A 133,516-nucleotide genomic window follows, 5' to 3' on the forward strand; every position below is an offset into this window, starting at 1 on the left:
TGCATATTTTTATTTTTTTTAAAGAATATTCTGCATTTGGCCTTGATTAGGAATTGCCCGGCATAAAAATTGCTCAATGGACTAAAACTTGTTATGATATCACATTACAATTCATTAGTTTCTTGTAGGTAGTTATAGTTTAATTTTAGTTTGTATTATTTTCTGTCCAGCTTTTATTTTTTTCCGTTGCACTCCTGTTTGCTTCCATTCCTCCAAAGCAACATGTTGCTTTGCATTTTGTGCTTCCGACGCGTGTTTGAGATTTGAGCACTTCCCTGCTGCACATCTTTGTTTTTGTCATTAAACATATTTTCACCAGCACTTCGCCAGTTCTCTCTGCAACCTGGGGTCCAAACCAACAGGGCCACACCAAAACGTTACCAGAAATATCAATACTATTTCTGATCAATACTACATCAGCACGACACTGCAAATTATTTGCCACTTGCCAAGATTTAAAATTGATTTCTAGAAATATCCCTAGATTTAGGACCTATTTACGGTATTTTATTTTTTGCTTGTGATGAGATGGCGACTTGTCCAGGGTGTACCCCGCCTTCCGCCCTATTGTAGCTGAGAAAGGCTACAGCACCCCCCCCCCCCACGTCCCCGAAAGGGATAAGCGGTGGAAAATGGATGGATGGATATTTTTTGTAATTTTTACAGCAACATCTTAATTTATTATATTTTCTCTATTCTAATTTTAAAATGTTAAAATTGAGAAAACACCTATTCAAATAAAATATTTTGGTTTTCCCCATTTAGAAAATCTTGTTTAAAGATTGTGCAACATCCCGAGGATGCTTCATTTTGGAATTGCAAGTTGAGTAATGCTTGTTTTCAGAAAAATAAAAAATAAATTTTAGCTTAAAAGTCCAGATATACAAATCTTAATTTAGGATATCTAGTTTGTAGTATTTTTTTCCCTAACATTTTGTCTTTATCTTATATTTTGTTAGCTCTTTTTTGCAGTATATGCAGTACTGTACACAATCTGTTTACATGTTTCATCTTCACTACAATGCAGTATTGCACGTAAACTGAACTGAATAATATTTATATAGCGCTTTTTCTCCAGAGACTCAAAGCGCTTTACATAGTGAAACCCATTATCTACATCTTTAAGCTACATTTAAAGGCCTACAGAAATTATTATTTTTTATTTAAACGGGGATAGCAGATCCATTCTATGTGTCATACTTGATCATTCCGCGATATTGCCATATTTTTGCTGAAAGGATTTAGTAGAGAACATCGACGATAAAGTTCGCAACTTTTGGTCGCTGATAAAAAAAAAGCCTTGCCTGTACCGGAAGTAGCGTGATGTCACAGATTGAAAGGCTCCTCACATTTCCCCATTGTTTACACCAGCAGTCGCTTTCTCGATTCGGACCGAGAAAGCGACGATTACCCCATTAATCTGAGCCAGGATGAAAGATTCGTGGATGAGGTACGTAAGAGTGAAGGACTAGAGTGCAGGGCAGGACGCATCTTTTTTTGCTCTGACCGTAACTTATGTACAAGCTGGCTCATTGGATTCCACACTCTCTCCTTTTTCTATTGTGGATCACGGATTTGTATTTTAAACCACCTCGGATACTATATCCTCTTGAAAATGAGAGTCGAGAACGCGAAATGGACATTCACAGTGACTTTTATCTCCACGACAATACATCGGCGAGGCACTTTAGCTACGGAGCTAACGTGATAGCATCGGGCTTAACTGCAGATAGAAACAAAAGAAATAAACCCCTGACTGTAAGGATAGACAGAAAATCAACAATACTATTAAACCATGGACCTGTAACTACACGGTTAATGCTTTCCAGCCTGGCGAAGCTTAACAATGCTGTTGCTAACGACCCCATTGAAGCTAACTTAGCAACGGGACCTCACAGAGCTATGCTAAAAACATTAGCTATCCTACGCCAGCCAGCCCTCATCTGCTCATCAACACCCGTGCTCACCTGCGTTCCAGCGATCGACGGAGCGACGAAGGACTTCACCCGATCATCAATGCGGCCGGCGGCTAGCGTCGGATAGCGCGTCTGCTATCCAAGTCAAAGTCCTCCTGGTTGTGTTGCTGCAGCCAGCCGCTAATACACCGATCCCACCTACAACTTTCTTCTTTGCAGTCTTCATTGTTCATTAAACAAATTGCAAAAGATTCACCAACACAGATGTCCAGAATACTGTGGAATTTTGCGATGAAAACCGAGCTTTTTGTATTGGATACAATGTGCCCGAATACTTCCGTTTCAACGATTGACGTCACGCGCATACGTCACCATACATAGACGTTTTCAACCGGAAGTTTAGCGGGAAATTTAAAATTGCACTTTGTAAGTTAACCCGGCCGTATTGGCATGTGTTGCAATGTTAAGATTTCATCATTGATATATAAACTATCAGACTGCGTGGTCGGTAGCAGTGGGTTTCAGTAGGCCTTTAAACCAGTGTTGGTGGCACTGGGAGCAGGTGGGTAAAGTGTCTTGCTCAAGGACACAAGGGCAGTGACTAGGATGGCGGAAGCGGGAATCCAACCTGGAACCCCTAAGTTGCTGGCACAGCTGCCCTACTAACCGCCCCAATTACTGTACATTATGTTTTATATGTATGATAGTACAGAAAATGTCTAATGTTTTATTTTCTACTACTGTATATTGGATTAAAGAAGTGTAGATGTTTCTATATGGGTGATATTTCATGTCAGTAGGGCTCTCATAATGTTAAAATAAACATATTTACAAGGTCATACACGGTTGTTTTTTTGGCTGTAGCTATAAAAATTATTCAATTCATAATGAATAATTCCTACTCCGTGGAAATCAATTTACCACGGTTAGGCCGGGAAACAATTATCGTTAAACAAGGGTTTATTGTATTGATGTAAGACTATGGCTTGTAACGTTCAATGTTAATTTATTATGTAAACAGACATTTTTAGAGTCTGAACATGGTTTGGGTAAAAGATGGAGAAAAATCATTCTTTACTGTGATTTGCCCTTCAGAAAAAAAATTATTTTACTTTTTTTTTTTTTACTATATTACTCACTCTTTCTGACCTACAATGGTTTTGTCCCTGTGAGTCTATAATGATTTTTTCAGCACACATTCTCTCCTTGGTCCGCTAACATCTCCCATTAAAAATTCATAGCGCTCTTGTGACCGCATAGTTCTGCTACAGATTCTACTAACCACCTTCACTCGCCTGCCTGCACCTTCCCTACTGGCGGTTTATCTTTACGGGGGCGGAGAAAAGCCCAAAATACCGTTCACTTCCGCAAAGTTCATACAGCACATATATTTCCCCAAAGTTACGTACGTGACTGCAGCGGGAGGTATGAAAACTCCTTTAAAGGGTCAGGAGGGCTGTAGGATATTTGCATTTGGAGGCCACAATGCATGGAGAGGGTCTAATTTAAATACTTTTGACAAGACAAAGTGACTGTATTTGTACAGTAAATTACATGCTCTGATTCAGATAAGAAAAGAGTATAGTAAAAGAGGTATACATTATAAGAAAACACGTACAACGATGCTTCATCTCAACACACAAACAACAGCAAATAATTTATACATTAAAATGGGTGCGGTCCACTTTAGTGTTATGTATATTCCAAGGTAGACCATGGTCTGGTGGATCAATAAAACAATCTAGCAATGGCACCAATACAATTATTGGTATGACTAGAAACATATGAATAACTTGAGGTTTTCCATCAAGCTTGGAGTGATAGTTAAATAACTTATAAAACTAATTACTACTCAAATTGAATCCGCCTCACTAATAACCATCCTAAATATTTGTTTAATACAGTAGCGTCGCTAACGCAACAAGGTGACTTCTCCCAGTAGCTCCACCCACTCGGCTGATGACTTTATGCAATTCTTTACTATGAAAATTTAACTCATTAGAAAGGAGATTAAAGATTCTTCAAACGTATTAAAGGCCTACTGAAATTAAATTGCCTTATTTAAACGGGGATAGCAGGTCCATTCTATGTGTCATACTTGATCATTTCGCGATATTGCCATATTTTTGCTGAAAGGATTTAGTAGAGAACATCGACGATAAAAGTTCGCAACTTTTGGTCGCTGATAAAAAAGCCTTGCCTGTACCGGAAGTAGCGTGACGTCACAGGTTGTGGAGCTCCTCACATCTGCACATTGTTTACAATCATGGCCACAAGCAGCGAGAGCGATTCGGACTGAGAAAGCGACGATTACCCCATTAATTTGAGCAAGGATGAAAGATTTGTGATGAGGAAAGTGAGAGTGAAGGATTAGAGGGCAGTGGAAGCGATTCAGATAGGGAAGATGCTGTGAGAGGCGGGTGGGACCTGATATTCAGCTGGGAATGACTAAAACAGTAAATAAACACAAGACATATATATACTCTATTAGCCACAACACGACCAGGCTTATATTTAATATGCCACAAATTAATCCGCATAACAAACACCTCCCCCCTCCCGTCCATATAACCCACCAATACAACTCAAACACCCGCACAACACACTCAATCCCACAGCCCAAAATACCGTTCACTTCCGCAAAGTTCATACAGCACATATATTTCCCCAAAGTTACGTACGTGACATGCACATAGCGGCACGCACGTATGGGCAAGCGATCAAATGTTTGGAAGCCAAAGCTGCGTACTCACGGTAGCGCGTCTGCGTATCCAACTCAAAGTCCTCCTGGTAAGAGTCCAGCCTGCCGCTAATACACCGCTTCCCACCTACAGCTTTCTTCTTTGCTGTCTTCATTGTTCATTAAACAAATTACAAAAGATTCACCAACACAGATGTCCAGAATACTGTGGAATTTTGCGATGAAAACAGGCGACTTAATAGCTGGCCACAATGGTGTCCCAATATGTCCGCTACAATCCGTGACGTCACGCGCAAACGTCATCATACCGAGACGTTTTCAGCAGAATATTTTGCGGGAAATTTAAAATTGCACTTTACTAATCTAACCCGGCCGTATTGGCGTGTGTTGCAATGTTAAGATTTCATTATTGATATATAAACTATCAGACTGCGTGGTCGGTAATAGTGGGTTTCAGTAAACCTTTAAAGTAGATAGACGGATATTGAGCTCCAAATGAATGTCTCTTTTTTTAAGAAGTAACATTAGAGAAACTCCTGAGTCTCGTAAATGGGACAAAACAGACAAAATGCGTACTTCACCCACTTCCTGGGAAACTTATGAAGGAGCCGTTTGTAATATTAGGACCATCAGTGCTAAACATTATTAACTTATCACTTTCCTTTTCCACTTTCCCAAAGCCCAAAAAAAGTCTGCCGGGTGTAGAGCGTTTTCTCTTCGGGCTCGAGTACTCTGGAATGCCGTATCGGTAACAGTTAGAGATGCTACCTCAGTAAGACCCAACTTAAAACTCATATATACACCCTAGCCTTTAAAATAGGCCCCTTTTTAGACCAGTTGATCTGCCATCTCTCTCTTTTCTCCTCTGCTCCCCCTCTCCTGTGTAAAGAGGTGGCCACAGTTCAGCTTCCAAGTTGTTGTTCTAAGTTGGGACCCGGGATGGACCACTGCTGGAGACGTCTGCACTGCTGACTTCTCTACTTACAAGAGGATCCACTGCTGGCCTCACTGTGAACTGGACTCTCATGTTATTAATTGTTTCCACTCGGCATCCATTGCACCGGTCACCTTAGGGGGGGTCCTCACATCTGCGGTCCATTCCAAGGTTTCTCACTGTCCCCATTGGGTTGAGTTTTTTCTTGTCCTGATGAGGATGTTGTCGTGGCTGGTGCAGCCCTTTGAGACATTTGTGATTTAAGGACTATATGAATACACTTTGATTGACTGAATAATGTTAGACAACATTCATCAATAACTGTATATTTCCATATTTTAGTTGTTTTTTTATTTATTTATAAATGTAACGTGATACATGGGTTTTTAAGCTGTTCCAAAAACTAAATCATACGAAAACATTTTTTTTAAGAAGTTACTCAAAAATAGGGGCATCTATTATGCAAAACCTAACTTTTTTTTACCTGATGGTATCTGCTTATGTTTATTTGGAATCTGCATAAGTCCCGTAAATTTGAAATCAAATATTGATAAAACTATCTTGTCTTCCTTCAAAAGGTACGTTTGGAATTTGCTCCTTTTGTGACATGTGCATGTCAGTGGATTATCCATATTTGGTAGAAGTTTACCCAAACATCCTTGCATGAGTTAGCCAAATTAAATGTATGTAAATCAGGCAAACCGACAACATCGTGTTGTTGGTTTGCTATAACCAGCACAAGTCACTACACTAATTTACCATGAATTGATTAACGTGGACCCCGACTTAAACAAGTTGAAAAACGTATGTGAGTGTTACCATTTAGTGGTCAATGGTACGGAATATGTACTGTACTGTGCAATCTACTAATACAAGTTTCAATCAATCAATCAATCAAAACTTTCAGCCTCATCTGAAGTAAAAAGTGCCTTACTTTTAACTTTTGTGATTCGTGACAATGTGCTTTCCACTGTGAGGAAGTCGCTTTGAGTGTGTGCAAAGATGAGCCCTGCTTCAACCACAGACTTCACAAAAAGCTGGATTTTCTGGGGGGAAAAAACCCAAAACTTTTAATGGCGAGCTCGGTGACTACTATTTCAGGGTTTCTACAGGTATCAGCAAATCTAATTCAATGCTTTTTAATGCCACTTAAAAACGTTGAATACCCATGTTCTGCACATATGGTTACTATTATATACCTGCAGTGGTGTGCCGTCAGGGCCAGCAAGGTCTTCTCTGCTGGCCTAACATAACCAGAAATCCTGATCATAATTAAAGATAAATTATTTTTTTATTTACTTTCCCTAAATATCTAAAAGTATTCATATTCTCTTCATGTCATATCATGCTCGTTCCAGTGCTGTTGTTTTTAGTTTTAGTTTGTATCCAATCAGAATTCAGCTATCTTATGTTGCCATGCTGTACCAAATCTGCCAGAGGCCTTAAGAATCAACAATGCGGGCATCCGTGCACTGTAAGTGAACGGGGACATACAGTTGATAGACAGTTGCGATAGCCAATCACATCACGAGTTGTTGTCAGTAAGGCCTTCTAGATGTCCTCACGTTGAACGTGACATTTACGCGTCCTGTGATTGGATACTCATCGGGATCGTTAGCGGATGAATTTGAGAACACATAGAGTTGATAGACAGTTGCGATAGCCAATCAGATCACAAGTTGTTGACAGTAGCTGTTCTGTTACAACTAAAAGTTGTAAACTCTTGTTGTTAAAGTGTGTCATGCTTGTCATTTAATCAACATTGTTACGTGTGTATTTGTCGGCATCATGTGGTCAGGGCAGTTAATATATATTTGGGAAGTGTGTACTTTGAATCAAACTTTATTGACCGGAAGTTGCATAAGCCAAGCAGAGAAATGTACGGTATTTGTTTTAATTGCTGATGCGTTTTAATTGATTTTTAAATGCGCCAGAAAATAACCCGTTTTGTATACTGTTGATGTGATTCAGTGACCAGTATGGTGTCAATGTGTTCCTGTATAGTATTTCTACAGCAATGATCATGTGGTGACATCAATTATGGTATTTTGAGAGGTAATCATTGAAGTTGGAGATCACTGAAGGCCTAGGTGGGAAACGCACGGCCCGCCACTGTATACCTGTACAGTCAAAAGCTTACAATTGTCTGTATACACATAATTGTAAGCGTTTGATAATCTTGAATAGTTGAAAAGTGTACATCAATTGTTACTATCTAGTGAATTAGAATTGGCTCATAAGACTGTAAGAATGTATTGTTATTTATTTATTTTCATGTATTGGTAGCAGCAGCTGACAGTTGTGGTGGCTTTGTTGGTCGTGCTAACTAAATTTGGCACCATTAACTGCTGCCTGCCTTTATTTGCCAACTTTTGTGTAGCTAATAACATGTGTGATGTCACCGCATTCATGCCCACTGAGCAAAGTTTGGAAATCTTTTTGCAATCTCTCTGTTTACAATCTACAAGCTTTAAGCAAGTTTTAAAAAGTTAGCCACCCAGCCACTCCTTTCCCTGCATGTATTCATTTTTTCCACTCTCGCCACAGCGTGAGAACGTTCACAGGATGTAGCATTCCAAACATCCGGTGTTCTGACTTCGCCGTAGACAATAGCTAATTAAAAGGTTTTGCCTGTCAATCGTCACATGTACCTTTAATAAAAGGTATTAAAGGGGAACTGCACTTAAGCCCTCTAAATAAACATCCAATGCTGAATCAGTTGATCAATATAATATACCCAGAAGGGGGGCTGCACTCTGGCGGAAGGCAGAGTACACCCTGGACAAGTCGCCACCCCATCGGAACAGGCCAACACAGATAGACAGACAACATTCACACTCACATTCACACACTAGGGCCAATTTAGTGTTGCCAATCAACCTATCCCCAGGTGCAGGTCTTTGGACCCGGAGGGAACCCACACAGTCATAGGGAAAACATGTAAACTCCACACAGAAAGACCTCAAACCTGAGAAACGAACCCAGGACCTTCTCGCTGTAAGGCACGAGCACTAACCGTGCTGCCTTCCTAAAAGTAATTTTTAAAATCGCATCTTTAAATAAATGCTGTAAAAATGCATATCCTCTAAAATCAACGCTTTGTATCCAGTTTGAAAGCCAGAGATGAAAAAAAGAAACAGACAAACATATAAATGTAACAATGACCGCAACGTTATTAAGTTCATTTTCATTTATTGTTTGATTGAATGACGTATTGTCTATCGGTCCAGTCCTACAATCCTACTAAATTTTTAATGCCTCTGAACATCACATTTAATGCTTTTTAATGCCATTTAAGGCCTTAATTTTCGCAAAATCCATTTAGTGACTTTTAATGCTTTTTAATGCCCAGCGGAAACCCTGTATTTATGGCAATGAAGGAGACAATGAAACCGTAAAAAATAGAAGTACGTTAGAAATGTGTGACTAAGGTTAACAATGTAAACTTAATTTGTTGTATAGCTAGCTTAGCTACAAACATACAAACCCCAAAACCAGTGAAGTTGGCACGTTGTGTAAATCGTAAATAAAAACAAAATACAATGATTTCCAAATCCTTTTCAACCTATATTCAATTAAATAGACTGCAAAGACAAGATATTTAATGTTTGAACTGGAAAACTTTGTTATTTTTTGCAAACATCAGCTAAATTAGAATTTAATGCCTGCAACATGTTTCAAAAAAGCTGGCACAAGTGTAAAAAAAAACAGAAAATTGAGGAATGCTCATCAAACACTTATTTGGAACATCCCACAGGTGAACAGGCTAATTGGGAACAGGTGGGTGCCATGATTGGGTATAAAAGCAGCTTCCATGAAATGCTGTGTCTGTCATTCACAAACAAGGATGGGGCGAAGGTCACCACTTTGTGAACAAATGCGTGAGCAAATTGTCCAACGGTTAAAGAACAACATTTCTCAACAAGCTATTGCAAGGAATTTAGGTATTTTACTATCTAAGATCAGTAATATCATCAAAAGGTTCAGAGAATCTGGAGAAATCACTGCACATAAGCGATGATATTACGGACCTTCGATCCCTCAGGCGGTACTTCATCAAAAAGCAAAATCGTTGTGTAAAGGATATCACCACATGGGCTCTGGAACACTTCAGAAAACCACTGTCAGTAACTACAGTTGGTTGCTACATCTGTAAGTGCAAGTTAAAACTCTACTATGCAAAGCGAAAGCCATTCATCAACAACACCCAGAAATGATGTTTTTATTTATGAATTACACAACGTGCCAACTTCACTGGTTTGGGGTTTTGTACATTAAATTAATGAGTGGAAGCTGTTTGAAACATTAGTTTCTTGTTCACAAACGAGCAGGTAGAGTTTGACAGACACTTGCAATGGATTAGCCTCGGTGTGTTGTGTTTACTGACTCTTGTTGTGGAGTAAAGACTGCAGACCTGAGTAATGATCTTACACTGATTTGCTGCCTCTGGGTCAACAGTCAAACAAGTCACCACTTTACAATTTGCCATTTTATGATTAGGTCAATCTTTGTATTGGAATCCATTTCAACCAAACTTGACACCTGCCCTCTGTCTACCAACATACAGTATGTGGTCTTCAAGGGGAGTTACAAAGTGATGGAGGAAAAAAAAAGCATCGCGCTTGGCCAGTTTTAGTGGATTTAGTTATGGGCAGGGTGTCAACGGCAAAATTGGATTAAATGGTAGTGTATGTGAGGGATATGTCAAGGGAACAGGTTTCAGTGTGGGTCAGAGCCCGGGTGTACAGATAACGTGATTACTCTAGAATAATGTGGACCTTAAGCTCTTTCCCACCGTGGCCTTTAAATTCCTCTATAAAGAGATACACGGGATTAACTTGGAAGGTGCTGGCCTCTCACTGAATAAATCGCTGTTTACCTCTTGTTAGGGATCATTTATCGACATAATCGAACAATTAATCGTAAGCATTTAATCATATTTCAAGTGAAGATTTTAACTTAATACCGTAGTTTGATGAAAAATAAAAGTTGACTCAAAGGGCAATGAATGACTGACGATGTCTAAGGCTATGTCTACACTACGTCGTTTAACCCCTTAAACGAATAATTATTTAGCCTAAGCCCCGTTTCAGCCACACTAAACCAGCGATTAAGGTCCCCCTCCTCAGACAGATTTTTACAGGGGTAAGTGCGGCGTGTATTTCTTGAATCTCCGGCTCTTAGCTTTGTATGGGCTCATTGATCATTTACAAACTGAGTTCGGAGAGGAAGTGACGCCAGAAAGACAGCACTCCACACAGGAAGTGACGTCAGAAAGAACGCGCCACAGCCAGCTTCATAATAAAGCGGTTTCGTAACTCGGAGGTAACCACTGGAAAGATGGAGGCGAGTCATCCAGACATGCCTGTGTTTCTGCTTCTTCTACATGTACAGACGCTTGTGGAAATCACACATGAATACCTTAAGTGAAGGAAACGCGCGATTGCAGCTATTTCGGATACAACACTTCTCAGACGGCAAGAGAACTTTCAAATGTCCGGGTCAGCTATGATTCTACTTAGCGTAAAAATGTGTCCATTTGTCGAAGGAGAGTCAACGAGAATGCGGGCTCCCGTGGATGTGATAAAAAAGGTAGCGTGTGCTTTGTGTTACCTGGCCGTCGAGGGAAAACTACGGAAAACGGCGAATGCTTTTGGACTGGCAAAGCAGGCTGTATCAGTTATTGTCCGCCATGTATGTCGCAGACTCAACATCTAGGTCCAGAGTATATAAAGTCACCAAAAACGAATGGACAATGAAGGAGAAGACAAAAGAGTGAGGAGTGTCCTGACCAGATATCTAGATCCCTAGATTGATTAATGTAAAATGTTCTTTAACACATTGTTTACGTGTCTAATAAAGATTTGATTAATTTATGATGGCTCAGGTGTGATTCAGTACAAGAGGGCCCCACAGCACACTGGATTCCAGTTAATTGAAATACCACAACACTGGATATTGTTCTGATAAATTAAGTTTAAGAACTTGCACACAAAGCAACACTGGAGATTACGGCGGACAGAGGGGCAAGGGGGTCTGAAACTGTGGCATTGTTGTGTGTGGACATGGATAAGGTTAGGTGGGATTTACCCTGGATAACCTTACCCGGCTTAGTGTAAACGGGGCCTAAGAATCATTTGTCAAACATGCTAATCTAGTTCTTATTGATGTCCACATCAAACCAGAAAATACATCAATCAGACATTCATCTCTCAATCCTCTTTTATCCGTCATCCGTCTTTGCTGCTCCTTCACTCAACGTACAGGATCAATGCAAGGTAATTTCATGAGGCCAATCCCTCAGATCCAGGAAAAAAGTGTCACATAAATTATTTAGGCTGGCTGGACAGGAAAGCCCGTGGAGATCCAGAATAGATCAGTGACCTTCCGTTCAGTTAGAAGTCAGTCAGACACTCATGGATGTTGGGCCAGGTAGATCTGCAGCCATGCGGTCAGTCTGGTGTGCTGCCGAGCTATTTGGCCCAACATCCTTCAGATGGTTGTGATGTTATCTGCCGCAATGGAGGGAGAGGCAACTTCATGTATGCAAAGTATTGAGACTTTAAAGTGGCCATATAACACATACACCAAGTGGAACGTGCAGCCCAGGATTTTCTTATTATCTATAGCTAAACTCTCTGGCTTTGTCTTCTTCTCCTGTGAATGTGATGCTGTTAAAGGCCTAGCTTATATATCAATGATGAAATCTTAACATTGCAACACATGCCAATACGGCCGGGTTAACTTATAAAGTGCAATTTTAAATGTCCCGCTAAACTTCCGGTTGAAAACGTCTATGTATGATGACGTATGCGCGTGACGTCAAACGTTGAAACTGAAGTATTCGGACACCATTGAATCCAATACAAAAAGCTCTGTTTTAATCTCAAAATTCCACAGTATTCTGGACATCTGTGTTGGTGAATCTTTTGCAATTTGTTTAATGAACAATGAAGACTGCAAAGAAGAAAGTTGTAGGTGGGATCGGTGTATTAGCGGCTGGCTGCAGCAACACAACCAGGAGGACTTTGACTTGAATAGCAGACGCGCTATCTGACGCTAGCCGCCGACCGCATCTATGATCGGGTGAAGTCCTTCGTCGCTCCGTTGATCGCTGGAACGCAGGTGAGCACGGGTCGTGATGAGCAGATGAGAGCTGGCGTAGGTGGATAGCTAATGTTTTTAGCATAGCTCTGTGAGGTCCCGTTGCTAAGTTAGCTTCAATGGCGTCGTTAGCAACAGCATTGTTTAGCTTCGCCAGGCTGGAAAGCATTAACCGTATATTTACAGGTCCATGGTTTAATAGTATTGTTGATTTTCTGTCTATCCTTCCAGTCAGGGGTTTATTTCTTTTGTTTCTATCTGTAGTTAAGCCCGATGCTATCACGTTAGCTCCGTAGCTAAAGTGCTTCGCCGATGTATTGTCGTGGAGATAAAAGTCACTGTGAATGTCCATTTCGCGTTCTCGACTCTCATTTTCAAGAGGATATAGTATCCGAGGTGGTTTAAAATACAAATCCGTGATCCACAATAGAAAAAGGAGAGAGTGTGGAATCCAATGAGCCAGCTTGTACCTAAGTTACAGTCAGAGCGAAAAAAGATGCGTCCTGCACTGCACTCTAGTCCTTCACTCTCACGTTCCTCATCCACGAATATTTCATCCTGGCTCAAATTAATGGGGTAATTGTCGCTTTCTCGGTCCGAATCGCTCTCGCTGCTGGTGTAAACAATGGGGAAATGTGAGGAGCCTTTCAACCTGTGACGTCACGCTACTTCCGGTACAGGCAAGGCTTTTTTTATCAGCGACCAAAAGTTGCGAACTTTATCGTCGATGTTCTCTACTAAATCCTTTCAGCAAAAATATAGCAATATCGCGAAATGATCAAGTATGACACATAGAATGGATCTGCTATCCTCGTTTAAATAAATAAAAATAATTTCAGTAGGCCTTTAATGCTTCCCTATTAGGCCTCCACACTGACTGGCACATGTGTAAAAATCCTGCTGTAGTTAATGTATTTACTTATGTTTCAAAAAGCTGGTTTCAACCAAATTCATGCACTTTTTTTTTGGGTGCATATTATCACAAGCCACGTGACAGTTTTGGGGGTTTTGTATTGTATTTCCCTGTGTATAGTCTAGCGCTCTTATTTGTGTTCCACTTCCTGTTTTGGTTGTGTCTCGCTGTGACTTTGCCACTATTTAAGTGCTGTTCCCCACACCTGCTCTTGATTACTGATGAAGGGAATCACATGCCTTTGATCACTAATCAAGAGGGTTCGTCTGCCAGTGTTGCCTTCCTTGCAACACTAGTTCGTTGACTAAAGCTCATGGTGTGCCTTTTGATTTTTGCCTGCCTAGTCCTAACCAAAACACCTTTTTATCTGCACTTTGCCTACCATCTGTGCATTCTGGAGTCACGTCAGCAGCCGTGATGTGAGATTGCGACATATATAAGTAAACATACTGACTGCACATTTTTACAGAATTAGCAAAATTTCTGAGGGATTTGCAATCGCAGGCCAAATATTATTTTTCTCCCGCTGTACTATTTTTTATCTTTTAAAATGTAGTTGCACCTTTTTACAGTTTTGTAAGACCCTACCGTAATAAGACAATAATCATAAGTTAAAGTACCCCGGTGATTTTGTTTTCATACACCACCGCAATGTATTTGAGGTAAAATTATCAAGATGTAATTAAACACTTGCAGCTTTAATTTAAAATGTATCTCACTAATGTGCATTCCAACATCTACAAAACCCAAAACCATTGAAGTTGGCACGTTGTGTAATTCGTAAATAAAAACAGAATACAATGATTTGCAAATCCTTTTCAACTTATATTCAATTGAATAGACTGCAAAGACAATATATTTAATGTTCGAACTGAAAAACTTAATTTTGCTGGCTTTTGAACTTTGTGCCTATAACAATGTGGATGGTTATTTTCCTCTTTGTTCCGGAAGACATGACGTCCACAGTTTTTAAAAACAATTTGAAATGTGGACTCGTCAGACCACAGAACACTTTTCCACTTTGCATCAGTCCATCTTAGATGAGCTCGGGCCCAGTGAAGCTGGCAGCATTTCTGGGTGTTGTTGATAAATAACTTTCGCTTTGCATAGTAGAGATTTAACTTGCACTTACACATGTAGCAACAAACTGTAGTTACTGACAGTGGTTTTCTGAAGTTTTCCTGAGCCCATGTAGTGATATCCTTTACACACTGATGTCGCTTTTTTATGCAGTACCGCCTGAGGGATCGAAAGTCCGTAATAACATTGTTTACGTGCAGTGATTTCTCCAGATTCTCTGAACCTTTTGATGATATTGCGGACAGTAGATGGTGAAATCCTTAAATTACTTGCAATAGCTCGTTGAGAAATGTTGTTCTTAAACTGTTGAAAAATGTTCTCACACATTTGTTCCCAAAGTGGTGACTCTCACCCTATCCTTGTTTGTGAATGACCGAGCATTTCATGGAAGCTGCTTTTATACCCAATCATGGTACCCACCTGTTCCCAATTAGCCTGCGAGTTGTTCCAAATAAGTGTTTGATGAGCATTCCTCAACTTCCTCAGTCTTTTTTGCCACTTGTGCCAGCTTTTTTGAAACATGTTGCAGGCATCGAATTCCAAATGAGCTAATGTTTGCAAAAAAATAAAGTTTTCCAGTTCGAACGTTACGTATCTTGTCTTTGCAGTCAATTCAATTAAATATAAGTTGAAAAGGATTTGCAAATCATTGTATTGTGTTTGTATTTACGATTTACACAATGTGCCACTTTCACTGGTTTTCGGGTTTGTATTTTGAGCAGCCCAAGAGGTATTTGGATATTTTACAAAACTGTGTACTAAACCATGATTTTAATTACTTGGTTGGATATCATTAATGTCAATAATTACCTGAAGTCTGGAGCCCTTTGACATTATCAACATCTTTTGAGTGAAAGAGTTATGACATGTGTTACATAAATCACTGTACTTCCTAAATGATAAATGTCTTATTTTTTCAGTGCTGAAAGTTTACACTTTAATCACATGTTGATAGTTTTGTGATATGGTAAAAAGGCCCAAAAAAATCTGTTTCCAGGGAAAATTGTGTCTCAAGATACACTTGGTATTTTGTTATTGTATTGTACTGAAAAGGGGACTATATTGCAAAGAGGGAATGTATTGCTGTCATTACCAAACACATTATTGCTTGGAATGAGCATCATGTTCTTTGAAATATAACAACAGACACAAACGTATGTATCCTTTTTTTCCGTTTCAGCTTTCAAAACCAAGTATGGCCCAAATTATTGAAATTAGTATTTTAATTCTACTTTCACAGAAATCTTGCCTAATGTCCATTGAACGTACAATTTGTATGGCGGTGGCACATTAAAGGCAATACCAACATTATGCTGTTATCTTGTAATAGTGTTGAGGATTGTAAATGTGTAACAATAACAGAGAGTGATGGCAGCAGGTAAGAAGTGCAAATAACCTCAAGTTGAGATGTTGTCTCGCTGTGAGGATGAAGTAGACGGAAGAGAGAGATGAGCATGAAGTGCACTGAAGTAGAGCTGAATAATTGGAGCCCCGTAGGCTGATCAAGCTTGACAACACTGTGTATCCTTTGCACATACAGGGAAGCATGCAAATACAGACACATCTAAAATAGAAAACACATACTCGGGCAACTGTGCCCATTCTCAGTATCCGTCCCAGTATTTGAAGCATTTCTAATAGTGTTGTTTGAGTAGATGACACCTAAACATGTTGTGATGAGTAGGATTTCAGTAATGCTCAGATTTATTCTTAAACAAAATATATGAAGCAAGCAGGACATTTAAAGGCCTACTGAAATCATTTTTTTTTATTTAAACGGGAATAGCAGATCCATTCTATGTGTCATACTTGATCATTTTGCGATATTGCCATATTTTTGCTGAAAGGATTTAGTATAGAACAACATCGATGAAGTTCGCAACTTTTGGTCTCTGATAAAAAAAACCTTGCCCCTACCGGAAGTAGCGTGACATTGTCAGTTGTTCACTCCCTCATATTTGCCTATTGTTTTCAACGCAGCTAGAGCTATTCGGACCATTACCCCATTAATTTGAGAGAGGATGAAAGATTCGTGGACGAGGAACGTTAGAGTGACGGACTAGAATGCAGTGAAATACATATTTTTGTTCGCTCTGACCGTAACTTAGGTACAAGCTGGCTCATTGGATTCCACACTCTCTCCTTTTTCTATTGTGGATCACGGATTTGTATTTTAAACCACCTCGGATACTATATCCTCTTGAAAATGAGAGTCGAGAACGCGAAATGGACATTCAGTGCCTTTTATCTCCACGACAATACATCGGCGAAACGCTTTAGCTACGAGCTAACGTGATAGCATCGTGCTTTAACTGCATATAGAAAGAAAAAAAATAAACCCCTGACTGGAAGGATAGATAGAAAATCAACAATACTATTAAACCGTGGACATGTAAATACACGGTTAATGCTTTCCAGGCTGGCGAAGGTTAACAATGCTGTGCTAACGACACCATTGAAGCCTACTTAGCAACCGGACCGCACAGAGCTATGCTAAAAACATTAGCTCTCCACCTACGCCAGCCAGCCTTCATCTGCTCATCAACACCCGTGCTCACCTGCGTTCCAGCGATCGACGGAAGGACGAAGGACTTCACCCGATGCGTTTGGCGGCCCGGAGACGTAGGAAGTCAAGGTGAGGTCGCCGGCTAGCGCGTCTGCTCTCCAACAAAGTCCTCCTGGTTGTGTTGCTGTAGTCCGCTGCTAATACACCGATCCCACCTACAACTGTCTTCTTTGCAGCCTTCATTGTTCATTAAACAAATTGCAAAAGATGCCCAGAATACTGTGGAATTATGAAATGAAAACAGAGCTTTTTCTATAGGATTCTACGGGGTACCATAACTTCCGTTTAACTGACTACATCACGCGCATACGTCATCATACCGCGACGTTTCAGCCGGATATTTCCCGGGAAATTTTAAATGTCACTTTATAAGTTAACCCGGCCGTATTGGCATGTGTTGCTATGTTAAGATTTCGTCATTGATATATAAACTATCAGACTGCGTGGTCGGTAGTAGTGGGTTTCAGTAGGCCTTTAAACTAAATACTGTAAGGATTTTTTGAGCAAAAACAACAACGGCCAGCCAATCGTCTACACAGGTCTAGGTTGCTACTTATATTGCATGGATTACATATTTCGGCAAATAAACTATTGTTGTCCTATTTCAAATATGTGACCAACCGACACACTTCACTGCTCATGAATAAAACATCGGACTGGGCATGCCATGGGGAAGGTGGTGAGCGTGCATGTGTGTGGGGTGAGTATACAGTATGTAGGATTACATATGCTCCTGAGAGTCAGTATCCTCTGCACTGGACATTTGTGTTTTGCATAACAGGGCTATTTTCTTCCGAAATGTGTAAATCTGACAACATAAATAGGCCAAATACAAATGCCCACTCCAGAAGACAATGTTTCTCAGGAGAATACACTGCAATGGGAGTTGTACAATTTAGTCATGTTAAATTTGAATAGCTCTATGAAACTGTTCTAAAAAAGTGCATCATAAGCAAAAAAAATATCACAACAAACGGCATCCTTTACATTAACAACCTCAGGCATCCGTTCTGCTCAGCGACACTTGGTAAACATTGGCAAAACACAATCTGGAGCTGGTAATGTCAGATCCTTCAAAATAAAACCACACCTTCACGTATGGATGGGTACCGACAGAATTCCGCCGGTATTCCCGGGTATTTATTCACGCACAATGAACGGTACTATATTTCGATACCTTTGTTGCATGTGATGTCACGTCCGGTTGCAGACTGGCTCAAACACTCAAAGACTCTCGCTGCACTCATAGCGGACTGCCTCCAGGTAATGTTGTAATTTTCCATACCAACAAAGCAAGTATACCTGATAGAAAACACTTGAGCGTATAGTAAGGCTCCACTTTTAAAAATGTGCTGGCTTGATGCTAATTTACATTGGCTTTGCCATACGCATGCTATTGATTAGCATTAGCAATTTTTTAGTGCAATTTCAACACCTTTAATTTTGGTAATGAAAACTACAACTAAGGTAGATGTTAAACTCAAAGCTGGTGCGTAATAAATACAATACTTACAGTACAAACACTTTGTAGGGCGCAACAAAAGACTAGACTGGCACATTCAAATTAAAATTCAATGAAATTCCCCCAAAGTGATCTGTTCAGGTAACTGCCGATCCTAACTGCCGATCCTTTTGTACTTCATTCCATGACCATGAAGCAGCATAACTCAAGGCTTTGTTTTTTTTTCTTTTACTAAGATTTGTGTTGGATCTAGGAACCAATGCGTCAAGGATGTCCTGTGACTGCTTGCTGTAGCGAATGGAGTCTCAAATGGAGAAAATAAATAAGGGGGAACTAGACCAAAAAGTGATTTATATATTTTTTTAAAAACATCCATCAAGAAAATCTGCGGACTGACAAAGATGGACAGTTTGCTGTTGCATACAAAGTGCAATGGTGGACAAGTTTGCCTCAACCAGTAATAAAACGTAAGGCACAGTGATATATACAGTATCCAGTTTGTTCAAATAAGTGTTGGGTGCATTCATTAAAAGCAAGTCTCCAAGTGTTTCCTAACTTATAAGGAAAAACAGGACTTGTTTCTAAAAATTATTTTAAGTTTAGCCACAAGTTTTTTTGTTTGGTTTAAAACAGGGGTCGGCAAACCAAAAAGTTGAAAAAACCATTTTGGACCAAAAATACATAAAACAAATCTGTATGGAGCCTCAAAAAAAGAAAAGCCTTATACAAGTCTTATAATGAACGCAACACATGACATACTGTAAGTGTCTATATTAGCTATTTTAGCCTACTATCAAAATGTCAATGTGTCGCAGGCTGAAGCACATCTTCATTGACAGAAACGTTGAAATGTAATATTTATTCTACACAGTTTTACAACATTAGAAAACATTAGTAAATCACAGGCTACTCAGAAGGTGAGATAACTCCTGGAAATTACTGCCTTTTAATGGCCAAAGGTATAGATGTGTGTGTGCAAGTTAAAGAAAACGGTAGGCTGTCTTCTTTTAATAGATTTATTACAATCTTAGGCAAGCTAGGTAATGTTTGCTGTGGTCTGGAACAACATGGCACACAAACAACTATCTGAAATGCAGCCAATATTACATACAGATAATGTGTCACGAGACATGCAAAACTCAATTATATAAAAAGAGCATAAAAGTAAAGATACTAAATGAGCATAATGATGCAATATGTACATACAGCTAGCCGAAATAGCATGTTAGCATTGATTAGCTTGCAGTCATGCACTGACCAAATATGCCTGATTAGCACTCCAACAAGTCAATAACATCAACAAAGCGCTCCTTTGTGCATTCACGCACAGTATGAAACTTTTGGTGGACAAAATGAGACAAAGAATGAGTGGAAGATTTTACATGTACACAAACTGTTGCGTCACAGTCCACACTATGGTGAGTTCAAGAACCGCCGAAATTAGTAGGACAAAACGATGTTCACCAGATACTCTCATCAGTGAAGCATACACACAAACATATTAAACAGTGGGCTTTCTAACAATTGGGAAAGTTTGTGTCATGTTTGTCCTCAAACAAAAAATAAAAAAAATGTTTCCATTTTCAATGCTTTTTTTAAAAATGCTCCAAGGAGCCACTAGGGCGGCACTAATGAACCGCATGCAGCTCGAGAGCCGCGGGTTGCTGACCCCCGGTTTAAAAGAAGTTCTCATCAATAACAATACCCAAAGACGTATATGTCGTGACCATTTGAAGTTCAAACTTATGAGCAGTTGATATTTTTGGAATGTTCAATGGCAGTCGTTTACCATTTGAAAACGAAAACTGTAAATAAAATTAGATGAGTGAAACTGTATCCTATCTTAACAAGAATGTGAGAAAGGTAGGAGACCTTAAAGCAGCCATGCTTGTTGAAGCCCAGCAAACTGTGCATAATGCAATCAGCCGACACTTCATCATCTGATACCATCAGAGTGACAGCGCTAAAGATGGCCCTCAACTCCAACTAAATGTGACACAGACACAAATACAGTTACCGATGGTGACTTTGGGACGGACGGACATTTCCCTCGGTCTGGTCCAAGCCCCTGTTACATGACAGCTATGCCTGAGCACGGTTAATTACCTGTCCTTGCAAGCTAATTTCCTCTCAGTTCACTGAGCCATACACCCATGGCACCGTCTAAAAAGGACAAAGACCCCTTACCATTCCACTGGGTTTGCGTGTCTACCGAATGACTGGGGTTACTGTGGAACATTTGTCACATACCTCAGGGGTTTGTGCTGGAGCGATGCTAATATACGCCAAGCAGACTCCTCACTAAATAGCACAGCCTCTATGTAGCAGCTACACTATACTGTCAAAAGTATTTGGCCACCCATCCAAATGATCAGAATCAGGTGTCCTAATCACTTGGCCCGGCCACAGGTGTATAAAATCAAGCACTTTCACATTAGTGAAAGAATGGGCCGCTCAGTGATTTCCAGCGTGGAACTGTCATAGGATGCCACCTGTGCAACAAATCCAGTTGTGAAATGTCCTCGCTCCTAAATTATCCACAGTAAACTGTCGGTTTTATTTTCAGAAAATGAAAGTTTGGGAACAACAGCAACTCAGCCACAAAGTGGTAGGCCACGTAAACTGACAGAGAGGGGTCAGCGGATGCTGAAGCGCATAGTGCAAAGAGGTCGCCGACTTTCTGCACAGTCAGTTGCTACAGAGCTCCAAACTTCATGTGACCTTCCAATTAGCCCACGTACAGTACGCAGAGAGCTTCATGGAATGGGTTTCCATGGCCGAGCAGCTGCATCTAAGCCATACATCACCAAGTCCAATGCAAAGCGTGGGATGCAGTGGTGTAAAGCATGTCGCCACTGGACTCTAGAGCAGTGGAGACGCCTTCTCTGGAGTGATGAATCACACTTTTTCTTCTGGCAATCTGATGGACGAGTCTGTGTTTGGAGGTACATTTCGGACTGCATTGTGCCAAGTGTGAAATTTTGTGGAGGAGGAATTATGGTGTGGTACTGTTTTTCAGGAGTTGGGCTTGGCCTCTTAGTTCCAGTGAAAGGAACTTTGAATGCTCCAGGATACCAAAACATTTTGGACATGCTCCCAACCTTGTGAGAACAGTTTGGAGCGGGCCCCTTCCTCTTCCAACATGACTGTGCACCAGTGCACAAAGCAAGATCCATTAAGACATGGATGACAGAGTCTGGTGTGGAGGAACTTGACTGGCCTGCACAGAGTCCTGACCTGAACCAGATAGAACACATTTGGGATTAATTAGAACAGAGACTGAGAGCCAGGCCTTCTCGACCAACATCAGTGTGTGACCTCACCAATGCGCTTTTGGAAGAATGGTCGAAAATTGGAATAAATCCATTAGAAGAAGACAGCCTGGCGTTTCCTTATACTTGGACACACACATATATGCCTTTGGCCATTCTGAGCTAGTAATTTCCATAAGTTATCTCATCCTGTGAGAAGCCTCCATTTTACTAATGATTTCCAATGTTGCAAAAATGTGTAGAATAAAAATTGAAATACAACATTTCTGTTAACGAAGATTTGCGGCAGATTTTGATAGTAGGCTAATATAGCTAATATAGACACTTACATCATGTGTTGCCTTCATTATAACACTTATATAAAGCTTTTCATTTTTTGCGGCTCCAGACAGATATATATACACTACCGTTCAAAAGTTTGGGGTCACACTGAAATGTCCTTATTTTTGAAGGAAAAGCACTGTACTTTTCAATGAAGATGACATTAAACTAGTCTTAACTTTAAAGAAATACACTCTATACATTGCTAATGTGGTAAATGACTATTCTAGCTGCAAATGTCTGGTTTTTGGTGCAATATCTACATAGGTGTATAGAGGCCCATTTCCAACAACTATCACTCCAGTGTTCTAATGGTACAATGTGTTTGCTCATTGGCTCAGAAGGCTAATTGATGATTAGAAAACCCTTGTGCAATCATGTTCACACATCTGAAAACAGTTTAGCTCGTTACAGAAGCTTCAAAACTGACCTTCCTTTGAGCAGATTGAGTTTCTGGAGCATCACATTTGTGGGGTCAATTAAACGCTCCAAATGGCCAGAAAAAGAGAACTTTCATCTGAAACTCGACAGTATATTCTTGTTCTTAGAAATGAAGGCTATTCCACAAAATTGTTTGGGTGACCCCAAACTTTTGAACGGTAGTGTATATATATTTTTTTGGTCTAATATGGCTCTTTCAACATTTTGGATGGCCGACCTCTGGGTTAGACAAAGACCGAATCAAACAAAAAAAAACTATAAGAAACCCTAATAAATAATGAACATTCAATTATACTGTTCCAAATCCCCCAAAATATGATCACAAAACACATTTTATTGAGAATAATTCCAGTATTACATAAATTACATAAAACAGGCATTTGATTTGAACTTAATGAGGTCCAGGGCGGTGCCATGGTGGGGGGACAAGGGGGGCAATCCCCCAAAAGCTCCTGGTTTTTTCAGCAATTGAACATGCAAAAAGTTAAAGAGGTTTTAGTGTTTAAAGAAATTAAAAACGATCAAGAGAGTTGACATAAATACACACCTCATCCATCCAAATGAATCACCATGTCTGTTTCAGTCACTATGTTATTTAGTCACGACAGTGATTACAACTTTTGTTCACATCCACAGGAACCACATGGGTACTCTATGCAGTATTTACGACCTTACTAGTGTTCACTTCACAGCCACAGATGGTTCATCTAGTTATTTACATGAGATAGGCTCCAGCACCCCCGCGACCCTGAACGGGACAAGCGGTAGAAAAATGGATGGACACATTACTTTGGTTCATTCACACATTACATTGGCATTTGTGCTTTGATGGCTCTGACATGAGCCTTCCTGGCAAATTTTCCTTTTTGTTTCTGCTTTAGTGGATTCTGCCTGAAAAATAATGCAAAAATAAAAAAGAGTGAAAAGAATGTTTATGTGACGATCTGTCACTTCACTTGTGTTTGTGTTTCCTTGTGCTGTGTTTATTTCCTGTCAGCGCTTTTTCCATTTCCATTTTCTGCATGTCTCCTCTGAGCGCTCGTTTCTCTCGCCTGTCCCTGATTGGCAGCCCGGCACACCTGGTTGCAGTTGCCAATCAGGCTGCTATTTAAGCCTGCAGCCTCGCCTGTTCCTCGGTGCTCGAGGATTGTGGTTATGTTGAGAACCTTTACATGTACGACTGCTTCCTCCTATTTTGAGAGTAATAAATACTCTTACCTGCACAACAATCTCCTATTTCCTGCATCTTGGGGTCACAACTACCGCAGCCATGCGGGTTCCTGACAGTTTCTTCTATGAGCTAACTTCCTTTATCTGAATAGCCCAGGGGTCGGCAACCCAAAATGTTGAAACAGCCATATTGGACCAAAAATACAAAAAACAATTTGTCTGGAGCCGCAAAAAATTAAAAGCCATATTACATACAGGTAGTGTGTCATGAGATATAAATTGAATTAAGAGGACTTAAAGGAAACCAAATGACCTCAAATATAGCTACAAATGAGGCATAATGATGCAATATGTACATATCACTAGCCTAAATAGCATGTTAGCATCGATTAGCTTGCAGTCATGCAGTGACCAAATATGTCTGATTAGCACTCCACACAAGTCAATAACATCAACAAAACTCACTTTTGTGCATTCATGCACAAAGTTGAAAGTTTGGTGGACAAAATGAGACAGACAAAGAAGTGGCATAAAACACGTCCTAGAAAGTCGGAGAAAGTTATATATGTAAACAAACTACGGTGAGTTCAACGACCGCCAAAATTACTAGGACAAAACGGCGCTCGCCAAATACTCGAATCAGTGAAGCATGTTTAATATAAACAGTGTGCTTTATAACAATTAGGGAGGTTTGTGTCATGTTTGTCCTCCTACAGAAACCATACTAAAACAAAAAAAAAATGTTTTCCTCCTCATCTTTTTCCATTTTTTATACATTTAAGAAAAAGCTCCAGAGAGCCACTAGGGTGGCGCTAAAGATCTACAGCCAACCCCCGGAATAGCCATTTGGGATTTATAGCAAGAAATAACACATATCTTGCAGTCATGTTGTGTATGTTTCAAAATGATTCAACCATCCATGCATCCATCCATCTTCAACCGCTTATCTGGAATCGGGTCGCGGGGACAACAGCTCTAGCAAAGACCCCCAGACTTCCTCCTGGGGAATCCCAAAGCGTTCCCAGGCCAGAGAGGAGATGTAATCCCCCCCATCTGGTCCTTGGGCTGCCCCGGTATCTCCTCCCAGTGGGACGTGCAACGAGGACCTCCCTAGGGAGATGCTCGTGAGGCATCCGCACGAGATGCCCGAACCACCTAAGCTGGCTCCTTTCCAAGCGAAGGAGTAGCGGTTCTACCCCGAGTCTCTCTTGGGTGACTGAACTTCTCACCCTATCTCTAAGGGAGATGCCAGCCACCCTTCTGAGGAAACTCATTTTGTTAAGTTAAAGTACCAATGATTGTCACACACACACTAGGTGTGGTGAAATGTGTCCTCTGCATTTAACCCATCCCCTTGTTCACCCCCTGGGAGGTGAGGGGAGCAGTGGGCAGCAGCGGTGCCACGCTCGAGAATCATTTTTGGTGATTTAACCCCCAATTCCAACCCTTGATGCTGAGTGTCAAGCAGGGAGGTAATGGGTCCCATTTTTATAGTATTTGGTATGACTCGGCCGGGATTTGAATTCACAACCTACCGATCTCAGGGCGGACACTCTAACCACTAGGCCACTGAGTAGGTGGCAGCTTGTATCCGCGATCTTATTATTTCGGTCATGACCCGCACTTCATGACCATAGGTGAGAGTAGGAATGTAGATAGCTCGGTAGACCTAGAGCTTTGCCTTCTGGCTCAGCTCTCGTTTCGTCACAACAGTGCGGCAGAGAGACTGCAATACTGCCCCAGCTGCTCCGATTCTCCGGCTGATTTCCTTCTCCATCTTTCCCTCACTCGTGAACAACACCCTGAGATACTTGAACTCCTCCACCTGGGACAGAGTCTCGTTCTCTACCTGGACTGTACAAACCATGGGTTTCCTGCTGAGAACCGTGGCCTATAAAAACAGTAGAAATAATGAACAAAATGTCAGCTACTGTCTTGTTCTAAAACACCAGTGAAAATGAAAGTTAGCATTTAGACAGTGAAGTGTGAATTATTTTTATATAGCCCTTTTCTCTAATGACTCAACGCGCTTTTACATAGTGAAACCACATTTAAACCAGTGTGGGTGGCACTGGGAGCAGGTGGGCAAAGTGTTTTGCCCAAGGACACAACGCTAGTGACTAGGATGGCGGAAGTAGGGATCGAACCTGGAACCCTCAAGTTGCTGGCACGGCCACTCTACCAACCAAGCTATACCGCCCAGGCTATACTGTAGCAAAAGTCATCACATGTCTGCCACAATTGTGTATTCCACGTCTTCCATGTCGAGAGCAGTTTTGATATGGGCTTACATGGTAAACAACTCAAATGTAATGTTTTGGGCATTGTTTTATCCAGAGGCATTGTGGGTTTCCTGGACGTCGTCTACATCGCTAAAAGAAAATCTAAGGAAGAGAATCCCTCTGCCATCTTCCACTAGTTTTATTTTTTTTATATGTAAATCGCCCGCTTAAATATTCCCTCTTCTCTTCTCCGACTCTCTCGCCGTCATTGTGATGTTCTTTCCTGGTTCGATGACCCGCCCTATCTTGCCTCTGATTGGCCTGTCTGTAATGTTTTGCCCTAATCTTAACCAATCGTGACAAATCATAGTTAACCAACCAACCAATCATGGATGTTCTCATCATCATTGATTTGGCATGATTAGAAAACACACTCGTGTTTGATTCCGGAAGTAGGAACACACGTGTTGCCAGAAGTCAGACGTGCGATGCTATGGAAACAGAAATCAATGCACGAAAGAAATCAGTCCAGGGAATGAATAAAATGATCAAAATACTGTAAATATTGAACATATTATGTATTGTTATAAAGGTGTCTGTTACTACATTATATACAGACTTGGACTGTGTGTGTAAAACATTGCTGAATTATTTTTAATGTGTTTTAGAGGGCTTTGAAGGCTACTACAGTGACTCCCATTAGCTGCATCTTTCAAGTGTGCTTTATCTTCAAAATCGTTAAAAAAAATAAAATAAAAAGACGTGTGTTCTTGTCTCTCATAATGATTGTGAACGATAGGCAAATTACAAAAAAATTGCAGTTACCCCTTAAATGCATTACCCTTAATACAGTATACAAAAGGAAAGGGATTCATGTGGCTCCATTCCTGGGTAAATCTAACGTGAGCGGAAGGTAGGGGGGGGGGGGGGGGGGGGGGGGTAATGATTTTGCAATGCAGTCTGCTGAAAATGATGGAAAGCGCCACTCTACATGGCAACTGACGCTGTGGTCAAAGTTGGAATTGCCACAAAACACATGTTAAGATATTCAACTCTCTACTGCCATCTGGCGGCTAGAGTGGATAGTGATACCCATTACCCCCAATGTGTCACGTTTCATGTGTCAGGTAAACTGCGACGAATGAGGCCATATGAAACACCTTCCTAATGTACATGTACACCTTTTCCTCTGAGTTTAGTTAATTAAATACACACTTTCCCCCACTATTTGACAAAACAAATATATTTATTTGCGTTCTTGCCAAGGGTCGAGTCAAAATGTGCATTGTCTGACTGCAATCCAGGAAGGACGTTAAGGAGAGGAAGCTGGTAGCATCTTGATTAAAAATGACAATGATCTGCATCTTCTGCATCTGAAGTAGTTACCAAAATGCCTAATCATGCACGCCTTGGCTAATAGCTGCTCTAATGGCTTACAGGAAAGGTTGTTGAGGATAATTAATCTCAGGTGTGATTATAAATTCAAATGCCAAGATAGCAAGTTAAGAGTAACATTTGGATAGACACCCACCTTGAGAATAGAAGGTCTCTCTTTTCACTGCACACAGAGGGCGTACGCACTGCATTTTAAAGTGAAATGACCTGAAGCAAACTGTGTTGAGATGTGTTTTAAATGAAGGCTAAGGCGATAAAAACACAACATTATGCGGCAATCGAAAAAGCCAAACGACACATATCATGCTATTGTTGCAAGTTTATCGTGAAAGGCACAGCTGACAGAACCGCAGACCAGGGGCCTCATGTATCAGGCTCGCATACGCACAAAAATCTGCCGTATGCCCTTTTTAATGGCAAAGTTGAGATGTATGAAAACTTCATAGCTGCCGTACTCACATGTCTACAGGCTGTGGATACTTAAACTACACACATAAGTGATGCTGGGTAAGAGTTCACATAAAAAGTGCCAACTTTTACTCCTCAGACTGATTGATGTGCCCATCAGAGACATATGAACATCTGACCAACATCTGAATTAGGGTTGTACGGTATACCGGTATTAGTATAGTACCGCGATACTAATTAACCATATTCGGTACTATACCGCCTCTGAAAAGTACCGGTCTGCCACCCTTCCGCGCCCCTGTCGTCACGTTGTGTCATTGCTGGTTTACAAGCAGACGAGCATGTTCGGCAGCGCACAATCCCGGAGTACTTACAAGCAGACACAGTGTGTAGACAGAAAAGGGAGAACGGACGCATTTTGTCTTAAAAACTAAAGATAAAGGTGAAGTTATAACACTGAAACGCCCTCAGGAAGAGGTGCTTTAAGACATGGCTAGCTAGCTAGCGGCTAACGTCCATCCGCCGTCGCCAGTGTTTTAGCTACTTTTAAATCACTAATCCTCGCCTCCATGGCGACGAATAAAGTAAGTTTCTTACAAGTATCATCCCTGCAGGACTAGGAATAGCTAAACATGCTTCACTACACACCGTAGCTCACCGGCGTCAAAATGTAAACAAACGCCATTGGTGGATCTACACCTAACATCCACTGTAATGATACCAAGTACAGGAACGTATGTAGTCGATACTACTATGATTATGTCGATGTTTTTTGGCATCACAGCATCTTCTTTTGCTTTTTTTTTCATTTAAATTATGTTTATAAACTCAGGAAATATGTCCCTGGACAGATGAGGACTTTGGATATGACCAATGTATGATCCTGTAACGACTTGGTATCGGATTGATACCCAAATTTGTGGTATCATCCAAAACTAATGTAAAGTATCAAACAACAGAAGAATAAGTGATTATTACATTTTAACAGAAGTGTAGATAGAACATGTTGAAAGAGACAGTAAGCAGATATTAACAGTAAATGAACAAGTAGATTAATAATTTATTTTCTACCACTTGTCCTTAATAATTTTGACAAAATAATAGAATGATAAATGACACAATATGTTACTGCATATGTCAGCAGACAAACTAGGAGTCTTTGTTTGCTTACTTACTAATAAAATACAAGTTGTCTAGTATGTTCACTATTTTATTTAAGGACAAACTTAGGCCCTGCGATGAGGTGGCGACTTGTCCAGGGTGTACCCCGCCTTCCGCCCGAATGCAGCTGAGATAGGCTCCAGCACCCCCCGCGACCTCAAAAGGGACAAGCGGTAGAAAATGGATGGATGGATTGCAATAAGAAACATATGTTTAATGTACCATAAGATTTTTTGTTAAAATAAAGCCAACAGTGCAATTTTTTGTGGACCCCTTTTGTTTAGAAAAAGTATTGAAAAGTACGGAAAAGTATCAAAATAATTTTGGTATTGGTACTAAAATAATCGGGACAACACTAATCTGAAATTTTACTTCCGTACACAATTTTCTGGGTTTGATCGTACATCCATATTTGGTAGGAAAGCCACGCACCTTTCTGTACATAAAGCCCAGGATGAGGCTGTCTGGTAATAAAATTAATCCATTTGAGTTACAGCAGCCAAATGCTTCACCAAATCCTTTCAGGCAAGCGGCTGTGACAAACATTTATTTTTATTTTTTGGGGGGTGAAACACAATTTATCGGGGAAGATTTCCATCCAACAAGTGGGGAGGAATAGGGCAGAGTGGGTTCAGGGGAAGAAATGAATAAGTGAGGAAGATGGAAAGATGGATGGAAAGGGGGAAAATAGCCAGTAATCCACTCAAATACATATTCAATCCTCTTTCCTTGGCTCAGCCTGCCAATCAGTACATCCTCTAGCATCCTCCAGAAAGAGTGCTTTGTAATCAGACTTTTCTCTCTCTCAATCTGACAGCTGGTTTTTAAACTGGAAACCAATTAGGATGGAAGGAAGGCGGAAAGAGAATGACTGGTGAACTTTTTTTTAAAGCCCGAGCATTTGCAACACTTCTTAACTAAATCCTATACTGCAACTAGAATGCATTCTACAAAGTAAAAAAAAAAAAAGTGCTAGCACAAAAACAACACAGTTAATGGGGATTTATTTATTCTGCTTATATATCCCTCTAAAACAGGGGTGTCAAACTCAAATACAGAGTGGGCCAAAATTTAAAACTGAACAAAGCCGCGGGCCAAGGTTGAACAAATTAACCTTTTAATAGGGACCCAAACAAGTTTTGCATTGAATATTGAACAAGCAAGGCTTATATAACTTTAGTGACATGCAAAATCGAGTTTCAAATAATAATAATAATAATTAAAAAATAACAATGGCATATCAAATAAAATTTAAATAAAAATTGAACGCCTCTTTTCTATTTGCAGCCTTCTGAGGTAAATATCCAAATGAACTTTTTCCACAGGCTAATAATATATTTGAAAATAAAATAGCAATAATGAATGAATCAAACATTCAAGCCTTGAAGTAGCAAGAGAAAGTGCATGAATAAAATGTTAATTATTGCTCAGTTTGCTACACTGATTTGCTTTAATACTGAATATTGAACAACCATACGGTAACTTAATAGTGCAAAATCAACTTTCAAAAAACAAACGAAAAAACATCAATGGTATATTAAATATAATTTAGATAAAAAATTGAATGCCTCTTTTCTATTTGCAGCCTTCTGAGGTAAACATCAACATTTGGTGGTAGCGGGGGGTGTATATTGTAGCGTCCCAGAAGAGTTAGTGCTGCAAGGGCTTCTGGGTATTTGTTCTGTTGTGTTTATGTTGAGTTACGGTGCGGATGTTCTCCCGAAATGTGTTTGTCATTCTTGTTTGGTGTGGGTTCACAGTGTGGCGCATATTTGTAACAGTGTTAGACTTGTTTATACGGACACCCTCAGTGTGACCTGTATGGCTGTTGACCAAGTATGCCTTCCATTCACTTGTGTGTGTGTAAAGGCCGCATATAATATGTGACTGCGCCGGCACCCTGTTTGCATGGAGGGAAAGCAGACGTGACGACAGGTTGTAGAGGACGCTGAAGGCAGTGCCCCTAAGGCACGCCCCCAATATTGTTGTCCGGGTGGAAATCGGGAGAATGGTTGCCCCGGGAGATTTTCGGGAGGGGCACTGAAATTCGGTAGTCTCCCGGGAAAATCGGGAGGGTTGGCAAGTATGAGTATTAGCGGTGAATGCGGTGTTATATCCTGTTATATATCCTGTTATATATCACATTCTACATTGTGTTTTGGAAATGGTTGTCATAAACATTACTTAATTCATTGAAAAAAAAACACAAAAGAAAACACATTTTTATGCTTATGTAAATGTATTCAGTTATAAACATTCATTCACTTTCTTCTTTCCTTCATGAATCTAAACTTCACCGCTGCCGGTATTTTCTTCTATATTTTTATCTAATAAGTTGTAGGTGTATTTATTTCAGTATAAATGTGTAAAACGTTTTTTTGCTTCGGTCATGAAATTAAGGTAATGGTGTGCCAGGATACATACATGCACATGACACATTTAATTGATTATTCTCACCTGTATGTAGATCATCAGTCCTTTAAAAACCGCCACATCTACACTTCCATGGCAAATTATGCCAACAAATTTAGAATTTGGCAAGTAAGTTTCAATGTCATTTAATACAGTGGCACTCAATGCCTCTAGCATTTCATCTCTGGATTCGTGATGGCCATAAGATGTCATCACATGGACAAAAATAAGACCTTCTGGAGGAAAGTTCTGTGGTCAGATGAAACAAAAATGTAGCTGTTTGGCCACAATATCCAGCAATATGTTTGGAGGAGAAAAGGTGAGGCCTTTAATCCCAGGAACACCATGCTTACCGTCAAGCATGGTGGTGATAGTATTATGCTCTGGGCCTGTTTTGCTGCCAATGGAACTGGTGCTTTACAGAGAGTGAATGGACAATGAAAAAGAAGGATTACCTCCAAATTCTTCAGGACAACCTAAAATCATCAGCCCGGAGGTTGAGTCTTGGGCGCAGTTGGGTGTTCCAACAGGACAATGACCCCAAACACACGTCAAAATGGTAAAGGAATGGCTAAATCAGGCTAGAATTAAGGTTTTAGAATGGCCTTCCCAAAGTCCTGACTTAAATGTGTGGACAATGCTGAAGAAACAAGGCCATGTCAGAAAACCAATTTTGTCAAGAGGAGTGGTCAAAAATTCATCAAGAAGCTTGCCAGAAGCTTGTGGATGGCTACCAAAAGTGCCTTATTGCAGTATGTATACTTTTGACCCAGAAGATTTGGTCACATTTTCAGTAGACCCATAATAAATTCATAAAAGAACCAAACTTCATGAATGTTTTCTGTGACCAACAAGTATGTGCTCCAATCACTCTATCACAAAAAAATAAGAGTTGTAGAAATTATTGGAAACTCAAGACAGCCATGACATTATGTTCTTTACAAGTGTATGTAAACTTTTGACCACGACTGTATATAGAGTGGCGCTTTCCATCATTTTCAGCAGACTGCCTTGCAATGTGATCGACCCTTCTCCACTGTGATTGATTAAAAAAATGTCAACAACAAAATGTTATGTACAATCTAAATCAGGGGTCCCCAAACTATGGGCCGCAAGCGACCAAAAAAATAATAATATTTGTAAAAATATGTCGTTTCTAATCCACTCTTGGTGTCTCCTAGTTGCTCAGGCAAATCATATTGTCTAAAAATGCATGTTCCCATCGATAACGTGACAACGTGCTTACACCACAGTGTCAGGTGAGCGCACTTTCAGTCAATTAGTGCGCGAGGAATGTATATATGTACAGTATATATATATATATATATATATATATATATATATATATATATATATATATATATATATATATATATATATTTATATACTACCGTTCAAAAGTTTGGGGTCACCCAAACAATTTTGTGGAATAGCCTTAATTTCTAAGAACAAGAATAGACTGTCGAGTTTCTGATAAAAGTTCTCTTTTTCTGGCCATTTTGGGCGTTTAATTGACCCCACAAATGTGATGCTCCAGAAACTCAATCTGCTCAAAGGAAGGTCAGTTTTGTAGCTTCTGTAACGAGCTAAACTGTTTTCAGATGTGTGAACATGATTGCACAAGAGTTTTCTAATCATCAATTAGCCTTCTGAGCCAATGAGCAAACACATTGTACCATTAGAACACTGGAGTGATAGTTGCTGGAAATGGGCCTCTATACACCTATGTAGATATTGCACCAAAAACCAGACATTTTCAGCTAGAATAGTCATTTACCACATTAGCAATGTATAGAGTGTATTTCTTTAAAGTTAAGACTAGTTTAAAGTTATCTTCATTGAGAAGTACAGTGCTTTTCCTTCAAAAATAAGGACATTTCAATGTGACCCCAAACTTTTGAACTATATATATATATATATATATATTAGGGCTGTGAATCTTTGGGTGTCCCACGATTCGATTCAATATCGATTCTAGGGGTCACGATTCGATTCAAAATAATAAAAAAAAATCGATTCAACGCGATTCTCGATTCAAAAACGATATTTTCCCGATTCAAAACGATTCTCTATTCATTCAATACATAGGATTTCAGCAGGATCTACCCCAGTCTGCTGACATGCAAGCAGAGTAGTAGATTTTTGTAAAAAGCTTTTATAATTGTAAAGGACAATGTTTAATCAACTGATTGCAATAATGTAATTTTTTTTAAACTATTAAATGAACCAAAAATATGACTTATTTTATCTTTGTGAAAATATTGGACACAGTGTGTTGTCAAGCTTATGAGATGCGATGCAAGTATAAGCCACCGTGACACTATTGTTCTTTTTTTAAATTTTTTATAAATGTCTAATGATAGTGTCAATGAGGGATTTTTAATCACTGCTATGTTGAAATTGTAACTAATATTGATACTGGTGTTGATAATATTCATTTTTGTTTCACTACTTTTGGTTTGTTCTGTGTCTGGTTTGTGCCTCCTCTCAATTGCTCTGTTTATTGCAGTTCTGAGTGTTGCTGGGTCGGGTTTGGTTTTGGAATTGGATTGCATTGTTATGGTATTGCTGTGTATTGTTTTGTTGAATTGATTAATAAAAATAAAAAAATTAAAATTAAAATAAAAAAATGAAAAAAAAATTAAAATAAATAAATAAAAACAATAAAAAATAGATTTTTTAAAAATGAGAATCGATTCTGAATTGCACAAAGTGAGAATCGCGATTCGAATTTGAATACATTTTTTCCCACACCCCTAATATATATATATATATATATATATATATATATATATATATATATATATATATATATATATATATATATACACACACAGCCCGGCCCCCGGCCATATTGTTTTAACCCAAATTTGGGGACCCCTGATCTAGAGGGTTCTGATTACTTGCAAAAATATTGCAACAAAGTGACTAATTTGCCAACATGCGAAGCTCCTTCTCCATCATTTTATTCTCTGGCTGGCCAGGTGCATAATAATGTGTTGATAAGCGAGGGCGAACAGTTAGCGCCAAATTTATTAATTCCATTACATTTGCTTGTTTTTGTAATATTATATGTACTTATTTAGTCGATCTTAAATCCTCAAAAATCCTTCTTAATAATCTGTTTAATGTGTTAAAATGAGAGTGTAGGATTAGTCTGCATGTTTACAAAGCAAAAATAGAGTGCTTTAAGTGATTCGACTAAATACCATTATTTTGGCTAGAAAAAAGAACTACTGAATATGTGTGATAAGCTTCACAGAAGATGCATCATGAGAGCAGAGGTCAGAGTGCTGTTTTGCAGGAATTTAAAAGGCTTAAGCCAGTACACTGCTTAGAGCCACATAAACACGAGACTGTGAATTGTCAACATGACAACCCAGCAACAGAAATGGGATGGATGGGACACAAAAGCAGGCACGCACACACAAGTTCATAAAAATTGAAATATCGTGCAAAGAGCTTACAGGATAATCCCAGAAAGTGGAGTGTACTACAACGTCATAGGAATTAAATTCCTTCTTCTTCCAAAAAAAAAAGGACATGGCTGCAAGGATGGATCATGGGGATAACACACACGGAACAAACATAGCCGCGCTCAACAAAAGGGCCTCATTCAAGTCATTTTTTCTCACCTGAACTTTACTTTAAAAATTATGTATTTTGTGTTGAACTGTTAAATGCATTTTAATTACATTAAGAAAGGACATACAGTCGTGGTCAAAAGTTGACATACACTTGTGAAGGACATAATGTCATGGCTGTCTTGAGTTTCCAATCATTTCTACAACTGTTGTTTTTTTGTGATAGAGTGATTGGAGCACATACTTGTTGGTCACAAAAAACATTCATGAAGTTTGGTTCTTTTATGAATTTGTTATGGGTCTACTGAAAATGTGAGCAAATCTGCTGGGTCAAAAACAAACATACAGCAACAGACATTATCAATTTTGGTGATGTAGAAAAGTTACAATTAAATCAAATTAGCTTCATGGCATGGCCTCTTAACTTCATGTGAGTGATTATGATTGACGACACCTGTCGACTTCTCTAAATAGGGCTCAGGTGATGCAGTCATTAGACTCGGTTACAAATGCGACAATGGGAAAGTCAAAGGAACTCGGCACAGATCTGAAAAAACGAATCATTGACTTGAACAAGTCAGGAAAGTCATTTGGAGCCATTTCAAAGCAGCTTAAGGTCCCAAGAGCAACTGTGCAGACAATTGTTCGTAAGTATAAAGTGCATGGCACAGTTTTGTCACTGCCACGATAAGGAAAAAACGCAAGCTATCACCTGCTGCACATTTTCAGTAGAGCCATAATAAATTCATAAAAGAACCAAACTTCATGAATATTTTTTGTGACAAATAAGTATGTGCTCCAATCACTCTATCACAAAAAAATAAGAGTTGTAGAAATGATTAGAAACTCAAGGCAGCCATGACATTATATTCTTTACAAGTGTATGTAAACATTTGACCATGACTGTATATAACCAGGTTTTTAGTTTAGACTAAGTTTGTGCAAAATTCCAAATTGAATAAAGAATGTCTGCTAAATTCTAAGATTGCAATTTGGACGTAGATCTGTAATTCACTTTTGATTTGAAGGATGTAGAATTTAAATTTAAAAAAATGTCATAAATTCCCAGTTGATCTTGACCAAATAATGTCTTGGTTATAGTATGATTGAACACACCTTGGTGACTCGGTTTCTGTGCTTTTATTCAAGTGATTATGGCTGTAAAAGTAGCCACCACAGAGCCAAATAAAATTGCAGCATACAATAATAGACCATCAAGGTCAACGAGAGGCTTAGCGTCCGTCCGTGTTTCCAAAGTGCCAATGATCGCACCACACTGCAACTATAAGTCTAAGGCTGCAAACAACCAAGTGTAAAAAATGGGGCGGCATAGCTCGGTTGGTAGAGTGGCCGTGCCAGCAACTTGAGGGTTCCAGGTTCGATCCCCGCTTCCGCCATCCGATTCACTGCCATTGTGTCCTTGGGCAAGACACTTCACCCACCTGCTCCTAGTGCCAGCCACACTGGGTTTAAATGTAACTTAGATAATGGGTTTCACTATGTAAAGTGCTTGTTTCGGTGCCTGATCGTCTCTTGTTCTGCATCTCAGTGCGTTTTTTTAGGCAAGAAGAGCACAGACTCCTGCGGCGAAGGTGAGCGTTTATATTTCTATTTATATTTCATTAAAAAATGTGTCTTCCTTTTTTTCTCTTTCTATCCCCTCCTGCTCCGGCCCGGCTGCACCAAATGATAATATAAATACATTTAATAAAGTCAAATACAAATAAGGCAACAAGAGAAGTATCCTACACTTCTCTTTTGTAAAGTAAATCTGAACAGGGCATCTACATCAACTATATGATTTGCCAGAGAAGCTGGACAGGACAAAAAATATATATAATAATAATAATAATAATTTTTAAAAAATAATAATAATTTTTAAAAAATTGGAAATTATACTTTAACCCAAAAATTAATGTTTAAAAACGCGGATTTGTGCATATACACGGACATATCACATGCCTGAAAGTATTTTTACTGTTATCTTTGTTAAACCTGACACATTCCAATCCAGCATCCTGTGTGGTGGAGTCACTTTAAATAAAATTCCAATTTGAAGGGAAAATTCTAAATTTGGACCTTTGCACAGGCTTTGTTTAGATTGCATATTGTGCTCGAAGTGTCACGGCTGTTTACAACGAGCCGTGCCCTTTTGTTGGTGTTATGCAGTGTTTTTGGTTAGTTCCTGTCCTGCGCTTTTATTTTGGTGACTCTTCCTGTTGTGTTGGTGTTTTTTTTCGTGACCGCTTCACACATCTTTGTCACGGAGCATTTCCCCTCACCTGTTTTCTGTTTGCGATCAGTTCTATTTAAGTTGAGTGTTGAGCCACCGTTCATTGTCGGGACATTGTTTGTTGATGCTACTATCCTTGATCCTCTGATGACCATAGACCAGGGGTCCGCAACCCGCGACTCCGGAGCCGCATGCGGCTCTTTGATCACTCTGATGCGGCTCAGCTGCATACTTGCCGACCCCCCCCGATTTTTCCGGGAGGTTTCCGGATTTCAGTGCCTCTCCTGGAAATCTCCCGGGGCAAATATTCTCCGATTTTCACCCGGACAACAATATTGAGGGCGTGCAGTGATGGCACTGCCTTTAACGTCTTCTACAACATATCGACCGCGTCCGCTCTTACACCATGCTATCTGCGTGCCGACCCGGTCACATGTAGTGTGCGACCTTTGCTTACACACGTCAGTGACTGCAATGCATACTTGGTCAACAGCCATACAGGTCACACTGAGGGTTGTGATATAAACAACTTTAACACTCTTACTAATATGCGCCACATGTGAACCCACACCAAACAAGAATGACAAACACATTTCGGGAGAACATCCGCACTGTAACACAACATAAACACAACAGAACAAATACCCAGAATCCCATGCATCCCTAACTCTTCCGGGCTACATTATACACCCCCGCTACCACCAAACCCCGCACCCCCAACCCCGCCCGCCTCAACCGACGCACGAAATGGGAGGGTTGGCAAGAATGACGCTGTCAAGCGGCATTCATATAAAACTCACAGGCCGCACTAAAATTAAATTTTCATATCAAGGTGCGGGACGCGTGTCTGAGACCCCTGGTTTATACATAGCACAAAGCAAAAAAAAATTTGCATGCAGTGCTATTTCATTTTAAATTTCAAAAGACTGTTGTGGCTCCCATTGTTTTCTTTATTTTGTGAAACGGGTCAAAATGGCTCTCTGAGTGGTAAAGGTTGCCGACCCTAGCCATAGACAAACCTTTTGGACGCTTAACGCAAGTAACTCGAACTGTGTGGACGCCGGCAGCTCTACATTCCCTGTAAGTGTTTTGCATTTTGTTTTGTTTCGTCATAGCCTGTTTGGTCAGAGCACTTCTCCGTTGCGCTCGCTTTTTGTTCGTTTTATTAATAAATTCCCCTTTGTTACCATACGCTCCAACCTCTTTAATCTGCATCCCTTAAGTTCCGACAACTTCCGGCGTCTCCCATGACGCACCACTCTTCTACGCATGACACGAAGTCTTACTATTAAGGTCGGCTGCTGAGTCTTTGTCAGATCAGTGGCAACAGAGCAGTCCCAGAAGGGAAACGCTCTTGGTAGATCGACAAGTAACCAAAATACAATGTGACTCTATCGCAACTCATGCACTGTAATGACTTAGTCATGCTAGGCGGCTTAATGAAGTCCACATGGACTCGGATAAACACTATTTGCTGCACATGTTTCTCTCTGAGCTGGATTCACAAGTGCTATGCCAGTTGGCAAATCACCAGATTTGAGAGCCAATGAGTGCCCCTGTGCAATTATGTTTTACAATTAAGCATTTATACGGCAAGGCCCTTTGCAAACGGGGATGATATTTCATATTGCATTACTGTTAGGGGTCAGAACTGAAAGAACGATGACCAACATGTAAAGATGTGTGTGTCTTCGCAAGAGTGAAAATGTTGTACTAGAGCAGTGTTTTTCAACCTTTTTTGAGCCAAGGCACATTTTTTTCATTGAAAAAATACTGAGGCACACCACAAGCAATTAATCATTAAAAAACGAAACTCAATAGCCGATATTGACAATAAAAAGTTGTTCTCGCAATTGTTAGATACGAATTCAAACCATAACCAAGCATGCATTACTATAGTTCTTGTCTCAAAGTAGGTGTACTGTCACCACCTGTCACATCACGCCGTGACTTCTTTTGAGTTTTTTGGTGTTTTCCTGTGTGTAGTGTTTTAGTTCTTGTCTTGCGCTCCTATTTTGGTGTTTTTTCCTGTTTTGTTGGTATTTTCCTGTTGCAGTTTCATGTCTTCCGCACCTGCTTTGTTTTCGCAATCCAGACTATTTAAGTTGTGCGGACGCTTTCCTTCTTTGTGGGGACATTGTTGATTGTCATGTCATGTACGGATGTACTTTGTGGACGCCGTCTCCGCTCCACACACTGTAAGTCTTCGCTGTCATCCAGCATTTTGTGTTTTGTTTACTTTGCAGCCAGTTCAGTTCTAGTTTTGTTTTGCATAGCCATGCCTAAGCTTCAGTGTCTTTTCTTAGAGGCACTCGCCTTTTGTTTATTTTTGGTTTAAGCATAAGATACCTTTTTACCTGCACACTGCTTCCCGCTGTCGTCTGTATATTGTGATCATGACACGACGTGTTCCCGACATATACAAAGCAATTAGCTACCTGCTGCCACCTACTGATATGGAAGAGTATAACATGGTTACTCTGCCGAGCTCTAGACAGCACAGACACTCAACAATGGCACAATAGTTACGGATTATAGTTACTTGTGTGCAAAAAATATTTTTAACCCAATTTGGTGAAATTACATGTGGCACAGTGGTTGAAAAAACACTGTACTAGAGAATCATCTCTCATCTTTCGCTCATGTCTAACAGCAATAGTTAAAAAAAATGTAGTTTTAATGTTATTACATTAGGGCACTGAAAGAAGATAGAATAACGACACTGAAAGCAGCATAGTTTCAAATAACAGACAATAATTTCAACTGTCTTATTAGCTCATGAGGAAATAAAATAGGACTAGGATAGGATACAAATCAAAACCATTCTGCAATCACAACAGAGATGTATTACCAACTTTAAAACATAGGTTTTCAGAGTGTGGCACAGTGAGCCTCCCATGTTACAGTACACTTGGTCCCAGAAAACTGATTTTCTAATGCTTATTTTGTGGCGTTTTCTGCATTCCCTCAGATAAGGATGGGCGACATGGCCTAAAATCTATATCGCTACACATATTACAGTTTCCTGCAATAAGGATATATATCACAACATATTATTTCACATGTAAATAACGATAGAACCGTTTCAAAATGCGTTACAAAGGCTCCAAATCTGCTGCTGACGTAGGCAGTAACATATTTTGCCATTTCGAGTTGTATTATTTTCTCCGAACTATTCTTAATCTACAGTACTTGTCCATTTTTTTATAATAGCTGGTTCCGTAATCGTAACATGGTTTGCTCTACATTTCAGTGATCCCAGTTAGGGTAAAATAAAAATAAAGGTATTAAAAAATATCTGCCGGGGGTATAGGGGACCATTTTGGGTATTGAAGTTGAAGAGATTTTACCATTTTTAAGATGCTTTGGAAGGCATTCCCTATGTGGAAATTCTATAAAAATGCAAGGAAATTTACCAATGGTTTCTATCTATTAGATCTGTGGTTCCTAAACTTTTTTTCTCCATGCAAGTACCACCTAGGAAAACACTTGGCTCAGGCTCTCCGTGTACCACCATAATGACCAACAATATAACACAGTAGCGTAGTTGGGAAAGGGCGGACTTAAGCGGAGAATGTGGAGAACATTCAATTCCCATTCAAGTTGAGTGACAGAAGTGACAGCGCAAGACGGTTATGTTTGTTTATAAATGGTATATTTCGGCATCGACTTTGGCCTACAGTAGTCGGATTGTGATGACGTGTTTCGAGCCGTTATCAAAGGTTTATCAGCCTTCAATGTTAGCAATGTTCCGACAATTTTTTTAACTAATTTGAAATCTTAGAAAAACAAAAATAAGTATAAATTCAATATTTTTATTTCTGTAAAACTGATACATTTCACAATAACAGTATCAAAAATAGTGCAAACAGCTCAACTTCAACATTCAAAATAAGCAGTTGCCTTATCGGGAAGGGTTTTTTTGGTCATGTATTTACTTACACATCATTAATCTGGAGATCAAAAAAGATTGTCAAAATGCTAAGGCGCATTGGCTAAACAATTAATGTTTGAAATTGAGGATTTTGAGAAACATCACAAAATAAAATAAATGTATGCTACAATCAAAGAATTAACACACACTGACAAAATAGGAAAAAAAGGCAGTAACGGAAAAATATTAATTGATGACGAGCACATAGTAACCAAATGGGTTGAAGAGGTAACTGAGCTACATGATGATAAAACAAAGGAGAAATGGTACTGATAGAGTCAACTGATGGATATAAAATTATGAAAGAGGAAATAATAAATGCTATAAAAACAATAAGGAAAGGAAAAGCTAACGGTCCAGATAATATACAAACAGAATCACTAAAAGCTCTAAATGAACATAACACACAATTATTAACAAGACTGTGCAACATAATTTACAACAGTGGATATATACTAGCTGAATTGGGGCAATCCATTTTTCCCCCTTTGCCAAAAAAAAATAACAAAAGCACAAGATTGTGCAGATTACCGAACTATCAGCCTAATCAGTCATGTGACAAAAGTACTTCTTAAGGGTGATCCAACAAAAAATATCAACAAGAATCAATGAAGAAATAAGCCAACTACAAAATGGTTTCAGGGATCCTCAATTTAAGAATCATCTTTGAGAGAATGTTGGAGACCAATCAATATGTTAATATTTGCTGCATAACCTATACCAAAGCTTTTGATAAAATCAAACACTCCAAAATGATTGAATGTCTGTCAGAAATTGGCAGACCTACAAATAATCACACAGATGTATTCGGAACAAACAGATGTCATAGGAACTGATTGGGGAACGACCTGTCAGGCTTGTCACTGAAAGTTTGGTTATGTTTGGGTTTTCCTCTGTGTTTGTGTTTATTTCCTGTCAGCGCTTTTATTTTGGTTCCATTTCCTGCATGTGTCCCTGAGCGCTTGTTTCCCTCGCCTGTCCCTGATTGGCAGCCTGACACACCTGGTTGCAATTGCCAATCATGCTACTATTTATGCCTGCCTCGCCCTCCAGGCAGTGCTTGATGACTGTATACTTTTGCCTGTTTCCTGGTTCCTGTTTTCCCTGCATTGTGACATTAAAGTCATGTTTTCCTGCGCTACGCCTGCCATCTCTGCATCTTGGGGTTCGTCCCCAGCAGTTCCTGACAGAATCATCAAGCCAAATACGAACCCCGCGGAGATCGCAATGGCAGAGAGGCTTGACAGGATTCTGCTGCTAATGGTCGAATCGAGGAGATGTTTTGCCTCGTTTCAGGCACCCTCCCACCCATCCCTGTCATCTGTTGGCTCTCTTTGGGGACGTCTAGGATCCGTCGCGCAACCCTAACCCCCAGACTCATTGTACTCAATCACTGTAGGAAATAAAAATCGATTATTGTTGTCCTTTGACATAACTGAACTGTTAACAGGTTTGAAAAATATGTTATTTTACATTTGCCAAGCTGCTGTGCATCCCTTGAAGTCTTTAAGGCACCTCCCAGGGGAGCGCCACCCCACACTTTGGCAACCCGTGCCTCAAATGACATATGAGATAGGGACGTTGCATGTATTCTCTTTCGGCTGGAGTGTTTATTATTTCTGTGGCGCTTCATATTCCAGAGTCAAGCGCATATTTTACCTTGAGACAACCTTTAGCATCTGCCAGCTCAGTGCCACTCAGCATCCCCCCAGCCCCACCACCGGTCTCCTGAATTGATTATGAGTCACTGTGGAGTATTCGAAAAGCTGCCAATTTGGTAGGTTATTTTTTATGTTTCTTCTCAAGCTGAGTTAGTTACGATTAACAATAAATGTGTCAGGAACTGGCTGAGTTGCTTGCAGCATGACCCCAAGATGCAGAGATGGCAGGTAAAAGGCATATTGAATGAATGCAAATGAAAACTAGTGCAGCTAAGGAGTGCACAGAAAAGTCTACACGTGATGTGAAAGCAAAAACATGATCTACACACAAACCAGCTACAGTAGGTAAGGTTGTATTTTTACCTAATTCCTGTGGGAATCCTGCATGTGACTGAAGCATTAAGGAGTGGTACTATCCAGGACTAGCTGCAGTGAGCTCAAACAACCACCAGGTAGCATCATTTCTATTTCAGACTTATGAGGTCTTATCAGGTCGGAAGTGCATTCTTCACTCACGGTTAAATTGACGGATGAGGCTAAAATACAACCTTATCTACTGTAAATGGGTCGAAATGTTGTTCGCAAAAGTGAGCATAGCAGCAACACAAAACCCAACACAACGCAATGATCCAGCCCTGTTCAAAAGGACATATGAAGAAACACTCTGATTGGCAACCAAGAACAGGTGTGTCCTGATTGCCAATCATGTGTGCATGCACTCAGTGGCAGACAAGGGACGCACACAGGAAGTGGTAACAACAAATAAGACCACTGCAACGAAAACAGGAAAATATTCAACCTCAGTCCAAACAGTAATGACAGAATTATATTAGATCGGAATTAATCCACAAACCACTGTGTGATTAATCAACTTCTAACCGTTTGACAGACCTACATTATACATGTTCCTTGTTTTTCAGACAAAAACAAGGACAACCATCAACCTAATCAGTTTTATACTAAAAAAAAAATTATTTGCGTAATAACTTACCATTCATGCCGTTATAGATGCTCCGATGATGTGGTGACAGCTCGTCCCCAGCTGACCTCCTCTGTGCGTCTCTCACTGGGCTGCCATACTTCACGTGGTCGGGGCTCATACTGTATTGGTGCCTATGAGTTTCAGGACTTCCCCCTTGGGCCTTGCAGCTCTTTTCAGTGTGTTCACTGTTCCCTAAATGTGCATGGCGTGGTTCGGGGCTCTCACATCCGGTGCTGCTTATACTGCCCCTGCGGTGCCTCTGGTAGATGTCCCCACTGCCCCCCTGACCCAGGTAGTGCTGCCTCTGGCCTAAGTGAAGGTCAGAGCTATAGTGTTTAGGGTGCTGGTCCGGACTGCTTCGTACCACGTTCCTCCCGTATTTCTCCGGGCTCAGACCCCGCATGACTCGACTGTGATCAGGCACTGATATGGAGCCACAGCGGGGTCGACAGAGTTGGGGTAAAGTGTATGGGTACTCCAGGCTTGTACTCCGGTGGCGCCCAGCAGGGTGCTCAGGGCTGGACGCCTCCCTGTCCACCATTCCTCCTATGGCACTAATGCTGCTACACCTCGGTTTATGCACCAGCTCGGGACTCCCTTTTTCCCCTGCACTGCCAAGACTGCTCCCTCCAACAGCCAGATGCTTATGCTGATGGTGATCTGAGCTGTCGGCACTCCCTGCACTTGAGGTACTGCTGCCATCGCCAACATCCCTCATAAGGAGGCCTTGCCCAGGCACCAGCAGTAAACTATTTTGGCTGTCAATGGAGTTTCGCGACCCCACGCCTATCCCGGCGTTTCCGCCACTTCCTCCACTTCCACTTACTATTCCCTTTTCCTCATCCAGGAGGAGACAGAGTTCCTTCAGCTCCAGGTTCTCACGCATAACCTCTTCCTGCCGCAGCTCTAGTTCTTTGAGTTTTTGGAGATAAAGGGTCACCTCTTTGCGCATAATGCTCGAGCTGTAACGACCTAGACGCTGCCACTCCCTGGACACACGCTTTCCTTTCTGGCGGTCGTCATCGAGGAAGCAGCATAAGTCCCGCAGCTCACGGTTGTCTTCCTGCAGCTTCTGATTGATGTCCTGACAAGGAGAAAGAGAAACATGAGGGGAAGAAAGATTCATTGGCGTGACCTTTCGGCCCAAGGACTGGCAACATTGTTAATGCTGATGAGGGCCAGAAGACAATGCAAATGTGCTTGTGTTTTGATACATTGCTAAATGGTTTGCCAGTGTTAATTGGATTCCAAAGGACAGCAGTGGGTTCCAATGTAATTCCGTTGTGTTGTTATTTCATAGACATTCATATTGAAATGAAACCCTGATCCTCTCAGCTATCTCTGACTCATTGTGTGAATTTCATTACTACCAGTACATCAGAAATCTCTGCAATGGCCTAACCCTAAAGTACGATTGTATAGTGCCTCCAGGATTTCGCTGGCTTTTATTGTGACAGTTGAGAGAGAAAAAGAAGGAACTTATTGACTACAACGTCGGACTACAAAGGCAGACTCGCACAAAGCTCTTCGGGTAAAACTTTACCATATATGGAGATATCCGCTGACGTCACAACTGTGAAAAAAACGTCAGACATGGGGCAAATTCCGAAAAGCTCGTTTGGAGGAAGTATGACGGAAGGCAAGATTGTTTTATAAATATCTCCGCCATACCTCCATGGTTTAATTTCAAATTTTCGAGACCCCAAGTACACATAACATGTACCAATAAGTAAGAAAAGTTGGTTTCGCAAAATATGTCTCCTTTTGAACTAAATAAATTAGTACATTGAGTTATTAGCTTAAATCCATTCCATATTTTTAATGTCACATACTTATATATTAAAGGTAATAAGTGTTGTACGTGCATACAAATGTTTGGTTATCAGGATATTGTTTTAGCTGTTTGCAAACGCACCAAATAATTGAATTTTAATATATTTGATTACAAAAATAAATGTAATGTTCTCTATCGCCGACAATATGTCTTATTCTCACTTTTTTGTTGTTAGTTGCGTCCTAAAATTTCTGAATTTGCGGCAGTGTTTTCAGAAAATTGCAGGAAAAGTTGCAATATTTTTAGGCTTATTTGTTGTCCATTAATCAATGTTTTGGATGGTCCTTGTAACAGTAACCTCAAAAAACACAGAATACATTTTTGAAAAACAAATACTGTATTAATGTCTTACTTGTTTTATACAGTACTAGGGCTGCAACTAACGACTATTTTTATAGTCGACTACTACGACTGGTCATTGACTATCTTAACGATTAGTCGACTAATAGGGTAATAAAGCGCACACATAATCATTGTCTCTAAATTAGCCATCAACTTTTGAATTCAGCCTGAGTTATTTTGACCTTTCAAAAGAATTTGATACGGTCGACCATATCATTTTGGCAGACAGACTGCACAGGATTGGCCTATCTCAGCATGCTGTAAAGTAGTTGTCTAACTACTTGTCCGATAGAACCCAATGCGTCCAGTTTGCTGGTCCCCCTCACTCTTTTGTAAATAATTTCTGTGCTAATGTGTCGGATGCTGCATTCCATTTGTATGCAGATGGCGCGGTCATATATTGTTCATAGCGCAAACCTTTGAGCTCCTGCAGTCTGCTTTTAATGTTGCTCAGTCCCAGCTGACTCAGCTGAAACTAGTACTAAATGCAGAGAAATCTGAGGTGATGTTATCTTCAAGTGGCGAAAATATAAACTGCTCATAAGGTTGAACTTGAAATGGTCACGGCATGTAAGTATTTGGGGATTGCTATTGATGAAAATGTGTCTTTTAAATCGCATATACAAAAACTTAAAACTTAGAAACAAGTCCTGTTTTTCCTTTATTATTATGACCACTTTAATGCCTTTGCTAGATTATGGAGACTTGCTTTTTATGAATGCACCCAACACTTATTTGAAAACAAACGGGATACTGTATATATGGCTGTGCCTTACGTTTTATTACTGGTTTTGGCAACCTTGTCCACCATTGCACCTTGTATGCAAAAGGATACATAGTTGTATCACATTATACTCAACCTCCTTGGTATCGTGCAAACCTTCCCCTTTATTCTGTGCAGCAATTTAACTCTCTTTCTTGCACTTCCTAATTCCTATATCCTTGAGTCATTTCCATTGTCATTACTAGGATTGGCTGGGTGTGGAGGTGACAATGTCTCAGAGAAAGACAAATGATTCCCATGTGATACTAACCAAGGCTGGGTTTCTGCTTTAACTCTAAAACACACAGTACAGGAATTTTGAAGAACAAAAAAGAAAGACTGGAATTCTATTGCTATATAGATTAATTTTCCATGAAAATGTGACCACATCTTATTTAGAAGAGTGAATACATGTGCCCAAAAATCTGGCTAGTATTGTATATTTAACCACAATTTTCATATGATTTGCTATCAATGTTGTGTTTGTAAAGCCACAGTAAGGCCAAGAAGTACTTGGACAGTTTTTTGGGTTTTTTTTTTTATGGTTGTGCCTTTACAGTATACACCCCTACAATGGATTTAAAATAAATAACTAAATGAAAGTATAGTTGTTTCGCTTCAATTAAAGAGTTTTGAAAATAATATGGCTTTTACCATTTAGGAATTACTGTTGGGTATGGTTATGGTTTTAATCTATTTCGAATTCCCAGTTCCTCATTACAACGTGTCCGAAAAGGAGCACAACACATTGGTTAGTTCACTTCCTGTGCTCAATTTGCAACACAATCAAATTCAATACATGCATTAATAAATAAGTAATCTAAGTTGTCATGTATAAATGGTTGTTTATAAATTGTGATTCACGTAATGAAATGAATAAAATAATCTCATTTTTCAATAAGGTTTAGGATGTTTATTAGGATTTTTCTTCCTTGTACTTTGTAAACACTGAGTTTGAATAGTTTCTTGAAGGGGTCATATTACATATTTTTTTCTACAGTTAAAACACTTTGTTGTGGTCTACATAACATGTAATGGAGGTTCTTTGGTCACAGTTTTGCATAGATTTTGCTTTACAGACCATCTTAAAACCACATTTTTACCGTTTTTTGGGGATGTGCCATTTTTCTTATTATTATTTCTTATTTGTGTGCCTCCACTTTAACTGCGTCTTCTCCCCTTCAGCCATGTTTTAGTTTTAGCGCTTCCATATGGAGTCTACTGACAGATAAAGGGTCAAACTATACGCTACTTGCCAGTCTGCCCCACAACAAGAGGATAGAGAAAAAGAAAGGAACTTATTGGCGACAACGTCGGACAACAAAGGCAGACTCGCACAAAGCTCTTCAGGTAAAACTTGACCATATATGGAGATATCCTCTGACGTCAAAACTGGGAAAATAAACTTCACAGATGGGGAAAATTCTGTACAGCTAGTTTAGAGGAAGTATGACGGAAGGCAAGATTGTTTTATAAATATCTTCGCCATGCCTCCATGGTCTAATTTCCAATTTTCGAGACTCCAAATACACATAACAGGTACCAATAGGTAAGAAAATTTGATTTTAAACATAAAGTTAAAGTGCCAATGATTGTCACACACACACTAGGTGCGGTGAAGTCAGTGTTTCCCACACATTCATTTATTTGTGGCGGCCCGCCACGAAAGAATTACGTCCGCCACAAATAAAATAAAATAAAAATAAAATTTAAATTTAAATATTTTTATTTTTTTATTTTTTTGTCCTGTCCAGCTTCTCAGGCAAATTATATAGTTGATGTAGATGTCCATATAGGCTGTTCAGATTTACTTTACAAAAGAGAAGTGTAGGATACTTCTCTTGTTGCCTTATTTGTATTTGACCACTACTGTTTTCTGTTTATTTGTAACTGACTGTGGCAGGACACCTCTGCCTCTGTTTCACTTTATGTTGCTGGTAAATAATATGGTTGTAGTAGTAGGCTAAAGTTAAATTATTTAGTATGCACTAATTAAAGGGGCAGAGCTTTGAGACATTTTAGCTTTTATATTTTATAAGATATATTTTTTGTAAGAACCACAATTAATAAATATATTTCAGTGAATAACTTCTTGTTCAAATCTGTATATAAATATGTACATAAAGTGTTGTAATTATATTGTAAAATGGATGGATGGACGTTTAAAACAAAACTGTTATTATTAATTAGTAAGTATACATTTTTTGAGCCTTTTTAGAGAAAATCATATCATTGTAGTAAATTATGCAAATTACTCGATGATGTCATGTGACCACGCCCATAGCCACGCCCCTGCCACAGGTATCTTGGCAGTTTATGGGAAACACTGGAAGTTATCCTCTGCATTTGACCCATCCCCACAGGGGAGCAGTGAGCAGCAGCGGTGGCCGTGCCCGGGAATCATTTGGTGATTGGTTTTGCAAAATATGTCTCCTTTCTAACTAAATAAATTAGTACATTGTTTGAGTTTTTAGCCTAATCCATTCCATATTTTTAATTCCACATATTAAAAAAAAATATTCCACACTTTGCAAATGCACCAAATAATTTAATTGTAATATATTTGATTACAAAAATAAATGTAATGTTCTCTATCTATGTCTTATTCTCATTTTTTTGTTGTTAGTAAATAAAGCGTACTTTTGAAGTAATTTTGCCATATTTTTACAAAATAACTCAGATATAGTAACACTAGCAAGCAGTAGAGAATATGGAGTGATTATTGGTCCTGAACATATTTTGCTTTATTCATTATTTGAGTATTTCTTACCACCTTATGTTGTATATTTATTTTGTTAGTTTTCCAGTTCATTTCATCATCCATTTTACATCTTGAAGTGGATTAATTTTACTCTGTCAGGGTGTACTGCATAAATTTGTATTTGTGTTTGACTTTCTCTCCTACTGTTTCAAAATATCATGATTTTAGTTTTACTGCTAGTCAAATATAGTCTGTTTTTGTCAAACCACTGTGTATTTCTATAATAAAAAAAATTTGTATGAGTACAGGTACATTACGCAGGTAGTCATTTCATTTTCCGTGGCTCAACCAACATTATTGCCAAATTGTATGCATCATGTTTAATACTCGGAAATTAATTATATGCATGGGCTTTATTGACCGCAAATAATTTTCAAGTATTAAAATGATGGTTATAGTTACAGTGTGTGTTTGGACACTCTCAACCTGTAGCTGTAATTCCTGAATGGTAAATGCCATATTTTTGGAAGAAAGTGAGTGTGATGACAGCGCTGAGAAGAAGTGGATGATATTCATTGAATTAAAAAAATAAATAATCAAAAACATGACTGAGCATGTTGCCAAGTTGGCGACAATTTGAGCGTATCACTGCTAGTCTGCACCATACTAAGCAAAATAATTCTAACACCAGCAAAGAAACTTAAAGTTGGATCTATATGCCAGATGTTTATCCCTGAAAATATGGTAAAGCTGATGATGGTGTGTTTGATGGAGAAGCAACTGGAACGAGATACCATAGAAGTCCACTTTCCAAGGTAAATGATGTACATTAATATTGCATTATTTCTGAAAACTACTGTAGTTGTTAGTAGTGTAACTCGTCTGGTTCAACCTTTGCTTTTTCTGTCCTGCCCAGGACTTGAACCTGGGTCGCTGGCATGACAGACGAGTGTGCTGGCTACCGAGCTAAAAGCAGGAGCTACCACCCCAATAGCCAGCACTACTCTTGATTTCGTCAGGGAGTGAGATTTACGAATGTACACATGGCCAAGCTACACTGGCCTCTGTTACACTACTAGTGCATTCTATTGCAGTGTTTCTTAACCATAGGGCTTGGGCCTATTGTTGGCCCGCTAGCGCCCCGTAAAGGGTATCTGTTTCGCAGCTCTGGTCCGTATGAGCCTCAAAGGTACTCAGTTGTGATGCACTTTTCCACCACTTGTGGCATTAATGACAATATCAAACAAACTAACAAAGCCTGGAGCTAAAGTCATAGAGACGTTTGTTAAGCGCAAAAATTATGACTACAGTGGTGAAGCTGTTTCTTTGAATTTGCACTTTAATTTTTTTGACAGTTTAGTTGAGAAACATTTTCAGTATTATTTTAGTTTATTTTTAGCGCAACATAATTGTATGTATATTTATTTTTCATCAGTTGTTTATGAGTTCCCTATTACGCAGTATATTTGGTTAGTACTTATGTTTTCTAATCAGCCTGACCTAAGCCTAAGGTCAGTGTCAGTTTCAGTTTTAGTTTCAGTTTATTTCGAACATGCATACAATACATTGTAATTCATCACATATTTACAGTTGTTTCATTATCAAACATTTTTTCCCTCCATGTCCCTTTGGTACCGGTACTGGTACCAAAATATTGGTATCGTGTGTCCTGTCATGATGAAAAAGTGTACAAATTTCTTGTGAGACGTGATATGTTTTTGAGTGTACTGTTCACCCACATTGTTTTGGTTTGAGTATTTTTCATGTACACATTGTATAAAAGTGGCCCTCGCGTCCTTGAATTTTTCCTCTACGTGGCCCTCGCTGGAAAATGTTTGGACACCTCTATGTTAGGCCAATACTAGAATACAAGTCAATAAACTTCTCCCGCGGATGATGGGTAGGCTCCTCCATCACTTTGTCTGTTTTACTTCCGGTTCACTGACATAGGAAAAAAAAACTTTTTGGGAGATCTCGCGAAACATTTTTTTCCTCCATGTCCCTTCAGGCCAGGGGTGTCAAACTCCTTTTCATCGAGGGCCACATTGCAGTTATGGCTGCCATCAGAGGGCCGCTTGTAAAAATGAATAATATGAGTTTCTCCATGCATTTGTCATATATATTTTTTACGCACACTGTAAAAAGAAAATGTAGACTGTAAACTGACACCTCACTCACAATAATTGTACCTTTTTTTTTTTTAAATAAAACTGTTTGGGTTTTTTTACGGACAAAATTGCCAGAATTTTACTGTAAAATTGATGGTGGTTTTTACAAAACATTACCGTAAATTGAAAAGCAGTACCACTGTGTTTTCTAATTCTTGCAACTGAGCTGCCAGTTTTTCACAGTAAAAAAAAAAAAGTGGTACCATTTTTTTACGTAATGCATCGTAAAAATAACGGTAGATTTTACGTTAAAAAACAGTGCTATTTTTTAATTTTTTATTTAAAGTATCGTGCTGTAAAAAACGCTGTCAATGTGGCCGTAAAATCTATTGTCATTTTATGGTGTACAATTTGATGGATAACTTAGCTTTAACATCATAAGTCAAACAGATATGTAACTATTTATTTTTACTTTAGCAAAATAATTGTTCGGAAAATGTATTAATAATATTTGTTGCAAATTTCATGCATTGGGTATACTTTTTTCTGTCAAAATGGGAAAAAAGCAAATACATTTAGTAAGAGCATATGAGGCACTTTATTGACGCATACGATTTCTAAGGCAGTGTTTTTCAACCACTGTGCCGCGGCACAGTGTGCCGTGAGATACAGTATGGTGTGCCGTGGGAGATTATCTAATTTCACCTATTTGGGTTGAAAATATTTTTTGCAAACCAGTAATTATAGTCTGCAAATGATGTGTTGTTGTTGAGTGTCGGTGCTGTCTAGAGCTCGGCAGACTAACCGTGTAATACTCTTCCATATCAGTAGGTGGCGGCCAGTAGCTAATTGCTTTGTAGATGTCAGAAACAGCGGGAGGCAGTGTGCAGGTAAAAAGGTGTCTAAAGCTTAAACCAAAAATTAAAAAAAAGGTGAGTGCCCCTAAGAAAAGGCATTGAAGCGTAGGGAAGGCTATGCACTGAACTGGCTACAAAGTAAACAAAAACAGAATGCTGGACGACAGCAAAGACTTACTGTGGAGCAAAGGCAATGTACATCCGAACATGACATGACAATCAACAATGTCCCCACAAAGACGGATACAAACAACTGTAATATTCTTGATTGCTAAAACAAAGTAGAAGCGGGAAATATTGCTTAAAGGAAGACATGAAATTGCTACAGGAAAATACCAAAAAAAGAGAAAAAGCCACCAAAATAGGAGCGCAAGACAACAACTAAAACACTACACACAGGAAAACAGCAAAAACCTCAAAATAAGTCAGGGTGTGCTGTGACAGGTGGTGACAGTACACCTACTTTGAGACAAGAGCTATAGTGATGCATGCTTGGTTTATGCTTTAAAGTCATATCCAACAATTGCGACAACAACTTTTTACTGTCAACTTTTTTTTTGTTTTTTAATGATTCCCGCTGGTGGTGTGCGTTGAAAAAATGCGCCTTGGCCGAAAAAAGGTTGAAAAACACTGTTCTAAGGGGTTCGTGGGCCATATAAAACGATGTGGCGGGCCAGATCTGGCCCCCCGGGCCTTGAGTTTGACACCTGTGCTTTTAGGGGCTCTGTAAAAAAGTACCGAAAAGTACCGAAAAGTATCGAAATAATTTTAGTACCGGTACCAAAATATCGTTATCGTTCCAACACTAGCCCATACACAATTGCATATATTGAGCATCTCCTCCAGCTGACACCATGTTTATCTGCTTCCACTCTCAGGTGCCTTCCTCCACACCTGCACCACGTGATCCTGCAGCCCTCACCTTCAAGCCCCGGATCTCGTTCAAGTGCAACTGCAGGCTGCGGTTGACCTCGCGGATGAGATTCCCGTGGTCCAGGATGACGCTCATCTTGTCCGCCTCGGAGCGCCGCAGCCGCCGCACCAGGTCCTCCTTGGTCCACTTCAGCAGGTCCTCGTCGGACAAGCCGGTGACGTCATCCGCCGGACTGTCGGTTTTGGCAATGGACAGCTGCACCTGCGGCTGGGACGGAGGCGGAGTGGCTTTCTCCATTGGCACCAAAAAAAAAGGGCGGAAAATACTCGAGAGGCTCGTCGGCACGCACTGCTCCCGGTTACCGGCTAAAGATCCGCAGCATAGTTGTTGGCCTTAGCCGACATTTGTGCATGAGCAACAGCTGACGGTGCCGGCTGGATGCTGGAAAGGTAGGAGGGATGCTCCCCGTGTCACTGCAACATCCTCACCGCCGCGATGTCGAGCCGGCTAACTCTCTTCCTCTTTCCCCCAAAAGTGTCGAACAGTCGACGAACAAACCGTCAGTGTGAGGTGTGACAAACTGTGCCTCATAAAAAAAGGGGGGGGGGGGGGGACAGGAAAGCGGCGAGTCCTCAACGAACGCAAGTGGATAGCATTGTCTCGCTGGAGAGATGGGCGGTACATGAACGAGTCGTTTGAATAGACCGAGTTTTCTCAACCGAGTCACAAATATCTTTGTCCACTTACTGCTACTCCTAGGCGAGTTTAAAAAGAAAACCAGGTGTCGTTTTAAGCCTTGATATAACGCGAGGGATCCCTCCTTACATACTCTTTGTGGAGTGACCCGAGTACCAATTCACCCGAGTTAGTAAAGTGAATCGAGTCAGTTGGCTTTTTCCCTCCGAACCGGTCTTTGCAGCTCTCTTCCTCGGGGGATGCTGGGTACCTATCAACGAACATAATGCGTAGTTGCGGCGCCATCAAGCGGTCAAACCGGTCCAGCTTTCAGTATTGTCTTGTGTAATAATTGGTGTTTGCAGCATTTTTATTTTGCGTTTGTTCAGTTCAGTTTCAGTTTATTTCGAACATGCATGCGATACAATGGAATGCATCACACAATTCCAGTTGTTTCATTACAGCACGTCCGAAAAGGAGTAGGAAGAAGCAGAGCTCATTTAATCCTACCCCTTTTAATGCCATAGCAATTTTATCCAATTTCCTTGTTCTCTGTAACAGAACAGTGAACAAATAAATAATAAATACATAATATACTATAGTAAGCAAACACATAAATAATCTTTGTCTCCATTTTTTTAATAAGGGTTCAAGATGTTCATCATAATTCTTGTTCTGTGTACTTTGTGAAGACTTGTAGTTTGTACAGTCTCTTAAACTGAATCATATTGGTGCTTTGTTTGATTTCTTTGGTTAATCCATTCCATAATTGAATTCCACATACTGATGTACTAAAGGTTTTAAGTGTTGTACGTGCTTACAAATGTTTTAAATGAGATTTTCCTTTAAGGTTATATTTCTCCTCTTTTGTTGAGAAGAACTGTTGTAAATTCTTGGGTAGCAGGTTATAGTTTGCTTTGTAATAATAATAATGGATTAGATTGTATATCGCACTTTTCTATTATTGGATACTTAAAGCGCTCACAGAGAAGTGGGAACCCATCATTCATTCACACCTGGTGGTGGTAAGCAACATTTGTAGCCAATACGCCACTATGCCATACCGCCCCGCTTTGTACATCATTTTAGCTGTTTGCAAATGCACCAAATCGTTGCATTTCATGAATTGTGATTTAATAAATAAAGGGTTTGTATGTTCTCTATATCCAACATTATGTATTATTCTAATTGATCTTTTTTGTAACACAGTTAGTGAATGAAGCGCACATTTGAAGTTGTTTCCCCATATTTCCGCACAATAACTCAGATATGGTAACACTAGTGAGCAGTAAAGAATATGAAGTGATTTTTGGTCTAGAACACGTTTTGCTTTATTCATTATTGACGTGTTTCTTGCTACTTTATGTTGTATGTTTTTTACATGAGATTTCCAATTCATTTTATCATCTATTATTACACCCAAAAATGTGTTTTCTTTTACCCTTTCAATATTTACTTTGTCTATTTGTATTTGTGTTTGACTTTCTCCTCTACTGTTACAAAATAGCATTATTTTAGTTTTACTGAAATTCAAACATAGTCTGTTTGTTTGTTTTTTATCGTGCAGTGTTTGTTATGTATGAGCATTTAAAATTTGCTGTATTCATTTTATTAAATCTGCACCGCAGGTTAGAAAAAATAATATATTCTGATTCTAAAGACTTGGGAGAGGAATTAAGGCAGTAAGTCTACCAGAGAACACATACTATGGGAGCAAGATAACAAGTCTAGGACAACATAAATGCACTTCAAATAACTAATTGTGCGAATGCTCCAAAGCATTCACACATATGGTTTTTTACACCAGTGGTTCGCAACCTTTTTTCAGTGATGTACCCCCTGTGAACATTTTTTTAATTCAAGTACCCCCTAATCAGAGCAAAGCATTTTTGGTTGAAAAAAAAAGAGATAAAGAAGTAAAATACAGCACTATGTCATCAGTTTCTGATTTATTAAATTGTATAACAGTGCAAAATATTGCTCATTTGTTGTGGTCTTTCTTGAACTATTTGGAAAAAATATATAAAAATAACTAAAAACCTGGTAAAATAAACAAGTGATTCAATTATAAATAAAGATTTCTACACATAGAAGTAATCATCAACTTTAAGTGCCCTCTTTGGGGATTGTAATAGAGATCCATCTGGATTCATGAACTTAATTCTAAACATTTCTTCACAAAAAAAGAAATCTTTAACATCAATATTTATTGAACGTGTCCACAAAAAATCTAGCTGAATATTGCATTGTTGCATTTCTTTTCACAGTTCTTTTTGACAGACATTTAAAAAAAATCTCACGTACCCCTTGGCATACCTTCAAGTACCCCCAGGGGTACGCGTACCCCCATTTGAGAACCACTGTTCTACACCAAAATTCATCTATTTATTATTATTAAACTTCTTCTTCTTCTCCAGATTTTGGTGCCCTCTACCTTCCACATTTTTCACCCGAATCAAACCGTTACAACTTCAAACTGTTCAGGCTATTCGGGAATCGCGGGCTTTCCCTTGACAAATTCCCAAAATTCCCAGATTTCCCAGAATTCCAAGTTTTCCGGGACATTTTTCCCATTGAAAATTAAGTGGCCATTTTTCAAACTTCCAACATTTCCACATTTTTCAACCGATTCAAACCGTTCTACCTTCAACACATTCCAACATCCTTGAAATTCAAACTACCTTTTTTCCAGGTTCAAAAAAATTCTAGGTTTTTCCAGAATTCCTGGTTTTCCAAAGCCCTATGTCCACCCTTTTTTCTGGCGACTACTCCTTCCACATTTTTCAACGCATTTCAACCGTTCCACCGTTAAAACATTCCTCTAAATCAGGAAAAATTCCCGGTATTTCCCGAAATTCCAGGAATTCCGTAATACCATATCCCAATTCAACATGTTACTACTTCAACATTTCGCGACCAATTTGAAAAATTCCAACACCAACCATTTCAACTCATTCAGACCATTCAAGTTTTGTTTACCATTTTCAAAAAAATCCCCGCTTTTCCCGAAATTCCCACATTTTTGGGCAATTTCCATTGAAATCAATGGGACATTCTTCAAAATTCCACAACTCCCACAGTTTTCATCTGATTCAAACTGTTCAGCCTATTCGGGAATCGCGGGCTTTCCCTTAACAAATTCCCAAAATTACCAGATTTCCCAGAATTCCAGGTTTTCCGGGACATTTTTCCCATTCAAAATGAATTGGCCATTTTTCAAACTTCAACCATTTGCACATTTTTCAACCGATTCAAACCATTCCACCTTCAACACGTTCCAACATCCCGGAAATTGAAACTACCTTTTTACCAAGTCCAAAAAAATTCCAGAATTCCTGGTTTTCCAAAGCCCTATTTCCACCCTTTTTTCTGGCGACTACTCCTTCCACATTTTTCAACACATTTCAACCGTTCCGCTGTTAAAACATTCCTCTTAATCAGGACAAACAACAACATTGTTTTTTGAACAGGAAACATTTCCGGTATTCCCCGAAATTCCAGGAATACCGTAATACCATTTCTCAATTTAACATGTTAGAACTTCAACATTTCTCGACGGATTTGAAAAAAGTCTAACAACAACCATTTCAACTCATTCAGACCATTTACCGGTAGTTTTTTTTGTTTTTTGTTTTTTCAAAAAAATTCCCGCTTTTTCCGAAATTTCCAAATTTTGGGGAAATTCCCATTGAAATCAATGGGACATTCTTCAAAGTTCCACAACTCCCACATATTTCATCCGATTCAAACTGTTCCAACTTCAAAATATTCAACCGGTTTGGGAATTGTGTGCTCTACTTCAACATTTCTAAAAAAAAAATCAAAAAATTCCAGGATCTCAGTTCAACTTCAGCATTGGAGCATTCACACGCAATTCCTTCAGGAATTGCCTCATCTAGTTAATGAATGAAGTCAATGTTGGTGGCATAAAATGTTGTGGAAAAACATGCTTTACTTCCAATAAAAGGAGAAATGAGGCAGTAGTAATAATGCAATACCTCCTGGTACCCTAGCACCTCCAAATCCCTCAAATCTAGACTTCAAACATCACAAGCTAGTCAGATTACTTCTAGACCTCCACCCCAGATCACACGTCACTCCTACCCACTTCTCCAAAGTGGGCTGGCTCAGGGTGGAGGACAGAGTAAAACAACTTGCACTGAGCCTAGTCTATAAAATCCGCTACACCTCCCTGATACCGAAGTACATGTCAAACTACTTCCTTAACGTAAATGACCGCCATAACCACAACACCAGAGGGAGCTCCACTAACCACGTTAAACCCAGATTCCGAACTAACAAAGGTCTTTAACTCATTCTCTTTCTATGCCACATCAATGTGGAATGCACTCCCAACAGGTGTAAAAGAAAGGGCATCTCTATCCTCCTTCAAAACCGCACTAAAAGAACACCTCCAGGCAACTACAACCCTAAACTAACACCCTCCCTTCCACATGATACCTCTTCGGATTGTAAATAATCAAATGTAGACACTTTTTCTCATACTTTCTGATCTCTCTCTCTCTCTATGACCACTACTTGCTGTACATATCCTACCAAGTCAGTCCTACACTGTTTCAATGTCCATTTCTCTGATGATGCAATCGTTGATGCTGATTGTTGATGACTGAAATGTTGATACCAACCAAACCTAACCCCCCTCCCCCTCCCCCTCCATACCCCACACCCCACACCCCGTATTGTAAATAATGTAAATAATTCAATGTATATACTCTGATGATTATCTTGTGTGATGACTGTATTATGATGTTAGTATTATATTTGATAATATATATCTGCATCATGAATCAATTTAAGTGGACCCCGACTTAAACAAGTTGAAAAACTTATTCGGGTGTTACCATTTAGTGGTCAATTGTACGGAATATGTACTTCACTGTGCAACCTACTAATAAAAGTTTCAACCAATCAATCACACAAATATGCTGACATATAACGATATCGTAACAAGACTAATCACTATTAATGAAATGTAGTTATCATAACTAAAATAAAGGTCACACAATTTACTATATATACTAGCTTGTAGGAATTCCGACTTGCAGGCGGAACAGAAACGCACCACATTAATTGTTGCTTGGCCGGAAAGTCCTAAAACTAGTAACGTTTTTTATTACGTCACTTCCCCAGTGAGGACGCGCCCCTTTGCGTACGTCAACAAAAAATGACCAATAGGAGCTGTTGATACTTGGAGTAACACGTCAGTATAGCAGTGCAAAAACCGGCTAAAGAGAATACCCGCAGTCCAATCTCGGTCGCTTTCCCTATGTCGGTTTTTTAAGCAACACATGCTGTAATTTATTGTAAATAGAATCATCTATTTTCTCATTATCACGACCCGGACAACGATCCAGTGTTAAAGGTAAGCACATGTTTGTGTTTCATCCAAAACGAGACGGGATGGTCAAAAAGTGTCTTGACGCTACATTCCGTTAGCTAACCTGTCGACGTAGCGCTTAGCATAGCGACTGTTAGCATATAAGAATGCTTTCATTTGTACTAAATATCAACGAACATTCTCCATGTTGAGGCTTTCAGTCTGAAACTACTGTTGTATTTGAGCGAAATATAAGACGGGAATGTTTTCGGGCGGTTGTCACTAAATAATACGTTGCCTTTCCGTCTTTGTATGTGTAAAAATCGACATCGATATCGCTGTTTAAAGCAGCTAACATAAACAGAACCACACTTCAAGTGAGCTATATAACATTTTATGTTGTATGTGTGAATGTTGGCCCTACAGGGACACTATTGAACCGCTATTTAAGCTCCAGAAAAAGACAATTAGAATGATACAATATGCCCCATATAGAGTATATACCAATGATCTGTTTATATTGAGTCATTTTCTTAAACTACATGATATAATCCAATACAGTAGCCTTCAAGTTATGTTTATGGCCTCACAAAGGGCTCTACCTGCAAATATACAGAGTCTGTTTTCACTCAGAGATGGTCCACATGAACTCAGGGGTGTCCTGAAATTCAAGCATAACATGGTGAATCCCACATTCAAGGCTCAAACGTTATATATAGCGGGGAGTGGGGGTGAAACGGTCTTTGAGCCTAAGAGTGTTCAACCTTGCGGTAAAACAATGTGTTGTTGGGAAACTTATCAAAAACATGACTACCGTATTTTCCGCACTATAAGGCACACAGGATTGTAAGGCGCACCTTCAACGAATGGCTTATTTTAAAACTTTGTTCATATATAAGGCGCACCGCATTTAAAGGCGCATAGAATAGACCAGTGATTCTTAACCTTGTTGGAGGTACCGAACCCCACCAGTTTCATATGCGCATTCACCGAACCCTTCTTAAGTGAAAAATAAAATGTTGTTTTCTTTTCAAATTCAAGACAAAGTTATATTTTTTGGTAACACTTTAGTATGGGGAACATATTCTAAGTAACAACTTAATTTAGAGTTATTTGGTTAGGGTTAGAGGGTTAGGGCCAGGGTTGGAGGGTTAGGGTTATAATAAGGCCATGCCGAATAAGGCATTAATAAGTACTTAATAATGACTAGTTAAGAGCCAATATGTTACTAATTTGCATGTTAATAAGCAACTAATTAATGGTGAATATGTTCCCCATACTAAAGTGTTACCATGTTTTTTTACTGGTGCACAAAATGAACCGTGCATGAACATCACCTTGTTCAAAGAGCAAAACCAACACAGTGCATAAACTCACAACAAATTACACACCTGCAAATCAGTGTGACTTCTGCTGTTGCCGTATCCGTAATACGCCAATAGGGAGAAGTTTTTATTTACACGATGATTTGGGTGTGTCTTGACCTCCGCCAAACCCCTGAGCCCGACTCACCGAACCCCTAGGGTTCAATCAAACCCAGGTTAAGAACCACTGGAATAGACGCTAGAGTAGAGGCTGCGGTTACGTTATGCATCCCATAGTTGCGAGACCTGTTGTGGCTCAATATTGGTCCATATATAAGGCGCACCGGATTATAAGGCGCACTGTCATCTTTTGAGAAAAATGGAGGTTTTTAGGTACGGAAAATACGGTAGTTTGGACTATCTCAACTGTGGGACACAGGTGCAAAATAACTCACTTTGGAATAAGGGACATAACACACCAGACAAGGCTTCAGAAGACAAAAGATACCCAGGCGAGATGGAGCCTATCTCATGGTCGCTCAATGCTATTAACAAAGTGTTTTCCAGCATGTTATTCTTGTTCTGAAATTGTCCTGTATCTATCAAATCTGCTGTTGAAACTTGGACTATATAACCAACATATATAACCAACATATAAGTAGATTGTAAATTAGGGGCGGGACATGGATAAGCATTTTTGCTTTTTTTCCGTATCCCTTTTCGGTGGGTGCCGTTGCATGTCTGTCAAATTACAAAGAGTGATGAAGTGTTGTTATATATGTCTGCCGGAATAAGTAAATTAATTAATTCATTCACCCCTGCGACCCCGAAAGGGACAAGCGGTACTAAATGGATGGATTTACAAACAAACATAACAGACACATTTCATTTGCTGTTTACAAATAAACCTTGCCCATTTGGTGCAATGGTTCACCACTCCTTTGGGCTGGGGGCAAAATAAACACTGCCTTCACTTATGCCATCAGGCAAGAACAAATATTGTTCCCTTGGGAGACACCCGTCCACTTGCCACTGGTTGGATAATGAGTGCTGGAGCCTATTTCAGCTGCACACGGGCGGAAGGCAGGGTCAGGCCTCAAATTTTAACTTTCAGGCAAGTGTTGCCTTAAAGGAGGGCCCATATTTTAGGGCAACAAGTCAAGTTGGAAAGCAATATTTTGGTACCGGTACTAATATGATTTCGGTACTTTTCTAAATAAAGGGGACCACAAAAAAATGGCATTATTGGCTTTATATTAACAAAACATCTTAGGGTACATTAAACATATGTTTCTTATTGCAGTTAAGTCCTTAAATAAAATAGGGAACATACTAGACAACTTGTCTTTTAGTAGTAAGTAAACAAACAAAGGCTCCTAATTAGTCTGCTGACGTATGCAGTGACATATTGTGTCATTTATCATTCTATTATTTTGTCAACATTATTAAGGACAAGTGGTAGAAAATGAATTATTAATATACTTGTTCGTTTACTGTTAATATCTGCTTACTTTCTCTTTTAACGTGTTCTGTCTACACTTCTGTTAAAATGTAATAATGACTTATTCTTCTGTTGTTTGATGCTTTACATTAGTTTTGGATGATACCACAAATTTGGGCATCAATCCAATACCAAGTAGCTACAGGATCATACATTGGTCATATTCAAAGTCCTCATGTGTCCAGGGACATATTTCCTGAGTTTATAAGCATAATATACATTTAAAAAAATGAACGTAGATGTTCTGTTGCAAAAAAATATTGACGTATTCATAGTAGTATCGACTAGATACGTGCCTGTACTTGATATCATTACAGTGGAAGTTAGGTGTAGATCCACCAATGGCGTTTGTTTGCATTATGAGGCCGGTGAAGCATGTTTAGATATTCCTCGTCCTGCAGGGATGATACTTGTAAGAAACTTACTTTATTTGTCACCCTGGAGACCAGGATTAGGGATCTAGAAGTAGCTAAAACACTGCAGACGGCAGATGGACATTAGCCGCTAGCTAGCTAGCCATGTCTTAAAGCACCTCTTCCTGAGGGCGTTTCAGTGTTATAACTTCACCTTTATCGTTAGTCTATTAGCCAAATGCGTCCGTTCTCCCTTTTCTGTCTACACACTGTGTCTGCTTGTAAGTACTCCGTGATTGTGTTCCGCCGAACATGCTCGTCTGTTCGTAAACCAGCAATGTCACGATGTGGTGTGTGTGTGACAATCATTGGTACTTTAATCTTAATCGTAATGTGACTTCGACGCGGGCGTGGGACCGGTACGTTTCAGAGACGGTATCTTATAGGGATGAACATTTCTTATCACGGTTAGTGTGACCACAATTATAACGGTTATTATTATCGCGGTAATTTTAAATGTGCTCAAAATTTTCAAAAACTACTTATACTGAAATCTTTTAACCAAATTGTATTTTTTTTAAAAACACAAACACATTCAAAATGTATATATGTACCTCAAGTAGAAAGTTGAATGTGCATATGAAAGCAACACACGCATTATAAACAAAGTACCGTATTTTTCCGACTATAAGTCGCAGTTTTTTTCATAGTTTGGCCGGGGGTGCGACTTATACTCAGGAGCGACTTATGTGTGAAATTATTAACACATTACCGTAAAATATCAAATAATATTATTTAGCTCATTCACATAAGAGACTAGACGTATAAGATTGCATCGGATTTAGCGATTAGGAGTGACAGATTGTTTGGTAAACGTATAGCATGTTCTATATGTTATGGTTATTTGAATGACTCTTACCATAATATGTTACGTTAACATACCAGGCACATTGTCAGTTGGTTATTTATGCGTCATATAACGTACACTTATTCAGCTTGTTGTTCACTATTCTTTATTTATTTTAAATTGCCTTTCAAATGTCTATTCTTGGTGTTGGGTTTTATGAAATAAATTTCCCTAAAAAATGCGACTTATACTCCAGTGCGACTTATATATGTTTTTTTCCTTCTTTATTATGCATTTTCGGCAGGTGTGACTTATACTCCGGTGCGACTTATATTCCGAAAAATACGGTAATATGGCAGAAACTAAATAATACTATAAATAAAGACAAATCAATGTGAACAATTCGCATGATGGCACCTTATGGATATAAGACGTAACTGCACTTTTTGTCCATATAGATAAAAATAGTGTTAACATATGAGGTCAAGTCTTATACATAGGACTGCACGATTATGGACAAAATAATAATTAAGATTATTTTTATCATTATTGAAATCACAATTATTAATCATGACTATTCACTAAGTTTGGTAAAACAGTGTTTGGGTGTGAAGGCGACGCCATCATGTAATTTGTAATATCTCATAAAAATGCTCTAGATTTTGGATCTATATATGTAAAGACAAATGTTTGTGTTTTTGTTCATTAATAGTATCAGCGTGTCAGATTGTTTATCACATGATGCCTTTATCTCTAGTTTTACATTTTCATAGAGAGAGGTATTTTTTAAGTTATGTACATTTACATGTACTAATGTGTCTACATGTATACATGTTGTATCAGGACAGATCCATTGAGAGTTTGAGCAGAAATCGGTCATATTTGAAATATACACCCTAAAGGGACAAGCGGTAGACAATGGATGGATGGATGGAAAACATTAACAAAGTGCTATGTCACATGAATGGTTATTAAAGTAATTACTTTGTGGAATGAAAAAAAACACAAGTAATGTAAAAAAAAAAACAACCTTGTGTTTACTTGTTGATATCAATAATAAAAAAAACTTCAGTGCAACAGTTTCGCCAACAAAAATAATGATACCTCTCACGTCTAATATACAATCTTTGTGCCTCACCGACAACTCAGCCTGCGTTTAATTCGATGAGATGACAAAACATTTTAGCTAGTATTGATGTTATTGGAACACTGACAAAGTTAGCAGTTAAATAAAGGAGTGAACATCCCAGTAAACAAACTAAAGACTATATAAACAAGTTGTGGCCACGTTTCCGACACATCGCCTGCTGCATGCTAACTCTCAGTCCCAGCAGCTGATGGAAGGACGCCAGCTGCACGTTCAAAATGAAACTGCAACATCAAATATTGTTCTCCTTCTTGTTCTTAATCGCACACACAGACTCCACGGAAGTAGAAGCGATGGAAACGAAGCGATCGCCTCCGTTAGCTCGGAGGGAATATTTTCAAAACAAAGTCCATGGAGTTGCCGCCACGTTTCCCGAGTCGAACAGCTCTAGTGTGCATACACAGACTCTGCAGTGCTTCAGTATTCAGGAAGTAAGCAGTTGCCTAAAATGCATTACTAAATGACAGCTTTTCGGTAATTAAAAATTTAAACAGTATTACTAACCGTCTGGAATTTTACCGCTGTCTATCATTATACCGTTTATTGTTACATCCCTAGTCCATTAACAAGTAAGAAGTCAAGGGCGGTCACGGCATGTTCTTGCCGTAAATGTTGGTCAATTTTTAGGGCATTACTCCAAATCACAAGGGCGGTCACGGCAAATGCCACGGTTAAATTCGAGCCCTGCAGGGTACACACTGGACAAGTCGCCACCTCATCACAGGGCCAACACAGATAGACCGACAACATTCACACTCACATTCATTCACACAACTATTTATTCTAACACAAAATAAAATAGCAATATATTGATGCATAATTGTGCTTAAATGGTGTAGATGGTCCAAAGTCCCCTTGCAAGCATTATAGTCCATAATCCACATAATCTGTCTTCTAAATGATAAATAAATGATAAATGGGTTATACTTGTATAGCGCTTTTCTACTTTCAAGGTACTCAAAGCGCTTTGACAGTATTTCCACATTCACCCATTCACACACACATTCACACACTGATGGCGGGAGCTGCCATGCAAGGCGCTAACCAGCAGCCATCAGGAGCAAAGGTGAAGTGTCTTGCCCAAGGACACAACGGACGTGACTAGGATGGTAGAAGGTGGGGATTGAACCCCAGTAACCAGCAACACTCCGATTGCTGGCACAGCCACTCTACCAACTTCGCCACGCCGTCCCCTAGTCTTCTAGTGGTTTATTGTCTGTTTTTTGGTTAAATCAAACTTGAGGGTTAAACAAAAGGTAAAAATTATTTTTAAAAAGCACAGTCAAATCCTTAGAATAGGGTTCTTCAACTGAAAGTCCTCCTGATTGGATCCTTTGAGTCCAAGGATTCTTGATCAGCTGTAAATGAACAATTCAATTAATAACAATGAAGGGCCCCCAAGGTTTTGCACAAAATTTAGTGTATTCTTTAGTGGACTTCTTTTATTATCTTTACTTTTCACTAATTATATATAAAGTTGATGTAAATCATAGCTTTTGTTGGATCTTTAAAGTTGTCTGTGACTCATAAAAAAGTTGAGATCCGTTGTCCTCAACTAACATGGGCTGTTTTTGTTTGACAAAATGTGTCCTCCAACAGGATTCACGTGTTTGCTAAAGGTGTAACATTTCACTGAGACATGCCAATAAAAATGAAGCCAAAACATTAGTACGTTTCATTCACTAATCCTAACAGTTTCCCAGGGATTCATGCTTTTAAAACATGTTTTACATACTTATCTTACAAACAGTTCGAAGAGCTTCTGTACTTTTGTTTAAGACAAAAGTGTTGTGTGACTCAGTCTTCTGCATTGTCACAAATTGTTTTTTCCCCTGTTTTAGCTTACTGATGGCCACCTATCAGGAGTTCATCCAACAGAATGAGGACAGGGATGGGGTGAGATTCAGCTGGAACTTCTGGCCTTACAGCCGATTGGAGGCAACCAGGCTTGTGGTGCCGGTCTCTTGTCTCTTCACACCCCTCAAGGAGAGGCCTGATTTGCCCCCAGTCCAATATGAACCTGTCATGTGCAGCCGGGCTAACTGCAAGGCAGTACTTAATCCATTGTGGTGAGTTACAGAAAAAATAGAAACGATGCATGTTGCCAGTACTTGTCTTTCAAGAGTATGTGTCTTTCAAGAGTAAAAACAAGTGAAGCATTGGTAAAATTAAGACCTCAATGAAACAGCTTGAAGGGGGTCATACTATGTATTTTTTTTTACATTTAAAACCCTTCCTTCTGGTCTACATGGCATGTAACACTGGTGCTTTGGTTAACATTTTGCATAGATTTAGTTTTACAGACCATCTTCAAGCCACTTTCTGAATGTCTCTTCAAGATGCGTCCTATTTACGAAGCCCTCCTCCAGGCCAGGCCTCCTTCGACTGTGTCTCCACCTTTGTCAGCCATATTATAGTTTTTAACGCTTCCATATTGAGTCTACTGACAGATATAAGTTAGACCTATACAGTATTTTTTAATTAAAAAAATGGCAACAGGAAATGATTTTAATATGCTATTTACAAGTTTGTCTGCCCCACACAAGAGGATATAGAAAAAAATAAGGAACTTATTGACTACAACTTATTAAAAATGGCTGACTAGCGCAAATCTTCGGGTATCCGCTAACATAAGTAAGATTAAATACTGGAAGTCACTCAAATCTCAAACTCCAAACGGCTTGTTTGTAGCAAGTTTGGGCAAACATTTTGTAACATGTTGAGATCGGGTGAGTGGAGGGGAGTGCTACACTGTTGAAGAGCAAACAGGGTTTCTGGAATCATAAGTTGCAAAAATGTGTGGGTCCTTTTTCTGGATGATTACTGTTGCTAAAACACATTAATCTCCTGCAGTTGTATGCGGTCTGCTATGTTAAAAGGGCTGTTTGCAACTTGCTCACGGTTACATTTTTCTTAGCTAAACATATGACAAAAACACCATTGACTAGCTTATGTTACCGTTAGTGGTTTAACAGAACACATTTGTTTTACAATTGTCTGTATTTTTCACAAATACTAAGTTTATGTAATAAAACATTTTACTGGCCCTGATATGATGTTTATGGCAGTCACTCACCCTGTCTCGTCGACACGTTGCTGCGCTTACACACGTACAAAAGCAGTCCAAGAGAAGCAACAAACAATTTGCAGTCATGTTGTTTTTATGATATACATTCAATGACAGCGAACGTTAGGTGTCCATATCGCTATCATTAGCTAACAGCACCCAAAGCTAATGCCTGTGCACGTGTTACGTACACACTTAGTTACGTCATTACGTCCTTGAAGCCGTAAGAGGGTGCGATATACAGTGTAAAATACATTGGAAAGTTAACGCCCTTTTGGAATCTGTGTAAATGTTGCAAACAGCCCCTTTAATATTGACTCAATCAAATGTGACCAAGTAACCACAGACGGGGACAATAGCTAAATTGGCCATAAAAAGTTGTTGCCTGTACCAACAGATCTTTTATTTCTCAAGGTTTTTTTAAACACATTACTCCTCTTGACTTTGCAAATGCTTGTTTTGTTGTTTTACAGTCAAGTTGACTTCCGAGCAAAGATTTGGGCATGCAACTTTTGCTTCCAGAGAAACCCGGTAAGTACTGACTGTACCGGAAACCCAAAAGTTTAATAAGCTCTAATTTTGTGTGGACTATCTACACTACTAGTTTAGCACAATCAAACGATTTTCTTTTTCTTTTCTTTTTTTTGCAGTTCCCTCCTTCTTATGCAGGAATATCAGAAGTGAACCAGCCAGCTGAACTCATGCCCCAGTTTTCCACCATTGAGTACATAGTACAGGTACACACTACACACATGTTTGAACTCTGACTCTAAGCATGGAACTGATAAAGTACAGTGTGTACTCTTCAATGCTGGCTATTTGGACATTAGTTTACCAAACACATTGAATCAACACTGAATGTTTTGCAATCTTGCTAATTATAGCGTGGAGCACCAGCTCCCCTGATCTTCCTCTATGTGGTAGACACATGTTTGGAAGAAGAGGACCTCCAGGCTCTTAAGGAGTCACTTCAGATGTCCCTCAGTCTTCTGCCTCCCAATGCTTTAGTAGGCCTCATCACATTTGGACGCATGGTCCAGGTTCACGAGCTCAGCTGTGAGATGATCTCCAAAAGCTATGTGTTCAGGGGCACCAAGGATCTCACCTCTAAACAGATCCAGGTGAGTAGAGCAAGAAAGTGATGATTACCGGTAGCTAATGTTTTGTCTGACAAACATGCTTGCAATGCTGACATCCTGCATGATAGGTCAAATTTTCTAGTTTTGTGATTTTAGAGTAACATTTTTGAATTGGTGACATCAGGGGAGTTGCTTAAAGGCCTACTGAAATGATTTTTTATTTATTTAAACGGGAATAGCAGATCCATTCTATGTGTCATACTTGATCATTTCGCGATATTGCCATATTTTTGCTGAAAGGATTTAGTAGAGAAAATCGACGATAAAGTTCGCAACTTTTGCTCGCTGATAAAAAAAGCCTTGCCTGTACCGGAAGTAGCGTGACGTCACAGGAGCTAGTATTCCTCACAATTCCCCGTTGTTTACAATGGAGCGAGAGATTCGAAGCGACAAAGCGACGATTACCCCATTAATTTGAGCGAGGATGAAAGATTCGTAGATGAGGAACGTTACAGTGAAGGACTAGAGAGGCAGTGATGGACGTATCTTTTTTCGCTCTGACTGTGACTTAGGTACAAGCTGGCTCATTGGATTCCACACTCTCTCCTTTTTCTATTGTGGATCACGGATTTGTATTTAAACCACCTCGGATACTATATCCTCTTGAAAATGAGAGTCGAGCACGCGAAATGGACATTTAAAGTGACCTTTATCTCCACGACAATACATCGGTGACACACTTAGCTACTGAGTTAACGTGATAGCATCGTTCTCAAATGAAGATAGAAACAAAAGAAATAAACCCCTGACTGGAAGGATAGACAGAAGATCAACAATACTATTAAACTATGTACATGTAACTACACGGTTAAAAATTCTCAGCCTGGTAAGGCTTAACAATGCTGTTGCTAAGGACGCTAAGGCTAATTGAGCAACTCAGCAACCGGACCTCACAGAACTATGATAAAAACATTAGCGCTCCACCTACGCCAGCCAGTCCTCATCTTCCCATCAACAGCCGTGCTCACCTGCGTTCCAGCGATCGACAGCGCGACGAAGGACTTCCTCCGTGGGTTTGGCGGCAAGCATCGGCTAGGCGTAGTAAGTAGTCCTTGTTGTGTTGCTGTAAGTATTGTACTTAGCCACTAATACACCGATCGATCCCACCTACAACGTTCTTCTTTGCAGCCTCCATTGTTCATTAAACAAATTGCAAAAGATTCACCAACAGAGATGTCCAGAATACTGTGGAATTTTGTCGAAGAAAACAAGAGGTTTTTGTATCGGGTCGATGGGGTACAACCACTTCCGTGGATTTTGTGATGTCACACGCATAAATCATATCCAAAGGAGTTTTTCAACCGGAAGTGTGGCGGGAGTTTTAAAATTGCACTTTATAAGTTAACCCAGCCGTATTGGCATGTGTTTCAATGTTAACATTTCATCATTGATATATAAACTATCAGACTGCGTGGTCGGTAGTAGTGGGTTTCAGTAGGCCTTTAACATACAACTTGGTAGAGATTGGATTTAAGGCTCTTTCAAGGGAGCAGTTCCTGTCAAAGAGCCCTTAAAAAGACTAGCTCATTTTTTTCGAGATTTTTAGAGTTTAATTTGAATAAGGATTGATACCAATGTTTGTTTAATTTTATATACCTGTAAAATTAACTTCAACAACTGATGTATATTTTAGGAGATGTTGGGTTTAACCAAGCCAGCAGCAACAGGGCAGCAAGGACGCCCACTTGCACCTCAAGATGTCGCAGCCTCTTGCAGGTAGCGGAACTTCCTGTGCAAAGTCTGTCGGTAAATGGCAGACATTTGAAAAGTAAAAAAAAAAAAAAGCTGCTAATGTTTGCTCTTTCTTTTGCAGGTTCCTTCAGCCTGTGCACAAAGTTGATATGAACTTGACTGATTTACTGGGGGAGCTTCAGCGAGACCCCTGGCCAGTTCCTCAGGGTAAACGGCCTCTCCGTTCTACTGGCGTTGCTCTGTCTGTTGCTGTTGGTCTGCTCGAGGTAAATCAACCACAGACACATTTACAAAATCGCAATTTGAAGATCATACATTTGTCAAGAAATGGTCATAGCATTAAAAAAAAACTGTCTCCAAGTCATATATATATTTGTACAATAGGTTGTATTCACCTGATGTGTCGTCCGGCTCATAAAATATGTGAGACTCAAAGTGGTGGGCCAGCGACAGTCTGTTGTCATAGTGTTTTGGCCGCATTTTGCCTTTCTCAAAGAAAGATGTCCTATGCTTGTGTTATTTTAGGCTGTTGGAACCGTTTAAAACACAAAAAGGATAAACGTTAATTCAGAGTTCCTCGAAATGTAATCAAGAAGGGTCAAAAAGTGCAAGATTTTACAAAAAACTTCAAAAGATGCACACATTCCAGTCCCAGGGAGCAAATTGAGTCGAAGAACGCACAGGTTTACAGTGCTCACTTGTTTGATACATTTTTAACCTTTATTATTACCTATTTAAGTGTTACCTTGATATTATTTGTATTTCATCCTGTTTTGAAGCTTTTAAAAACGCATTTTGCTGCAAGTGTTCCGTAAAGCACCAACTACGCAAGTCTAAATAAAAGTAAGCAAATGTGAAAAACATGAATATTTGTAAACGCTGCGTGCAACAAAAAGGCAACAAACATGGCTGTAGACGCAAAGTGAAATCATGAAATGCAACCTTCAAGCAAAAACGATGCATATTTATGCGGGAGAGTCTTGATACAAATTTCCTTGACGCAGCCACACAAAGAAGTTGTAGATCTCAATGCTTTTCCAAGTTTCCATCTGTGTTGTCGTGTAGAATGGCGTCTGGAGCACCAGATAGTTCAACATGTATGAGAATGCGACCGACGGTTAATCCCTGGTAGCACTTGACCATCCTTTTTTTTTTCTTTGGTAACCTATAGGGGTAGATTCCATTGCATATTTAGATAGTTTGCTGCAATTAGCTTTTTAGTGGTATGGTCTTGGCCCCTTGTGAACTCAGAGTTTGCACTCTGTTTGCTGCACATGAATAGCCATATGGGTTTGGTGACCCACCACTTTGTTCACTTGCGTTCAAAAGGCACGTGATGGAATACAATTTTTGTTCTTAACACTGTCTTGTTGTTCCTGGATTGTTGCTTGTTTATGAATTATGGCTATTTTATACTCTCATCAGAGGTCTCCAATCAGTAGCTCACTAAATAATTTTTAATTACTGTTCAAATTAGACATCCTGACTTTTTTTCTCCACAACCAAATACCAAAACTACATTACATTTGGTGTTTGAGTAGAGACCTGTCATGTAAATTGACACCAAGGAGATTATACCAATATTAAATACTAATCACAAATAGCTCCTGGCTGTGTGATTTGTCAAATGAATGCAAATGGGGTAATGGTTTGAGACTTCAAACTTTAGCATTTTGTTAAAGTAGAAAAAGTTACTACCCAATATTTCATTGCACTCTTACAAGAGAACCTGGATTTTAACTATCAGTTTTTGTTATTCAGTGATGTGGAAACTCATATTTATTGATTTAGATATGACCACATAAGCAGTCAGTTAATAATGTATGGTTTATGGTTTTAAGTTTATTTCAAACATGAATACATTAATGTATCATATTGGTACATGAATAGTTTCAATATGATGCATATTTTTTTCCAGTTTATAACAGGTACAAAAAGTAGACCGTAGTTAATCCTATCCCTTTTCAATTTCATAGTGATTACTAAAATATTTGTTCAAATCCAGAAATAATAATGTTTATAATAAATAGTTAAATATTTTTTTTATTCACACAATGGGATAAATTGTCAAATTTTCAATAAAGTTTAAAATGTTTGTCAGGGTTTTTTCTTTGTACTTTGTAAATACTTGTAGTTTGAACAGTTTCTCAAACTGGATCATATTAGTATATTGTTTTCTTCTTCTTTGTGTAAGCCATTCCATAATTTATGTCCACATACTAATATACTAAAGGATTTAAGTGTTGTATGTGCATACGAATGTTTTAATTTAAAAAAAAAATTCTCAGGTAATATTTCTCTTTTTTTGCTGAGAAGAATTGTTGTACATTCTTGGGTAGGATGTTATAGGATGTTTTGTACATCGTTTTAGCTTTTCGCAAATGCACCAAATCATTGAATTTAAATGTTTTTGATTCAATAAATAAAGGGTTTGAGTATTCTCTATATTATTTTGTATTTTTCTAACTGACCTCCTTTGTAACACAGCGACTGACTGGAGCGTACTTTTGTAGTTATTTCGACACTCTATTATGGTAACTTTAGCGAGCTGTAGAGAATATGGAGTGATTTTTGGTCCAGTGCATATTTTATTCATTATTGATATATTTTTTGCCAACTTATGATGTATATTTTTATATGAAATTTACAGTTCATTATCGTTATGGTCTTTCACCCCAAAATGTGGTTTATTTTACTCTGTCAAACCATCTCTTTAATTTATTTGTTTCTATTGTTATTGTCTCCTGAACAAATCGCTCTTATATCGTTTGCAAACTGTACTAACTGCAAGTCTTTTGTAGCTTAAAAAATGTTCTCTATATAGTGATTGAACAATTTTGGTCGCAGTATTGGTCTCAGGGGTATGCCATGCCGCAATATGTATTTAGCACTATAGACGTGTGTTCACCCAGCTCCAACTCATGCTTACTGTTGGTTAAGTAACTTCTTCCACAGTTAAAGATGAACCCTCTGATGCCATACTGTTTTAATGTTTTAACTAAGATATCATGGGTAATTAGTTCAAATGCTTTAGTTTGGTCCAAAAACACTGCAGCTGCACACTGTTTACCATCTATTGTGTTGGTAATCTCTTGGGTTTTCTAAAGTCATGCCATCAATGTTGAAATGTTAGTTATGTATCCGTATGGGTTTTCCGCATGAGTTCCATTTGTATTTAGGAATTTGTTCAATTGTTTTTCAATAATGTAAGAAAATTGTGGAAGTAAGGAGACAGATTTATAGTCGTAAAACTGGCGTTGGTCTCCAGTCTTTGGTACAACTATTTACATTTTGTTTGGGTATTTGCCTCTTTGAAATGATAGGTTGCCTATTAACGTTAAAGGTTCTGAAATCTCTTCAATAACCTTTGTTTCCATATAAACTCTGTTACAATCAGTTAAGGTCTTAGATTTCCATTTATATCAGTGCAGCCGGAACTTTAGTCTCTTCCACGTTACTGTTTACAGGGATGCACATTGCATGAACATTGTCTTCCACCGCAACTGCATGTGATTTTGCTAGTTCAAAGGCCAGTGCCTGTTGCCTTCTACAGTCATTATCCCCTAATCTCTATGATTATATAATGCTAGGGCAACTAAAAGTTCTACTGATGCACTCCCCTCCTACAAGGAGAAGAGGCCTGATAAAATGTGTCCTGTCAGTGACTTCAGACTTAATGGGTTTTTCCGGGCATATTTACTTAATGAATGCGTCTTAGATGTGTGAGACACCATGGCAAAAATGTGTCTGCTTGCAGTTTGAGTTTTTTTCACTGACTTAACCTGAATCAGACATAAAATAATTGTGTTTAAGACGTCTGGCCTTTAGTCAGCAATCTGAAAGGGCTTTGCTTTGCTCAAACTATATTCATAAGACTTTTAATTGCTTAGCTCTGCAAAATAATTTTTGTGAAAAATGTTTTGAATTGGTCTACCAAATTTATCAGTTACTACGTTGTGCAAGTAACGATTATTGACTAGTGAATCTTTGCCCTTAACATAATGCTTCTAATGGCAAACTTTAGCATCTATTGTCATTAAAACTTAATACGAAACTACTTCAACATTACAAATGTTGTAGAAAAGGATAGTGCCCTTTTTTTTTCCAGACATGTTTGTTAAACACATTTTTCTTACTTTCTACCACTTTAGGGCACATTTCCCAACATTGGTGCTCGCGTGATGCTGTTCATCGGAGGGCCCCCCACTCAGGGACCTGGCATGGTGGTGGGAGACGAACTGAAAACCCCCATCCGCTCCTGGCATGACATCCAGAAGGATAACGCTCGCCACTTGAAAAAGGCTACTAAAGTCAGTGGCGTTCAATCAAACCACACTTTGGAATAAATGTTTACATTTCTTTAAACAACATACATAATCTGTCCTCATTGACTGAACTTTATGTATGTTCTTTTTGACACACAGTACTATGAAGCCCTGGCCAACAGATCAGCAGTAAATGGCCACAGTATTGATATCTATGCCTGTGCTTTGGACCAGACGGGACTGCTGGAGATGAAGTGCTTATCTAATCTTACTGGGTACGTCACCACCTGACAGCAAAACACTTGTGGGTGTGTAATTGCTTGTTTAAGTATTACATAGACTATTCAGTCCACACGGAACAATCTTTCTATTCTGTGGATGATTCATTCTTAATGAGCAAGAAATGTAAGGAACTCCTTGTAAGTTTTAGTTCTTCAAATTTGAATTTAAGAGTTCAGTATGCCTCACCTATTGCTGTTCAAAATAGAAAAAATATATTTATGTAATACATAGCTCGAATGCAGCTGATATAGGCTCCAGCGCCCCCCGTGACCCTGAAAGGGACAAGCGGTAGAAAATGGATGGATGGATGGATATAGGTAATTGTGTATCCCGTAGTATTTCTTTTTGAAATTATATATTTACAGACAAGAAATTAATGCCAATTTGAGCTTTTCTCCTTATATTTATAAAGCATATTTTATATTTTAAAAAGGACAATACAATTAAATCATTTAAAGTATTTTTATTACCAGTCGTTATTTTCGACAATGTCTACACTTGAATTTAGAGTACCAGTAGAGTGGAAAAACAAGTTGTCTCTATATTAAAGCTATTATCATAAATATATCTGATGTATGACACCAGAGACTTCCAAAGTTTGAGAGTAAATGGATATGATCAAAATAGTGTCATTCTCACAAGAGATTCCCGAGCCATTTTAAGAAATAATGAGGAAGCCCGTCACGTCATCTCGTGACGTAGAGGTAGGAACCACAGATCCCTTCATCACCAACAACAATGCAAATCATGCAGACATTGTTAGAGTCAACAAATATTACTTTGGGAAAAATTATGGTCCATAAATTGTTGATCCTGAATGTAAGGAGTATGAGCTATAACTTTTAGAAGCTCTGCTAAACCGATTCAGCTTTAGTGAAACACTAAGCATCATGTAGCATTATTGCTAAGTGATAAACAAGAAATACAAATTACAAACATAATAAAAAGGATAGCTTACTGTACAATGTCTGCTGTCACTTCGATGTAAGATTCATAGGATGTCCATATTTTCCCGTTTATATGAAAAATTAATTATGTTGCTTACATAATATTGCATAGCTTTGCCTAACCCCTTTCACATTATAGCCTAAATTCCAGCTATCACTACTAATTATGACAGAATGTAGGAAAGCCCAATTAGACAGACAAGTGGAACTATATAACCATGATGCAACCGGAGTCCATCCAAAGCATTCAAACATCAGAACTCTGTCTTTTTTCTATTCTCAGCGGCCACATAGTGATGGGAGACTCCTTCAATACTTCGTTGTTCAAGCAAACCTTCCAAAGAGTTTTCAACAAAGACTATAATGGAGACTTCCGCATGGCTTTTGGGGGCATCATGGAGGTCAAGGTAAAAAAAAGTGATTTGGAGTATCAATTGCAGTTTCTTAATTTGTGTAAACATTGCTAAATTATGAATTGGTTCAGTAGTTAAAATTCTATGAACAAAGTTCTTGAAAAGTTTTTTGTTTATGTAGACTTCGAGAGAGCTGAAAGTTTGCGGGGCCATTGGACCTTGTGTTTCGCTGAATTCTAAGGGCTCCTGCGTATCTGAGAATGTGAGTCATAGTACTCCACTGACGTTATTTGAGTACTCCCTTGTTATTCACTACAATACATTGTTTGTTTTGTGTAGGAGATGGGTGTTGGCGGCACAACCCAGTGGAAAGTGTGCAGTCTCAACCCTTCCACCACTTTGGGCATTTATTTTGAAGTTGTGAATCAGGTAGAAAATATTTGCTTGATCATTACGCTAATTTACATTAATTACTTACCACTAATGAGTATAAATGACATCTCATTAGTCATTTATCTGGCGAAATTCACTTTCTAGGCATGCATAGTTCAGTCCATGTAATGAACATGAGCTGCCTTTTGACTTGTCTCATGTTGTGTGTGCAGCACAATGCACCAGTGCCACAGGGGGGCCGAGGTGCAATCCAGTTTGTAACCCAGTACCAGCACTCCAACACTCAGAGAAGGATAAGGGTTACAACCATTGCCAGGAAGTAAGACCACTTTTATGATACAGTACAGTGGAAATATTGTGCTGTGATGCTTATACAAACGTCTGTCCTCACGTTCAGTAGACTTAAAACAATATTGACCTAGCTAAATGCTGACTAAGGTAAAATAATAGTAATAATAATAATCCTTTTTTGACACTTGCACCACACCAACTGCACCCACAATGTTATTCCTATTCTTTGTGTCCCCACCCAAGCTGGGCAGATGCACAGTCTCAAATTCAGCACATTGAGTCGTCCTTCGACCAGGAAGCAGCCGCTGTGCTCATGGCTCGTCTGGGAGTGTTCCGAGCCGAGTCAGAGGAGGGGCCTGATGTCTTACGTTGGCTTGACAGGCAGCTTATTCGCCTGGTGAGTGGAATGTGAAGAGGACTTGATTGGTTATCTCATACCGTGTGTGTTTTGTGTAGTCTCCTTTGACTGTCTTTCATGTCTTTGCAGTGTCAGAAGTTTGGTCAGTTCAATAAAGACGACCCTACATCCTTCAAACTGTCCGAGTCCTTGTCACTTTACCCCCAGGTACGTTGTTGTGACCATTTCTATTTGTGAACTATTAAATTAGGGCTGTCAAGAATATCAAGTTAAAACATGTGATTATTGACAAAAAATTATTGCTTTAATCATGTATGTACGCAGATTAATCACACAATATATTTTGATCGCCATGCTTCTTTACCTTAACTGCGGATGATTACGGTACCTGAAAGACGACACGGGTTGCTTTATGGTATGTGATCAGGTCAATATATGAACCAGTGCAAAAATGAGTGACGACACTAAAGACAGGTTTGGTTGCTCGCAAAGTTAACTCCAAAATACACCGAGACTGGAATTTAGATAAAACTGTTACCAATTTGTGAGCAAATAAATGATGTACATTCAAGTAAAACGTTTTAAAAATGTTCCTGGATGATGTCCTGACAAATTGCATTGGTGTCCAACTTTTTAGGTTGAATTTAAATTATGCAAGCCAGGGATTAATTACAAGTAATCCAAATTTAAATGTGTAATTAATCTTATTTAAAAAATGCGTCATTTAACCGCACTAAATTAAACATAATTTAAATTCAATTATTGTGTTGCACTTTGTTAGCAGTTGGGAAGCAAAATTTCCTCAACAAAAAGTATCGATTTCCTGATCTAAACCGTGACCATCCGATCCCAAAGCCAAGTATTTAATGACTAAGCTACTGCCACCACAGATGCTACTGATATTTAATTTAATAAATAAACTCACTAGTCTTTTTATTGGGGACACCTGCACAATCAAATGAGTTCCAATGATAAACCTCATCTTGATGGTGTGTTAGTGAGCAAGAGAGCCAGAGCGGACAGACTTTATTTCAAAGATAACCAATGTCCCAGTTGGGTGCTACAACCTTCTGCAATTTTGAGGTGTCAAACGCAAGCAGCGTCTTGGTAGCTACCTGGAATTCTCTTGCATTCAAGAGGAGCAGTGCAGCAGCAGCGAGCCGGTGAGATACTACCAGGGCCGGCGCAACTCCACCAGGCAACAACAACACAACCAACATGGGGCCAAAGAAGGCACTTACGGCCGAGGAGTGCGAAGACATAAGGACAGTGTTAGAGTTTTTGCTGTTAAGCAACAACAACAAATAATAATGCAGCTGGTGGAGGAGGTGAAGTTTCTTAGCATACAGAATGACAATAAGGATCGGCATGTGCAGGAGTTGATAAACAGGGTGGCTGAGCTGGAGCGGTATACCAGAGTCAATGATGTTGTGACAGGGCTCCACATCAAACCCTGCTCATATGCTCGTGCGGTGGCCGCCAACAGTGGGGAGGAGGTAGGGAGTTGAACGCCAGCTCCACGAATTGGCAAGTGGCTGTGTTCTTGCAGCCACTGGGGAAACTTGTTCTGTCAACTTGACAACAATAGTCCTTCTGACTAAAAGCCAAAATCACTTTTAACAGTGTACAGTGAAGCATGGTGGTGGCGGCAGCATCAAGCTGTGGGGATTTTTTTCAGTGGCAGGAACCTAGAGGCTAGTCAGGATGGAGGGAAAGATAAATGCAGCAATGTACAGAGACACCCTGGATAAAAACCTGCGACAGAGCGCTCTTGAGTTCAGACTGGAGCGACAGTTCATCTTTCTGCAGGACAAAGACCCTACACACAGTCAAAATTTAAAAGGAATGGCTTCTGAACAAGTCTGTAAATGTCATTAAGTGGCCCAGCCAGAGCCCAGACTTGAATCGGATTGAACATCTCTGGAGATATCTGAAAATGTTCTGGACCAAGAATCACTCTATATTCTCTACTGTTCGCTAGTGTAACCATATCTGAGTTATTGTGTAGAATATGGGGAAATACCTACAAAAGTGCACTAACCGTGTGACAAAAAGGTCAGGGAGTTGGATACAGAGAACACTTAAACCCTTTTTTAACAATTCAAAAATATTGAAATTCAATGATTTAGTGCATTTGTAAACAGTAAAAATTATGCACAAAGCAAACTGCAACCTTCTAGCCAAGAATGTACAATCATTCTTAACCATAAAGGAGAAATATAACCTTTAGAGAAAAATGTAACTTAAAACATTTGTATGTACATACAACACTTAAAGCCTTTGGCATATCAGTATGTCTGATTAAATTACGGACTGGATTAATCAAAGAAGTCAAAAAATATGCTAATATGATCCAATTTAGGAAACTGTTAAAACTCAGAGCTGACAAAGTACAAGGAAGAATAATTCTGATAAATGTCTTGAACCTTATTGAAAATTAGATAATTTTAATCTCATTATGTAAATCTTAACTGACTTAATTATTGTTTAAGGAGACCATTGTATTCATAACTCATTGATTTTAATTATGTTCCAAAATGAGAACAAAAAGTGAACAATTGTGTTAGTAATTTCTATGAATTAGAAAAGGTGTAGGATTCATTAAGATTTTCTTCTTCCTACTCATTATTGAACATGTAAAGAGAAATACATGTATGATAAATATGTGATTTATCATATTGTAACTGTATGCATGATTGAAACAAACTTAAACTGTAATGTTTAATTTATGATTCTATCCTCATGAATGTAAATAAGATACTAACAATAATTTTCTCCCTCATACCATTTAGCGTTCGCCTAGATCAGTGTTTTTCAACCACTGTGTGCCGTGAGATACAGTCTGGTGTACCGTGGGAGATTATGTAATTTCACCTAAATTGGTTAAAAATATTTTTTGCAAACCAGTAATTATAATCCGCAAATAATGTGCCGTTGTTGAGTGTCTGTACTGTCTAAAGCTTGGCAGAGTAACCGTGTTATACTCTTCCATATAAGTAGGAGGCATCAGGTAGCTAATTGCTTTGTAGATGTCAGGAACGACGACGACGATGGTTTGTCGTGATCAAAATATGCAGACGACAGCTGGAGGCAGCGTGCAGGTCAAAAGCTATCGAATGCTTAAACCAAAAATAAACAAAAGGCGAGTGTCGCTAAGAAAAGGCATTGAAGCTTAGGGAAAGCTATGCAAAACAAAAATAAAACTGAACTGGCTATAAAGTAAACAAAAACAGAATGCTGGACGACAGCAAAGACTTACACGTGTGGAGCAGAGACGGCGTCCAAAAAGTACATCCGTACATGACATGACAATCAACAATGTCCACACAAAAAAAGATAGCATCAACTTAAATATTCTTGATTGCTAAAACAAAGCAGGTGCAGGGAATAGCGCTCAAAGGAAGACATAAAACTGTACCAGGAAAATACCAAAAAACAGGAAAAGCCACCAAAATAGGAGCGCAAGAACTAAAACACTATGCACGGGAGTACAACCAAAAAACTCAAAATAAGTCACGGCGTTATGTGACAGGTGGTGACAGTACACCTACTTTGAGACAAGAGCTATAGTGATGCATGCTTGGTTATGGTTTGAATTCATATCCAACAATTGAGACAACGACTTTTTATTGTCTTCCGGGTTTAATTTTTTTATGATTTCTGCTGGTGGTGTGCCTCCAGATTTTTTCAATGACAAAAATGTGCCTTGGCTCAAAAAAGGTTGAAAAACTCTGGCCTAGATATTACTTTTTAAATTTGTCTTCTCTTCCACACCTGCAGTTTATGTTCCACCTGCGGCGATCTCCCTTCCTGCAGGTGTTCAACAACAGCCCAGATGAGTCGTCCTATTACAGGCACCACTTTGTCAGGCAGGACCTGACACAATCGCTCATCATGGTCCAGCCCATCCTCTATTCGTACTCCTTTCATGGGCCACCAGAGGTCAGAGTTGCACCTTGTTCCCATTGATCTTTGCACTGAGGTGCATAGTCTATCCTCTGTAGTAAAGTCAGTATTCACATATGTGTTGTTCCTTTCCTATCAGCCTGTGCTTCTGGACAGTAGCAGCATTTTGCAAGATCGAATCTTATTGATGGACACGTTCTTCCAGCTGGTTATCTACCATGGAGAGGTATTCCGATTAAATAATCTATTCTTCATCCTGCTGCTTAGATTCTGTGGGACGGGACAAGCAACTACAAAACCCAAAACCAGTGAAGTTGGCACGTTGTGTAAATCGTAAATAAGAACTGAATGCAATGATTTGCAAATACTTTACAACCTATATTCCATTGAATAGACTGCAAAGACAAGATACTTAACGTTCGAACTGAGAAACGTTGTTATTGTTTGCAAATATTAGCTCATTTGGAATTTGATGCCTGCAACAAGTGGCAAAAAAGACTGAGAAAGTTGAGGAATGCTCATCAAACACTTATTTGGAACATCCCACAGGTGAACAGGCTAATTAGGAACAGGTGGGTGCCATGATTGGGTATAAAAGCAGCTTCCATGAAATGCTCATTCATTCACAAACAAGGATGAGGCAAGGGTCACCACTTTGTGAAAAAATGCGTGAGTAAATTGTCAAACAGTTAAAGAACATTTCTCAACGAGCTATTGCAAGGAATTTAGGGATTTTAATGACTGCACGTAAGCAGCATGCCCGTGACCTTCGATCCCTCAGGCGGTACTGCATCAAAAAGCGACATCAGTGTGTAAAGGATATCACCACATGGGCTCAGGAAGAGTTCAGGAAATCACTGTCAGTAACTACAGTTAGTCGCTACGTCTGTAAGTGCAAATCAAAACTCTACTATGCAAAGCGAAAGCCGTATATCAACAACACCCAGAAACGCAGCCGGCTTTGCTGGGCCTGATCTCATCTAAGATGGATTGATGCAATGTGGAAAAGTGTTCTGTGGTCTGACGAGTCTAGACTGGGTACTAGACTGGCCTGCCTGTAGTCCAGACCTGTCTCCCATTGAAAATGTGTGGCGCATTATGAAGCCTAAAATACGACAACAGAGATCCCGAACTGTTGAACAACTTAAGCTGTACATCAAGCAAGAATGGGAAAGAATTCCACCTGAAAAGCTTCAAAAATTGGTCTCCTCAGTTCCTAAATGTTTACTGTGTGTTGCTAAAAGGAAAGGCCATGTAACACAGTGGTAAAAATGCCCATGTGCCAACTTTTTTGCAATGTGTTGCTGCCATTAAATTCTAAGTTAATGGTTACTTGCAAAAAATATTTTTGTTTCTCAGTTCCAACAATAAATATCTTGTCTTTGCAGTATATTCAATTGAATATAAGTTGAAAAAGATGTGCAAATCATTATATTCTGTTTTTTACACAATGTGCCAACTTCACTGGTTTTGGGTTTTGTATAAAGACAATTAATGAAGCAGTTTGCGCATCCAGTGTTTTGTTTTTTTTTAATTCAGAGGCTAATTCAGAATGAAATAATCAAAGTGACGCTTAAGACTGAGGCGTCAACTCATTTTCCTGGTGGGCCACATCGCAGTTGCAGTAGCAGTCAGAGGGCAGATTCATGATATTATTCAATGTCGCTATTTAGACACATTGATGGAAAACTCATTTTGGAATCAGAAGTCAAAATGATGAGAAGATCTTAAAAGTTCAGCTATTGTAGAATTAGCTTCAAAAGTTTCAATGACTAAATAAACTTGAAATAGCTTACTGCATTAAATAATATTGAGTTAATAACTGCATTTGCCTGCAGTACATTTTTTTAATTTAAATTTTTAAGTCAAAATTTAAATACTATTTTCCAGAAACTGACAGAAGACATTGGATTTCAGACACGTGATTTCCTTTAGAGGGCCTCAGTTCACTCTTTATATTTTACTCTTTGACTTTAAATTTGTTCCTCTCCCTTTTGCCCCCAGACCATAGCTCAGTGGCGAAAGGCCGGTTACCAGGAAATGGCTGAGTATGAAAACTTCAAACAGCTTCTGCAGGCTCCTCTAGACGATGCGCAGGAGATTCTGCAGACACGCTTCCCCATGCCACGCTACGTTGATACGGAGCATGGAGGTTCACAGGCCCGCTTCCTGCTCTCAAAGGTCAACCCTTCCCAGACGCACAACAACCTCTACGCCTGGGGACAGGTATATTTTGGACTTCTATGATATATATACATTGTGCAATTAGGCAGTCAGTACGTTTACATGCACTAAAGAAAACTAAATTATTACATGAACTGGCTCTGAATAAGCTTTCAACAGCACATTTAAACTTGTTAATTTGTGTTTGGCTTTTTGAAAATCGGATTAACACACCTAGATTATGCAATTAGAAACCAGCTGAATTGGTTGGTGTTGGATTTGTTTAAATTGGTCAAGAAATGTTGAAGTAGTAACAGTTTTTTAATTGAGAAATTGTATGAAATTTAGGGAAAACCGGGAATGTTACTAGTTCCTAAACCAACTGTTGTTTTTTTTCCTGACTAAGAAAAATGGTTTGACAGTGGAACGGTTGAAATGGGATGAAAAAAGGAAAAGGAGTAGTCAAACTAAAAAGGTTGGAAATAGGGTTAGTAAAAAAACAGGAATTCCCGGAAATTTGTTGAACGGGGAAAAACGGTAGTTTGAATGTCCAGGATGAGTTCAATGTGTTGAAGGTGTAATTGTTTGAATCGGTTGAAGAATGTGGGAATTGTGGAAGTTTGAAAAATGGACAATTCATTTTGAATGGGGAACATGCAAAAAACAAAAGGAATTATGGGAAATCCGGGTATTATTTTTAGAATTGTTTAAGTAGAGCACACAATTCCTGAACAGGCTGTATATTTTGAGATTGGAACAGTTTGAATCAGATGAAAAATATGGGAGTTGTGGAACTTTGAAGAATGTCCCATTGAATTTCAGAAAAAATTGGGAATTTCGGGGAAAAGCGGGATTTTTTTTTTTTTTTGAATGGTTAAAAAAATTGAATGGTCTGAATGAGTTGAAATGGTTGGTGTTGAAATGTTTCAAATCGGTCGATAAATGATGAAGTAGTAACATGTTGAATTGAGAAATGGTATTACGGAATTCCTGGAATTTCGGGAAAACCGGGAATTTTTCCAGTTAAAAAATAAACTTTTTTTTTTTACCCTGATTAAGAGAGGAATGTTTTGACAGTGGGATGGTTGAAATGCGTTGAAAAATGTGGAAGGAGTAGTCGCCAGAAAAAAGGTTGGAAATAGGGCTTTGAAAAAGCAGGAATTCTGGAAAATCCTGGAATTTTTTTTAACTTGGAAAAATGATAGTTTGAATTTCCAGAATGGTGGAATGTGTTAGAGGTGGAATGGTTTGAATAGGTTGAAAAATGTGGAAAAGGTGAAAGTTTGAAAAATGGCCAATTCATTTTGAATGGGGAAAAATGTCCCGGGATTTCTGGGAAATCTGGGAATTTTTGGAATTTTTCAAAAGAAAATCCCACGATTCTCGAATAGGCTGAACAGTTTGAAGTTGGAACGGTTTGAATCGGATGAAAAATGTGGAAGATAGAAGGCGCCAAAATCTGGAGAGGAAGAATAAGTTTAAGAAATAGATGAATTTTGGTGTAGAAAACCATATGTGTGAATGCCTTTGTAGCATTCACACAATGATACTCCATACATATTTACTGACTTCTTTGGCGTTCCAGACAACAGTTTGAGAACATTTCAAGTATACTTCCAACAACTGGGGTCATGGATTAATTAACCTTTTATTTTGAAGTGGGACTGAGGAAAGCTACACATGGTTCTAAGATGATGTGCAGCATAAAGGGCTTCAAAGGGATTACGAGTAACTTCCACATAAACTAATTTTAGTGACAAGTGCATTTAGTTCATTAGTGATCAGAGACGAATAATAACATGGTATGGTAATATAACAAAGTGTTTTTCTCCTCCTTCACTTGGTGTGTAATCGCAGGAATCGGGGGCGCCGATCCTCACTGATGACGTCAGTCTGCAGGTCTTCATGGACCACTTGAAGAAGCTGGCTGTGTCCAGCTCGGCATAGACATCGCTCCTGTATGTCTCACCCCAAAGTGACAAAACACAAGGAATCGTGATAAGACATTCCAGTTTAGCTGTTAACATACGTAAGCATTTCTTGTTGGTTACCATCATGTCTCCTCTAAATGTTCACTTGGTTTGCCACGATCACATTTTCATAAACGTTACCTGCTAAACTACATCGAATTATCCTATTTTATATTTGATATGAACTTTAACATGCATATTGATTTCCTTGTTTTGTGTGTGTGTTTATCTGAAAGGCGTATCAACTACAGTACACCTAAAATGTCTGGTAAACAAGATGCTTCCAATTGTGTGTGCTTTGTCTACGATGAAACGAAATGAAGAGTAGACATATATCCTTAATAAATTGTAACACAACTGTGACTCTTAAACTTCCAGCAGACTGCACTTAACTTTTTTTTTTTTCCACACTTCTTTTGGTATTAAAGGCTGTTCTAAGAATATTCCCTCCAAATAATGAAGATTACTGGTGCAAGAAATTGAAGTTGTGCACGTCATGTGTTTTTTTTAATGATAAACATTACATTTCATTAGACCAAAGTCCACTCATCCAGTCTTGATCACCATCTGGCTGTCTGAATATTTTTGTAATCAAACTCTAATGATGGATTTGTCTGGATTTTCAATGTGCTCATGGAGACGTCTAACCTCAAAGCAACCCCTATTTGTGTCAAACATGTCACATTTGTTTGAGGCCAGTGAATGGCTAACTGCAACATAATTGTACAACTGTAAAGCAATCTAATAAAAGAACAAATGGATGATTGCAAATATATTGTGATTGATGCTATCAAAAAAAGTATCAAATGTGAACATTCTGCTTTGTTCAAACTGGATATTATTGTGGAAGGTAGTATGCTTAATCAAGTGTGCAGTTTAACATGTTTTAGTAATGTCGCGATACCAGCATTTCGAGGGTTACATCTATTGATTTCCAATATTGGCGATACTTCTTCGATACCACAATGACAAGAAAAAAAAAACTGAAGCTACACTATATTGCCATAAGTATTTGGCCACCCATCCGAATCAGGTGAGCTAATCACTTGGCCCGGCCACAGGTGTATAAAATCAAGCACTTAGGCATGGAAACTGTTTCTACAAACATTTGTGAAAGAATGGGCCGCTCTCAGGAACTCTGTGATTTCCAGCTTGGAACTGTCATAGGATGCCAAATGTGCAACAAATCCAGTCGTGAAATTTCCTCGCTGCTAAATATTCCAAAGTCAACTGTCGGCTTTATTATAAGAAAATTGAATAGTTTGGGAACAACAGCAACTCAGCCACCAAGTGGTAGGCCACGTAAACTGACAGAGAGGGGTCAGCGGACGCTGAAGCGCATAGTGCGAAGAGGTCGCCAACTTTCTGCACAGTCAGTTGCTACACGGCTTCCAAACTTCACATGACCTTCCAATTAGCCCACGTACAGTACGCAGAGAGCGTCATCGAATGGGTTTCCATGGCCGAGCGGCTGCATCTAAGGCATACATCACCAAGTCCAATGCAAAGGGTCGGCTGCAGTGGTGTTAAGCACGTCGCCACTGGACTCTAGAGCAGTGGAGACGCCTTCTCTGGAGTGATGAATCACGCTTTTCCATCTGGCAATCTGATGGAAGAGTCTGGTTTTGGAGGTTGCCAGTAGAACGTATATATATATATACATATATACATACATATATGTATGTATATATAGATACATACATACATATATATATATATATATATACACTAGTGATGGGTTGATGAGGCCTCATGAAGCGTTTCGACACATTGCAAAACTGTCGATACTGTGTCACTAAATACTGACATCTGCTGGACATTAAAAATCCCTACAAGCAACCTATGGACCGACTCAACTGACACTGATTTTATGACCAAGTATATACAATAATATAAACCAAGTCATTGTATTTCATTTAGGATTATTTCATATCTTCATTTAAATAAAAATATATTTTTATCTTTTTTAGATACAGTCAATAAATAATGTGAACATGTATCGTGACTAGGATGGTAGAAGGTGGGGATTGAACCCCAGTAACCAGCAACACTCCCGACTACTGGCACGGCCACTCTACCAACTTCGCCATGCCGTCATTCCTGCACCTTTCTCTAGTAACAGTAGTGATGGGTCCAGCAACACAGATGCATCGGCGCATGCGTAGAGCGAAACCATGTGTCAGTGCGCGTACCGCTTTTAGAAAGTCACGTGACCGATCATGAGCTGCTTTGGTCACGTGACCGATACGCGAACTGTATCGCACTGACGCCTCCTCTGTGCCCTGTGAGCAACGTTCCCTCTAAGGTGCGCGCCTGCGCAATTGCGCAGTGCTCAAGCGTCCTCCGTGCACACTGTGCGCCGCACAGCAAATACAGGTAAAAGCCAGTAAATTAGAATATTTTGAAAAACTTGATTTATTTCAGTAATTGCATTCAAAAGGTGTAACTTGTACATTATATTTATTCATTGCACACAGACTGATGCATTCAAAGGTTTATTTCATTTAATGTTGATGATTTGAAGTGGCAACAAATGAAAATCCAAAATTCCGTGTGTCACAAAATTAAAATATTACTTAAGGCTAATACAAAAAAGGGATTTTTAGAAATGTTGGCCAACTGAAAAGTATGAAAATGAAAAATATGAGCATGTACAATACTCAATACTTGGTTGGAGCTCCTTTTGCCTCAATTACTGCGTTAATGCGGCGTGGCATAGAGTCGATGAGTTTCTGGCACTGCTCAGGTGTTATGAGAGCCCAGGTTGCTCTGATAGTGGCCTTCAACTCTTCTGCGTTTTTGGGTCTGGCATTCTGCATCTTCCTTTTCACAATACCCCACAGATCTATGGGGCTAAGGTCAGGGGAGTTGGCGGGCCAATTTAGAACAGAAATACCATGGTCCGTAAACCAGGCACGGGTAGATTTTGCGCTGTGTGCAGGCGCCAAGTCCTGTTGGAACTTGAAATCTCCATCTCCATAGAGCAGGTCAGCAGCAGGAAGCATGAAGTGCTCTAAAACTTGCTGGTAGACGGCTGCGTTGATCTCAGGAAACAGAGTGGACCGACACCAGCAGATGACATGGCACCCCAAACCATCACTGATGGTGGAAATCGAGGTCCCAGAGTCTGGAGGAAGACAGGAGAGGCACAGGATCCACGTTGCCTGAAGTCTAGTGTAAAGTTTCCATATACCTGTATATGCCGCGCACCAAATCAAACCCATCTGAATTCTAAACAAAATAAACACATTTATTCTGTGTAATTTTGAAATGCAACTTTGAGTGACAGCGACAACAAGCGGCCCTAACGGTGTTCGTCAACAACACGCATTGCGCCGCTTCCTAATAAACACAGTTTGGCGCGCAGGCGTCAGTGCGATACAGTTCGCGTATCGGTCACGTGACCGGAACAGCTCATGAGCGGTGATCGAGCTGTTTACCGTAATTTCCGGACTATAAGCCGCTACTTTTTCCCCTCGTTCTGGTCCCTGCGGCTTATACAAGGGTGCGGCTTATTTACGGCCTGTTCTTCTCCGACATGGACAAAGAGGATTTCGGTGGTTTTAGTACGCAGGAGGAAGACGATGACACAATGATTAAAGACTGACTTTTCATATACCGGTAGGCTGGTTATTTTGATAACGTACAGGTGAGCACTTTGTATTACTTTGCACCGTTGTATTATTTGTACTTTGCACGAATGCTGTTCGCCATGTCAAAGATGTGAAAGTTTGATTGAATGATTGAAAGATTTATTGTTAATAAATGGGACGCTTTGCGTTCCCAAACAGTCATCTCTGTCCCGACAATCCCCTCCGTGGTAGCAGGAACCCCTATATACTACGGTAATTACACATCAAAACCCTGCGGCTTATAGTCGGGTGCGGCTTATATATGGAGCAATCTGTATGTTCCCCTAAATTTAGCTGGTGCGGCTTATAGTCAGGTGCGGCTTATAGTCCGGAAATTACGGTAGGTCACGTGACTTTCTAAAAGCGATACGCGCACCGACACAGGGTATCTATCGCTCTATAAGCTCGACGCATGCGCCGATGCATCGGTGTTGCCGGACCCATCACTAATATACACACACACAGCTTGGCCCCCGGCCAAATTTTTTAGACCCAATGTGGCCCCCGAGTCAAAAAGTTTGGGGGCCCCTGATTTAAATGATGTGGCAGGCCAGATCTGGCACTCAGGCCTTGAGTTTGACACCTGTGTCCTACAGTATGTGCATATTGTAAAATGGCACTCCCCCGTGTTCTCATTTGCTGCTCCTCTCCATAAAACCCCACGTGTGCAAGCAGCTGCAATCCCGCAGCATCCACTGTCACTGTAAGCTGATTTCCGAGCACCCAGACAGTATGATTTCGAGGATCAGTGAACGACAGATTATGAAGACTAATCCCCAGAGGCGATCTGTTTAGCGGGAAAATTCTACTCTTAGCAGCTTTTGAGGCCGAGTTGCCACTGAAATACAAATGAAGTGTGTGTCTATCAAGAGCTTAGGCCTAGAATGTTGCACTCCCAATCCACATATGCTCCGAAGGTATTCAAGGCCAAAAAAAAAAAAAAAAACCCAAAAAAAGATGTGCTCGTAATCTTTTTTGACATAGATACTCTTGCAAAATAGCAAAAGCTTATTTATATCCATTTATTTTCCTGCCCGTTGTGGTGCAGAGCCGTGACATTTGGGAGCGTTTCCTATGGCGGGAAATGATCCCCCTCAGGACAACAATCCCACCATCCATCCATCCATCCATTCTTTACCCCAGTGTCGTCTTTTTTTAATCTGTTTGTTCCTGCTGGGACATCTTGAGGCATGCAAAGACGGCAGCTGTGCTGACATTAAGTTGGACAAAAGAGCATTACAATTGCTTCCTGACCACTTTTTTTCCTTCCCTTTGGTGATCACTGAGGACGCTTATGTCCATGTGACTCACCGGCTTAGGCAAAGCTGTGAGGAAATGTGTTGTCTTGCTATTTCTTATCAAATCCTGACAAATCAGGACGGCCATCAGCCCAGAAAAATACATTGGAGCTTCTATCCCTGATAAATTATGTAAGGATGCTATATGGAGTACGTCCTGGAGTGTTTATGGATTAACTCTTGACACAGTGCTGACGTCAGCGAATGCATAGATCAGGGGTGTCCAAAGTGCGGCCCGCAATAATTTTTTTAACGGCCCCACGGCACATTCTAAAAATATGATTAAAAAAAATGTAAAACATAAAAAGTGGTATAAAACAGCAAACAGGTGAAATGTAAGAAAATGTTGCAATGTTTACTCTAATAACACAAAGCTGCCATGCAGGCTGTTTCTTTCTTTAAAACATAATAATTAATCAAAATCAACGTCATTATGAACTATTGACCTATTCAAGACTCCAATTATGTCACATTAAATATTCCACTTTGGGATATTTTTTGGGGAAAATGTTGCATATTTTGTGTTTGCCATATAAAAAACAGAGCTTTTTTTTTTTTTTAAAAGAAAGGCCTGAAATAAACAAACAACAATAAAACTTATAATTGACAGATAGACCTGAAGCTGATCTCGAGATTATTGTGTTAAAAGTAAACAGTATAAAGAATGTATAATATATTTTTTAACACTTTAATGAGTAGGACCCTTTTGGATCTCCAATAATTTTAGTGAGATTTTTTTTTTTTGTGTGTGTCATTGCTCAAAAAAAAAAATCAATGTTGTTATGAGTTGTTGAACTTTTTAAGGCTCCAATTATTGTATAATCTCAAATATTTCACTTGAAAATTTCATTGAGGGAAAATATTGCATATTTGGTGTTTTTTCCATTAAAAAAAACAGGGTTTTCTTTGACAAAAAGGGCACACAACTTAAATGTTTAAAAACGTTATATTGACAGATAGATGTAATTTTGATCTCGAGATTTAAACTTTGAATAATAATAATACTAAATAATTACAAATTTTTTATAATTTTTTTTACCAAAACCATTTGGGTTCACCGGGATCAAGCCTGAGTGGAGGCCTAAATGTATATATTTTTTTATATATTTATTGTATTGGTTTTTAAAATAAAAAAAAATAAAAATGGAAAATGATTTTTCAGTGTGCGGCCCTCAGTGGAAAAAGTTTGGACACCCCTGGCATAGATGATGTGTGTCTGTCACTTGCCATTGATTAATCCAGTGTTTTTCAACCTTTTTTGAGCCAAGGCACATTTTTTGCATTGAAAAAATTCTGAGGCACACCACAAGCAGAAGTCATTAAAAAACGAAACTCAGTAGCCGATAGTGACAATAGAAAGTTGTTCTCGCAATTGTTATATATGAATTCAAACCATAACCAAGCATGCATCACTATAGCTCTTGTCTCAAAGTAGGTGTACTGTCACCACCTGTCACATCACGCCGTGACTTATTTGGACTTTTTTGCTGTTTTCCTGTGTGTAGTGTTTTAGTTCTTGTATTGCGCTCCTATTTTGGTGTTTTTTCCTGTTTTGTTGGTATTTTCCTGTTGCAGTTTCATGTCTTCCTTGAGCGCTATTCCCCTCACCTGCTTTGTTTTCGCAATCCAGATTATTCAAGTTGTGCGGACGCTTTCCTTCTTTGTGTGGACATTGTTGATTGTCATGTCATGTACGGGTGTACTTTGTGGACGCCGTCTCTGCTACACACACTGTAAGTCTTTGCTGTCGTCCAGCATTTTGTGTTTTGTTTACTTTGCAGCCAGTTCAGTTTTAGTATTGTTTTGCATAGCCATGCCTAAGCTTCAATGCCTTTTCTTTTTGGTTCAAGCATAAGATACCTTATTACCTGCACGATGCTTCCTGCTGCCGTCTGCATATTGTGATCACGACAAACCATTAGCTACCTGCTGCCACCTACTGATATGGAAGTGTATAACATGGTTACTCTGCCGAGCTCTAGACAGTACAGACACTCAAACAACGGCACAATATTTACGTATAATAATTACTTGTGTGCAAAAAATATTTTTAACCCAATTAGGTGAAATTACATAATCTCCCACAGCACACCAGACTGTATTTCACAGCACAGTGGTTGAAAAACACTGGATTAACCCACTAAAACCTGAATATATTTTATTATTACAGTAGTACCTCAACTCCAAAGTACATTCTTAATTATACATGTGGCAGAGCTCTTAACTTACAACACTTTCAAATCAATTTCGCCAATTGAAATTAATTGATATCAATTTGAATTGTATTATACTCTCATATGGGACAACATTAAATAGATATTTAAATACTTAAGTGTCTTGTTAAATTATTTATGATTTCAATTAAATATATAAATGTGTCAATTTTTTTAATGCAAAATTATTGAATTGCTTAATCATTTAATCATTGTAATATTTAATCATTTAATTAAAAGGAACGTATGATGGTTTTAATCTACAAAACCCAAAACCAGTGAAGTTAGCACGTTGTGTAAATGGTAATTAAAAACAGAATACAATGATTTGCTAATCCTTTTCAACCTATATTCAATTGAATAGACTGCAAAGACAAGATATTTAATGTTGGAACTGAGAATTCTTTTTTTTTTGTAGCAAATAATCATTAACTTAGAATTTAATGGCAGCAACACTGCAAAAAAATTGGCACAGGGGCATTTTTACCACTGTGTTGCATGGCCTTTCCTTTTAACAACACTCAGTAAACGTTTGGGAACTGAGGAGACCAATTTTTGAAGCTTTTCAATTGAAATTATTTCCCATTCTTGGGATGTCTTGTCTTGGTTTTTTCTGTCTTGTGAATTGCATGTTTTAGTTTGAAAAGTAACTCCCCTCGTTTCAGGTCACTTGCCCTTCCTTTTGTGTCATCAGCCTGACGTCATCCCTGACCCCTGATTGTTTGCACCTGTTCCCCATTACCTCCATGTGTCTTATAAGCCCACGCCTCCCTTTGTTCTGTGCCAGATTGTCTCGTTTGTTTGTGCCTCTCTAGCATCATGCCCAAGCCTTGCCTCATCTCGTGTGTGAAAACCTTGATCCTGAATTCCTTTGTTGATATTTTGAGTTTTCTTTTTCTCCTCCTCAGCAGAGTGATTTTGTGTTATTTAGTTTTACAGCCGAAGTGGTGAGTTTTCAGTTTTTCTTACAGTTCTTCCTTTTCCTCAATTTTCTGAGTGACAATTTTTGTTAACCCTTTTTTTTTTAGATTGGAAACAGTGTTGAAGTTTCATAGCCGTTGTTTCTCCCTCCTGTTGGAGCGTTTTTTGTTTATAATAAATTTCATAAAATACACGGCGCCAAGTACAGTTCGTTATTGTGTTTGTGTTTTCCTCCTTTTCGGAGTGATTTTCGGTTGTTCCTGTTTGTGGAACCTTTTTCGCCGTCTAGTCTAGTTATAGCCTATGTTGAATTTCCCTGACTGTGGAGGTGAAAGGAAGCTTTCCAAAATAAAAGCCTGCCGAATTAATCCCTACTCTGCATCTGAATCCTATCTTTTGACCAAGAATGACATTAAGTATAAGTAAAGAATATGTAAAATATGTTAAAAATCAGAGGTGTATATAGAGTAATACCTGAATCTTTTCTACAAAGGACAAAAAAGTTATTTCTTTTTGATTTCTTTCATGGTAAAAACAAATAAAAATAGAACTACGTGATGAATTTTCTATATTTTCCTTTGTTCTCCAAGGAATTTCCCTTATTTTCAAATGCAGATGTTGACAGACAGAAACAACAAACCGCATTAAAATGTCCACCAGGTGTCTTTTTGTCACGTTTGATCCCGGACAGAGTACAGGACTACACTCCTTCAGCTCTGTAACCATCTGTCACTTCACTTCTGTTTGTCTTTCCTTGTTTTGTGCTCATTTCCTGTCAGCGTTCTTATTCGATTTTTCGTAATTTCTGGACTATAAGCCGCTACTTTTTCCCCTCGTTCTGGTCCCTGCGGCTTATACAAGGGTGCGGCTTATTTACAGCCTGTTCTTCTCCGACACCGACGAAGAGGATTTCGGTGGTTTTAGTACGCAGGAGGAAGACGATGACACAATGATTAAAGACTGACTTTTCATATACCGGTAGGCTGGTTATTTTGATAACGTACAGGCGAGCACTTTGTATTACTTTGCACCGTTGTATTATTTGTACTCTGCACGAATGCTGTTCGCCATGTCAAAGATGTGAAAGTTTGATTGAATGATTGAAAGATTTATTGTTAATAAATGGGACGCTTTGCGTTCCCAAACAGTCATCTCTGTCCCGACAATCCCCTCCGTGGTAGCAGGAACCCCTATATACTACGGTAATTACACATCAAAACCCTGCGGCTTATAGTCGGGTGCGGCTTATATATGGAGCAATCTGTATTTTCCCCTAAATTTAGCTGGTGCGGCTTATAGTACGGAAATTACGGTATCTAACAATAGAAAAAGCGCAATATAAAATCTAATCCATTATTATTATTATGTAGAGTGGCGCAAAATCCAATTAACACTTATTTAATGGAGCAAAATGTCTTTCACATATTTGCATATTTAATTCCATCCATCCATCCATTTTCTACCGCTTATTCCCTTCGGGGTCGCGGGGGGCACTGGAGCCTATCTCAGCTACAATCGGGCGGAAGGCGGGGTACACCCTGGACAAGTCGCCACCTCATCGCAGCATATTTAATTCATTTTTACATTTTTAAAACGTATAAATTCAAAATCCAAAAAACAATTTTTTTTAATAGAGCAAAGTGTCTTGCACACATTTGCATATTTAATTATTTTTTTAATTTTTAAAATGTATATATGCCAAATACAATTAACTATTTTTTTAATGGAGCAAAGTGTCTTGCACATATTTAATTTTTGCATTTTTTAAATATATAAATGCAAAATACAATTAACTATTTTTTTAATGGAGCAATGTGTCTTGCACATATTTGCATATTTAATTAATTTTTAAATGTATAAATTCAAAATACAATTAACAATTTTTTTAATGGCGCAAAGTGTCTTGCACATATTTGCATAATACATTTTTTTTTTTTTTTTTTTAAATGTATATATGCAAAATACAATTAACTATTTTTTTTTTCATAGAGCAAAGTGTCTTGCACATATTTACTTAATATTTTAAAATGTATAAATGCAAAATACAATTAACTTTTTTTTTTAATGGAGCAAAGTGTCTTCCACATATTTAATTATTTTTTACATTTTTAAAATATATAAACCCAAAATACAATTAACTATTTTTTTTAATGGAGCAAAGTGTCTTGCACATATTTGCATATTTTTTTTAAATTTAAATTTTAACTTTGACCACAGCGTCAGTTGCTATGTAGAGTGGCACTTTCCATAATTTTCAGCAGACTGCGTTGCAAAATAATTAACCCACCCTCTTCCTCTCACGCGAGATCCACCCAGGAATGGGGCCATATGAATCCGTTCCCTTTTGTATGTTCAGTGGACTGCATTCACCCTTGACCAAATAAACCGGACTAGCATAGCAAACATCCTAGAGTTTGTTTTAACCAAAGCAAACTTGACACTTGTGTACACACCCGAGACATATCTCTAAAGCAATGTTGATTCTCCTGTTCGGTCCGCGCCAGAATTCAGATAATTGGGTTCACAACTTCACACCGATACCAAACGAACCGCACTAGCAGAGCAAACGCACCAAAGTGTGTTTTAAGCGCTCCGAACATGACAAGTGTGAACTACCTTAACGCCATGCATGCCAGGATCGTTGTCCGCATCACAAAGCGACAGTGATACAAAACGACAACGTTACATACCGACAACATTTACAAAACAGCAATGTTACAAAATGACAACGTCTCGACCAGTTGGATAAAGAGTGGGTAGTTCGATATAAGAAATAGCAATATTTAAAAAAGAGTAGGATAAAGCAGAGCCTATTTGTTTCTGCCTGTGTCCCATGACGAGTGTCTGGTAGTAATATCAGACACTTTGCACTAACATGTATTTGCTATACTTTGCAAACACCTTCTGCACTGCAAAAAGTCAGTGTTCAAAAACAAGAAAAAAAAATTACAAAAATTAGGGGTATTTTATTTGAACTAAGCAAAATTATCTGCCAATAGAACAAGAGAATTTGTCTTGTCAAGACTTTCCAAAACAGGTAAAATTAGCTAACCTCAATGAACCCAAAAATACCTTAAAATAAGTATATTCTCACTAATAACAACTGTACTACTATATGAGTACTATGTGAGTTCTTAAATTAAGTAAATGCTAGTGCCATTATCTTGACATAATGATATGCGCTCGGCATTACATTTCTTGAAACCAGCAAACTTATACTAAAAACTAATGTATTGTTCTTAATGGAAAGGCAACAAGGCAACCGCTTGTTACTCTCGGGGTCTCCTAGGCAAATCATGTTGTCTAAAAATGCATTTTTCATCGATAACATGACATCATCGCGCCAAGTGCGTGCTCTTTCAGTCAATTAGTGCGCATATACACAGTCCGGCCACCGGCCACATTTTTTTTTAATTGTAATTTTGAAGAATTTATCTGAATGTGCATGAACTATTTCTGTTCAGAATTGTTTGAAATGTCACATGTCAAATGTTTAAATATTAACTGTCAGCTTACTGTACTGTGCCAACTGTATGAGTAAGTATGTTCTATTGTTTCATTGAAAATAAAACAGCAAAGTCCATTTGGCTGTCATCTGTTTTAATTATGAGACACAAGTGTGTCAAAGTCATGATTTTTTTTTTTTTACATGCTTGAAAAAATAAACTATTACTTTAAAAAAGTAGTTTTATACTTGTGAGTGTTGATGACACAGCTTTGCAACACTTGATATTCTAGTTTCAAGCATGTTTTACTCAATATAGGTCATCAAATCTCAGCAACAAGCTGTAATATCTTACTGAGATCATTTAGGACCAAAACCCTTAAAACAAGTAAAACACTCCAACATAAAATCTGCTTAGTGAGAAGAATTATCTTATCAGACAGAAAATAAGCAAATATCACCCTTATTTGACATATTTAATCTTACTTAGATTTCAGTTTTTGCAGTGTGCTTGTACTGTTTCTTAAACTGGCTCATTTTAGTAACCTGTTTGACTTCTTTACTTAATCTACTGTATAATGTAATCCCACACTGCAAAAAATGAAATCTAAGTAAGATTAAATATCACAAATAAGGGTGATATTTGCTTACTTTCTGTCTGATAAGATAATTCTTTTCACTAAGCAGATTTTATGTTGGTCTTTTACTTGTTTTAAGGGTTTTGCTCCTAAATGATTTAATTAAGATATTACAGCTTGTAGCTGACATTTGATGACCTACACTACCGTTCAAAAGTTCGGGGTCACATTGAAATGTCCTTATTTTTGAAGGAAAAGCACTGTACTTTTCAATGAAGATAACTTTAAACTAGTCTTAACTTTAAAGAAATACACTCTATACATTGCTAATGTGGTAAATGACTATTCTAGCTGCAAATATCTGGTTTTTGGTGCAATATCTACATAGGTGTATAGAGGCCCATTTCCAGCAACTATCACTCCAGTGTTCTAATGGTACAATGTGTTTGCTCATTGGCTCAGAAGGCTAATTGATGATTAGAAAACCCTTGTGCAATCATGTTCACACATCTGAAAACAGTTTAGCTCGTTACAGAAGCTACAAAACTGACCTTCCTTTAAGCAGATTGAGTTTCTGGAGCATCACATTTGTGGGGTCAATTAAACGCTCAAAATGGCCAGAAAAAGAGAACTTTCGTCTGAAACTCGACAGTCTATTCTTGTTCTTAGAAATGAAGGCTATTCCACAAAATTGTTTGGGTGACCCCTAACTTTTGAACGGTAGTGTATATTGAGTAAAACATGCTTGAAACTAGAATATCAACTGATGCAAAGCTGTGTCATCAACACTCACAAGTATAAAACTACTTTTTTAAAGTAATAATTTCTTATTTCAAGCATGAAAAAAAAAAATCACGACTTTGACACAATTGTGTCTCATAATTAAAACATATAAGGTGTGACTATGTGTAGTACGTATATGAGGAATGTTACCAGGTGGTGTTGAAGGTGTGTGTTGAGATCGGTGCGGAAGTCCAGAAGGGGCAAGACAGGGTCGGAGATCCAGGGACAGGCAGGAGGTCAGGGGCTGGAGCGAGGCGTCGTGGTCCAAGGGCAGGCGTGAGGTGGAGATCCAGGAAGGCAGCAGAGAGTCCAGAGGGGATCAAGGGAGACGAGACACACAGCTCGAAACCAGGGGAAGACGACGGGTTGCTGGATGACGACCAGTGTTGGGGCTAACGCGTTACAAAGTAAGTTAGTTAGTTTCGGCGGTAACTAGTAATCTAACGTGTTATTTTTTATATTTAGTAGCTCAGTTACCGTTACTACATGATGCGTTACTGCGTTATTTTACCTTATTTTTTATGTATTATCGGTTAAAAACAGAAGATCTGAGTGTGTTTTATTGGAGAGTTTCAGTGTCGTCCTTCTGATTCTTCCTGTGTCACAACGGGGATAAGAGAAGAGGCGCTGTGTGTGTGTGTGTCTGGGTGTGGGTGTGGGTGTGGGGAGGGGAGGGGGGGGGGGGGGGGCGTGTCTGTGTTTACTAACAAGACATGGTGCAGCTGAAGCCCAGTTTCTTAACATGGAGATATTCTAGACTGACCATGCGTCCTCTTTTCCCCGGACATGTCTTCTTTTGCGGGGCTGTCCGGGCGGAGTTTCTTAAATGCCTCAAATGTCCGGCATTTTGAGTTAGGGTTGCGTGTATTTTCAATGAACGCTCAGGGTAAAGAAGGGGTTGAAAACAAAACAAATTGTGCGCACGCAGCAGCATTCGTGAGGGCGGGGCAGAGACAGAAAGAGCGAGGGAGTGGATTGATTGATTGAGACTTTTATTAGTAGATTGCACAGTACAGTACATATTCCCTACAATTGACCACTAAATGGAAACACCCAAATACGTTTTTCAACTTGTTTAAGTCGGGGTCCACGTTAATCAATTTCTTTCAAACTGTCATTGCTCAAAACATAATATTGAATCAAAATCAATGTTATTATGAATTATTGACCCATCCAAGGTTCCGATTACTTCACATCAAATACTCATCAGCGTCAGGTGTGTTGATTGCAGAGTGACTGCGGACAGCGGAGTGAGAGGCGGCAGGTGTATGAATGTCATTAAAACAGTTAGCTCCATCTTTTGACACTTCTTCCACTCCCGTCCTTGCACGCTACACCGCTACAACAAAGATGACGGGGAGAAGATGCTGCCGAAGGTGAGCCACGTAAATAAGACCGCCCACAAAACGGCGCATCCTGGAGAGACGCTCAGAAAGCTACTTGAAAATGGTCTGTAAAACATAATCTATGCAACATTTTGACCAAAGAACCACCATTACATGTTATGTAGACCAGTGTTTTTCAACCACTGTGCCGTGGCACACTAGTGTGCCGTGAGATACGGTCTCGTGTGCCGTGGGAGATTATCTAATTTCAGCTATTTGGGTTAAAAATATTTTTTGCAAACCAGTAATTATAGTCTGCAAATTATGTGTTGTTGTTGAGTGTCGGTGCTGTCTAGAACTCAGCAGAGTAACCGTGTAATACTCTTCCATATCAGTAGGTGGCAGCCGGTAGCTAATTGCTTTGTAGATGTCGGAAACAGCGGGAGGCAGTGTGCAGGTAAAAAGGTGTCTTATGCTTAAACCAAAAATAAACAAAAGTTTGTGCCCTTAAGAAAAGGCATTGAAGCTTAGGTAAGGCTATGCAGAACGAAACTAAAACTGAACTGGCTACAAAGTAAACAAAAACAGAATGCTGGACGACAGCAAAGACTTACTGTGGAGCAAAGACGGCGTCCACAATGTACAACCAAACATGACATGACAATCAACAATGTCCCCACAAAGAAGGATAATAACAACTGAAATATTCTTGATTGCTAAAACAAAGTAGATGCGGGAAATGTCACTCAAAGAAAGACATGCAACTGCTACAGGAGAATACCAAAAAAAGACAAAAAGCCACCAAAATAGGAGCGCAAGACAAGAACTAAAACACTACACACAGGAAAACAGCAAAAAACTCCAAATAAGTCACGGCGTGATGTGACAGGTCGTGACAGTACACCTACTTTGAGACAAAAGCTATATTAATGCGTGGTTGGTTATGCTTTAAAGTCATATCCAACAATTGCGATAACAACTTTTTACTGTCAACCGAGTTTATGATTTCTGCTGGTGGTGTGCCTCAGGATTTTTTTCAATGCAAAAAATGTGCCTTGGCTCAAAAAAGGTTGAAAAACACTGATGTAGACCACAAGATAGTGTTTAAAATTGAGAAAAAAATCATAATGACCCCTTTAATGCGCTCTATAATCCGGTGCGCCTTTTGAATGAAAATAGACCCGCTCATCGGCAGTGCGCCTTTTAATCCAGTGCCCCCTATGGTCCGAAAAATACGGTAACTATTTTTTAAAGTATATTTCCAGACACACACACACACTGAAATGAACAGTCTGTGTTTCTTTGAATGAAGTTGTTTTCAGTGTGCACAAGGGATGGGAGGATGCTGACGCGGAGGATGAGTGGGAGGATGCACAATCCCTCATTGATACAAGGAGGAGTCAAATCCTTGGACCACGTGACTTCCTATAGCTTACACTCTGGTGGAAGGAGGGTCCAATGATGCAAAAGTCATCCCAGTGTGAAGAGGCGAAGTGTTTCTTCCACCTAATGGATCTTTTCTGGAAATGCTGCAATATGTAGCTACTGACTTCCTACTTGAAGCATTCAGGACGTCTCCTCTTTTCTTTCCCAGACAATGAAGACAACTCGCAAATGCAGGACTCTTCTGTCGGTAGGCTTGAACTTCTTCGCCTTGTTCTTCTCCATCACGGCTTTCATCACCACCTACTGGTGTGTGGGTACGCAGAGGGTGCCCAAGCCCAAGTGCAGCAAGCTGCGGACCCACCAGTGCATCGATTACGGCGTCAACGAGACCGACCCCAACAAGGTGGTCTACAGCTGGGAGACCGGGGACGACCGATTCCTGTTCCGACAGTTCCACACCGGCATCTGGGTCTCTTGTGAGGAGAACATCCACGATGAAAGTAAGAGCGTCAGGTGTGTGTGTGTGTGTGTGTGTGAGACACTTTTTCCTAACATTAAGGGCCATTTCACTGCATCTCGAGGAAATAAAATGTATAAATGCAAAATAAAATGTACAATTTTTTTTTTAATGGAGCAAAGTGTCTTGCACATATTTGCATATTTAATTCATTTTTAAATGTTTTAAATGTATAAATGCAAAATACAATTAACACTTTTTTTTAAATGGAGCAAAGTGTCTTGCACATATTTAATTAAGTTTTACATTTTTAAAATGTATAAATGCAAAATACAATCAACTACTTTTTTATTGGAGCAAAGTGTCTTGCACGTATTTAATAAATGTTTACATTTTTAAAATGTATAAATGCAACATACAATTAACAATTTGTTTATTGGAGCAAAGGGTCTTGCACATAATTAATTAATTTTTAATAACAATTTTTTTTTTTTAATGGAACAAAGTGTCTTGCACATATTTGAATATTTAATTCAATTTTAAATTTTAAAAATGTATAAATGCAAAATACAATGAACTATTGTTTTTAATGGAGCAAAGTGTCTTGCACATATTTAATACATTTTTACATTTTTAAAATGTATAAATGCAAAATATATATATATTTTTTTAATGGAGCAAAGTGTCCTGCACATATTTGCATATTTAACTAACGTTTACATTTTTAAAATGTATAAGTGCAAAATACAATTAACTATTTTTTTTAATGGAGCAAAGTATCTAGCACATGTTTAATACATTTTTACATTTTTAAAATGTATAAATGCATAATACAATTAACTATTTTTTTTGATGGAGTAAAGTGTCTTGCATATTTGCATATTTAATTCATTTTTTTATTTTTTAAATGTATGAATGCAAAATACAATCAACAATTGTTTTTAATGGAGTAAAGTGTCTTGCACATATTTAATTATTTTTTACATATTTTAAATGTATAAATGAAAAATACAATTAGCTATTCTTTTTAATGGAGCAAAGTGTCTTGCACATGTTTATTTGATTATTAAATTTTTAAAATGTATAAATGCAAAATACAATTAACTTTTTTTTTAATTGAGCAAAGTGTCTTGCATATATTTAACACATTTTTAAATGCAATTAATTGAAACATTTTAAAATGTATAAATGCAAAATACAATTAACTATTTTTTTAAATTGAGCAAAGTGTCTTGCACATATTTAACACATTTTTACATTTTTAAAATGTATAAATGCAAAATACAATTTTTTTTTTTTTTTTAATGGACCAACGTTTCTTGCATATATTTGCATATTTAATAATTGTTTTAATTTTTAAAATGTATAAATGCAAAATACAATCAACCATTTTGTTAATGGAGCAAAGTGTCTTGCACATATTTAATTATTTTTTTTACATATTTTAAAGGTATAAATGCAAAATACAATGAACTATTTTTTAATTGAGCAACGTGTCTTGCACATATTTGCATATTTAATTAATTTTTTTAATTTTTAAAATATATCAATGCAAAATATAACTAACTTTTTTTTCAATGGAGCGAAGTGTCTTGCACATATTTGCATATTTAATTCATTTTAAAAAATTTAAAATGTACAAATGCAAAATACAATTAACTATTTTTTTTAATGGAGCAAAGTGTCTTCCACATATTTAATTAATTTTTACATTTTTAAAATGTATAAATGCAAAACACATTTAACACACATCACAATTAATATCCTCATTGAATGATGACGTGTGCTGGACCTCAGACCGACTGCACTCAGTAACGAAACAAACACGCTCACATTAATATTGCGCTTATTGCAACCATAGACAGCAGAACACTTGTATTTTAACTTTTATACTTACCGTATTTTTCGGACTGCAAGTCGCCGTTTTTTTCATAGTTTGGCCGGGGGTGCGAATTATACTCAGGATCGACTTATGTGTGAAATTATTAACACATTACCGTAAAATATCAAATAATATTATTTAACTAATTCACGTAAAAGACTAGACGTATAAGATTTCATGGGATTTAGCGATTAGGAGTGACAGATTGTTTGGTAAACGTATAGCATGTTCTATATGTTATGGTTATTTGAATGACTCTTACGTTAACATACCAGGCACGTTCTCAGTTGGTTATATATGCGTCAAATAACATACACTTGTTGTTCACTATTCTTTATTTATTTTAAATTGCCTTTCGAATGTCTATTCTTGAAGTTGGGTTTTACCAAATAAATTCCCCCAAAAAATGCGACTTATACTCCAGTGCGACTTATATATGTTTTTTTCCTTCTTTATAATGCATTTTCGGCCGGTGTGACTTATACTCCGGAGCGACTTATACTCCAAAAAATACGGTACTTTAAACAAGATGCCAGACGCATGTTGGCGACTGTGGCGAAACTGTTGAGTCAAAACCGCCGCGTGACGTCACGATTTACCTTTTTCTTTTACAGTGCGCATCAACCCAGGAACATGAAAACATTAATAATTGGTTCTGTTGGCCACTTACTTCATGCAAACACTGGACAAAGTGCGTCCCTTGACAGCGTACTTTTGTTTTTTAAATATGGGACGATTCCGTTTTTCAAGGGACGTTTGGTAAACCTAACCTACGTTAATATTTCGCTTTAAGATGCTATTTTAAATATGACGTCTGCCGATGATAAGAAAGTTTGTCGCTGCAATACTAACTAATTACCTCAGTTTTATCTAAAGTTCCATCGAGGTTTGTTTTGAAGCGAAAGTGAAGGGAATATATCCATCCATCCATCCTTCCATTTTATACTGTTTGTCCCTGTCGGGGTGGCGGGGGGTGCTGGAGCCTATCTCAGCTGCATTCGGGCGGAAGGCGGGGTACTCCCTGGACAAGTCACCACCTCATCGCAGGGCCAACACAGATAGACAGACAACATTCACACACTAGGGCCAATTTAGTGTTGCCAATCAACCTATCTCCAGGTGCATGTCTCTTGGAGGTGTGAGGAAGCCGGAGTACCCGGAGGGAACCCACAGTCACGGGGACAACATGCAAACTCCACACAGAAAGATCCCGAAGACTACTCAGGACCTTTGTATTGTGAGGCACATGCACTAACCCCTGTGCCACCGTGGGAATATATGTATATATATATATTATATATTAGGGAATCATTTTTGGTGATTTAACCCTCAATTCCAACCCTTGATGCTGAGTGTCAAGCAAGGAGGTAATGGGTCCCATTTTTTTTTATAGTCTTTGGTATGACTCGACCGGGGTTTGGACTCACAACCTACCGATCTCAGGGCGGACACTCTAACCACAACACTGTAAAAAAAAAATCCTATTTTTATGGTTAATTTACTCTAAATTTCCACTGTAATTTTTCTATTTTTTTTAAATAGTTTATAAAACTGTATAATTGAAGACATTATCTGTAAATAAACAATCGGCCTGTTATTTTAAGTAATATGCTAGTAATGACAAACTATGTATATTTCTATTTTTTTTACAGAAAAATACCAAATTAATTATACATAGCATTTTCTGTTTTCTTAAATTACTTTCAAATTAATGTAATATTACGATATTTTTCCATAAAACGTTTCATGAAAATTTCTGTAATTATAATGTTTTTGATCAATATTTGGTTTACAATGTTTTACTTTAATTTTATGGTTTTCGTTTGGCAGCCATAGCTGCCAGGAGATGACCGTTTTTTTACAGAATTTTTTTTTACAGTGAAGGCCACTGAGTGATTGTCACATTATTCTCTGCATTTGACCCGTCACCCATGATCACCCCCTGGGAGGTGAGGGGAGCACTGAGCAGCAGCGGTGGCCGCGCCCGGGAATCACTTTTTTTTGTATTTAACCCCCAATTCCAACCCTTGATGCTGAGTGTCAAGCAGGGAGGTAATGGGTCCCATTTTTTTTATAGTCTTCAATCAATCAATCAATCAATCAATCAATCAATCAATCAATGTTTACTTGTACAACCCTAAATCACAAGTGTCTCAAAGGGCTGCACAAGCCACAACGACATCCTCGGCTCGGATCCCACATCAGGCCAAGAAAAAAACTCAACACAATGGGATGACAATGAGAAACCTCGGAGGGGACCGCAGATGTGGGGACCCCCCATAGTCTTTGGTATGACTCAGCCGGGGTTTGAAGTCACGACCTTGGGAAGGCAACATTGGGTTTATGGTGGGATCCGGGATCTGCCTATGAGTGCAGGGGGCGTTGCATCAAAATCAGCTGGTATAGACTCCAGCTCACCTATTACCCTGATCAGAATAAGTGGTAATAAAAAATAAGGATGGAAATATCCCATGACGCCATAACCTTTAAAGAACGTGGTTCTTAACCTTGTTGGAGGTACCGAACCCCACCAGTTTCATATGCGCATTCACCGAACTCTTCTTCCGTGAAAAATAAGTTTTTTTTGTTTTTTTTCAAATTCAAGAAATGTTTTTTTTTTTACTGGTGCACAAAATGAACCGTGCATGAACATCACCTTGTTCAAAGAACCAAACCAACAAAGTGCATGAACTCACAACAAATTACACACCTTACACACATTACCATGAATTGATTAACGTGGACCCCGACAAGTTGAAAAACGTATTTGGGTGTTACCATTTAGTGGTCAATTGTACGGAATATGTACTGTACTATGTAAACTGTACTGTTTCATATAATTTATTATCTTCCTTTGCAATCTGCTAGTAAAAGTTGCAATCGATCAATCAAACAACCTGCAAATCAGATGGAAAATTAGGGGGAACATTGTTTGGGGGTATCCATAATACGCTGATAGGGAGAAGTTTTTATTTACACGATAAGTCGGATGTGTCTTTACCTCCGTGGCGAACCCCTGAGGCCGACTCACCGAACCCCTAGGGCTCGATCGAACCCAGGTTAAGAACCACTGCCTTAGGGTCTCCACTCTTGCATGAACACGACACACAAACACCGGGCGAGTAACTAAAGAACAAGCGACTTGTAGGAGGAGATAATTGTGACGTGCAGTGTTGGGTTAGTTACTGAAAACCAGTAACTACTTACAATTACTAGTTACTTAATTTCAAAAGTAACTCAGTTACTAACTCAGTTACTTACATCAAAAAGTAATGCGTTACTGTGAAAAGTAACTATTTAGTTACTTTTTTTTTCTTCTTTTTTTTTAAAGCTCCCATTAATGCCCTTTTAGCCTTCATTACAATACTGTTATTGCACTGGAGAATAATACAATCAGTTGATCAACTTGACATGCATTTTTATTGTCATTTTAACATAATTAATGAAAAACAGTGCAACATAAAAAGGCATTTCTCCTGTCTTTAAACTTGGACCAATGACCATTAATAAAAAAACTACTTAAAGTGCAACATAAGAAGGCACATCATCTTCCTTAAAACATAGATAGTGAAATAAAGCCTGATGCTGCTGTCTTCCACACTTGGAGCCATGGATTGTACAATCCTTGTTTTCAGTGGCAGGATCATTGACACAGATGGTGAAGTTTCAGTGTTCAGTGGAGATGTAACACTTTTGAGGGGTTTAAGCACCTGGAGGACCTCCTCTGCCACTCTCACATCATCATCAGACAGGTTGATGATGTCTTTGACATTTTTCTTCAGGGTGTTGTGGGTCAATGCAGAGTATATAGCTGCCTGCTGCTCCAACATATCATAAGTGGAGTTCCACTTCGTTGGGACATCATGTATGAGCTTTATGAGTAGGCAGTTTTAGCATTTCTTGCTTTGTCTTAAGCACATGAGCAGCTGTTGTGCTAGGAAACCTCCTTCCTGATCCATCCTATTGACTGAGATGTGATGCCAAATTCACTACATGTGCAAAGCATCTATCTGTGGTCCCAGTCCTGTCTCATTCACTGCAATTATGTGATTTTTGGCATTATCACGTGTGACTGGGATATCTTTATCTTCCATTCCTCCACTGCTTGTGTCAGTACCTGCGCAAGGTGACTCTCGTAGAGGGGGCGTGTCTTCTCATCTGCCAGTCTGCTGTGATAAAGTGAGCGCTTATCGTCACATAGTTTCCCTGGACGTCCACTAGTCTGTCGTGAGCGCAACAGATGATGCTCGGGATAGTTCATCCACAACTTTTTTCTTCTCCTGCTCATAAAGATCTGGCACAATCTTATCGCTGAAGTGGGTGCGCGACGGGATGTCGTAACGTGGCTCAAGCACGTTCAGCATGTGTTTAAAACCCTCGTCTTGCACAACTGAGTCTGCACCTATAAACACACCGATTAAATGGCGCGGGGCGTTCAAGCTCCTCCATTACTCCGCTCGCCATGACCACGCTGTGTGTGGACTGAACGTGCATGCGAACAACCTTTTTGTTTTGTTTTACATATCAAACCGCGGATCACGTGTGTGCCTCCCCTTCCCACACCCACACCCAGACACACACACACACGCCTCTTTTCTTCTCTCCGGCATGTGACAGAGGAAGATTCAGAAGAAAGACACCGCAGCGCTTCTGTTTCTAGCCGATACTACATAAAAAAATAACGTAAAATAACGCAGTAACGCATCATGTAGTAACGGTAACTGAGTTACTGAATATAAAAAAAGAACGCGTTAGATTACTAGTTACCGCCGAAACTAACGGCATTACAGTAACACGTTACTTTGTAACGCGTTAGTCCCAACACTGGTGACGTGTGTGTGAGGTCAAGTAAAGTGGAGGTCAAAGCTGTTCTCTGACAAGATTACTCTTCTGCGGCTAAATCTGGATTTGCCACTGGGTGCTCATTTCCTAAATGTATTAAAGACCCTTGCAGCATCAGTTGGTCGCCGTCTAATGTCGAGTTTCTTGTGTGCGGTGTACATAAAAACGATGCACGGGTGTTCTTTTTCGGGTGGGAATTGCCAGCACATGTCGTTCTCATCAAGCGCCCGCGCCACGGAGGGGCAGCTGAGCGAGCTTGAGTTAATAAGGATTATGTAACAGCCGCCTTGATGAGTTTTTCCTTAAAACAGCTGTTGCCAACTTCCGCCTACCTGATTAACGTGTCCCTTTTACAACATTCTCCGTCCGACATATGACAAAAGCCTCAAAATGTGACTTATATTTATATAGCGCTTTTCTCTAGTGACTCAAAGCGCTTTACATTGTGAAACCCAATATCTAAGTTACATTTAAACCAGTGTGGGTTACACTGGGAGCGGGTGGGTAAAGTGTCTTGCCCGAGGACACAACGGCAGCTACTAGGATGGCAGAAGCAGGGATCGAACCCGAACCTGGAATGCGCTCCCAACAGGTATAAAAGAAAGGGCATCTCTATCCTCCTTCAAAACCGCAATAAAAGTTCACCTCCAGGCAGCTACAACCCTAAACTAACACCCGCCCCGGATTGTTAATAATCAAATGTAAACAATCAAATGCAGATACTTTTTCTTATGCCTTCTGATCTCTCTCTCTCTCTCTCTCTCTCTCTCTCTCTCTCTCTCTCTCTCTCTCTCTCTCTCTCTCTCTCTCTCTCTCTCTCTCTCTCTCTCTATGTCCACTACTTGCTGTCCATATCCTACCCGCCCACCCCCCCTCCACACCCCTGATTGTAAATAATGTAAATAATTCAATGTGATTATCTTGTGTGATGACTGTATTATGATGATAGTATATATCTGATAGTATATATCTGTATCATGAATCAATTTAAGTGGACCCCGACTTAAACAAGTTGAAAAACTTATTCGGGTGTTACCATTTAGTGGTCAATTGTACGGAATATGTACTTCACTGTGCAACCTACTAATAAAAGTCTCAATCAAAAAAAAAAAAAACCCTCAAGTTGCTGGCACGGCCACTCTACCAACCGAGCTATACCGCCCCAAAGTGGACACTTTGCATTGTTTATTAGGCTCCATGTGTTTTGCTTTTTAAATATAGTTCTTTGCAAAGTGGGATTATGCAGTGAGTCAAGAAGCAGATGCTGAGAGGGCTTGGCAACCGACTGACCATCTGGCGGAGGTCAATTAAACAATATCAAACTCGCCGCGTTTCCCCTGCGACAGAATGTCGGTGTTTTGTACCGGAATGTGGACGATACAAATAACAATGATGACTTTTTTTTTTTTTTTGTTGTGATACCAGGTGAGAGATGCAGAAGCTTCATTGACTTGGCTCCTGCGTCAGAGAAAGGTGAGCTGAACTGAAACGTATAAATGTTTTTATTTTACAGCGTGTCAATGTTGATAGGGGTGTCTCGGTGCAACTTTCTCACTTCTGATAGGATACCGACAATACCAATATTAATTTAATACGATATCAGCACAAATCATGGTATAGACTAGGGTTGTACGGTATACCGGTATTAGTATAGTACCGCGATACTAATGAATCATATTCGGTACTATACCGCCTCTAAAAAGTATCGGTCGAAGTCATGTCGTGACATTGCCGGTTTACGAGCAGAGGAGCATGTTCGGCAGCGCACAATCACGGAGTACTTACAAGCAGACACAGTATATAGACAGAAAAGGGAGAACGGACGCATTTTGGCTTAAAAACTAATGATAAAGGTGAAGTTATAACACTGAAACGCCCTCAGAGGTGCTTTTAAGACATGGCTAGATAGCTAGCGGCTAACGTCCATCTGTTGTCGGCAGTGTTTTAGCTACTTCTAAATCACTAATCCTCGCCTCCATGGCGACAAATAAAGTACGTTTCTTACAAGTATCATCCCTGCAGGACGAGGAATAGCTAAACATGCTTCACTACACACCGTAGCTCACCGGGGTCAAAATGTAAACAAACGCCATGGGTGGATCTCCACATCCACTGTAATAATATCAAGTACAGACACGTATCTAGTCGATACTAATATCATTACGTTGATATTTTTTGGCATCACATCATCTTCTTTCCTTTTTAAAAAAAGTATATTATGTTTATAAACTCAGGAAATATGTCCCTGGACACATGAGGACTTTGAATATGACCAATGTATGATCCTGTAACTACTTGGTGTCGGATCGATACCCAAATTTGTGGTATCATCCAAAACTCATGTAAAGTATCAAACTACAGAAGAATATGTGATTATTACATTTTAACAGAAGTGTAGATAGAACATGTTAAAAGAGATAGTAAGCAGATATTAACAGTAAATGAACAAGTAGATTAATAATTCATTTTCTACCACTTGTCCTTAATAATGTCGACAAAATAATAGAATGGAAAATGACACAATATGTTACTGCATATGTCAGCAGCTAAATTAGAAGCCTATGTTTGTTTACTTACTACTAAAAGACAAGTTGTCTAGTATGTTCACTATTTTATTTAAGGACTTAACTGCTATAAGAAACATATGTTTAATGTACCCTGAGATTTTTTGTTAGAATAAAGCCAATAATGCAATTTTTGTGTGGTCCCCTTTATTTAGAAAAGTATCGAAATAATTTTAATATTGGTACCAAAATATTGGTATCGTTACAACACTAGTACATACTATTTTGTGGTGTGGTATGTTAGAAAAGGCTTGATGAGGTGAAGTTACTCCGAGAACAATAGTGCGTATGAAAACACTAACCTTATGACAAATCCATGCTTTCGAGGTGTCGTGTTAATTCGTTTTTTTTAGTAATTCATTCAACTAAGTGCACGACGCAGTAAATAGAATGATGCGGACACGATTGTTTTCCCGGATACTTTCCAATACGCATCTGCCTACGGCGACGTATGTGTAAGTGATATACAACTACAGCATACCTTTGTGATACTTGTTCATATTGACAAATGTGGTGTTTTAGACTGCAGTATTAATTAATTAAGAACACATATTACACATGTCTTGTTATGATCCGTTGCCTGGATCATAGTTTGTTTACGTTTTGATTCACTTGTTGTTTAAGTTCTGTTTCAGCGCCCCTGTTTTGTGTCTCCTTGGTTGCTATGGTTATTCATTGTGTTCACCTGCCTCTGTTTAGTGTTCGGGACGTTCACCTGTTCCTGGGTACTAATCAGAGAGCTATTTAGTCCTGCCTTTTCGCTTCACTCAGGCTGGTGCTTTTGTTTGCGCTCATGCAAGATGTGTTTCTTGCGCTAAGTTCCGCCTTAGTTAGGCTGACCATATTCTGAAATCTCAAAAAGAGGACACATATACTGTATGCGTGCCAAGGCGGGCAGCACGCCAAGGCCGGGACTAGGTGAAAATTTGCCAATGATACACGAACTTGCTTTATAAATAATATATTTATTTAAATAAAGCCTTTTTTCTCCTCTGTTGACAGCAGTGTTGGCGCTAGGAATTTTCAAAAAGGGGTACATTTTTGGGGTGCCACTTTTATGTAAGCGTTGTGAAAACAAATGATAAACGTATGCATTGTCCTGTTATATCTCACATTCTATATTGTGTTTTGGAAAAAGGTTGTCATAAACGTTACTTAATTCATTAAAAGAAATAATAAAAAAAGAAGACAAATTTGTATACATCTGTAAATGTATTCAGTTATAAACATTGATTCACTTTCTTCTTTCCTTCATAGATCTGAACTTTACCGCTGCTGGTAGTGTTTTCTATGTTTTTATTTAATAAGTTGTAGGTGTATTTATTTCAGTATAAAAGTGTAAAAAGTGTATATTGTAGCGTCCCGGAAGAGTTAGTACTGCAAGGGGTTCTGGGTATTTGTTCTGTTGGGTTTATGTTGTGCTACGGTGCGGATGTTCTCCCAAAATGTGTTTGTCATTCTTGTTTGGTGTGGGTTCACAGTGTGCGCATATTTGTAACAGTGTTAAAGTTGTTTATACGGTCACCCTCAGTGTGACCTGTATGGCTGTTGATCAAGAATGCATTCACGTATGTGTGTGTGAAGAGCCGTAGATATAACGCAAATGTAGTGCCTTTAAGGCACGCCCTCAATATTGTTGTCTGAGTGGAAACCAGGAGAATGGTTGCCCCGGTAGGTTTTCGGGAGAGGCACTGAAATTCGTGAGTCTCCCGGGAAAATCAAGACGGTTGTTAAGTATGTCAATCAATCCACTCCCTCGCTCTCTCTGTCTCTGACCCTCCCTCATGAATGTTTCTGCGTGCGCACACCTTCACAATTTGTTTTGTTCTTAACCCTGGACGTACATTGAAAATACATGCAACCCTAACTCAAAATGCCGGACTTTTAAGGTATTTAAGAAACCCCGCCCGGACAGCCCCGCAAAAGAGGACATGTCCGGGGAAAAGAGGACGTATGGTCAGTCTAGCCTTAGTTTTCCTGTGTAGCTATCCCGTTAGCTTCCACGCTTGTTTTGTTTGTTTTCTTGTGTTTGTTCGTTCCGGCCTGGTTTATAGGAATAAATCGTACTCTTATCTGCACGCCGTTTCCTGTCGTTTCGTCTGCACCCTGCAAGAACAATCCGCGCATCACCATGCGACCCAACCGCTACATGTCTAGCTTGTGTGCTATAGTTTGCTCAGCTGTTGTGTAGCTGCCGGCTCCAAGTAGCCTGTTCACCTTTTGTAAATGACCTCACTAAAATACGAGACCAACTTTGTGCGCTTTTTGGAGGACGTTTAGATTTTAACTGGCTGACCAGCTTTGCACGAGTAAACACGCGGCAGGACTGCTTGATTGCTCGATACTTGTTTTTTGTTGATATTAAACTGATATCCTTATCTATGATACAATCTTTTTCCACAAGGATGGTCTGAAATGTGTGTCTGAAAGCATTAATAATCCACTCTACTGCATTGTACAAACCCCGTTTCCATATGAGTTGGGAATTTGTTTTAGATGTAAATATAAACAGAATACAATGATTTGCAAATCCTTTTCAACCCATATTCAATTGAATGCACTACAAAGACAAGATATTTGATGTTCGAACTCATAACCTTTTTTTTTTTTTGCAAATAATAATTAACTTAGAATTTCATGGCTGCAACACGTGCCAAAGTAGTTGGGAAAGGGCATGTTCACCACTGTGTTACATGGCCTTTCCTTTTAACAACACTCAGTAAACGTTTGGGAACTGAGGAGACACATTTTTTAAGCTTCTCAGGTGGAATTCTTTCCCATTCTTGCTTGATGTACAGCTTAAGTTGTTCAACAGTCCGGGGTCTCCATTGTGGTATTTTAGGCTTCATAATGCGCCACACATTTTCAATGGGAGACAGGTCTGGACTACAGGCAGGCCAGTCTAGTACCCGCACTCTTTTACTATGAAGCCACGTTGATGGAACACGTGGCTTGGCATTGTCTTGCTGAAATAAGCAGGGGCGTCCATGGTAACGTTGCTTGGATGGCAACATACTGTATGTTGCTCCAAAACCTGTATGTACCTTTCAGCATTAATGGCGCCTTCACAGATGTGTAAATTACCCATGTCTTGGGCACTAATACACCCCCATACCATCACAGATGCTGGCTTTTCAACTTTGCGCCTATAACAATCCAAATGGTTCTTTTCCTCTTAGGTACGGAGGACACTACATCCACAGTTTCCAAAAACAATTCCAAATGTGGACTCGTCAGACCACAGAACACTTTTCCACTTTGTATCAGTCCATCTTAGATGAGCTCAGGCCCAGCGAAGCCGACGGCGTTTCTGGGTGTTGTTGATAAACGGTTTTTGCCTTGCATAAGAGAGTTTTAACTTGCACTTACAGATGTAGCGACCAACTGTAGTTACTGACAGTGGGTTTCTGAAGTGTTCCTGAGCCCATGTGGTGATGTCCTTTACACACTGATGTCGCTTTTTGATGCAGTACAGCCTGAGAGATGGAAGGTCACGGGCTTAGCTGCTTACGTGCAGTGATTTCTCCAGATTCTCTGAACCCTTTGATGATATTACGGAGCGTAGATGGTGAAATCCCTAAATTCCTTACAATAGCTGGTTAAGAAAGTTTTTTCTTAAACTGTTCAACAATTTGCTCACGCATTTGTTGACAAAGTGGTGACCCTCGCCCCATCCTTGTTTGTGAATGACTGAGCATTTCATGGAAGCTGCTTTTATACCCAATCATGGCACCCACCTGTTCCCAATTTGCCTGTTCACCTGTGGGATGTTCCAAATAAGTGTTTGATGAGCATTCCTCAACTTTATCAGTATTTATTGCCACCTTTCCCAACTTCTTTGTCACGTGTTGCTGGCTTCAAATTCTAAAGTTAATGATTATTTGCAAAAAAAAAAAAAAATGTTTATCAGTTTGAACATCAAATATGTTGTCTTTGTTGCATATTCAACTGGATATGGGTTGAAAATGATTTGCAAATCATTGTATTCCGTTTATATTTACATCTAACACAATTTCCCAACTCATATGGAAACAGGGTTTGTAACTTGAATATTTAGCTATAATCGGTAATTGCCTGTCTGATGCTGAATTGTTCAATTTTAAGCTCTTTTGTCAGATTGTGTCAGAGAAAACACATATTAAACATCCTTTTAATTTCACAAAACCATAAAAACAGTCCACCTGTGTAGTAGATGACTCTCGACTGTTTCTTTATTCCTGATCAAAACAACAAATTGAAGCCATTTGGATCCTTTCTAAGTATTTACACAATAATACGTCTAAGTATGTTCCTTAAAATACAGTTCAATGTGACATGAAATAGTCATACTATTGTCAGGGACTGCTGTCGGTCTTGAACCCCCAGATGCAGAGATGGCAGGTGTAGCGCAGGAAAATCGTTTATTTGATGATTGCAATACTGTTCATCAGGGATGCTGTGGCTGTCGCTGGTGTCTGAGATGCTGTACATCGTTCTACTGGTGGTTGGCTTCAGCCTCATGTGTTTGGAGCTCGTCCACTCAAGCAACGTCATCGACGGGCTCAAGCTCAACGCCTTCGCCGCGGTCTTCACCGTGCTCTCAGGTTGTTACGTTGTGTTGCTCTCTGCTCTACTTTTGGAACTAATGTGATTAAATACAAGAGCAATATTCATTCTACAGCCTTTACAAAGATACAATTGATTAGAAACACCTTTTGAGTGGTGCAGTGCAGTGCAAACTACAAGCACAACAACACACATTGTAAATAAAATAACAATTTAAGCAACTCTTGTATTAGATGTTAATGTTGTGTTCTTAGTGCCAACAAATAAGCTCCTATTAAAGATGAATTGGAAGATGAAATAAAGAGCACAGGCAATCACGTTGTCTTTTCTAACCCCGTCCATTTGAATTCAGGTCTCCTGGGCATGGTGGCTCATGTGATGTACACACAGGTCTTCCAGGTCACTGTCAGTCTGGGGCCCCCTGACTGGAGGCCCTATAACTGGGACTATGGTTGGTCCTTCTGGTAAGACTCAAGTCTGTTACAGGTGGTCCTCGTTTTACCACGTTTCTTGGTTACGGCACATTCCCTTAAAATCGGTACCATATTTTCTGGACTACAGAGCACAACGGTGTTTATGTTGTGTAAAGGAAATGCCATATTTCTAGGAAGCTCATCTTGTATTTGAGATTGTTTATAGCAGTGGTTCTCAACCTTTTTTCAGTGATGTACCCCCTGTGAACATTTTTTTAATTCAAGTACCCCCTAATCAGAGCAAAGTATTTTTGGTTGAAAAAAAGAGATAAAGAAGTAAAATACAGCACTATGTCATCAGTTTCTGATTTATTAAATTGTATAACAGTGCAAAATATTGCTCATTTGTTGTGGTCTTTCTTGAACTTTTTGGAAAAAAAGATATATAAATAACTAAAAACTTGTTGAAAAATAAACAACTGATTCAATTATAAATACACATAGAAGTAATCATCAACTTAAAGTGCCCTCTTTGGGGATTGTAATAGAGATCCATTTGGATTCATGAACTTAATTCTAAACATTTCTTCACAAAAAAAGAAATCTTTAACATCAATATTTAAGGAACATGTCCACAAAAAATCTAGCTGTCAACACTGAATATTGCCTTGTTGCATTTCTTTTCACAGTTCTTCGTGACAGACATTTAAAAAAAATCTCACGTAACCCCTTGGCATACCTTCAAGTACCCCCAGGGGTACGCGTACCCCCATTTGAGAACCACTGGTTTATAGGGTTAGGCGAAATAAGTGCTCAGCTTCAGCTTAAACCCTTTCGGTCTGTAACATTGTCAATTTATGAATGTACAACTGTTTGTTTATGTAAAACTGTTTGTTTATTTTGTTGACCACTGACCGAAGAAATAATAAACTAACTAAACTATATAAGCCAGTAGCCTTGCTCACCAGGTCAGACATAGACAAAGGTCTGCAGGCAACATAAACAACGATGTCCTAGGTCCGATTGTTACACGACGGACAAAGTGTTACCAAAAAGAGAAACATGCAACCAGCTCTATGACAACAAGTTGCTTATAATAAGTGAACTCTTCCCAAGGGAAATGTACGGTACAATATTTAATGCATTATACTGTAGTTGTTTGTGGTACATGCTGTTGTAATGGGTTTTTAACAATAGTTCTTATTTATTTATTTATTTATATGAGCTCAGGCCCAGCGAAGCCGGCGGCGTGTCTGGGTGTTGTTGATAAATGGCTTTCGCTTTGCATAGTAGAGTTTTAACTTGCACTTACAAATGAAGCGACAAACTGTAGTTACTGACAGTGGTTTTCTGAAGTGTTCCTGAGCCCATGTGGTGATATCCTTTACACACTGATGTCACTTTTTGATGCAGTACCGCCTGAGGGATTGAAGGTCCGTAATATCATCGCTTACGTGCAGTGATTTCTCCAGATTCTCTGAACCTTTTGATGACATTACGGACCGTAGATGTTGAAATAGCAATATTCAAATGCAATAGCTCGTTGAGAAATGTTGTCCTTAAATAATTTTCTCACGCATGTGTTCACAAAGTGGTGACCCTCGCCCCATCCTTGTTTATGAAGCTGCTTTTATACTCAATCATGGCACCTACCTGTTCCCAATCAGCCTGTTCACCCGTGGGATGTTCTAAATAATAGTTTGATGAGCATTCCTCAACTTCCTCAGTCTTTTTTGCCACGTATGCCAGCTTTTTTGAAACATGTTGCAGGCATCAAATTCCAAATGAGCTAATATATGCAAAAAATAACATTTTCTCAATTCGAACTTTAAATATATTGTCTTTGCAGTCTATTCAATTGAATACAGGTTGAAAAGGATTTGTAAGTCATTGTATTCTGTTTTTATTTACCATTTACACAACGTGCCAACTTCACTGGTTTTGGGTTTTGTACATAAAACCAACAAAACAGGAAGAAAACATACGAGAGGAAACGTTTTATAATCCATCTGCAATTTGCAATTGCCTAAAGTTATTTTGTAATCCAACACTTAATTGTGTAGTTAAGAAAACCCAGCTGGAACGAAGTAGTCCAAAAAGTCCACGTCGCCGCCTGAAATAGTCTTGTAGCTGGACTCTCACCTCTACCCAGCATCACTGTCACTAATGAAAAAAAAAAACCCAAGCTCTCGTGTCATGCAGGATTAGGCTTTGGTGCCAAAGCCCCGATACAGGCGCGATTGGGATTGCATAAGGGGATGATATTTCACCCTTTTACAATATGCGCAGTGTGTGAAAATTCATCTGTGATGCGTAACAATTCTTGACCTTTTAGGAGCATTGACCAACCTGGGTGCTAAGCACATGAGATGATAATTGATTGTCTGACCCGCTTTACTTGAGGAGAGCAGAGGGACTTAAAGGGATTGACACTAATCTAGGCAAACACGCCCTGACGATATTGAGGGGCGATATCAAAATGCAATTTGGACTGAGCGCCACTTTTTCCTCTCAAAAATTCAATCCCTTGTGTGTGTGTGTGTGTGCTGTGTGGTTCCAGCATGGCCTGGGCGTCCTTCACCTGCTGCATGGGCGCGTCGGTCACCACGCTCAACTCCTACACCAAGACCGTCATCGAGTTCCGGCACAAACGCAAGACCTTCGAGCAGAGCATCCGCGAGGAGCACGCACGGGAGGCCTTTGAATATTTCCGAGAACCCTCTGTGCACTCCATCTCCAAGTCTGTGGAGGTTTATTCCAGCCAGACCCTTAAGAGCGGCAGGATGACACCCATCCCGGCGGACTCCTTAGACCTGAGTGACATTCGGGCCTCCCTGGGGGAGGAACAATGCTGAGAGAGACCGGGTAGTCGTCTACTTCCTGGGTGAAGATGTTAACTCCATGATACATTTTGCCTTAATCGAATCTGGGAGTTGTTGGCAGTTGTGGTTTTAAACGTAGGGCGCATTCTCTTGGGGCGCCACAAGGATGTGGGGGGGGACACACACAGATTCATTGTTTTACTCGGGTTGCCAACCATCCCTTAAAAAACGTAATTGTCCCATCTAGGGTTGTACGGTATACCGGTATTGGTAGAGTACCGCGATACCTATGAATCATATTCATTAGAACCGTTCCCCCACCTACCCGTTGTCGTCACGTCGTGACATTGCTGGTTTGCGAGCAGAGGAGCATGTTCGGCGGCGCACAATCACCGAGTACTTACAAGCAGACACAGTGTCGAGACAGAAAAGGGAGAACGGAAGCATTTTGGCTTAAAAACTAACGATAAAGGTGAAGTTATAACACTGAAACGCCCTCAGGATGAGGTGCTTTAAGACATGGCTAGCTAGCTAGCGGCTAAAGTCCAGTCGCAGCCGGGAGTGTTTTAGCTACTTCCAAACCACTAATCCTCGCCTCCATGGCGACAAATAAAGTAAGTTTCTTACAAGTATCATCCCTGCAGGACGAGGAATAGCTAAACATGCTTCACTACACACCGTAGCTCACCGGCGTCACAACAAACGCCATTAGTGGATCTACACCAAACATCCACTATAATGATACCAAGTACAGTAGCGTATCTAGTCGATACTACTATGATTACATCAATATTTTTTTAGCATCACATCTTCTTTCGTTTTTTTTAAATGTATAGTATGTTTATAAACTCAGGAAATATGTCCCTGGACACATGAGGACTTTCAATATGACCAATGTATGATCCTGTAATGACTTGGTATCGGATTGATACCCAAATTTGTATCATCCAAAACTAATGTAAAAGCATCCAAACAGCAGAAGAATAAGTGATTATTACATTTTAACAGAAGTGTAGATAGAACATGTTAAAAGAGAAAGTAAGCAGATATTAACAGTAAATGAACAAGTAGATTAATAATTTATTTTTCACCGCTTGTCCTTAATAATGTTGACAAAATAATAAAATGAAAAATGACACAATATCAATCAATCAATCAATGTTTATTTATATAGCCCTAAATCACAAGTGTCTCAAAGGGCTATATGTTACTGCATATGTCAGCAGACTAAATTAGGAGCGTTTGTTTGCTTACTTACTACTAAAAGACAAGTTGTCTTGTATGTTCATTATTTTATTTAAGGACAAACTTTCAATAAAAAAAACATATGTTAAAATAAAGCCAATAATGCCATTTTTTGTGGTCCCCTTTATTTAGAAAAGTATCAAAGTACAGAAAAGTATCGAAATAAATTCCGGTACCGGTACCAAAATATTGGTGCGCGTTCTATATTGAGCCTAATCGTGACTCACTTTGTCCCGTATTACAATGAGAATCAAAAATCCATCCATCCATCCATTTTCTACTAAACCCCTTTTGGGGTTACGGGTGCGGGCTGGAGCCTATCTCAGCTGAACTCGGGCGGAAGGCAGGGTACGGCCTGGACAAGTCACAGTCAAAAATGATTAGTAAAATATCAACAGAATTCTTCAACGACAGGGCATTCTAGTTGACATTTTACAGCAAACATATACCCACGGTGTTCACTTTTTCCACATTTTGATATGTCACAGCCTCATTCCAAAACGGAATAGGTAAATTTTGTTTCCCAAAATTCTACAGACACTTCCTCATAATGACAATGTGAAGCAGTTTTTTTAAAGAATTTTTGCACACATATTAAAAATAAAAAACTAAGGAATCCCATGTAGAAGTATACACAGACTTTGCTCAACACTTTGTTGATGCACCTTCGGCAAAAATTACAGCCTCAAGTCTTTTTGAATTCGATGCCACAATCTTGGCACACCTATCCTTGGACAGGTTTGCCCATTCCTCTTTGCAACACCTCTCAAGCTCCATCAGGTTGGAAGCGTCGGTGCACAGCCATTTTCAGATCTCTCCAGAGATGTGTAATCAGATTCAAGTCTGGGCTCTGGCATTTACAGAGTTGTCCTAAAGCCATTCCTTTGATATCTTGGCTGTGTGGTTAGGGGTCTTTGTTTTGCTGAAAGATGAACCGTTGACCCAGTCTGAGTTCAGGAGCGCTTTGGAGCAGGTTTTCATCCAGGATGTTTCTATATATTGCAGTGTTCATCGGACGGCGCGGCGTGGTGGGTATAGTGGCCTTGCCATCAACGTGAGGGTTCCAGGTTCGAGTCCGACACTTCACCCTTGCTTCCAGTGGTGCTCACACTGGTGTATTAAAGTGAAGGAATGTTTGGCAGCCACGCTTCTGTCAGTCTACCCCAGGACAACTGTGGCTACAAATGTAGCTTACCACCAAAAAATGTGTGAATGTGAAGTGAATAAATCAAGGGTTCTCAGCTCTCCCTGAAAAGGGCTTTGAGTGTATAGAAAAGCGCTATTATTTTGATAATCCCTCCCTCTATCCTGACTAGTCTCTCGGTTCCTGCTGTAACGGTACAGTGAGGAAGGAGACGGCACTGTGACGTGTGTAATTAAACCAAATAAGTGGTGTGTGACTATGTGAAGCGATTATCTGTTGAGTGTTACCGGTAGGTGCGTGTTGAGGCAGATGCAAAAGTCCAGAAAGGGTAAGGCTGGCTCGGCGGTCCGGGGACAGGCAAGTGGTCAAGGGCTGGAGCGAGGCGTCGTTGTCCGGGGGCAGGCAAAAGGTCGAGATCCGGGAAGGCAGCCGGGAGTCCACAGGGGATCCGGGGAGACGAGACACACAGCTCGAAACCAGTGAATGACGCGAAGGTGCAGGACGACGACACAGGACAAGACACGGTGAGTACAGAGGAGGGGGGACACAGAGAGCAAGGAAGCACAAGCGAGAGACGTGTAGGTCTTACTGTACGGAGACAAGTAGCTGTGTTCTGGCACTGGAACGCAGGACACGCTAGCTTAAGAAGGCAGGGGAGCTTTCATCAGCGTCAGGTGTGTTGATTGTAAATTGAATGCAGGTGAGGAGCGCACAGCTGAATGTGCGGCGGCAGGAGCTTGGGCCGTAACACCTGCCGTTGGAAAACATCCCCACAGCATGATGCTGCCACCACCATGCTTCAATGTCGGGATGGTGCTGGTCTGGTGATGAGCGGTGTCTGGTTTCCTCCAAACATGACGCCTGGCATTCTCGCCAAGGAGTTCAATCTTTGTTCCATCAGAACAGAGAATTTGGTTTCTCATGGTCTGAGAGTCTTTCAGGTGAATTTTGGCAAATGTTTACTAAGGATTGGTTTCTATCTGGCCACTGTACCATACAGACCTGATTGGTGGTTTGCTGCGGAGATGGTTGTCCTTCTGGAAGGTTCTCCTCTCTCCACAGAGCAATGCTGTAGCCCTGACACAGTGACCATCAGGTTCTTGGTCACCTCCCTGACTAGGCCCATTCTCCCCCAATTGCTCAGTTTAGACAGCCGGAGTCCTGGTGGTTCCAGACTTCTTCCATTTATGGACGATGGAGGCTGCGGTGCTCATTGGGACTGAAGGTAGCAGGTATTTTTCTGTATCCTTCCCCAGAAAAGTGCCTCAACACAATCCTGTTTTGGAGGTCGACAGACAATTTCTTTGACTACATTCTTGGTTTGTACTCTGCCATGCTCTGTCAAATGTGGGACCTTATCTATAGACAGGTGTGTGCCTTTACAACTTAATTTACCACGGGTGGACTCCAATTAAACTGTAGGATCATCTCAAGGATGATCAAATGAAACTGGATACCCTTGAGCTCACTTTTGGACTCCATGACAAAAGTTGTGAACACTTACACTACCGTTCAAAAGTTTGGGGTCACATTGAAATGTCCTTATTTTTGAAGGAAAAGCACTGTACTTTTCAATGAAGATAACTTTAAACTAGTCTTAACTTTAAAGAAATACACTCTATACATTGCTAATGTGGTAAATGACTGTTCTAGCTGCAAATGTCTGGTTTTTGGTGCAACATCTACATAGGTGTATAGAGGCCCATTTCCAGCAACTATCACTCCAGTGTTCTAATGGTACAATGTGTTTGCTCATTGGCTCAGAAGGCTAATTGATGATTAGAAAACCCTTGTGCAATCATGTTCACACATCTGAAAACAGTTTAGCTCGTTACAGAAGCTACAAAACTGACCTTCCTTTGAGCAGATTGAGTTTCTGGAGCATCACATTTGTGGGGTCAATTAAACGCTCAAAATGGCCAGAAAAAGAGAACTTTCATCTGAAACTCGACAGTCTATTCTTGTTCTTGGAAATGAAGGCTATTCCACAAAATTGTTTGGGTGACCCCAAACTTTTGAACGGTAGTGTATGTGCATGTGATTTTTTAGTTTTTTAAATTTTTATTAAACTTGCAAATAATTCTAAAAAAAACAAAAAAAAATTACATATCATTATGGGGTATTGGGTGTAGAATCTGGAGGACATAATGAATTTATTCAATTTTAAAATAAGGCTGTAACATAACAAAATGTGGAAAAAGTGAAGATCTGTGAATACCTTCTTGATGCAACGTAACCCTTTCCTGCTCTGTCACCAATGAGAAAATAAAATTAGGGCCCTATTCTCCGGCTTGCACGTTTCTCCGATTCGTATTCTCCTATCCAGCCTGAGGACACGCCCACCTCACTTAAGTTAGGCAAAAGTATGTAATGTGTATTTGAAGGCGGGCTTTGCGGTGATGCCTTTTTTTCTAGGTTGTGAGAAAATTGTGGAACATGGCGTTTTACTAATATTTGTGAATGTGATTGAAATCCATGAAAAATACTTAATTTGAAAAGGTTGTATCAATGCAGGCTGTGTAGTGTGTGTATGCACGCTACAACAGCTTCTTCTCCCTGGTTAGATGTGAATAACAATCTGTTAATTAAACTTTATTTTCCCTGTCATTATAACCTCCCTGATGTTATATATGATGTAAAGAGTTACGTTTAATACAAATGTTTGTGAAGTCGTGACGTGTCAGAGGGGCTTAGTAGACAGCTGTTTGTGTGTGTGGGGGGAGGTAACCATTCGATTTTCAGCCAAAAAAACAATGGAATCGATTGATATATGTGACATTATATATGTATTTTCTATCAAATAGTCACATAATTCAATTATTAAGGTACAAATGGAAATATATTGAACATCTGTTACTACCAGGCTGTTTAAACACACTCTGTTTGCACTCAAAAGACAATGGTCGCATTTACAAAACCCAAAACCAGTGAAGTTGGCACGTTGTGTAAATCGTAAATAAAAACAAAATACAATGATTTGCAAATCCTTTTCAACGTATATTCAATTGAAGAGACTGCAAAGACAAGATTCTTAATGTTCGAACTAGAAAACTTTGGTTATTTTTTGCAAATTTGGAATTTGATGCCTGCAACATGTTTCAAAAAAGCTGCCACAAGTGGCAAAAAAGACTGAGAAAGTTGAGGAATGCTCATCAAACACTTATTTGGAACATCCCACAGGTGAACTGGCTAATTGGGAACAGGTGGGTGCCATGATTGGGTATAAAAGAAGGTTCCATGAAATGCTCAGTCATTCACAAACAAGGATGGGGCGAGGGTCACCACTTTGTGAACAAATGCGTGAGCAAATTGTCAAACAGTTTAAGAACAGCATTTCTCAATCAGCTCCTGGAAGGAATTTAGGGATTTCACCATCTACGGTCAGTGATATCATCAAAAGGTTCAGAGAATCTGAAGAAATCAATGCACGTAAGCGTAATAAACATTGAATGCCCGTGACCTTTGATCCCTCAGCAATACTGCATCAAAAAGTGACATCAGTGTGTAAAGGATACCACCACATAGGCTCAGGAACACTTCAGAAAACCACCGTCAGTAATTACAGTTCGTCGCTACATCTGTAAGTGCAAGTTAAAACTCTACTATGCAAAGCGAAAAGCCATTTATCAACAACACCCAGAAACGTTGCTGCCTTTGCTGGGCCCGAGCTCATCTAAGATGGACTGATGCAGAGTGGAAACGTGTTCTGTGGTCTGACAAGTCCACATTTCAAATTGTTTTTGGAAACTGTGGATGTCGTGTCCTCCGGAACAAAGAGGAAAAGAACCATCCGGATTGTTGTAGGCGGAAAGTTGAAAAGCCAGCATCTGTGATGGTATGGGGGTGTATTAGTGCTCAAGGCATGGGTAACTTACACATCTGTGAAGGCACCATTAATGCTGAAAGGTACATACAGGTTTTGGAGCAACATATGTTGCCATCTAAGCAACGTTATCATGGACGCCCCTGCTTATTTCAGCAAAGACAATGCCAAGCCACGTGTTACCACAGCGTGGCTTCATAGTAAAAGAGTGCGGGTACTAGACTGGCCTGCCTGTAGTCCAGACCTGTCTCCCATTGAAAATGTGTGGCGCATTATGAAGCCTAAAATACCACAACAGAGACCCCGGACTGTTGAACAACTTAAGCTGTACATCAAGCAAGAATGGGAAATAATTCCACCTGAAAAGCTTCAAAAATTGGTCTCCTCATTTCCCAAATGTTTACTGAGTGTTGTTAAAAGGAAAGGCCATGTAACACAGTGGTAAAAATGCCCCTGTGCCAACTTTTTTGCAATGTGTTGCCTCCATTAAATTCTAAGTTAATGATTATTTGCAAAAAAAAACGAGTTTCTCAGTTCGAACATTAAATATCTTGTCTTTGCAGTCTATTCAATTGAATATAAGTTGAAAAGGATTTGCAAATCATTGTATTCTGTTTTTATTTACGAATTACACAACGTGCAAACTTCACTGGTTTTGGGGTTTGTATTTACATGTAAGGTTTGCGTCACCTAAAGCGGACAGAGGTGCGCACTGACAGTTGAGGGGAAGACAACCAAAATCTGCACAGTTGCTCACCTTTTTTTTCCCCCGCTTAAGCACATCATAGAATAGAGCCCTAAGTCTTTCTTAATCCTTGGTTGTGTAACGGTCGGCCTTTTCTGGCAGAGGGCGTATGTGTCATTCAATAAAATTCAAGTTCAAGTTAAATAAACTTCACGCACAAAAAAATGGGGGTGAAAACGTGTGTGTTGTTAGGGCCTGCCAACAAGCTGTCCCTTATTTATTTTCCAGGGAGTTGACAACCCTTATTGTCATGTTCTTGAAGCTACAACTGCCACTGGTTGTTGAACAAAGCAAGTGAACCAGCAGAGTTCTTTTATAAATAATGAAGTGTTGTAAGGTGAACCCCCATTATTTCAGTGAAGGTCTCTTGGATGTATCTAGCCTTATTGAAATTGCTTTAATTTAGAAAATAAATCAATGCAAATATAACCATACATATATATACTATGCATTTCAACTTAGAAACTGTGCCTACGGACATTAAATTGTGATGTTGTCAGATGTGGATTGTACGTGGAAATGTTTTCTACTTCACCATCTGGGTGTTGCTCGGTGGTGTAAAACACCCAATCGCAACACATGTAAGCAGCATTGTGAAGGGCGACAAAATGTAAAGTCTTGCAGTTTGTAATGTTTATGTTTGGTGTTTTGTGCTTCAATTTGAAGACAATAAAATTGTATGTTGAGAAAATGTGTCATTTTGTATTGGTTTGACCAAATGTTCTTGTAGTGGTTGGACATTGTACCAAGAGAGGGCAGTGTTGTGTTGTGAAAAAAATGGCAGGTACCTTTTACTGTTTACTGTCAAGTGATATGTGTGTATATATATATATATATATATATATATATATATATATATATATATATATATATATATATATATATATATATATATATATATATATATATATATATATATATAATAAATATATATATATATATATATATAATAAATATATATATATATATATATAATATATATATATATATATATATATATATATATATATATATATATATATATATATATATATATATATATATATATATATATATATGTATATGTACATGTACATGTACAGTCGTGGTCAAAAGTTTACATACACTTGTAAAGAACATAATGTCATGGCTGTTTTGAGTTTCCAGTCATTTCTACAACTTTTATTTTTTTGTGATAGAGTGATTGGAGCACATACTTGTTGGTCACAAAAAACATTTCATGAAGTTTGGTTCTTTTATGAATTTATTATGAGTCTTCTGAAAATGTGACCAAATCTGCTGGGTCAAAAGTATACATACAGCAATGTTAATATTTGGTTACATGTCCCTTGGCAAGTTTCACTGCAATAAGGCGCTTTTGGTAACCACCCGCAAGCTTCTGGCAAGCTTCTGGTTGAATTTTTGACCACTCCTCTTGACAAAATTCAGCTATATTTGTTGGTTTTCTGACATGGACTTGTTTCTTCAGCATTGTCCACACGTTTAAGCCATTCTAAAACCTTAATCCTAGCCTGATTTAGCCATTCATTTACCACTTTTGACATGTGTTTGGGGTCATTGTCCTGTTGGAACACCCTGCTGCGCCCAAGACCCATGGTGTTCCTGGGATTAAAGGCCTCACCTTATCTCCGCCAAACATATTGCTGGGTATTGTGGCCAAACAGTTACATTTTTGTTTCATCAGACATCACATTGACAAATATAAGACCTTCTGGAGGAAAGTTCTCTCTTTGGGCTATTTCATCCCTACAAGCCTGTTTCGCAGGTTTCCCTGCTCTTCAAGGGATTTTATTGAAGGGTCCGTGGTTGTTACATATATATAGGATACATTACATGGGGGCGTGGCCATTGTTACACAGTAGTGCCTTGCTTCTGTGAAACAAACGCAACGAACTGGTCTCATCATGCCGGCACTGAAGCAAGGCACTACTGTGTAACGATGGCCACACCCCCATGTAATGTACCCTATATATATGTAACAACCACAGACACTTCAATAAAATCCCCTGAAGAGCAGGGAAACCTGCAAAACAGGCTTGTAGGGATGAAATAGCCTCTGTGTTTTGTCCCGACCTAACGTATATTCCGCTCTACCCTGGTATTGAGCACTGTATAACAGATAAACCACAGAAACCTTGACTATATATATATATATATACCATAATTTCCGGACTATAAGCCGCTACTTTTTCCCCTCGTTCTGGTCCCTGCGGCTTATACAACGGTGCGGCTTATATACGGCCTGTTCTTCTCCGACACCGACGAAGAGGATTTCGGTGGTTTTAGTACACAGGAGGAAGACGATGACACAATGATTAAAGACTGACTTTTCATATACCGGTAGGCTGGTTAATTTGATAACGTACAGGCGAGCACTTTGTATTACTTTGCACTGTTGTATTATTTGTACTCTGCATGAATGCTGTTCGCCATGTCAAAGATGTGAAAGTTTGATTGAATGATTGAAAGATTTATTGTTGATAAATGGGACGCTTTGCGTTCCCAAACAGTCATCTCTGTCCCGACAATCCCCTCCGTGGTAGCAGGAACCCCTATATACTACGGTAATTACACATCAAAACCCTGCGGCTTATAGTCGGGTGCGGCTTATATATGGAGCAATCTGTATTTTCCCCTAACTTTAGCTGGTGCGGCTTATAGTCCGGAAATTACGGTATACAGTATATATATATATATATATATATATATATATATATATATATATATATATATATATATATATATATATATATAAATTCTGATTTATTAGTGCAGGGGTGACATTACATTTTCCATTGAGGGCTGCATACAGAAGATTTTAAGAAAGCAGGGCCAAATTAATACAATTTGTGCATTAAAGATGCTGAAACCAATTTAAGCACACCTGTGAAGTGAAAACCATTTTAGGTGACTACCTCTTGAAGCTCATCGGGAGAATGAGCAAAGTGTGCAAATGCAGTAATCGGAAGAAACTAGAATATAACCTCCCTGCTTGGCACTCAACATCAAGGGTTGGAATTGGGGGTTAAATCACCAAAAATGATTCCCGGGAGCAGCACTGCTCCCCTCACCTCCCAGGGGGTGATCAAGGGTGATGGGTCAAATGCAGAGAGTAATTTCACCACATCTAGTGTGTGTGTGACGATCATTGGTACTTTTAACTTGTTTAACTTTTTATAAAACATGTTTTTTGTGACGATCTGTCACATTCACATCCGGTTTTGTTTCCTGGGTTGGTGTTTGTTTCCCCGTCAGTGCTCTTATTTTGGTTCCATTTCCTGCATGTCTCACTGAGCGCTCGTTTCCCTCACCTGTCCCTGATTGGCAGCCGGGCACACCTGTTTGCAGTTGCCAATCAGGCGGCTATTTATGCCTGCCTCACCTGTTCCTCAGTGCTCGAGGATTGACTATGGTAGGGACCTTATGCTGGATGCATGACTTCTTGTTTTGAGTATAATAACTCTTACCATCTTGGGGTCACAGTTCCAGTTTTTAGTTGCTTCACCTTTTTTTGTTAAGTACATAACTCCACATGTGACAGTGACAATCTTCAATGTAAATAGTCATGAAAATAAAGCAAACGCATTGAATGAGAAGGTGTGTCCAAACTTTTGGCTTGTACTGTATGTTAAACATCAAAACAAAACACCCCGATTGTAACGTTATTGGTGACAAAGCAAATTGGTGTAATATAATACATATATTTATTAACTAATACAGACCCCACCAATTCTGACAACAATGGCACTTATTTAATAGTTCTGGACCTAAAAATGAAGTCGACAGGTAAAATGCACACCCAAAATAGAAACAGTAGGAATTTTAGGCTTACTTTTTATTTTCAACACATTTTGGAACGGCCACTTTCAGTTCCAAAATGGGGGGGTTGTGGGGGGCTGAATCAGCCTGCTCATGTCACCTACAGAAGACTGCAGGCATTTTCATATTGCAGAGTATGTTGTTCATTTTCAAGCAGAATTTGAATGAAATATCAAATATGTCTGCCAGATGCATTGTTGCAAGTTGAAAACAAAACTGAAAAAGGGGTAAGCCTGCATACATTTTCAAATGATGTGACAAGCGGTAGAAAATGGATGGATGGATGGAATATGAGGAAAGTACGGTGCAAAATGGGACGAACCAACCCAGAGGAGTGTAATTTGCAGCCATCTTTTCAATGATTCTGACTTCAAAGAAGGGTTTTGGTCTGAGTTTGGGTGGAAAACATTAAAAGACTCAAGCTCAATGTGATCCAGAAAATTAGGAGAGAGACTGAGTCAGAACCTGGGGAAAACTGAAGAGGTAAACCGCTAGTATTGTATTATGTGTCCTCTTCTACTGATGTTTTCCTCAAGATGCTTGAGAAAAAATCAAAAAGACTATGGAGACTCACAGGCTGTGGTGTATATGGAAAGTTCAGAAATAATATGTTGTATTTCTTCTCTGCTCATAATGTTAACCATATCAGTTTGAAGTCATCATGGACCAGGACCACACAAACATGCAACTAAGTGATCAAAATAACAGTTTTACATGCCTTCATCCATTCTGTCTGCAGTTCAGTTGATGACGTCACACCAAGAGTGTGGCATATCAAGTTTGGCGATTGGAAGGGTATTTATATGTTGGTTACAAAAAAATGAATTGATGGAAAATGTCCAGGAGCAAAAAATACATAAAGAGGTGAAATGTTGCTCATCAGGACGCTATGGGTCCTTTAATCTTGTTTTTAGAATGTGCATTAAAAAAACTAAGCCATTAGTAGAGATGCAATACCAATTAATGCTATAGGGTTAATGATACAATACTGTATTTATTTATATATTTACATATACGTCTATATTTGTCATATATTATTTTAATGAAACATAGGGAATACTGAGGTGAACCTGCACTCTCACAAATAAATGTTTGCAGTTTATGCAAATTTAGTTAACTAATCTGGATGCCAGTAGAAATTCTGGTGTTGATTAATAACATTTCTCATTCTTGCTGTTGATTACCTTCAAACTTTCAGTTCAGTAGCCGTCATCAAACTCATTCTGGGCCTGTTGCCGGGCCAACATTGCTTGTATGAGAGCGCTAGACCTGGCAGGAGGTGCATTTTCTGGGGTTCCCCAATGGAGACTCTCTTCTCTCTCGGCGTTCTGTCTTGCCTGCATGACTTGCATCATAGCATTGGAGAACGAAGACGGTGAGTCGTGTCCTTGTGCTGCGTCGTTTTCTCTTTGTCTCGCCTGCATCAGAGCGATGGACCCGTTGAGAGGGCTCTCAGGAAACTCCGCTGCCCTGTAGCGGAAATCTGTCTCGTTTTCCTCGTCTTGACTCAGGTCTGGAGTGAAGGACGGCTGGTGCGTTGGGTGAAATGCTCCGTTTTGATCCTGGGCTCTCTGATGGAACATTGCGGTCTGCACCAAAGCGTCAGCGCCTCCAGTGGGTCTGCGTCCTGCCTCGTCTTCCTCAAGACGTTGGTGAAGAATCAAAGCCTGAACCATTCCATTGGAGTTGAATTGACCGCCCGGAAAACTGCGATCCGATCGATGCTTGGGGTTCTGATGGAGAAAATATGAACTGATCTGTATATATCATTTTAAAAGTGTTCTTCCAATAAACATACCTTCTTTTGATTCTTCTGTTTGGGTTTCTTACTAGGATGACATTTCTGGAGGTTCTGCAGTTTTTCCAGCAAGAATGACTTGTCTTTGCCCTCCTAGTGAGAACAAATGTTAAAAGTTTGAAGCAAAGAGGTGTGCAAAGCAAATTAACACACAAATAGCGTCACACCCACGTTGACAATTTGCTGTCTCAGTCGACCAATAAGCTGCTTGCGGCCCTGAGTGACTTGCCAGAAGATATATATGATGATTCTGACAGGGGTCATATACAAAGAATGTCAGTTAAATGGAGCAAACATTATGGACAAAAGTACAGATGACAGCAACAAGAGTTCCCGTCACACAACATCAGTGAAATGCTCACAATACATTATGCAGAGCACAGAAAACTGCAGAGGTTTAATTTCAACACATTTTCTCATGATTGGCTCATACAAAACCCAAAACCAGTGAAGTTGGCACGTTGTGTAAATCGTAGATAAAACAGAATGCAATGATTTGCAAATCCTTTTCAACCTATATTCAATTGAATAGACTGCAAAGACAAGATACTTAACGTTCGAACTGGAAAACTTTGCAAATATTAGCTCATTTTGAATTTGATGCCTGCAACATGTTTCAAAAAAACTGGCACAAGTGGCAATAAAGACTGACAAAGTTGAGGAATGTTCATCAAACACTTATTTGGAACATCCCACAGGTGAACAGGCTAATTGGGAACAGGTGGGTGCCATGATTGGGTATAAAAGCAGCTTCCACGAAAGGCGAGGGTCACCACTTTGTGAACAAATGCGTGAGCAAATTGTCCAAAAGTTTAAGAACAACATTTCTCAACGAACAAGGAATTTAGGGATTTTACTAGGGGTGTGGGAAAAAATCGATTTGAATTCGAAGCGCGATTCTCACGTTGTGCGATGCAGAATCGATTCTCAGTTAAAAAATTTTTTTAATTATTATTATTATAATTTTTTTTTTTTTAAATTAATCAATCCAACAAAACAATACACAGCAATACCATAACAATGCAATCCAATTCCAAAACCAAACCCGACCCAGCAACACTCCGAACTGCAATAAACAGAGCAATTGAGAGGAGACACAAACACGACACAGAACAAACCAAAAGTAGTGAAACAAAAATGTATATTATCAACAACAGTATCAATATTAGTTACAATTTCAACATAGCAGTGATTAAAAATCCCTCATTGACATTATCATTAGACATTTATAAAAAAAAAAGAACAATAGTGTCACAGTGGCTTACACTTGCATCGCATCTCATAAGCTTGACAACACACTGTGTCCAATATTTTCACAAAGATAAAATAAGTCATATTTTTGGTTCATTTAATAGTTAAAACAAATTTACATTATTGCAATCAGTTGATAAAACATTGTCCTTTACAATTATAAAAGCTTTTTACAAAAATCTACTACTCTGCTTGCATGTCAGCAGACTGGGGTAGATCCTGCTGAAATCCTATTGAATGAATAGAGAATCCTGTTGAATCGGGAAAAAATCGTTTTTGAATCGAGAATCGTGTTGAATTGAAAAAAAAAAGATTTTGAATCGAATCGTGACCCCAAGAATCGAAATTGAATCGAATCGTGGGACACCCAAAGATTCACAGCCCTAGATTTGACCATCTACGGTCTGTAATATCATTAAAAGGATCGGAAAATCTGGGAAAATCACAGCACGTAAGCGGCAAGGCCGAATAATTCGATCCGTCAGGCGATACTGCATCAAAAAGCGACATCAGTGTGTAAAGGATATCACCATATTGGCTCAGGAACACTTCAGAAAACCACTGTCAGTAACTACAGTTTGTAGCTACATCTGTGAGTGCAAGTTAAAACTCTACTATGCAAAGCCATTTGTCAACAACACACAGAAACGCCGCCGGCTTTTCTGGGCCCGAGCTCATCTAAGATGAACTGATGCAAAGTAGAAAAGTGTTCTGAGGTCTGACGAGTCCACATTTCAAATTGTTTTTGGAAACTGTGGACCAAAGAGGAAAAGAACCATCCGGACTATTCTCGGCGTAAAGTTCAAAAGCCAGCATCTGTGATGGTATGGGGGTGTATTAGTGCCCAAGGCATGGGTAAATTACACAGCTGTGAAGGCACCATTAATGCTGAAAGGTACATACAGGTTTTGGAGCAACATATGTTGCCACCCAAGCAAAGTCTTTTTCATGGACGCCCCTGCTTATTTCAGAAAGACAATGCCAAGCCACATTCTGCACGTGTTACAACGGTGTAGCTTCATAGTAAAAGACTGCGGGTACTAGACTGGCCTGCCTGAAGTCCAGACCTGTCTCCCATTGAAAATGTGTGGCGCAATATGAAGCGTAAAATACCACAACAGAGACCCCGGACTGTTGAACAACTTAAGCTGTACATCAAGCAAGAATGGGAAACAATTCCACCTGAAAAGCTTAAAAAATTGGTCTCATTTCCCAAATGTTTACTGAGTGTTGTTAAAAGGAA

General features: G+C 39.2%; 4 protein-coding genes across 7 annotated transcripts in view; 2 read left to right on the forward strand and 2 right to left on the reverse strand.

Annotated features, from left to right (window-relative positions):
* The window catches only part of ccdc85al (coiled-coil domain containing 85A, like), a 71,969-nt gene extending 18,018 nt beyond the window's left edge, over positions 1–53,951 (reverse strand). For both annotated transcript variants that reach the window (XM_062032595.1, XM_062032594.1), the window contains exons 1-2: positions 53,400–53,951; positions 43,882–44,956 (exon numbers count right to left, since the gene is read on the reverse strand). In XM_062032595.1, coding sequence (XP_061888579.1) covers positions 43,882–44,956; positions 53,400–53,648 — 1,324 coding nt within the window. In that variant the 5' untranslated portion in view covers positions 53,649–53,951. The remainder of the gene's footprint in view (positions 1–43,881; positions 44,957–53,399) is intronic.
* A 5,262-nt stretch (positions 53,952–59,213) lies between these two features.
* sec23b (SEC23 homolog B, coat complex II component) lies at positions 59,214–86,103 on the forward strand. The gene is made up of 19 exons (XM_062033675.1): positions 59,214–59,409; positions 66,358–66,585; positions 68,057–68,114; positions 68,234–68,320; positions 68,468–68,704; positions 70,356–70,438; positions 70,536–70,680; positions 74,566–74,724; positions 74,839–74,954; positions 76,192–76,315; positions 76,443–76,523; positions 76,601–76,690; positions 76,867–76,973; positions 77,189–77,342; positions 77,433–77,510; positions 81,084–81,245; positions 81,349–81,435; positions 83,214–83,435; positions 85,230–86,103. The coding sequence occupies exons 2-19, from the start codon at positions 66,365–66,367 to the stop codon at positions 85,317–85,319; spliced, it is 2,301 nt and encodes a 766-aa protein (XP_061889659.1). The 5' UTR covers positions 59,214–59,409; positions 66,358–66,364; the 3' UTR covers positions 85,320–86,103.
* Positions 86,104–101,011: 14,908 nt separating this feature from the next.
* Positions 101,012–119,586, forward strand: LOC133639847 (germ cell-specific gene 1-like protein). The gene is made up of 5 exons (XM_062033498.1): positions 101,012–101,423; positions 109,530–109,577; positions 115,099–115,251; positions 115,566–115,677; positions 118,187–119,586. Exons 1-5 carry the CDS (start codon positions 101,135–101,137, stop codon positions 118,479–118,481), a joined length of 897 nt encoding a protein of 298 aa, XP_061889482.1. The 5' UTR covers positions 101,012–101,134; the 3' UTR covers positions 118,482–119,586.
* Positions 119,587–129,040: 9,454 nt separating this feature from the next.
* The window catches only part of tmc5 (transmembrane channel like 5), a 38,018-nt gene continuing 33,542 nt past the window's right edge, over positions 129,041–133,516 (reverse strand). For 2 of the 3 annotated variants that reach the window (XM_062032759.1, XM_062032758.1), the window contains exons 19-21: positions 131,194–131,272; positions 131,023–131,115; positions 129,041–130,957 (exon numbers count right to left, since the gene is read on the reverse strand). In XM_062032759.1, the coding sequence (XP_061888743.1) occupies positions 130,424–130,957; positions 131,023–131,115; positions 131,194–131,272 (706 nt within the window). In that variant the 3' untranslated portion in view covers positions 129,041–130,423. The remainder of the gene's footprint in view (positions 130,958–131,022; positions 131,116–131,193; positions 131,273–133,516) is intronic. The other variant, XM_062032760.1, reaches the window with a different exon arrangement.

Source organism: Entelurus aequoreus, linkage group LG22 (genome assembly GCF_033978785.1).
Source record: "Entelurus aequoreus isolate RoL-2023_Sb linkage group LG22, RoL_Eaeq_v1.1, whole genome shotgun sequence".
NCBI classification, from domain to species: domain Eukaryota; kingdom Metazoa; phylum Chordata; class Actinopteri; order Syngnathiformes; family Syngnathidae; genus Entelurus; species Entelurus aequoreus.

Bases quoted from the DNA above. Each gene is read 5' to 3' on its own strand.
- sec23b (XM_062033675.1), top strand. From the start codon at position 66,365: ATGGCCACCTATCAGGAGTTCATCCAACAGAATGAGGACAGGGATGGG. The intron at 74,725-74,838 runs GTCAGTGGCGTT...TTTGACACACAG, and splicing joins ACTTGAAAAAGGCTACTAAA to TACTATGAAGCCCTGGCCAA. The intron at 76,691-76,866 runs GTAGAAAATATT...TTGTGTGTGCAG, and splicing joins ATTTTGAAGTTGTGAATCAG to CACAATGCACCAGTGCCACA.
- LOC133639847 (XM_062033498.1), top strand. From the start codon at position 101,135: ATGAAGACAACTCGCAAATGCAGGACTCTTCTGTCGGTAGGCTTGAAC. The intron at 101,424-109,529 runs GTAAGAGCGTCA...TTGTGATACCAG, and splicing joins GGAGAACATCCACGATGAAA to GTGAGAGATGCAGAAGCTTC. The intron at 115,252-115,565 runs GTTGTTACGTTG...ATTTGAATTCAG, and splicing joins GGTCTTCACCGTGCTCTCAG to GTCTCCTGGGCATGGTGGCT.